The sequence below is a fragment of the Dermacentor andersoni genome, chromosome 6 (assembly GCF_023375885.2).
Source record: "Dermacentor andersoni chromosome 6, qqDerAnde1_hic_scaffold, whole genome shotgun sequence".
Taxonomy (NCBI): Eukaryota; Metazoa; Arthropoda; class Arachnida; order Ixodida; family Ixodidae; genus Dermacentor; species Dermacentor andersoni.
The window spans coordinates 181782560-181926738 of record NC_092819.1 but is presented as its reverse complement, the minus strand read 5'-3'; the positions used below and the strand labels follow the sequence as shown (position 1 = coordinate 181926738).

At 45.7% G+C, this 144179-nt stretch overlaps 2 protein-coding genes and 1 long non-coding RNA gene across 6 annotated transcripts; 2 read left to right on the top strand and 1 right to left on the bottom strand.

The window, feature by feature from the left end:
* Positions 1–11190: 11190 nt before the first annotated feature.
* Positions 11191–52206, top strand: LOC126523984 (mitochondrial transcription rescue factor 1). Of its 3 annotated transcripts, none has more exons than XM_055067004.2 (4): positions 11191–11566; positions 21010–21146; positions 25961–26033; positions 50750–51817. In XM_055067004.2, exons 1-4 carry the CDS (start codon positions 11339–11341, stop codon positions 50798–50800), a joined length of 489 nt encoding a protein of 162 aa, XP_054922979.1. In that variant the 5' UTR covers positions 11191–11338; the 3' UTR covers positions 50801–51817. The 3 variants fall into 3 exon arrangements, 2 of the variants coding, with proteins under 2 accessions (XP_054922979.1, XP_054922978.1); XM_055067003.2 differs by lacking the exon at positions 50750–51817 and adding an exon at positions 51825–52206 and having other exon boundaries at positions 11192–11566; XR_011895339.1 differs by lacking the exons at positions 11191–11566; positions 50750–51817 and adding exons at positions 11722–11969; positions 51825–52206.
* A 2541-nt stretch (positions 52207–54747) lies between these two features.
* On the bottom strand, positions 54748–135784 carry l(2)10685 (5-methylcytosine rRNA methyltransferase l(2)10685). Of its 2 annotated transcripts, none has more exons than XM_055067002.2 (6): positions 134856–135784; positions 129888–130201; positions 125611–125957; positions 92065–92196; positions 71774–71925; positions 54748–65415 (listed from the first exon to the last, which is right to left on the bottom strand). In XM_055067002.2, the coding sequence occupies exons 1-6, from the start codon at positions 134943–134945 to the stop codon at positions 65020–65022; spliced, it is 1431 nt and encodes a 476-aa protein (XP_054922977.1). In that variant the 5' UTR covers positions 134946–135784; the 3' UTR covers positions 54748–65019. The 2 variants fall into 2 exon arrangements, with proteins under 2 accessions (XP_054922977.1, XP_050028328.1); XM_050172371.3 differs by having other exon boundaries at positions 129933–130201; positions 134856–135576.
* LOC140219048 (uncharacterized) lies at positions 92099–129881 on the top strand. Its single transcript, XR_011895340.1, has 3 exons — positions 92099–92188; positions 105249–105331; positions 127804–129881. It is a non-coding gene; the product is annotated as an uncharacterized lncRNA (long non-coding RNA).
* Positions 135785–144179: the final 8395 nt, after the last annotated feature.

The window sequence follows — 144179 nt, the reverse complement described above, 5'->3', positions numbered from 1 at the left end:
ATGTGTTTTTATTCTTTCATACTTTGTGCTTGCTATTATACAACTTACTTATATTACAACTTGCTTGTTTAGAAAACTCATAAAAAACACTCCCCCCCCCCTTTTTTTTCTTCTTTTACTTTCCATTGACTCTGACTTTCAGTATGTTAATTAACTTCAGAAGAGCTTGCTCTCAGGCTAGTTTGTACACACTGCTAAGAATGAAAAAATGGAGAGAAAACGGGACAAGAAAGAAGGGCCTACAGAATGTTGATTTGCGCGCGGCAATTTATATCAAGGATGGGGTGCTGGACCAGGGAAGCTAAGAAGCCGCCACAACAAACTAGGGGAGCTAGGTGAATGGCTTCGATGTCCACACAGAAACATAAGTATAGGAATGTTAGAGAATGCTGTGTCATTCAACAACCCCGTGAATGTTGAAAAGTGCGACAGTGATTAGCTGAAAAGAGTTTCAGAGAGCTCCAGGGAGTGGGAGGTGGATAAAGTAAGGGGGCTAGGGTGGTGATGCGCATTAAGGGAGTCAAGAATGAAGTTAAGTGAAAAATTATGGAACATAGGGGGATTGTCTCATCACTGCTCGATCGCTCAACACCAGATGGCCGTGGCCAGTTGCCTTAGCCGAGATTTGCCTACCCTGTCATAGCATGTGCTGTGCTTGCTGCTCTGCAGTCTTTAGAATAGCCAGGTGTCAGGGCAGCATGCCCCTAATGCCTGCAATTAAGTGATAGGCGACTTGCAAAATAGTGCCCGCTCTCTTCCATACACAGCCATGGCTGAACCACTCACTAGCAAACCTGGTAAGAAAATAACGCTGACCTCCACTGTTACTTGGGCTGCAAACAAGAAGACACAAGACAGAGCGCTGTCATGTTTTTAGCACAGTTCGCTTTCCTAAGTAATGTACCAACTAGGTCATAATATACATTATATAAGTACATCAATTTGTAAACAACATGTTATTTCTAATATAATCATTTTTAAAAACAGCACAAGGATGATAGCATAATTTTAAGCATAGCGGCTGCATGCCTTAGCAATGAAAAACTTTTGTCAGAAGTTAAGCAAAGTTGTTTTGGCAACGTAAAAATGTGCATCCTCATTGCTAAAGCATTCCTGTCCGGGGAGTGCTAGGAGTTTGTCTTGGTGTGATGTAAAACCCTCCACACATTTATATAGTGCGAGAGAGAGAGGTGATGGGGGAGTGGTAATGGCCAGTGGAGAATCCTTCCCTGAAATAAATTTCTGGCTACGTCACTGAATGTCTGCAATGCCTTGTAATAGCAATAGGTCTTGGATGGAGACACTATAGATGATACCAGTGAACCTATTGAGCCTATTCCTGTTTAGTGAGGTGATGGATGTTTTCCCAAAGAATTATAGAAACTGTACAATGGAATGTTTTGTACCACCTGTAATAACCATGCTGCAAGAAAACAGAAAGGCTGAGCTTAAATGTTGTAGGAAATCTCTTAAGAGGCTCGAGGATAGGTAAAGATGACTAACTCCCGTATTCTCCACTCACCACTCCACCTGGATTCAAATGCACAGCAGCCCCGCTCCTTGACAGAGGTGGTTGCTTAGCTTTAATTAAACTTCATGTCAATTACTGTGAAACACAGCGTCGGCTTCAGTCGAGGGGTGGCACTGCGCTCAGCTCAGTGGAATGAAGCTTCCAGTCATAGATGGTTTCAGAATACAGGGCAAGTGACCTCACATTTTACTCTCTTCGTCGTGAAGTCTAGACACCAAAGCCTCGGTTTGAACAAGTAATGCTTTAAGCGCTCTCTCATGCATATGTTTGCTTTAAGGCAGAGTCAGCTTACTATTTCCTGCTTCTGCCACATGCAAATGACACAAAACTATCTCAATAAAATGATTGTGATTTAAGCGGTAGATACTCTCTGCAAGGTGATTAAATGTTTGTAATACAAGAAGCACTACTTATGTGCTGGTCAGCATCTGCAGCAATATGTTCACCAAGGTATATTTTTTGTCTCAATATATTCGATGTTGTTGCAAATTTAAGAGGTTTTGCAGCTAACATGTAGCTGTTTACTTGTGTCTCGAGAACATACAGCTTTAGGTGAGAGGAGCGCTATATTGCATGATACAAAGGAACATTTTTAGACTGCTTGTTTTATTTTTGTGTGAAAAACAATTGTGAAGGCTTTAATTGCAAAGTAATACAGTAGGTGTTGGCAACGCGAACAAGCCATGCAAAGTGTATGCATTAGAAATGAACTATTCAGATGAGGACCCCCCCCCCCCGCTGATATATGTCAATGCTATAATATCAAATGCTGTGACATTTAACACATATGGTGACAAAAAGAAAGATAACTAAAGCAAGAGCAGCATTAATAAAACAACAATATCAACTGCAAAATTTATATAATTTTTCTCAAAACTTTTATCTTCGCATAAACTGTGGCCTCACACACTGTGGGCACCTTTGCTAACAACCTTCACATTTCACTAGGGCTAATTCTAGCTTCCCTCTAGCTTCTAGCTCAACTGCAATGTTTTGAACGTTAGGGCATGTGCAAGTGAAAATTAGTTTGTGATGGCCATGTGGATCTGTTTCTTTGCCTTAATAATAGGGAGAGGAGGGCAATATAATTGCCTTGAGAACTATTAAGCAGAAGAAGCATGGTGGATGAGGAGGAGTGGCCAGGATAAAACATTTCAGGAGTTCAATGTGGTAAGGATACAGGAGTAATATGATTAACTTCACAAGAATATGAGGCCAATATAAAAATAAGAGCAGCAGACTGGCCCATCACAATGAATTTTCAAATATTGTAACTGATCTAGAACACCTTGCACGGCTGCTGTAATTAGGAAAAAAAATGTAGCATTACCTTAAAAAGACAGCTTTTTTGTTTGTTTACTCTGCTATGCCACTGTACACATTATTACTATTACTTTTTTTTCTTTTGGAACAGAAAGTCACCATATGCCTGGAGGTTTTAGATCACCTTCTTGGTGTGCTCCCGATATATGAACAGTTCGAAAACATTAACATTGTTGCTTGGTCTATTGCCCAAGTAGACCGGCACGTAACGACTGACTAAGGGAGCAGGCGTGTGAATATGCACACCCTGTATCCAATCAACCCCTATATCAATCAATTTTGTACAATTAGACCTCCATATATTGAACTTTAATGTAACAAACCGTTTTACTTTGCAGAACTTATTTGGTGTGCATATAGAAATCTTCAAGTTATTGAATTCTGTTTAACTGCAATTTCAATTTACTGAAATCATAAATTCTTCTAAAATTTAAATGAGGATATGTGTTGCGTTTGAACTGTAAATTCTATGGACGTACAAGCGCTTTCCGGGAGTAAAGCTTCACGATTTCCTTCCCAAGTTTATTCGACTTAAGGACAAAATTTTGCAGCAAAGTTATAAAACGACCACAGGTGACAAGCAGCTGAATGCGAGGTATCTGGTACAGACCGACGGGGGAAAACTTACAAATCACAATAGCATACATTCAGGCGAGTATGTAAACAGGCGAACTAAGCAGGGAACAAAAACACAGCACTGCTTTCATAGGTCCCGAATGATCAGTTTCGTCAGAGTTGGTGCAAGCACGCATCCGCAGATAAAACGGGCTCCCACCGTGCATTGCCCAATACTTCGAGAGCTGACGCCTACACGACCACCGGGGTAGGTTATAGCACTTGTTTCTGCTCTGATTGTATAGTGTTCGAATGATGTCGCGACAACGCAAGTACTTGCAATAGGGGCGACGACCTTCCACAACTCCAGAACACCACAAAAGAGCGTTTGCACATGTACTAACCAGCCAAACAAACTAACCACGGCAGTGAAGACCACTTAAATCGAAAATACAACGCAGAAACACCTCGTAAAGGTTTCACCATAGAGAAAGGTTACACCCTGTTTCACAGTCGCTCACAAGAAATCCAAGAAATGTCCAAAGCGCACTACCGCTGCCTTTTAAAAATCCAACGGGAGCCAAGCCAAATCAGTATTAGTTCGCTATTTGGGTGAACGCAACGCACCCGTTCGAACCACCGGGTACGCGCAACGCCGGCCCAGACGAAACGGTACTTGCCAAGCGCGTCTTCAAGGTTTCTTGTCTCTACGAGAACGATGCCAATCCGAACCCACAATATACCGGCATTCCCATGCATACCACAGCGCAGCAGCGCCAGATTTCCCTCTAGGTAATGTAGTGAGAAACTCTGTGGGAAAAGGTGAGGCGGTGAATTTGTGAAAGTGGGTGCACTACCGAAATCCACAACTATGAAACCACCATTATCATCATGACCAACCTATTTTTACGTGCTCTGCAGCACGGAGGCCTCTATGGAGGCCTCTCCCAGCGATCTCCAATTACCCCTGTCTGGAAGATACTATACTCTAAAGCTTTCAGGTACTAACTACCATCTGACGCCTTTGAATAGGCCATCGGAGGGCTTCACTGTTTTTAAATTTGTGCTTGACAATGGCTCTCTGGATCCCAGGGTTTTTCAAAAGTATCGCTAAGAATCATAGGGGTCAATTTTTGTACGATTTCCTAGAAGCTACAATACTTCAACATAGTACTAATATAAGCGCTTAATTCGTGGGCTCATAAACTGAGTGCAAAAACTGAAATTGAAAATCTACTGATTTCTACTGATTTTTCGCGAGGAAATCTACTACTATTTTTTAATGTGTCGTGGCAACACTGTGTAGCAAGCACACACGGAGGAAGGAAACTAATAGCGTCCTCGATCACCCGCACCGGTGCGCACCGGGGCGCCTTGGTGCGCACTTTCATCCTCGATCAACCGCACCGGTGCGCACTGACCATCCTCGATCACCGGAAGCGCACCCTGTTGGAGCGGTTTTCCGTTGCCCCGTCTCGCACCGAGAAAATCGGCGGTGCGCCGGAGTGCAATCCCAGCAAGCACTGCGGGACGCGCGACGTGCGCGCGTACTGCCGACTGCAGAACCGCGGACGCTCTGGCCCGATAGCTGCGGTACGTTGCAACGGAGTTGACGGAGTTAGCTAGTGGATTTGTCGACAATGAGAAAGGAAGCGCTGCTAGTTGCCGCAATCGATGAGCATTCTTCAAGTTCGTCTGACAGCGAAGACGACATGCTGCTCGACCTCGTCCAGAAACAGTGTGGTGAAGAGCGGCCGAAAGTGGACAGGTTCATTGAACGGGTCGTCAGGATTAATTATAAAATCCATTGGTATTTGCTTGCAACCAGGTATGTCGGAGCACGCAGTTTGACAAGGTTCGAGCGCTTGCCGCAGATGCTCAGCATCTGCAAACAATAAAATATGCGCGCGCGCGTGTTCGCGCACGCTTTGCGCGCCAGGGGCAAAGTAGCGCTGCATGCAAGCACCCTGCACAGGGTGCAGTTTTGTCCTCGATGTTGACCCTCCGCAGTGCGGCACCACGCGGGGCAAAGCGCACCATTCTGGTTTCGGGGCAACCCCGGGGCAAGGTGATCGAGGACGCTATAAGGAGAGGCCCTGACGTCACTCTTTGTGAAGCAAAAGTGAAGCCGGAATTTGGCGTTGCTCATGGCGATGCTCCGCCTTTTGGGCCACCCTCCTCTCTTGTTTACATCTTTCGCGAAACCACGCCGCGCTGCGCGTGGTGTCGCGCGCTCGCGCAACATCTGGCAGAGCACGGTGCAGGTAACCCAGCGCAACAAAACACGGTGACTAACGCAAACCCGCCCACTCAGCGCCTTTGCCGCGGCCCGAAACCTACCAGAGCAACACGTGTGAGCGCTCAAAACCATAACAACGCCGCCATTGTGGCCCAAAAGGCGTGGCCATACAACAAAAAAAATAAAAAAGCAGCAAAAAAATGAGAACCTACTACGTCATTTCTTTTTTTCTTTTTCTTTTCTCCTAGCGCGCGGAGGGGGTAGGGCCACTCCTTAGTTTCCTTCCTCCGTGCAAGCACATGTGGCCGCACTAGTGGAAGCTCTGACCTCACCGACTTTGTATGTGTATGGTGTTCAGTGATGCCAACCCTAGGGATTTATCCCTAGATCTAGAGATTTTTTCTTTGCTTTAGGGATCTAGCGTCTTTTTGCGAAATGTAGGGATTTTAAGAGGCCGTATAATTGTTACTTTAAGCGGCCTCAAGGCAGGCGTATCTGATTATATTGCCTTCTAAACAGAAAATACTATGAAAAATGCTAGTTACTGCTCATCTATTTTTGGTGTTCTGCCAAGCCGATAGATGGCGACAGCAGTTCTGCAACGCGAAATAATCGGCTGCTGCACAGTGAGGTGAAACGAAACCATATGACTTTCAAACTGTTTAATCGTGCGTGTGATCTCCTGCGCTACGAGTGACTGCTGCTCTACGAAATAAAAAGTTGAATTTTGACTTGTAGTGTCAGCATCAACGCGCTACGTTTACGCTCACCGCGTACCTTCACCGTTCAAACGTGCTGCATGTCAGATGGCAACTTCTGGACCAGGAGACTTTGATGATGGTGAGCCAAGCAAAAAGAAAGCGAAAGCGTACGACCAAAAATATTTGACCAAATGGGAAGCGGATCCGAAGTACAGAGGGTGGTTGTCAGCCAGTAAAAAAGGGCCCTTGTACTTTTCCTGCAAAGCATGCAGATCCGATTGTAAACGTGGAAAATCAGAAATCGACCGCCACCTTGCAAGCTCCAAGCACAAGAAAAGCGCTGCAAGCTTGCAATCGACCCGCACGCTGACATCCATGCCTTCAATAAGTGGGCAAACTCAAGTAGACAAATCGGTCAAAGAAGCTGAAATCAGACTTGCCGCGTTTGTCACGGAACACAATCTACCTTTTAATGCCATGGGGCATTTAGTTGATGTTGTCAAGGCGTCGTGTGACGACTCGCAGATTGCAAAGAACTTAAGTTGCCGCCGGACAAAGTGTGCTGCAATCATAAAGAATGTGCTTGGAGAGGAGAGTCGCGAAGAGCTCTGTGAGCTTTTGCGCACACAGAAGTTCTCCCTTCTGGTGGACGAATCCACTGACAAGGCTACGGTGAAGCATCTGTCACTTGTCGCCCGAGTAATGAACGCCGACGGCGGCATAAAATGGATGCTTTTTTGGACTTAGTACCAGTCAGTGATGCGACTGCCAGCTCTCTCTACACTAGTTTAAAGGTGGTGTTCAGTGCTGCGGAAATTCCGTACGACAAAAATTTGATTGGTTTTGCGGCCGACGGAGCGAACGTAATGATGGGTGCACATCATTCCGTCGCGTCGCTGCTACAAGCAGAAATTCCAGGCCTCTTCATTATGAAGTGCGTTTGCCATTCGTTCCATCTGTGCGCCTCGTATGCGTGTAAAACACTTCCAAGAGGAGTTGAAGATCTGGCACGCGATGTTTTCAATTACTTTTTGTCGCCGAAGCAGACATCTGCCTTCCAAGAATTCCAGAAGCTGGCAGAGGTGAAACCGCACAAGCTCTTGCACCCAAACCAAACAAGGTGGCTGTCTCTCCAAGTTGTTGTGACACGCTTGCTTGAGCAGATGCCTGCCCTGATATTGTTTTTCAAAAAAGCAGCCACTGACGACCGCCTGCTTGCTGCAGAAGCCATTCTGGAAAAACTGACTGACCCGTCAACGAAACTCTACCTCGAGTTTCTTGAGTACGTCCTGCCTTTTTTCACTAACTTAAATAAGGAAATGCAGTCGGAAGAAACCAGAATTCACTTGCTCCATGAAAAGGTTTCGGCCATGCTGAAATGCATACTGGAATGCTACATCAAGCGAGACTACCTGGAGGCCACGCCGTTGTCCGATGTGCGGTACAAAGACCCAGCCAAGTTCCTGCCATTGGAAGAAATTTACCTCGGAGCAAAGCCAACTGCCGCACTAGCCGGTAACACGCACGGCTTAAACGATAATCAGGTTCACAACTTTCGGCTGCGGTGTTTAGAGTTTTTTATTGAAGCAGCTCACCAGATCTACCTGCGGTTCCCCCTAAAAAGTGAACAGATGAAAAACCTTCGAGTCATAGACCCGAAAGTTGTCCTGGGAAAGACAGTACCATCAATCGCGTCGCTTGCGGTTTCCTTTCCCCTGATCGTGAAAGAAAATGAAGTGAACGAACTGGACAGGGAATGGCGACTTCTTCGCAACATGGAGCTGAGCGACCACGTTGACTTGACTGCGAGCCAGTTCTGGCACAAAGTGTCTCAAATGAAAAAAGGAGACGGATCACAAGAGTACCCCCTGCTGTCAAGTTTTATGAAGAACCTTTTGTGCCTACCACACTCCAGCGCTGCTGTCGAACGCGTATTTTCGCAAGTCAACCTGCTGAAAACAAAGCAAAGAAACAGATTGTCGACAGACGCGTTGTGCGGTTTGCTGCACGCAAAAAGAACATTGATGGACAGCTGCTGTTACAGCTTCAAGATCACTCCTTCTCATTTGAAGAGGATGAACAAAGATATGTACGATGATTAAGAGTTTAAGATTGTGTGCGCGTCTTAATTCCTTGTTTGTGTGCCATATAATAATTCTAAAGTGTTAAGAAACCTATCTTAACGCGTCAACATCGACACTGCACGCGCGTTTACGTTATCTTTGCATACAGTATCATTTGCGTCGTACGTGTTTTTATGTTATTGAAGGAAGTGCTACTGTGCAGCGATATTTTTTAAAGAAAAGCATTTTCCACGTATGCTAGACGACTTCGTTGCAACGTGCTGCGCAACCAGAACAACATATATATTCTCAGTTTTAAGGAACCATTTTCTGATTTTGTAATTACCAACTCTACATCTTAATCACTGCTCTATAACTAGCAAGATTACATATTTGGCGATGTCACTTTCTCGTGATGTCATTTCTTAATCGCTCCAACTACAGTTTGACAATCTTTGATTGAGACTTTGATAAATAAAAAACTGTGCGGTGAGGTACGCCATTTCACCGCTTCTGAGTGTTCTATTTGAGGCGAGAAGGGGACTTTAACAAAGTCCAACATGTTCGTTTTTCTGTGTGCATCATAAAAAGACTGTTAATGTTGTCTGAATAAAATACCTTGATGTGATGACGGGGCTTAGCAGACAATGTCCAGCTCTTTCAACTTGGGACCATTCTTTTTTTAAAGGGCTGCACGGGTTCTTTGCGCGTGAAGATGAGCCTGCTGAAGGCGGTGCGGTGAAACGGGAGTCGTCTGCTCGAAGTTCACTTCAGATACAGAGGGAGTCAGCAGAGTGTCGTTGCTAACTCCCCCTCTATCTGATGGTGCCATCTGTCGACCCTCTATGCATGATAACTCTACAAAAAAAATTAAGAAAAAAGCTACAGATGCGGCTAATACACATTTATTTATCTCTGATAAAATGTATAACAAATGGAACAAAGAGTGAACTGCGCTGAGACTTTGTTAAAGCTGAAATTGCCACATTAACAAGTAAACAAAGAAAAGCTAGGGATTTTTCTTTAATCTAGGGATTTCTGGGGGTTCATTTTAGGGATAAAACGTTGACCTGAGTTGGCATCACTGATGGTGTTCTAACAGGCCCCGCACACTCTCAAGTTCAACAAATGGCCACAGAGGGCGAAAAATCAATCGAGGCGCGTTTCAGCGTAAGCGCGCAAGTGGAGCTACTGTAATTTGGTCGACTACTTTAATTTGTGCTTTCTCTGCTAGGGGCGCTGAACATGCTGAATTTTTTAATTTACACAAACCATTGACATGAACAATCGAGGTGTCTAAGGATGCTTTTTTACCTCAGGCAAAGAGGCAGTTGATTTTTTAAATATTTGATTGTTGAAGCTGCTTTTTAGTCATAGCGTCAAGGTTTTTGTGCTCGATTAACCACCGACAGCCGACAGCCTATTGGTATCGATGTGTTTCCTGGCCGTTGGCGTTCGAATACTACGGCGGTAAAACATTTTCGAAAGCATGCTGGTTTCGTCTGCGAGTCATTACATAGACTTGCTGTAAGAAGGTCTACTCTTGGCAAAGAATAGTGCCTCATTTTGTTTAGGCGTTGATTATCATAATGAATGCGGCGGAGGTTGAGGGAGTACGCTTGAAGGTACGTTTTTATGCCGTTGATCTCCATAACACCGCAAGTACGCAAACCGATGTCACAGAACACCCGATGCATCATTGTGTGTTCTCCGTCATCGCTTGTTTGCTGTATGCCTACTAATTCTTCATTTCTTCAAGTGTTGTATCCTCCTTTTGTCCTTGCTCTCTTGTGCTTCACTTACAGTATGTCGTTCCGTCAGCTGTAATGCGCATTTGCAAAACCAATACGTTTGATAAGACGCAGTGGTTATCATAATTTCACTACACGTGTATTAAGCTGGCACATATGGTTCAGATACAGATACCTGTATGCGAACTTGCACGACGTTGATGCGGAGATTAGGATAATTATGACACCCGTAAGGAAGAGGCAGCTGACGGCCGTATAAGCGGTTGCGTTCTTTCCGCCAAACTACCCGGCCTGGTAGTGCTGTAAAGATGCTGTATAAAAGTGACACGCGGTGACAGGGAAATTATTATACTTAGCAGCCGACCGTACGTTTTGTAGCTTAGGTCTCCTTTCTTGTGCGTTTGTGCTACCATTATTAATGAGCCATTTCTTGACTATGTAACCGCGTTTGTGTGGATGCGTAGACGTGTGCTTTTTGTTGTACTTGTAAAATGCAAATAAAATATTTTCAGGCTTACTCAATCTTTGGTGTCGTGTGCGTTTATTCCAGTCGAGGCCATCGTGCCACCTGGAAACCGCATTCTGTCAGTAGCCCTACACGAAATGCAACAGCTGGAGCGCGGCGGCACAATTTAACTCAGGGCAACGGCGGCGTAATAAACGAAAAACCGCTCGGGATGCCCTTAAAAGTCAGTTTAGAGTGTGCCTTAACTCGATATGACTCAGCGCTACATGTATTCTGCTGCGCCTCGATCGTGCTCCCGCCAGTTTGGTTGCTGTGTGGCAAACGTAGCGCCTACATAAATATGTAGGCGCTACGTTTGCTACACAGCAACTGAACTGGCGGGAGCACGATCGAGGCGCAGCAGCCAGAAACCCAGTAAAGCCACAGAACACCTGGTAAAGCGTGTGCAAAACCCCGTTTCCGTTTCCTGTTGTACAGCGCCACCTGTGGTCGCATACTTTAGTTCACGACGCCACCGCTATGCTTATTTCCGTAGCACTGTGGAAGGTACAGTTTCCCTTCTCTAAGTTTGTATAGGTGTTCTGTGGTTCTAATATGTGCCTCCAATGAATCGCAGGCGAGTTCATTGCAGTACCAACCGCGGAGTATAAATCGCTCGTCACTCCTGCAGCCACAGCCAGCCCTGTACTACTGCGTCAGGCCGTGGACTATGCTTGCGTTTGGCGCCGTACGCGTGATGACCCGCTGGTCAGTACGCCGATGCATTCTCTTGGCGACAGCGGCGAGGCCAAGCACGGCGAAGTCTCTGGTCACGGATCGCTGTGCGTTGTTGCTCAGCGATCATACTACCTACCTGTGGACAGCTCGCAACGTTCCGTGCTTGCAGCCCCTGAGGAGCAAGTCCAAGAAAGCGAAGAGCAAGCCACCGGCCGCCCAGGTTTAGTAGCAGTGGCCAGTGCTTGTGATCTTGCTGGGCTTCTACGGTCTGCCTGCATTATTATAGGTTGCCACAATTTGCGGTAGTTGCTAATTGCGTGTAAGCACTCTCCACTTTGCTCAATGAAGTGACTCCATTCATCGTACGTACCTTTTACGCAGACGCGGAGAGTGGCCCTTGGTTGTTTTATTGCCTAGTAGTTTATGGTTATTGTTAATTGGCTGGCAGCATCGAAGCTGCGCGTGAGGTTCAAGGAAAAATGAAGTTGTATTTCAAGTGCTGGCACTGATAGTGCAATTGAAGACATTGTCGGGTAGTGGTACCTTTGAGGAGACAATGTTTGTAGACTCCAGAAGAGACTGGCAACCAATTAACCACGCGAACTTCTCTGGTCTAGTTGAAGGTATGCTATCAAACGGAACCAATTTCAAGAAGGGGGAAAAATCGGGAGAATTTTCCAGTTTGTAAACTTTATTGTAAATTGTGCAAACGCTGGCAACACCGCTGAGGTTGATGGCGACAGTGTGGGGCAATAACTAGGAAAATGGGGAATAAATTATGAATTAAATGAAGTTTGACATGATTGCAACTTCAACATCATCGAAGGTAATTGTAGTTAGCTGTATATAAGCACTTGATGTGAAAGATTGAGAGAGAGGGCTGATGTTGAACCAGATCACCTGTCCTTGTTATTGTCAGCTGCAAAAACAGGTGCTTTTCACTCTGTGTCTGTCAGCCTTGTTTTCTACACTTGCCAAATGTAGAGGTTTCGTGTGTAGTGAGGGTAGCTTCTGCACAGGTCATGTAAACTTCCTATCCTGTCTTTTGATGGCACATGTGTACGTGAATGGCCAAAGTAGACTCTGGTGGCCCTTCCAGGCTGCCAAATGCACCTGTAGCAATTCACCTGCTGGGAAGTAACTTTAATTGTCACTGGTTAATGCTGTAGTCAGTGAGAAGTCAAGAATGCTTCAGTGGCTACTTCTGAGAGGGCTTGATGTGCCTGCATGCCATCCTACTGCGCTTTGAGAAATAGTTTCCTCACATATCCTGCACATGCAAATTGAGCTGCTGTCACAAACCATATTTATTTATTTGTTTACTTATTTACAGTACCCTTAAAGGGCCCCTGAAACGGTTCGGACAAATTTCGTAGACGCGTAGGGTAGAATTTAAGTAGAAGATTCGCACCACAATTGAGGTGAAGCGTTACGTATTAATGGAGCTACAAGCGATTAGAAGTTACCCTCCTCCCTAGTCATGCTTTTCCTCCTCAACTCGTTCGCCGAGCCATCGGGGCTAAGCTCCGCCTTCACTGGTTTCGCGTCACGATGCGACGTCACATCGTCGCTTCCGGTTGTTTTGGAGCCCACCCCGCCCGCGTGAAACCTCTCCGCTAGCCGCTTGGCCGTCGACCCCAAGCGAGAGCTATCGAAGCAGCGTGCGTTGCGAGCATTCCGTCGTAGCGCCGAACGTGTCTGGTATTCCGGTAACCACAGGCAAGCTGGTCATTTCGGCAAATGAATGGAGGCATAAACTCAAGCTGATGAAGGAACTTTAGCGTAGACGTACGTGCGGCCTGCACGGTCCAGCCACTTGTTGGCGCAGCGCTTAACCAGCCAAACAAAGCGCTAATATTGCTCTAACCAAGTGTAAAACATTTTAAACATTTATAAAAACAAAGTGTTGATGATTACACTCCTGCGAAAAATGCACACCAGCAGCAAAGAAGAATACACTTCGTTACTGCTACTGTGTATGGTTGAGCTCTGTGCCACCAGGTGGCTGCACCGTGCAGACCATTCGCATTTGCGATTCTGCTCATCCCGTGGCTCATCCCGTTACGGCACAGTCAAGCGGCCAGACCCTGTCCTCTTGCGCTTGCATTTGCCCTAATACCGGACTCGCGAAACGCTATTGCGTTAGTAATTTTCCGGTGTAAAGTGACGACCACAAACGCGCAAACCCTGGCGCCGATCGGATAGCGGCAGTCCGATGCGCAGCAGCCAGTTCGCTCGTATGCTGCCTTGCAGAGGGACACGATGTCGCAGCTTGACATATTGCCAGTCGCTACGTTTGCAGTCCACAAAGCAACAAAGTCGAATCATAGTGCTCGTGAAAAGACCGAGACCGACTCTGACCGCGGAGCTCTCGTCAAAATGGAGTACGTTGTAACACAAGCAGACGACACTTGCTGTGTGCCGGAAGTGCTTAATTGTATTGAAAAATTGTTCTTGTGCATTCTCTTTATGTTACTTTCTGTTTATAAAAACAAATGAACTAACATTCCAACTATTACGAAGATCATTTGTTTACCATAATGCTGGAAAAATTATTGATCACGCGCCCTGGTCAGCCAATCGGATAGCTCGCCCCACTGACGTCATATGGGTGATTTTCGTCATATGGGTAGGGGCGGCTTAAAATTGCGCCGAGCAGCGTGCTCCGATCGGCAGCGATGTGCATTTTTAAAACCTTATAATAAATTACACGCTTTACGCGGAGCATTTAGATGTGTCAATTAATGATCACAAGGACCTACTCTAACGACTCAGTACGTTTGTGGAAAATCGTCAAAATCGTTTCAGGGTCCCTTTAAGGGTCCTCAGCTAAGGATATTACATAAGGGGGGTAGTATGAATATAAAAGTGATTACAATGTAGTAGTCGCAAAAAACAATAGGACAAAGTGCTGAACAAAAGCACGCTAACAGAGTTTGGCTTGTAAACAGTAATGAAAATTACAAAAAAATTATGCACAGAGCACAATCATATGGTGAAAATATGCGTGCTCACATAGACTATGGCATTAACACGTATTTAACAAGTATTTAATAGTAACTCGCAACAAACAGGAGGCTAATAAAAAGGCAAATAATAGTGCATAGCCTGTTAGGAAATTTTACAGGGCCAGGTTCAGTGGCAATATTTGAGGGCAAGCTGTTCCAATCAACAGGGGTACGGGGTATAAAAGAGCCTGCATATTGTAATGTGTGACGGTATGCGCTTGATTTTGAAATGGTGATCCCGGCGTGGAAAGATGACAAGTGGTGACTGAAAGAAATTGTCATTGCTAAATCGTCATGATAAAGTTTGTGAAGCAGGCAAAGACTTGTTCATTAGCGGCGAAGGGGTAGTGCTTGTAAATCGGCACATGCTTTTAATGGCATATTGGAAGGCTAGTGTAAGATCAGTAGACAGAAAAGATGAAGCAAGCAGCCCAGTTTTTAAGAGATTGTATGTCTTTGATGATGTGTGCCTGACTGAAATCCCATACTGCCGAGGGGTATTCGAGATTCGGGCGGATTAGTGTAGTGTAAGCAAGTTTACGTATGTTAACAAGAACATGTGTTAGATTGTGTTTGATGATGCCAAGAGAGTGATTAGCAGCTGCAAGGGTGGCATAAATGTGATGGTTCCAGGTTAAATTGTAATGTAAATGAACGCCTAGACACTTATAGGTTGAGATGAGTTCCGCACTACTATGTTCTAAATTATATGAAATGGAGACTTAAATGGCTTGGTTGTTAAAAGATATAATTTGGTTTTAGTAAGATCTAGGGGAATTAACCATGACTTGCGCCACATGTTGTGTCTAAATTATTTTGGGGCGTTATGTGAGCACTGTCGCAACACACTGTCATGGCTAAAGGCTAGCAAGAGAACAGAAGAAAACGAATTGAGGGACACGAGTAGTGACCGTGCTCCCTTTGAAAGAACTGGCACATCGGCTCTTGTGGTATCTGAATGCAGAGCTGGTTTTTGTTTCTCATATCCTGGCGCTGCGTCCTGTTCTTTTTTTTGTGCGTTTTTTTGACGTCGCAATGCCTGGTGGAGGTGCTGAACTTCAACACCTGATGCTGGGGACTCCTATGCAGAACGGCACTTCCAGTCTGAACCCACAACCAGTTCCGGCTGTGGATACTCCTGTCCACCGCTACAGAGAGGTCTTATCCCCGAGGTCATTTCCTTGGAACTCCCCCAGCCAAGGAGTCCTCCAGCTAAAGAAATGGCAATGGAAGGCGCTTCCCAGATGACTGTTGAGCACCCTCGGATTCATGAGACCTTTCATGTGATGTTATTGAGGACTTCGAGGATTGGCTTGAATAGTATGGGAGAGTCCCCAAGGTGAATCATTGGACCTCGAGACAGAAACTCTTGCAGGTGTATTTAGTCCTGGCGGGCAGCGTTTGTACATGGTACGGGAACTGGGAGGGCACACTGTCTTCTTGGAATGAATTTCGGTAGCAACTTTTGGACACCTTTGTTAACAACGATCGTCGCGATTCAGCTCATAGAATTGCATATACAAAAACCAAATGAGAGTGTAGCCATGTTTGCGGAGGACATGAGCCGCCTCATTCGCCAAGCTGACCCCGCGATGCCTGAAACAAAAAAAATCCAACATTTGATATGAGGCGTCAAGGAGCAACTATTCACCAGTCTTATTTGCAACCCACCAACAGCTGTTGCGGAGTTCATCAAGAAGGCTACTACGATTGAGCGAGCACTTCAACAACGATGCCACCAGTACGACTGACCGAACAATGCCTCAATCAGTGCCTCTGCACTGACTGCTGCCAATAAGTGTTCCCTGCGTGAGCTCATCGGCAAGGTCATTCGGGAGGAGCTTCGCAACTTTGTGGTGACTCCGCAAGAACCTGTGGTAGCTTTTGTCACAGAGGTTGTAAGGCAAGTAATCAGGCGTTTTCTTTGCCCGAATCGCTACCAGACTAGTAGTCTATAAACTATGCATCAGCTGTCTGTCATCCAACCCCAGTGCCGCACAGCTCCCTGCCTTGCCCTTACAACAGTTGTTAACCCCTCCGTACCACCCACTACCGTCGCCAACCCCGCAACTTAATCTGCCCGTGGAAATGCTGTCCTACTACTCTCCGCCGACTACTTAAACTTGGTTGCAAAGGCCGCCCATCAGTTAACCACTTGTTTGCAAGACAGTCTTGTGGCGCTCTATCGGCCGACGTCCACTTTGCTACCATTGTGGGGAAGCCGGCCATATTTACTGCTTTTGCCTGTATTGTGACCCTGGATACCAGACCTTTGCAACCACCTTCCCTTGTGCTTGTTGTGACAACCGACGCAACACCAGCATATCCATGCCAGCACAGCCATTCGCTCTGCTGTATCGTCGATCCCGCTGTCCATCACCTGCACTGAGCACTTCACCGCCCTGTTGTAGTTATGTCGATGTAGTCCAGTGCAGGACTTCTAGTCCTCGTCGGGGAAACTAAATGTGGCGACTTGTGGGGGGAAGGTTGCCGTCTGTCGAGATACTGCAACACCCCCAACGCCATCAGCATAACCGGACTATACGTCGCCAACCCCAATGGAAATAGTTACCGCCGACCTCGCCGTTTACATAGATGGACGCCCAGTGACAACACTAGTAGATACTAGTGCGGACTTTTCTATAGTACGCCAAAAACTCGGTGCGGACTTCTCTATAGTAAGCAGAAAACTCGCTGATTGCCTTAAGAAGGCCAAGACTTCATGGTTGGGTCCCTGCATAAGAACTGCAGGAAGGCAGTTGATGATGCCTATAGGGGCAAAGTTACCGCTAGAATTAATGTCGGTGCCTCGGCCTTCGTTGCTACCTTTGTCATTTTGCTGAAATGTTGTAAAGACCTGATCTTGGGAATAGATTTTCTTGGCCCATTCCCAACTTCTGCTGTGGGTCATTGATGGATTATCGTAGCCACAAACTACTTCACTCGCTACGCCGAAACCAAGGCTCTGGAGCGGAGCACGGCAAGTAAAGCAGCCCGATTTTTTATAGAGGATGTTGTACTGAGGCACGGAGCTGCAGCAGTAGTATTAACTGACAGGGGATCTGCGTTTACAGCTGAGCTATTGGGTACTGTATTAAGACTTAGTGGAACAGCTCACCAGCAAAAAATGGTATACGACCTGCAAATGAATGAACTGACAGAATGGCTGAACGCTCGCAGATGTGCTCTCCCTGTACGTGGATGTGGAGCACAAGAATTGTGATGAAATCTTGCCGTGTGTCACCTTTGCATACAACACGGCTCAGCAAGAGAGCACAACTATGCTGGATGTGATGCTGCCACATAAATGCAATGGCATTGAAACGGTTGCTGAAGACTTCACTCAGCGTGCTAAAGAAGCCCAACAACTTGCTCACATACGTGTTCATAGGCAGCAGGATTGCGACTTGATATGCTATAATCTTCGTCACCGACCAGTCTCTTACGAGCCCGGAGAGAGAGTTTGGGTTTGGAGTAGCATTCGCCGTTGCGGCCTTTTGGAGGTACTGTTAAGGCACTACTTCGGGTCATATAGTTCTTCGGTGGCTCACTGATGTCGACTATAAGGTTGCTCCTGATAGTCCATATTGCTCAACACATCGACGGCATCTACAGGAGCTTGTGCACGTGATGCGGATTTGTCTGAGTGAATTTACTGCTGCGTGTCCCGGTCCTGCTGCTGTGATGATAATGCATCAGGACAATGCTTTCTGGGAAGAGAGGCTAACGTCATGACTAAAGGCTAGCAAGAGAACAGAAGAAAACGAATGAAAGGACATGAGCAGCCACCACGCTCCCTTTGAAAAAGGACCAAGTTGCCACGTCAGCTCTTGTGGTCTCTGAATACAGAGCTAGTTTTTGTTTCTCGCATCCTTGTCCTGTGTCCTGTTCTTTTTTTTAACGTCACAACAATGTGTTGCATGACAAAGTACGAAATCATCAACAAAAACGTTAATGTGGGATGAAATGGAGTTAGGTAGATCATTAATATACACAAGGCACAGTAACGGCCCAAGCACATTCTCCTGAGGCACTCTGGATGTGACGTGACTAACAGTGGAATAAGAGTTGGTAGCTTAGGTGCACTTTAGTCTAGATACTAAGAAATCAGTTATCCACTCTAAAACATGGGGTTGAATGTAAGTCCTGAAAGTTTAGCCAGGCATCTGTAATGAGGCAAACGATCGAAAGCTTTGGAGAAGTCTAGGAATTGTTAACCTGGAATCCGGCTTCAATAGTTGGTTACAAATCGTGAAGAAACCCCATGAGCTATGTGTCACAAAAGTAGCCTTTTCTAAAGCTCTGCTGGTACTGAAATATTAAACTGTGATCGAGATAGTTGATGACTTGCGAATGGATAATGTGTTCTATAAATTTGCAAAATGTGCTGGCTAATAATATTGATCGGTAGTAAAGGGGTGAGAAACGTTCACTGGATTTATAAAATTGGTTGAATTTAGCTACTCGCCAGTCTTGAGGAGTGGAACCAGTGGGAAGTGATTACGTGAACATTGCAGACAGCACTCGAGAGTGTGAACAGCCAACATGCATGATCAGCCAAGGTTGGTAGCTGTGGGGACCGAAAAGGAACTAATTTACTGGCAGTTTCCAAGTGGGGCAAGAGACATGCTTGAATGTATGTACACTTGAGATAAAAAAAAAATGTGACCAGGCTGTGTGAAATAAAGGAAACCTCCTCGATGCTTTGGCATGTAACCTGAAACAGAAGTCTGCAGTACAGACTCAGTGGTAGTTGAGATTCAGTGGCTTTGCGAACATTGCAGAATGTTTGTCAGTGTTAGATTGTTGTGTGAGTTGCAAGAAAATTCATATTCCTATTATTTTTCCACAAAATCTGGTCTGCATACTTTTGATCGTGGGTGTATGTTTAGGTTAGGTTTCATTAAATGTGACCTCCAGTTCTGGTAGCAGGTTGTAGGATTGGGCTTGTCGGTAATCCATAACAAATGAGAATGCTGACACAAGCGCTTATGTCTCTTTGTCACTCATCTGTCTTTTGCACAGTATTATACTTTTGGTAGCAATTTCACGGGAGTGTGTCTTATCCAGTACTTTGCACAATGCCAACTTCACAGAGTGCATCAGTCTTTCCCACTGCTGTACTTGACATGGTTGACTTCCAGTCGATGGGATGGAAAACTATGAAAGAGGCAAAGCATGAGCTGTGCGTGGTTCTCCAGAAATGTCACACAATAAAGACTTTTAGCCTGTCTGCTATTCTGGCAAACGGGGGTGGTTTGGGCAGATTGCCGGATTTGTGGGGGCGTAAGCGTGAGCGGCCGGAGCGGTGCAGCCGCCTGGGGGCGTAGAGTTCAACCAGACAAACACAGAGCTAGAACTGCAGTAACCCACTATATCCTGCTTTGCTGCTGGTGTAAATTTTTGGCAGCGGCGTAATTGTGAACACGATTACGCTGCTGTCGAAAATTTACACCAGAAGCTAAGCAGAATATAGTAATTAGCGTTGTGTTTGTGCTTTGCACCACCAGCTGGCGCCACCAATCTGGCCGCTCGTGTTTATGCCCCCGCTAAACCGGCAAACCGCCCGCACTTGCCAGAATACCGGACACTCTAAAATTCTCTATTATTGATGCTCTCTTTAATGCAGGCACAATCTCTTAACAGGAGATTAACAAAACTGCTGTGCGTTCACAAGAGGCAATGTGAATAGAGGAAGCTTAACTGAAAAAGTGTCTGGTTGGCTATCCTGCACAAGGCAGGGTGTAACAGCTGGGAATAGAAAGAAAAAAGAAATTAATGTAACTCTCCAGACATAGAGGCTGATTGTTTATGCTTCACAGTTCTCTTGCACCTCTTATTTTTCAAGGTAAAATAATGCTACAAAGCTGACACTGGCACAGTTTTGTTTTTGTTTTTTATTGCTCATGGTTCTGGCATATTTCAAAACTATAATGTGATAAACAATACAAAGAGTAGTAAGTCCACACTTGTCTTAGCCATGTAAATTATGTCAACTCCTTGTTCATTTGTACCTTGAAATAGCACAGATGCCAAAGAATTAATGGGATAGAGAGTATTCCTAAATATATGTGCACAGACACTCTTACAGTTTCCGTTACTCTGTTCTTGTGTTTGCCACAATGTATGGGGATCCAGCTGCTTGCATTCGTAAATTTACTGGTGGCTTTGAAGTAATTGCAGTAAGTTGCAAATTGCAGTAAGTTGTGAAGTGAAAAAAAGTTTAGCTGTCGTTGCCATGTCACTTGACAAATCATTTTCTGGCAACTTGCTGTCCCTTGTGCAATGCTTGTCGAGCATTGGTAATACATGTTTTCTGTAAGCATCCAGCAGTCCACAGTTAGTGCACATGCAAGCCCCAGCTTTGGAAACTTATTGTTTTATGGGCTTGACTCAACATTTTGCTGCTCTGAGCGAGACGGTCCTTATGGATTGGCTGCTTCAGATATAGTGCACACACGTGCACCAGTGCTCTTGAGCTGGCATCCACAAAGGTGTGCTTAGTGCCTAACAGTACCATGCATGTTTTCAGGTACCACCATGAGGAGTGCTGAATTCACCTTCTTTTTTGATGTAAAGTGCTTCAATGACGAGAGCGTGCAGACGTTTTTGGCACTTGTGCTGGTTGCTGACAGACTTGCACCTCATTGTGAAGGATGAAGAAGAGGACGAGGAAGAGGGTGAGGAGGAGGAAGCAGAGAGCCAGGAGTATGGAGACAATGAGCGGGTGGCCTTTGTGAGCTCACTTCGAATAGACAGCATTATGAAAGCTGGCATCAACATGTCCAAGACGTACGTATACAGTCGGCACTTCTCCCGGCTGCCTGGTGTTGCCATTTGGGTACGGTAGTGTCTTATAGCTGCAATGCAACATGATGCCCAAAAACTAGACATGTGACTGAGGACTTGTATGATATGTGATATACAGCATGCAGCAATGTGAAAGGAAACACTTTTACCCAAGGAGCTATTTTTGTAAATGTGCAAGTCAGGCAATGCGGTGAGGCAGGCTAGTTGGTGGCAGCAACTTGCATTCATGTTTTCAGCGTATGCTTACTACAGATATGCAGAAAAAGACAAGTAGACTGGACAAGTACTGGGCATCGACCGATTTTATTACACGGTTACACATAAATACATAAGTGTGCAGACACAGGCATGCAGCACAAGCAAGGGTGCAGTCGCACCTATCAACCACTACATCTGGCATATATTCATGTCCTAGAAACACTGACTATGCTGAAAAAAGCAAGTGAAACTATCACCACTGCATGCAAGCGAGGTCAGGACCTCACTTGCAGCTGTTTGCTATATAATAGTTCTCATGTTGAAGTACAAGGTTTATGGAACTGTTTTATTTTAGCACAGGAACAGAGAAAATTACCAGTTTTAAAAGCCAAAGGTAGGCACTGCACTGGTTCCTAATGTCCTGGGCCCTGCTTCGTTTCTGGGAAGTGATAATGGCAGTGCTTTTTTTTTCTTTCTTTCAGTTTAGGTATCAGATATGTATAAATTTGCAAGTTCGTTGTGATGCATCCACTTATATTTCACACGTAATGTTTTGCACTGAGGCTGCTGTATACATTCACTGTCTTAAAAACTAGGCTTTCCATGTCATGCAATGTTTTGTTGTTTGCCCTTAAATGCACATATGGTGTTGCATAGGTGCACTGTCTGTCACCAGAAAATACAGCACACGCCTTTATGACAGATGTGATGACTTTGATTGAACAACACTTTGAAAAAGATTTACAGAGCCTACGTACCGTGGGAATCAACATTGTGCGAAGCATGTTGCAGGCTGCTGGCTATCCATCACGTTTGTGGTTCTCCTAAGAGTTACCAGATCGACCAGTGTGTTTGTGTAAAGCAAGCAGTTGTGTGTTTATGCAAAACTATGTGTCGAGAGAAGCAAAACAACAATGACGGCGATAGCGTGACTACAGTTCTTTCTTTACTCCCGGGAAAAAAAAACCATTACAACCTGGGCAGATCCTGAAGGTGGTACAGGGTTGCACGGCATCTTTCTTGTGTTATTAGCTACGAGGAAAGTACTGGGGAACGTGGGCCAATATTGAATGCGCTGCAGTCAACACAGCGTCTCAAAGTGTTAGCTGCCACAAAGAAAGATTGGACATTCCGTTTCGTGATGCAAAGACAAAGCTGAACTGTGATGCTTGCTGAAGAAAGATTGGTGAAGTGAATGGCAAAGAAAAGCAAGCCATATTTATTTAAAGGACCTCTCACCAGGCCTCATTGCAAATTTTGGTTGTACAGTTAACCTCAACATAATGAGGCAGGTAAAATCTGCAATTTGCCCCGTTATATCAAAATTTTGTTGTATTGAAATTACGAATGATAAGGTTTCACTGTCACGTCGACGATATCTTCACATCGGCGGTGCAAATTAAGTGAAGCCAGCCACGCTTTTGCGTGCACTCTGCCCCCATGGCTGATAGCGTCACCCACACTGGGACGACGCTATCATGAAAAGCTCCGGCAACGGGGAGCGAATGCTTCGTCTGTCCCTCGCTCCAACGGGTCACCAACACTCGAGATTACGCAACCTCCGATACTAAATGTGCTTGAAGACAGCTTACACGATGCCACGCCGTCTTGGCACGCCCACTCTTTGCACACGTGGTAGATTATATCTAAAGCAGGGTGTGTGGCTGCGTATGTGCTCAGCCGCACTTACAGCCATGCGCAGCCAAGGCCAAGATGCACGCCAACTTACCCACCCTGCTCCTCACGCGCGCTTGATCATGTTAGTGCGAGCTCGCTTTCCTCCCCCTCTTTCCATTTGCTCGCACAGGAAGGCGGCACTCATGCATGAAGCCACCATCCTTGTTTCTCACCTTCACACCGTTTCACTCGCACATAAAGCACAAAGTGCGCAGGGCACGATAGGATCTCATCACACTGACTTTATGGGGAACATGATACTGCTTCACTTCGGTGGGCACTCTTGTGGTGCCAGGTGCAGTTTGAGAGGCGAGTTTGCAAGCTGCCGCTTGTAATTAAATAATTTGGCCATCTGCATCCACAGAAGCTCCCATTTATCCTTTTGGCATTCCTTTGCGGTGGAAGCGGAATTCCGTTATATTGAAATCCCATACAAACACACTTCTTTATACTGAGGTTCTAATTACTTGGTGTTTTATGGACAAGAGGTTATGAAAAGTTAAATATATCATTATATCGAGACTTTCGTTATATTGAAGTTCGTTTATCGAAGTTTAACTGTACACTGGAAGTTATGAGACGCCGTCCAGGCTGCCTTTCACCAAAGTAATTTTTCAAATGGATTGATTATTAGAGCAGATAGAACTGAAGGAAAGGTTGTGTTTTCATGCCACCAGAGGGTGAGCATCACTGCAAGCAGGGCTACTCTCTCCTTTGCCTCAAATTGGCTCTGCAAGCTGCTTTCCTACTGTGCCTCCTGTCTTTTTTTTTCTTCTCTTCCTTTTTGCTGCTCGGAGCACTCCAGTTGTGGTGTTGTGCATTTGGCATTGGATGATTTACCAAACTTGTGTGCCATGCCCAGTGACGTTGCAAGCAGTACATTTTACATAGAAGCATTTGTGCATGTGAACTTGACTTTCTGACTGGAAGCAGGCATCCTCGAGATGAAGGGTTTGTGTGATGCACCGCTTTGATACTTCGCAGATAGGATCGTCACCAGCTGACCTATGCACATGCTTATCGGTATGCAATGGCCAAACCTGGTGAGGTGCCTACTAAGGCTTCCATTTGGGCACACATATACTAGCATACCTACAATGGTACAAAATAGGATAGTAAAGTAAAGAAGACGAAATAAATGGTTGAATATTGTGTGCTATTTCATTAACAGGTCTGCATACAATAGAGATATCACAAAAAAAAATTTCATCTCTGAACAAAGAGAGAAAGGGGGGGGGGGAAGCTGCATTACTGCAGCTTGACTAAGCCCGGCCCCCTATGGTACAATTTACCAGTGTGCAGCAGTAATATAGGTACATAACAACATAAGTCGAGGCACTTTACAGAAAATGAAGAAAAATTAACATGAATGTACAGGCAGTAAATTGTTTCTTTTGTGTAGCGCAATAAAATGAAGAAACGGTATCAGAAAGGTACATACGAAATAATTTCAGAAAATAAGCTGTGATAATGCAGCTAAAAAGAAAATGAGAACAAAAATGAATACATCAGACGCATCAAACTCGATATACACACACGACATACACATATATATATATATTTATATATATATAAACGAGAAGAACGGGGGTTAACCGAGGGGCCCAATTTTTATTAGTCATATCATAAGAAGCCAACAAACACTGACACCAAGGACAACATTGGGAAAATTACTTATACTTATTAAATGAAATAAACAAACAATAAATAATGGAAATTAAAGTGGATAAAAAAACTACTTGCCGCAGGTGGGAACCGAACCAACAACCTTCGGATTTCGCGTGCGATGCTCTGCCAATTGAGCTACAGCGGCGCTGTTTCCCCATCCACTTTCTTGGGTATTTATGTGCCCTAGTAGAACACTGGGAGTGTTAGCCAGTGCCACCACTCACAGACCTTGGCGGCGGACATGGAACGTCCTTTTTGCCGCAGGCGTCACGAGAACGTGATCTTTTTGGGTGAAGGCAACTGGTCAATAAACCCACACATGCTACCTGAAGGCATCAATGTTGCCGGATTCGAGACCCTCGTTATGTAATAAACGAGAAGAAAGGGGGTTAACCGAGGGGCCCGATTTTCATTAGTCATATCATAAGAAGCCAACAAACACTGACACCAAGAACAACATAGGGGAAATTACTTGTGCTTATTAAATGAAATAAACATGATAAATTGGTCTGTGAGTGGTGGTGCTGGCTAACACTACCAGGGTTCTACTAGGGCACATAAATACTCAAGAAAGTGGATGGGGAAACGGCGCCGCTGTAGCTCAATTGGTAGAGCATCGCACACGAAATGCGAAGGTTGTGGGTTCGGTTTCCACCTGCGGCAAGTTGTTCCACTTTAATTTCCATTAATTTATCGTATGTTTGCTCAAGGCGAACATAAATATGCCTGCTGCTGCCTTCCCTCGTACCCCCCTCGCGCCCCCCTTCCTTTGTCATGTCTGTATTTTCACAAATTTTAAAGGGACACTGGAGATAAATGCTAAGTCAGTTTAGACGGACAAACACTTCTTTCTGAACTGTTCTTTTTTCATTGCTTTGCGGTATGAAGTTGATTACTAGAAAACAAAATTAAGGTCAACGCTTCATGTTTTCAATTTCTTTCTGAAACACCAGCACCAGTATATCTTTTTTTGCATTTGAGCAGTTGTGGCTCATTTTATGCTTGCTAAACTTAGAATACAATGAAGACTAACGGTAGGCCCAAGCAGATGTCGTCAAAATGTGCATCGTGGCAACCAAAGCCCCTTGCCTCGGTAAGAGCACAACTTTACTGGTTAGCGTAGAAGGGTAGTTTACTGACATTGGTCAAGTCATGTTTCTCTTTATTGTCCCTCTATATTAGTTCGCAGGTTGGCAGGCATGCTCCTTGAGGAATGCACAAAGGGATGCAGACTGCTTTGTTCTCCTGTGCAGGAAAGTTCTCGAGAGCTTCTACGATGGCAGCATACGTCTAAATGGCCAGAAGGTCCCCAAAAAGAGCATCCAGGTAAGCCATATTTGTGGCTTTGCAATGTGTCCTATGCTCATAGATTTTTGACGCACTGAAAACGAGTGTAATCTGGTGCTACTGCGTGGATCCTGAGCATGGCTCCTAAAAGCCAACTGCAACCAAAATTTTGCTGTGGCTAAATTGGTTATAAAAGAGTAGCATGTAAAAAAGTATTAAAAGAGTAGTAGGTTGCACTGAAGCAATATTTGCAAAGCTGCAGGGTTGGTAATTGTCTAAATTTCTTATTAGAACATAAGTAATGTATATGTACATAAGTAGTACATAGGCAGATGCATGCACCTGGTGGTGATCATAATTGACACATAATCTCGGAGGTCATACTGAGGAACCGCACAATCTAGGTCATGTGTTGCTTCCAGCGAGGTGTAATGGCGGCATTTCTTGCTGTTTCGGCCTTGGAACCAGCTATTTTTGCAAGCTTTTCTTGCCGAATCTACTTGTATTTAAAGTTTATAATTTTGCACACTGGCTCCTTTATATCTACGTGATGTTGAACTAGGCTTTCAGCGGGCTCCATAATTCAGCTGTCGTTGGCCTTGGAAGGCCCCGATGGAAATGATTGCCAGCACTACATGGATTTGCCCATATGCCTTGCTCTTCTGGCTTCAAGCAACCCTGTGGATTATTGTACTAACCTTATCAAAGCTCATATTTTACAGTGGATACATTATGCAATAATAATTGGCTTCACATAGCGTGTAATTTTTGCTATTCCATGGCTTTCAGAACATCACAAATACAGATATCTAAAGTGCAAAAAATAGTTACATTTAGCAAGTGCATCCAGGCTTCTATGTGGATGCACAAAAGCAGCATGATTTATGTGTGTGCTGAATGTTACGTAACAAAATGAATTAGTTCGAACGCAAAATGCTTATTTGCTCTCAAGTATGGAGAAGCCAGCATGCAACGGAATTGAACCAGAAGAAAAAAAAAAAGAAGTTGTGCTCTGCTCTGCCAGTGAATCCATGTCAAGCCATAACTTGGAGTCTAGCGCAAAAGGGGCACACAGGACAATGAAGATGCAGCACCTGTCCAATTATAGGAGAGTAGACGTCGCTGTGCATAGTATGTGCTGAAACAAGGACTGAATGTGGTACACAAAGGGGCATGTGGGAGTGCATTAGTGAATGATGTTTAAAGGGTAGCACACGATCTGTTTATTTTTCTGGGAGAGTGAAAAGCATACATATTTCTCTTTGCGACAGCAAAACCGATGGCATACCCATGAATATTCCCTGTGCGTTAGCACCTAGCCACGTTGGTACGTAGCCATGCACAGTAAAAGCGCTTTAATTCGATCTCAAGGGAGCAGGAAAAATGTCCGAATTATCCGAAGGCCAAATTAACAAATGAACATAAAAAACAACATTAAAATCAAGTTGGAGAAGCATGCCTTTATTTACTGAAGTATTTTGCAATAGTTGTCTGCTTTTTCGCACTGAGTCCGGCTGACATGACAATTTTTCTTAAGGGGGGACGTGGCGTTCGATAACAACTTTCTTTTTTCTTCGTGGATTTTTATGAAAATTGGCAGATTTATCAGCAACGTTTCTGTGATACAACTGTATAAATTTCATAAAGACATATTTAGAACTTTCTTATGTATAATATTGTTCTCCTTCTGGCCTTGTTCCAAGCCTGAATCACTTAAAAAGTATGATAGAACACTTGTGCAAAGCACTGTGCATTCCAAGATGAATGGTTGAGGTCATGACATTTTTAGATTTTCTTTATTTGCAATGCAATTTTTTTAGTTCATATTTTTTAAGAGGTGACTGTACCACAGGCATTTAGGCTGTGAGCAAGTAGCCGAATCGTTAATTGTAGTAAGGTCAAACTGCAAAAGCAAGGGTGTCATGCCCTGGACAGTACATCCAGGAATACAGGAAAAAAACGGAACTGAACTAGACCTAGTGGTCACGAAGAAATCAGTGGTACAAGCAAAGCAGGAAGCAAGAAAAGTCATTTTGACGAAAAGGCTTTCAAAGTTGTACCTTACATTTTACATTATCAAAAGGCACCGGGGTTGTAGTCATTGTGTCCTTTTCAATGCGCGGCTTCTTGAGTGCCCTGCCTTTGGTTTGATGTGCCTTGCTTGACTTTCTTTTCTGCAAGACATCCCTTTCCGCCGCTCTGCGAAGAGCATTTGCAGTCCAAGTGTTGCACAATACTCAGCATAGGCATGGCAAGTCCCAGCATTGTATTTGCAGACTGCCTCATGGACAGCTGTCTCTGTCGCAACCGATGATGCGTTTTTATCTTTTGGATGCAGTGACCATGTGAAGGCTTTTGGCAGCGTTTTGGATTTTTTCCCCTAGACAGTGGCTGAGGAGCTGCATGTCAGAAAGGCGTTGGTACACGGGCAGCAATGCATCGGCAACATGCTTTCCAAGTCACTACTTGTGAGGAGGTGGAGGCTTATTCTCTGCTTCTGCAGCCTGATGTTGGCACCAACTTTGGGGCCCCTGCAGGCACAGGTCATGATGGGGGTCTTCATCGGTAGATGTTGTATGATAATATGTTGCTATCACAGCCTTTTGCATGTCTTGAACATTGTCATTGTCACGCAGAGCCACGCCATAGTAATTTGTCAGTTTATGAAATCTTGAGTGAGGCCACCTTTCCCTTCAAGAGGTTGCCCTTCCTTGCCTTTTGTGATCAGAGCATGCAGAGCCGTCCCCATCCTTTTCTTGACATGATTAATGCAGTCCTCTTTTGTAAATGGAATAAATCCATAAGTCTTGTCCTGGCAGAGTGCTACAAAGGTTTGTGGGATTCTCACCCGTGCTCTTGGGACAAAGGAACGACAACACAGTAGTGCAAACAATCACAAGGGCATTTATTGCACCTCTCATTGATCAATGCCTGCTAGCCGAGTTGCTATCCACAAAACATGCCTATGGGCGCGCGACAAATCTAGGAAGTCCGACTCACCGCGACTGGATAGCGAGCGAATATGTTCACGCCATGCTGGACACCAACGTCTGGTCGTTTGCGCGTACGCGGTCACGCGAGCGGTGGCGCATTCAAACGAGGCCTCGTGAGACGGTCTCGCAGAAGCATGGATCGGCGCACGCGCGAGACGTCCGCGCCGCTCGCTGATTCGCAGCCAAAGAGGAAGAGCCTGCCCCTTCCCGCGCCTGAGTAACCCTGCCATTAGGCGGCGTTAGCAGCGCAACACTAAATTACTGTGGAGACGAAAGAGACAGTCTGGGTTTCAGTTTTAGTGCAGCTAAGTTCGGTGGGATGTTTTTCAACCATGCAACTCATCAGGAGCTTACAATACAGGGCCATGAAATACCCCAAGTGGCCGAATACAAATATCTCGAGGTATGGATAAACAAAGGGCAAAGGTACATGGAAAAGCAAGAACAGTCTCTCATAGCAAAAGGGTGAAGGGATGCCAGGATAATGAAACATTGGGCATTGTGGGGGTACAACAGGTATTAGGTACTGAGAGGTATTTGGAAGGGAGTAATGGTGTCGGGGCTTACTTTCGGGAATGCGGTCCTGTGCTTAAGTGCAGAAGTTCAGTCGAGACTAGAAGTAAATCAGAGAGCTGTTGGAAGATTAGCACTTGGTGCCCACAGGAAAACCACAAACGAAGCAGTACAGGGGGATATGGGCTGGGCATCTTTCGAAGCACGGGAAGCTCAGAGTAAAATACTATACGAAAAACGCCTGAGGAAATTGGATAACAGGTGGGCAGCTAAGGTATATTTTTAAATATCTATACAGAAAGAGCGTTGACTCACAATGGCGGATAAGAGCTAGGAAGCTAACCCAGTCAGTATGCCAGACACGAGGATGGAGAGAAACAGAGCATTAAATGACAGGTTAAAAATGCAGAAGGTAAAAATTGGATAAATTCAATGGAAAAGAAGCATAGTGTTGAACTATATCGAAACTAGAGTGGTAACAGCGTTTTATGATAACTCAAGAGGCAGTGCCCTTTTCTTTGAAGCTAAGTCAGGATGTCTTAGAACGCGGAGCTATAAAAAGAAATTTAATGAAGAAGAAGACACATGTACTGTGTGTGGTAAAGCTGTAGAAACCATAGACCACCTCATACTAAAATGTGATGGTATCAATCCCGATGTTGATGCGGGCACAGTCACGTTTCCCGAGGCCCTAGGATTCAGAGATAACAATAGTCATGCAAATAAATATGCAGTGGAAATTAGCAAAAAGCGATCGGAGGATTGGTGGCTCAAAAGCAGAGAGGTGACATAACTTTAAACGTGTAGGAAGATGTACTTGAAGAAAATGGCAAATTTTAATAACTTCCAACACAGTTAAACAAAAATAAAAAGCTGAGCATGGTGGCAATTGCCATCACCCCGTTTCAAAGGGGACGCTTCTACCTTCTGTGGATGGATGGATGGATGGAAGGTAGGTAGGAATATGTCCAGAGTAGCATATCAGAACACCAAACCAGCTTCCGAAACTATGCTCCTCACGAACTGACGGCAAGCCGATATGTACACAGGTGCATATCACCTGTGTACATGTAAGCTTCTGAAACTATACACCACACACACAGACTAACATCGCGCGGCGGCGCGGTAGCAGAAGACGTGCTCCGCCAACGAGATCGATGGCGAAGCTCCAATTCTCCACGTGATGCATATGGCCAATCAGAGGCCTCAGAACGGCCTTGAATCATTTGCTTTTTGTGCGCTTGCTTCTGAATGGAGGAGGTGGCTGGCGCGGCAAATTTAAATACAGAGAAATGCGCTTTCCAACACGGGCAAATGCCAGCGCTCGGTTGCGCCATTGTGGAGATATCGTGGCTTGAAAAACGCCTTTTTTTTTCGCGATTTCCGCGGAATTTGTTTGTCACGTTGGCTGCTACTGAAATTTTTTTGAGCACTTCTACACGGTTTTCAGCGTTCATATTTTGGAATAGGATAGAAAAAAAGAGTTATAGAAATGTAATATGTGCTTTACAAAAAATCGATTGTTTGGTCATTTTTTGCGATAAGAAAGCCGCGTCCCCCCTTAAAGGGAAGCTGAAGAGTTTTCCAGAAAAAATGAGTGAAGAGCTGTACGTAATGGTTTTCAACCCTCCGAATTCGAATATCGCATCGAAATTGAGCGAAAGAAAGTGCAAACAAATTTTATTTCGATGAAGAGTGCAGCAGCAGACTGGGGCAGCTCGCACGCCTTGTTTCTGCCTGTGATTGGTCGGGCGCCTCGTGACGTCAACTTTGGTGTTCGTCTGGACCGGCCGCTGCCACCACGCATGAAGCACGGTGCAAGGTGATTTGGCGCTGTGGTTTGGTGAGACGGTAATGGTAAATTTCGAGAGCTTGCGTTTCTCTGAGGAGTTCGGCGTTGCTCCCTACAGGTACGAGCCGATTGCGAGGAGCCGCCCTCTCGAAGAAGCAAAAGATGCTGGTAGCAAGCAGTACTTTCGACGCGAACGAAAATGAAGTGTTAGCATCTTCTCGTGTTAGAAATGTTCTTTGGTGAGTATGTTTTTTGCAAAGCTGTATTCAGCGATCCAGTGAGTTCGTTTCCGGGAAAACAACTGTACTGTTATGTTCCTGCATGCCTCCTCGTGGAACGTAAGGAGGGATGCAATCGTCGGCATTTGTGCTCTGCCCCAAAGCTGTCGGCAATCTACACAGACGGTTTACATGCTGGAAAAGTTTTCCAGCTCTTGTAGCACGTGTAGTGGCCTACATAAGCGCGCCATCTGCACGCTACTCATCACCGGAGCCGTAAAGGCGGCGAATTCCGTCGGCTACCTGGGACAGCCGGTTTCTCTCTGTGCGCGAGGGGGAGCACAGCGTCCTTGTGTGCGCCGGCTTTCAAACACATGAAAACTTTACACTTGCACTGCATGTTGGCTGTTTCACAACACACGTGCGAATAGAAAATGAACGATGGTTTGCGACGAAACTTGCATCAAGAGCAGGAGATGAACATGTACCTTCCATTCAGTGTGCTAACACGAAGGAGCTAGCAATAAATCAAAATCCAGGTTTGGACGAGTTCCTGTATTCATAAGGTCTTCCAAGAATAGTTACCATCCGTCCACCCGCACCCGTCCCGCCTTTGTGCGTTTGTTCTCACTCTCACTAATTCACGCATTATTGATAAACTCTGGTAGTAATCTTTGTCACGGAAGTGGTTAGAGCACAGCACTGTTGTCATTGAGTGCTTGAAATTCTTTCGATTCACAGCAACCTCCCAATTAGCTGCAAGCTTCTTGTCTTGCGGGAAGCAATGGAAAATTGTCGCGGCTGCTGGTGTTCGTGCAACTGTAGGCTGCACAGAACGCCGGCATGATCGGCCCACCACTTCAATTGATGCTGCGCACGTCAACTACCACTCTACATACACACAAACAAAGGAACGCAGGCTCGAACGAGGCAGATTACGACGGCACTCACGCAGAAACAAGCGCGGTCAGGCACGGTCGCAGAGACTGCAAAGGAGCCGAACACCAGTACTGCGTCACTACGCCGCGGTTGCCGGTCTCCGCTCGCATCGATAGCGCCAGCAGCAGCGCGTGGCGCTCGATTGGGGGCGGAGCGACAGCGCAATTTTAACCAGCGATTACGTCGTTCCGAAGTGTAAATCCCACCCAACATTTTACGTGCATGGTTTATAAGGTTCCCGCATCCGTATTGAGCGCCTTATTGAATTCGACAGACTCTTCAGCTTCCCTTTAACTCTTCCAAGTGGCTCGCACACTGTCAGTAGTGCTCAGGCAAACGTCCTCCAATATCAAAAGCGCCTCCATGACTTCTCGTGAGGAGCGATGAGGTCGCGGCTGCACCTCCTCGCATGACTCTTCGTCTGAATCATGGTCTTCCCGGGCGCCCGTGACATCATTAACCCTTTGAGGGTCGATTTTTTTTGCCATATGCGAGCGCCCAGGGTCGATTTCTTTTATTGCAGATTCCAATTAATCTTAGCAACTTATTTCGAAAAAAACTTTACCGTAATTTTTTTAGGGTGACCGTAAAGTGAGAAAAAAAATATTTTGCGTTGGTATATATGCACTCTTCATTCATGAACAACAACAATAAAAATGGAAATAAATGTATCAGAATTAAAAATTTGATGCATTTTCATGCACATGGTTCAAGGCTTTGAAAATCCGCACACGAGATTATTTCGCAAGTCTCAAATGTTTCTGCTCTTACACTAATACGTATGTCCATAGCGTAATCGAACTGCATAAGTACGTGCACTCAAGAAAACTGTTTGGTTGTGTGCCCAACAAAAAAAGCAACACGTGTGACAAATTTCTGCTAATCTTTATCTTATCGCCAACCACCTAGGGCAATTAGTTTTCCCAAGTCTTAAAAAAAAAAGGAAACTGAAATGCATGCACGGCGGCATCCTTCCTATGCGCACCCCTGTGAGCACTAAACGAGCGAAAAACAAGCGGTCCCCCTTTGAGCGATTAGTAACGAGATAGCCATCAGTTTTGCAAGCGCAAAAAGCCGTAACCTCCCGCGAAACAAAATCCAAACAGCCTCCCGCCCGTGCGCATGCCAATGTGCGAGCGGTAGTATATAGACGCGGGAGGAAACTAGCGCTAAAACAAACCATGCAACAAGAACCGAGAGAGGGAAGCGCGTGAAAGAAATTCCTGGTATCCCCACATAGTGGCAGCACATGACTGAAAAGAAAAAGTTGGGAAATTGGCGTGCTTTTTAAACGTACAGACGGCGACGTAAATATACGGCATCGACCATTTTTGGACTTGTTCGCGGCACCGTATATTCACGTCATTGACTGTTAAAGGGTTAATAATTTCTTCATTAGTCAAGAGACCAGTCGTGGCGACACAATCATTAATCGCGATGTAATCCTGAAGGGTCACATCCGTGGGAAAGAGAGCATCGAAGGTAGGGCAGTCATCATCGGTGAACTCAGCCGACACCTCGTCAGCTACTGCCGCATGCTCGGGCCTCACAAAACCGCTGTGCCGAAAACAGTTGGTGCTGATGCACACTGCGCTGAGTAAGACCACATAGCTTTCCAACTTCTGAGCATAAGATTATTCACTGTAGCAGGTGCTTTCGGTTCTTCGACTTCACATAGTGAATGATACCCTGGTGAAGGGCACATGTAGTGTTGGGCGGTAAAACAACTACCTTGACCCTCTTCAGTTCGACTGTACAGTTATGTGCACTGCAGTTGTCAACAATCATAATTATCTTGCGGTCCTTAGACGTGAAGTGCCGGTCTAACTGCTGCAGCCACCCTCGAAAAATGTCCGAGGTCATCCAAGCCTTCCCGTTTGCTCTGTACTCGACAAGAAGGCTTTTGATGTTTTTAAAACAACGTGGCTTATGCACCTTCCCCATGACAACAAGTGGCAAGCGCTCCATGCCAGTCATATTGGCGGCAAGAAGCGCAGTGATCCTTTGCTTGCACTTCTTGCCACCAATGCACGGATCCCCTTTGAAAGTCACCGTCTTGTCGGACAGAGCTCTAAAAAAATAGAGCAGTTTTGTCTGCATTGAATACGTCACGTGGTTCATATGCGGTGATGTGCTCAAGCAGCTTCACATTTTTCCACTGGGTGGTCACGCTTCCGTCAACGCTGGCCTTTTCACTGCGCACACTTCTGAAGACGAGTTCATGTCTCTCCCGAAACCTCGCGAACCACCCTTCTGAAGCTCTGAACGATTCAGTGTTCATCATTGCAGCATACTTCTCACCTTGTGCCAGGATGAGAGGTCCACTAAAGGCAGATGCGCATTGTGACAGTCAGTAACCCACTGGTGCAAAGCTTCTTTGTGCTGGGGATGAGCTGCGGTTTGCAACCGCTTTCTTGATATATGAAACTTGTCACTTTTGAAGGCTTTAAGGATCTGTTCTTCATTTCTCATGTTTGTTCCCAACGCTTCACGTTGTACTTGGTCATCATGTGCTGTCGCGATTCGCCATTCTTTAAAGCCTGCAAAATTTCCACCTTAGTCGCCAAGTTCTTGGCTTCGTACTTCTGCCACTTTGCCAGCGTTGCCATCACTGTAGCGCACGATGGTGGTGGCATGCAAAACACGGTCACAACGAAAAAAGAAAACTCCGCAAGAAGAGATGATGTCGACTCGAAGGCGCAGTGGAGTTACAGTGTACTAGAAAAGGGGCAGTGTGTTCAGACGGCGGAGCTTGCCACGCACTGCTTTGAAGCCGGGAGCGTACACAGGTCCCGAATGTATGCGGCGGTGCTGCAGTCGCACGGGCTGTACGGACGCATTCACTGTGTGTTGCGCCCGGTTGCAGCGTGCCTGCTCTGAAGGACTCTAAAGGAATTCCTCGAGTTTCTGTCTCGTTGGGAGTCACATGCAAAAGGATTGCCATTTGTTGGGCGTGTTGGTAAACTGACTTGGAAAGTATATTTAGCGCCAGCGAATGAGGACAGAAGGGAGACGACACCACAATGCGCTAACCTCAGCAACTTGATTTTCAGGAAACACCCGCCTGTTTAACTGTGCATCGGTTAAATAGGTGGGTGTTTCCTGAAAATCAAGTTGTTGAAGTTAGCGCATTGTGGTGACGTCTCTCTTCTGTCCTTGTTCGCTGGCGCTAAATATGCTTTCCAATGTAAAAGGACTTTGCGGCTTCTTGAGCCAGTGGACGGCAGATGGGCTCCGTGTGACATTGTGCAGCACTTTGGCTCTGCTAGAATACTTGGAAAGAGAGGGTTTTAAATACCTATTGACATCTAGACTAAGCCAATATAACTTGTAGAACTTCTTGTGAGGTAGTCGTGAGGATCCAACGATCACCCAGCGCCGCCGTCTCAATATTTTATTGTTTTGAATTGCCTGTCTTTTTATAACTTGGCGAAGGCAATGCAAACAGAGAACACAGAGGTCAGTAAAGATTGGTATCACTACTTCACTCACCTGATAATTATGACAAGGAAGGGGGCGTTGCGTCACTTGATTTATTTATTTATTTTCATACTCTCAAGGCCCGGGGGCATTACAGAGAGGAGTGGTTATTATTACAAATAAATTCGTTAACAATATTCTTGAAGTTCGTGGCGTCAGAAATGGCAGTGATGGAGGCAGGGAGGCAGTTCCAGTCATTCGTCGTTCTTGGTAGAAAGGAATCAAAATAAACGTTGGTGCGACAAGTTCGAACTTCAACCTTAAAGCGATGATCCGTGCGTGACGATATGTATGATGGCGGGGAGATTAGTTCATCCTTAAGTGTTTCGTTAGAGTAATAAATTTTGTGAAAAAGGCATAGGCGAAAGTATTTACGACATAACTCTAGGTTAGGCAAGTCAAGGGTTAGTTTCATTGATGAGACACTTGCATGACGAGAATAATTCGAAAGAATAAAACGAGTAGCTCTGTTTTGAACGGATTCGATGGTGTTTTTTAGCTTTAGAGTAGAAGGGTCGAAAATGGAGCATGCATATTCAAGTTTAGGCCTCACTAAGGATTTGTACAGAAATAACTTGACAGCTGCAGTTGCTGATGAAAAATTACGCCGTAAAAACCCAAGCATGCGATTAGCGTTGCCGTAAATGTAATTTATATGAATGTTCCATGTAAGATTGTGTGTAATGTAGATATGAAGATATTTGTATGATGATACATTTTCTACAGGTATGTTGTTAATATTGTACCTAGGAAGGGTGGTATTTCTTACAACACGGGACACATGCATCGCCTTACATTTATTAGAATTGAGCTTAATTTGGGATCTAGCACACCATGATGTTACTATGCCAATGTCTGATTGAAGAGTATCGCAGTCGCCAGAGTTAGAAATGACAGAGAACACAGTCATCGGCGAATAACTTAATTGATGATTTAATTTGGTCTGGGAGGTCATTCATATAAATTAAAAATAATAATGATCCTAGAACCGAGCCTTGCGGTACACCGGAGGTTACTCGACCAGTGGAAGAGAAGTATTCGTTAGCATAAACAAATTGGAAACGGTTAGACAAAACACACTTGATCCAAGCAAGCACGTTAGGATCAATGTTGAGGTTACTTAATTTGGTTAAAAGTAATTCGTGTGAAACAGTATCGAATGCTTTGGCGAAGTCTAAAAAAATGCAGTCAATAATAAAGTTAGCATCCATCGCCTGGAATAAATCATTAGTGAATGACAAAAGCTGTGTTTCGCAGGAATAGTGTTTTCTAAATCCGTGTTGGTAGGGGGTGAAAAATGTGTGACTCGAGAAATGAAACCAGGTGAGAGTAAATTATGTACTCCATTAATTTGCAGGGAACACTGGTTAGGGATATAGGTCTGTAATTAAGTGGGGAGTACCGACTGCCAGAGTTATGTACGGGAATCACCATCCCTCCTTTCCAATCATTCGGAAGGATGGTGGTTTGAAGTGACTGAGCAAAGATTTCGCTCAGAATAAGTAATAGTTCCCTTAAGAAATTTCGTGTTGATACCATCTATTCCACTGCATGCAGAAACGTTTGAGGTCTCTATCAACTTTACAACGCCATCAAGGTCAATGGTAATAGGAAGCATTAAAAAATAATGCACATCAGTAAAAACAGCGCTTGCGCACAGCACAGAATCCAAAAATACAGAGATGAACGCGTCATTCAATACTTCACAACAGACACTGCTAGCGACAGGTTCATTGTTAAGATCACACAGTTCAATGGCACTAGATTTCTTACCGTTGACCACACTCCAAAATTTCTGTGGGTTGTCTTTCAAGAAAGAAGGCAACGTGTGCTCATAAAATGTTGTTTTGGATTCTGCTACAGCATTCTTGTAGTCGCTCAGTGCTATTGTGTAAGCATTCCAACGCTCATGATTGCCAGTTAATTTTGCTTGTCGGAAAAGCCTTTTCTTTTTGTTCAGTAAACGTTTAAGACGCGAGTTGAACAAGGGTGCGCAAGAATAAGAATAAATACGTTTTTGCGGGATGTACCGATTAATTAAGGAGTTGGCTTTTTCTTTGAATATTGACCAGTTTTCTTCAGCCGATCGAGTGTGGAAACTTGGAATGTAGTGAGTGATGAAAGTTTCTAGTTAGTTATTAATAGCGGCAAAATCAGCATTTCTGTAATCACGTATAACTTTCGACGAGGTAACAGGTGGGATGGTTAACTGCAAATTACACTGGATTATACAATGGTCGCTAATACCCAGTAGGTAAGTTAGGGGCAAAACAAATTCCGGGGATGTAGTAAGGATTAAATCTAGGATATTAGCCGAGTGTGCAGAACATCGAGTAGGCTTCAGAGCAAGCTGGTGCAGGTTAAAATCGAGGCAGAGGCTGATGAATTCGGAATATTCAGAACAGCACTCTTGGGTTGAAGGGCGATCAGTATCAATCAATCAATCATTTTATTTCCTTAAAAAAGGAGGAGTACAAGACTAAAAGCTTGGACAGCTTGACGAGGTCCCGACCCCTTGTAAATTGGCATAACAGCAAGATGACAGCCAGTCATACACAAGAAATGAAAAAAGCATCACAATGTAACGGGTAATACAGAGTGAAACAAGACGGCAAGACTCATAACTCAACTCTCATAAATAACAGTGGGGAACAAAATTAGGAGAATAAGAAGGCATGGTCTAGTCTTGCAAATAAATAAGTTGACAAAAACGTTTAATGCGAGAGTTTCGGTTTCTGGAGGGATCAAAATTTTGTCGGTCTAATAGGTTTAAAAGCGAAGGTAATGTATAAGATGAAGATTGCTCATCATAGGAGGTTCTGGGGGTGGGTATGAACCACATTTCTTTATGTCGGGTCTGTCCAATATTTGTATTTTCTCGAAGTTTTGCCAGATGAATTGTATCATCAATGCCAAATTTTACGAAACCTTTGTAGCACAACATCAACCTATAATTGTAAAAACAAAATACAGGAAGAATTTCATATTTGGAAAAAAGTGGTTCTGTGGAGTGCGTATAATGGACATCAGCTATGTAACGCACAACTCTTTTCTGTAGCAAATGTAGTTTGTGCAAGTTTGTTACACCAGTTGTGCCCCACACCATGACGCAGTACTGCATGACAGATACCACCAGAGCATTGTACAGCATTATTTTTACCTTGGTCGGGAGTAAGCGATGCAGACGAGCAATTTAGATTGGAGATGATCGACATGCTCATTCCAGGTAAGGTGCTTTGTAAAACGCACCCCAAGGATATTAACGGGATCCACTATCTCTAACTGCTCACTGCCCAGACACAAATTCATATTAGTCGTCGACAACTTTCCTCTAGGCGCGCACAAGATAACTTTTGTTTTCTTAGGGTTGATTTTTAAGCAGTTTATCACGGACCACCGTTCTAAGTCAGACAGCGTCTTATTAGCCTTTATTTTTATATCTGTTTCCACGTTGCCTGTAATAAAAACGGTTGTGTCATCGGCAAACGAATGTAGCGTTATCTGTACAGCGTACAATGTCGTTTATATACAGTCGAGCCCACTTATAACGGCCCCACTTAAGACGAACGCTCGCTTATCACGAACAAGTCCGGCGTGACCGTCAAAATATACGTTTAGGCTATGGCGCTCGGTCTCAGCTACAACGAACGCCCACGAGCCTAGCCGATCGGCTACAGCGAACGCCTTGGTGTCGCGGACCACTTTCCACGTGGCGAGATCCGCCGACCCTGTGCTGTGCACGCTCCGAGAATTGGCTTTCCCGCGGCGTCTCGCCGGAGGCACGGAGGAGCAGCGATGCGGCGGGGGGATCGGCGCGATAACGAGAGAGAGAGAAAAACAAAATACCGGCCCAGCACGCATCAGCAACGTGAACACACAAGTCGAAAGTGCCAGCTCATTCGCCACGGGACCCCACTTTCCATCGTCGACGTTAGGGCAGCGGCGAAGTTTTCCACCAATTGACAACGTAGCACGTGATCACATGCTTTCGTACCCCCTCTTCTCCCCCCCCCCCTTAACGCCGCGCCTCACACCTCACACGACTGCGGGACTGTCTTTTTCTTACTTGTGGTTGTGCTAGCGTTGTCGGCGTTGTTTCCTACTGGTGTGCTCCCGTGCCTATCCGAGATGGCAGATTCGCCGGCGTCTACTTCGACAGTGAAGCGAAAAGCTTTGGACTTGGCCACGAAACTGTTGATCTTGAAAGACCTTTCCCAAGGCGGAAAAACCACGAACTGGTGAAAAAGTATGCTTTGTCGAAATCGACAATATCCACGATACTAAAAGAGAAAGGCAAAATCTACAAGAGTGCCGCCACGGAAGCGCCTACGGAAAGCCACATATGCAGACGTTGAAGACGCGCTTCTAAAGTGGTTCCTCTTGGACTTCCCAGATTTTTCTCCTGGCAATGGCTGGCTCCATCGCTTCAAGCTCCGCCACGGAATTATTTTCAAGACCATCAACGGCGAATTGGCATCGGTAAGCGATGAAGACATCAACACGTGGATGTCTAAAAACTTGGCCCGTGTATCAAGTTATGCTGAAAGGGATGTGTATAACGCCGATAAAACGGCGCTATTCTATCAAATGCTGCCTGGCAAAACGCACGCTATGAAGGGTGACAAATGTGCTGGCGGCAAGCACAGCAAAGTTCGCATAACTGTGCTTTTCAGCACCAACATGGATGGAAGCGATCGATGCTTGCCATTTGTCATCGGTAAATCAAAGAGGCCACGTTGCTTCCGCACATATGTACCAGTGCGTTACAGGCATAACTCGAAGTCGTGGATGACACGCGAGTTGTTCGCGGAATGGCTTATTGACTTTGACAGCAGCATGGCGAAGAAAGGGCGCAAAGTTCTTCTGATTCTCGACAATTGTACCGCCCACCATGTCCAAGCTGTCTTAACGGCAGTTGAGTTGCTTTTCTGCCGCCAAATTTAACTTCCAAAGCACAACCGCTGGACATGGGTGTAATACGGTCGTTTAAAGCGGCCTACAGGCGCCGTGTTGTGCAGCGGATGCTGATTGCTGTTGATCGCCCCGCTGCCAATGTGCCTCTGCAGGTCTCGCTGTACTCGGCGATAGAAATGATCAAAGCGGCGTGGATGGAAGTGACACCCGAATGCATCCGGAATTGTTTTCGCAAGGCCGGCTTCGCTGACGCACCTGAAGCAGGCATTGAAGACACTGAACAAAGCCAGCCTGACGACGACTTGTGGCGACGCGTTGTTGACGCTAACCTGGCCGGCTGCGATCTTGATTGGCAAGATTTTGTTGATGTGGACGACGCTGCTGAAGTTGCGGAGTCGTTTTGCGGCGAGACCGCTGTCTGGGAAGTGCGGGCATGAAGCGACGCCGAAGCATCGGACGATGACAACGATCCGTCGGAGCCAGCACCCGTAAGCGCGACCACAGCAGTGAGCCATATTGAGGCACTTAGAAATCTTGTGTATTTTAAGGCCTTGGGTGACGAACACATCGCAGCTTTGAACAAGCTTGAAACCGCCGTCATTGGGTGTGCTCTGACGAGGCAGACAACGATCAGCGATTTTTTTTCTCAGTAAATTTTTGTTTTGATTGATGTCAATTTTTGTGTGTGGCCGACATACCACGAACTTCTGGATAGAACGAACGAATTCCGCGTGACGCTCGGGTTCGTTATAAGCGGGCTCAACTGTAAATCAAAAATAAAAGTGGGCCCAAAATGCTTCCTTGCGGCACACCAGTGATAACTGGCTTCCTTGAAGATATTGTGTTACTGGCATCTACGAACTGTGATCTGTGGGACAGATAAGATGTCATAAGCGAGTGGGCGGTACCACGTACACCATACATTTCCAATTTGTTAAGAAGGATGGAATGATTAATTAAATCAAAAGCCTTAGAGAAATCTATGTATATGCCTAGTGCCATATGCTTCCGGCTGAATGCATCTAAAATTATTTCTTTTTGGCTCAGGAGGGCTGTTTCCGTAGAGCGGTGCTTTCTAAAACCATGTTGAAAGTCTGCAATAAAATGGTGACGGTTGAAGAATGAGAGTAATCGCACATGCATTATTTTCTCAATGCCCTTAGAAAATACTGGAATTATTGATATAGGCCGATAATTATTTAATGCTGTTTTATTACCATGCTTGAAGACTGGAACAACGCGGGTAATTTGCATTCTCTTAGGAAAGGCACCTGTTGATAATATTAAGTTATAAACATGGGCTAGAATAGGGCTTATAATATCAAGCACATACTTTATAGGGCGAATCTGGATACCGTCGGCGTCTAGTGACTTGCTGTTGCTAGTAGCTCTGATACACGAAAAAACTTCAGGAGAAGTAGTTGGAGCAAGGAAAAGCGATGCTCCATTCCTGTTTACTGGTAGAAACTGAGCATAGTTAGTGAGGCTATGTTCTAGGTCCTGTTGCGGTGCTAGAGTAAAGACTTCATTAAATGCATTTGGTACAGTGCAGTCCACCTATAACGATATCGAGAAAGACGAAAAATATGATCGTTATAACCGATGATCGCTATATCTGGACTGCAGTTATCAAAAAAAAAATAAATAAACGCGTTTGCGCTCTTTACCTTTGCAGCTCTGAACTCGAATTCGCTACTTGCTCTAAAGAATAGATGTTGTAGACAGTAGGCCGTGAAAAACAAACTTTATTTCTAGCGCCAATGACCGTGTCAAGGATTAGGCGCGCCGAAATAGTCCGAAATCTGCACTTGCTTTTGCGGCAGCTTCAGCTTCACAACCGCGGTGTGCATGGATTCCAGCTGCTGCGCGAACACTGGCGGCAATCCTTTAGCATGCATAAAATCAATTAAGGAGTCGATCGACGATAGTGCACTTTGCGTGGACATCGGGGTCAAGGAGCCACTGTCGATCTCGTTGTCACTGTCGCTGATGCCGTCGCCACCGTCGCACAACTTCGCGTCTGTCGAGACAGCACATCTTCGGCGATCGCCTCGTCGGTGACCTCATCGCAGAACGAGGCAGCACTGTCTGCAGTCAAAAACTCCTCCTTCGACACACCACCTGTGTCACCAGTAGGAACGAGCTCCCAGAGCTCGGTTATGTCAGCGACTTCCACCGGGTCGGTCTCAGCAGGTTGGGGAAGTTCGTCCTTACGCACAAAGCCCGCCTTCTTGAAGCAATTGGTGATGAACCACTGGTAAAGCGCCTCTTCAACATCGGCGTTCAAAGGGTCTCTAACCCCTTTTCCGCTGATCGGAATGGCCGCCGATAGCTCCTGCCTTCACAATCGCGGTGCTCCCGGTTTTCAAGATGGTTGATATCGTTAACTGGACGAGCTCATACTTCTTCACGAGGGCGCTCACCTTGAAGCCGCATCGAGAGTCCTGCAAAATATCCATCTTCGTGTCAAGCGACACAGCTTTGCGCTTTGTCGGCGCCATCTTCGAACTGAGTTGAACCGTTGGTTGCACGCTGCTTCGGTGGCGTCAGCCTGCTATCGCGAGAGAGACGCGGGACGGGCGCCACCGCGCCGCTTTGCTTGTCGCTTCTTTTTTAGAGCGCAGCTCTTTGGCGTCCGTTCCTGGGTTTCGCGTCGTCGTCGGCCTCGTAACCAGCTCCGCCCCCCTTTCATCCCCCCAGCGCTAGCAGCGACCGACTGATACCGCTGGATGCCGCTGACGCCGCTAGAGAGTCAAGATAACGTGACTGCATAGAACACCGTCGCCGCCATGCAGAAAGAGGAGGAAAGGGTCCCCCCCCCCCCCCCCCTGTTCTTGTGTGGCGGATAGGGTGCTCTTCAGTTGCCGACGCGCCGGTTATTTCACGTAGGCCCCGGCACGTCGACGAATACGTGCCCACCTTCCCACGGCTAGACCTGGTTCTTAGCGCTGCGGAAGCGAGGGTATCATATTGTTTGTGTCGGCATCGGCGGCGTTGTCCCTGAAACCAACTCCGCAGCTGGGGTTGACTCACTATCGGCGTCAGCGGCATCAGTCAGTCGCTGCTATCTCTTCCCTCCTCCCTTTATCGTGTTGTCCGCTTGCTGCGCGCGCTTCTGCCCCCATCGTTTGCCGCTGGGTGTACACGCCGCCCCCCTCCCCCCTCTTCCTGCGAGTCTCCGGTTGTCAAAGCGCCGGCTCGAACTTAATTCCTTTCTTCGCTCCTCCTCCAATGCAACCCCTGTGCGGTGGCAATCAGAGAGCCAGATCGGTGGCGGCGGATCTGTATATGTGCACCGCCCGAGCCGAAATTGCCGCTGCCGTTCGCCACTGCGAAATTATCTTGCTGGTAGTAGCTGCCTACTTCGCCCCTACCGCACTCACGAAAGACGTCGTGCACTTCCTGCAACTTGCATTAACCGTCCATCGATCCACACCGATGTTAGTAGTGGGGGACTTTAATGTTGACATAAAGACAAACAGCAATTTCCTAACACTTATGCGGGAGAACATCCCGTTCCTCTCGCTCGTAACGCGTCCCACGGCTGTGACAACCTCGCGAGGCACTTGTATAGATCTCGTCTTTGAGAATCAAGCATTGGTGTACCAAGTCGAACATATATCAGTCTATTTCTCCGACCACAAAGCTTCCTTCATGACTGTCAAGAACTGTTAGTGGAGTCTTTGTTAAAGGAATACGTGTGAAAAATAAAAAAAAAATTCTGTGATAGCGCATACATGTGTTGCTCGATTTCTTTGCCTCAATCTATCGAAAAGGTGAAACAGCTTATTTGCTGCGCTCAAATTTCGCATTAGGAAGTAACGTAATCGTCGGTAATTTTTTTCTTTCTCTCTCTTTCGGAGCGACTGTGGCCGACGCGCATGAAGCAGCTGGCGCCATCTTGTGGCGCGCGGCGCCAACGTTGGCTGCGCCTACTCGTGCGCGGGCGGGGCGAGACGCGCTGCGCGGTAATGGCGGCAGATACGAACTTACGGAGGTAAACATCGCCTCGTCTCGACATCGTTCGTTTCAGGGAACTAAGCAACGCAAACGTTACGATTATTTGGCACGGAAAACGCCGTCCAGACTGCAAAATTTTGATCGTTATATCCGATATGCGGTGAATAACCTATCGTTATAAATGGTTTTTTTCCCCATAGACCTAATGCATAAAATGACACTGTCATGTCGACCCATCGTTATAACCGATATATCGTTATAAGTGGACTGCACTGTACTGCATCTCCAGAAATTTGTTGCCCATCATGTTCCAATATATCAGGAATGGCCGTAACAAGGCATTCAATTTGAGCCAAAGTACACCACTTCGTTGGTTAGCAGGGTCACTAAATATTCCTAAAAAATAAGCATCTTTGGCAGTTCTAAGTTTATTTGTTAAACTGTTTCTGTATTTCTTAAACACCTTAAGCAAGGCTTCATCCCTAGATTTCACAAATTTGGCATATAAAACATGTTTTTGTTTAATCATGTCAAGAAGCTCAGGGGTCAGCCAAGGTTTCCGCGCTTTAGGTGGCCTCGTAATATTTTTGCATGGAAAATGCGTATCATACAATGGTTTAAAAATATTAATAAAAGCGGAATATGCAGAGTCGCTGTCTTGTGCACAATAAACGCTATCCCAAGTTTGCTGAGCAATGGCATGGCGAAAAGCCTCCAGATTTGATGGCGTAATTGACTGAATATAAACTCGTTCCTTAGGTTTCCGAGTCACACGATTGATTTTACTCACTAGTAGAATAATGCCTAGATGGTCACTGATATCAGTGTACAGAACGTCGGCCTCTAATGAATGAATATTTATATTTGATATGAACACATCTAATAAGGAGGCGCTGTCAACAGTTATGCGTGTTGCTGTAGAAATTGTATTTGAAAAACCGCAAGTTGTAATTAGAGTCTGGAAATCATTTTGCAGCGGAGAAGATGACAGCATGTTTATATTGACGTCACCTCCTAAAACAACATTCATTTTTTCTTCTGTTGCATAACTGAAAAGCTTTTCAACGAAAGCAAGGAAGCGGGTCGCATCACCTGATGGTGGTCTGTACACAACAGATAACAAGTTTGTATTATTTTGTAGTGTTAGTACCTCATAATCAGAAGTTATACCAGTGAAATCGTCGACTGGTTCAGCAAAAATATTATCTTTGAGCAAAAGCGCTACACCGCCCCCTCGCTTATCCTGTCGACTACAGAAGAACGACTGATAACCAGATAGCTGGAACAATTGTTATGTGGGCGTTAACCGTTTCGGTTAACATTATGACTGTAATCGGTATTCCGAAGCTGTGTATTAACATGGTAAGTTCATCAGTCTTATTTGCGAGCGATCGAACATTTTGATGAAAAAATGTCATTGCTGGTTGCTTATTTGATATAAGATCCTTTACCTCGGATGGTACATAACCCATATTTTAGATAAGGAGCTACCAGAAAAAAAATGGACCCAATTGTTGTTCCTACGTCATTTTCTGCAAGTCGCCAAGATGGCAAATGGGGACAATTTCCGGGCGAAAATCTTGCCATTACGATACCAGGCATATTTCCAGCTGAGTTCTTTCTTTTTGCTGTTCACCGCTCCAAACAAGCGTTTCATGGGAGGAGATAAGTGTTCATTGATGTAAATCGGAGTGCTGGGCTCCAGCTGAATATCTTCTGTTGTCAGCTGTTTTTTCCTTGCTTTCTCTAGGAAACAATCGCGCTTGGCCCTGTGTGTGAACTGCACCACAATATCAGGGCAATTAGCGTTACCGCTTGTCCTAACTCGGTGGCAAACTTCAACATCAGAATCCTCGAAAGGTACATCAAGTGTACCTGCAAGTTTTCTGGTTGTGTCCAGGGTGTTTTCTTTTGTCTTCATTGGTACACCTTTGATTTCTATGTTGAAACACCTGGTATGCTGTTCATTTTGCATGAGCCTTACTTCATGATCCTTGAGTTTTCTGAGCAGGGCATCTCGGTCCTTTTCCAGGCCCTCCACTGTGTTCCTTAGATCAGAGTTTTTATTTTTTAGACCACTCACAGATGTTTTCATTTCCTCATATTTCTTGTTCGCAAATTCCAAGAATCCCTTCATTTCTCGAATTTCTTTCCTTAAGTCTCTTTCCAGGCATTCGCGCAGTTCTCTAAATTCATTCTTCAACTCACGTGTAAGTTCTTCGAAAAGTTTAGATAGCTCTTGCTTGCCTGTCATTGCTACCAGAGTGCGGGACAAAACGGAGATAAGCGAACAAGAACGCGAGATAAGTAACGGAAATAACAGTAACAGGAATGTGGCAGCAATGTGGTATGAACAGGAATGTGGCAGCAGCAGCTATGGCCGAATGTGCATCCCACTATTTAGGAGGGGCATAAAAATCACCAACCTGTACAGGCGGAAAGAAGTGGTTCAATATGCGTGCACGTAGCCGTAACCACTGCTGCCAACTCAGTTAATGCCAGTTAATGCCAGGAAAGTTAAAGTCCCCAAGGAGTATTAGTGGCGTGGAAGGGAACCGTAAAATTAGACTATTTAAGGCATCGTGGAGGTCTGAACAAAATGTGTTAGGTGAGGAAGGGGGCCTGTAAACGACGCAAATGATAAAATTTTTGCGTTCGAAGCCTACGCGCGTGCACACTAGCTCTAATGGTGACGCAAGCTCAATTGCAGCAGCGGTAATCGAATCACGAACACCGATAAGTACACCACCACCACACCGCACATCACGGTCATGTCGATAGAAACGGTAAGCACCCTCGCATTCCAAAATTTCACGGTCTTCAATTTTGCTAGAAAGCCATGTCTCTGTCAGGATAACAATATCGGCACTGCACGTGTCGACGACAGAAGATAAAGCATCCCGCTTGTTGCATACGCTGCGAATATTTGAATATAAAAGAGAAATATTTTTTGCCACCGGACCATGACTCCGCTATGTTTGTGGATTGCTAGGGCCATCAGAAGGTGCATTTGGGACAGAATTTGTTGAACGAAGCTCGTTTGTGCGGATTTCGCAGACTCGATCAGTTACCGGACAGTAAACATAAGTTTTTTTGTCGATTTGTAGACGGTTAAGCCGTGGCACATATTTCTGTCCGCTAGCCTTTCCGAATTCAATCAATTTTTTCTGTGACAAGCGTGTGGTGCGGCAGAAGTCTTGGCTAACAGAAATGCCACAACCTTTGAATTTTTTTCGCTCAGCGAGAACCTTTTGCTTAAGTTTTGAGGACGAGAATTTTACGATTATGGGCCGGTGTTTATTTACTGCATAGGAACCCAGCCTGTGGGCGCGGGAAATGGCTTCGTCTATTAAAGTTATCTGTAGTAAACTGGTAAGGCAGTTTTGAATTTTAGTTTCAGATTCGGACCAGTTCTCAGCTGGGACGTCAGGAATCCCGTAGAATATAAGGTTGTCACGGCGAGAGCGGTCTTCCAGCTCGTCCAACCGAGAAGTTACTGCTGCAGTTTGGTCTCGCACAGCTTCGACTACTCTCGGTAGATCAACACCATTTTGATTTGCTTCATATGATTCCACCAGGGATTCAACTGTTGGGAGCCTACTGGCTAAGCTGGAAACTTCTTCCTCAAGTTCTTGCTGATTAGCTCGGACCTCTGATAGCATCCCTATTACCTCGGTATAGCGTGCGTCACTTTTAGCCGACAAGGCGGCAATGGTGTCTAGAATCTCCTTTTGAGGACCAGGGTTCTGTTCCACATCCCCAGCTAACATAAGCAATTTAACAACATATATACACTAAAAAAAATCACAAAGAATCACCAGTGGGCCTGGGAAGAGCAGCAGACAGATATTACTGGATCGCTTAGCGTGCAACGACGGGTGTTTACCAACCTGTACAACAGACAAGAACGGGTTTTGAAGCGGTTGCATGGCTGCCGCTCCGTCCAGCCCACTCTGAGTTCATTAGTTGAAGCTGGAAATCTAACGCTGGTAGAGCAGAGCTGAACAGTACTCCGGCAGAGCACCGGGCTTATGTCGAGAAAAGGAGCGATGACCGCCTCATCCATAATACATGGCAGGGTATGTCGCGCAGACATTTTTACCCACAACAAATGTGAGGACTGCCGCTCTCTTCTTTTGCAGAACTCTAGTGTCAGTAGCAGAGTCTCAAAATTCACAAATTTGTTACAGGGGAAGATTGCTGTATCCCTCCAAGTTGCTTTTTGAAGTACTAAAGAAACTTGAGGGAATATATTTACAACCTTCTTCAGCAAAGAGGAGCTTTGCAGTGACAGCATAGTTGATGTCATATTATTCTAGTGCAAGCTTTAAATTTAATTGGCTATGCCATAGGCTGCAAAATACATGCTGATAATTTCACATCAGCAGTTGTGCGTTTTTATGTCCTAACAAGGCTGCACTTTTATGTTAGAGGGCTTAATCAGTGAAAGGAAGCATGTATGCTGACCCTTGGCTGTTAGTTTTATCTGAATGCACAACTTTTTCTGGTGCATTCAAAAAGCTAATTTTGTGAATATAATTAAGAAATGAATTAGGGAATTCATTTGCGCATATTATTACCGCTGCAGGTCTCCACTGCTTGGGATGGAATGTACTTGCACTGTTTTTCTGTGTTTTGGCATACTGTGTGTAGATTTACAGAGATCCCTTTTACTTGGCGTCATTCCTACCTGTTTGATTCGTTCCATAGAAATGTAGGATGTCGTGTGTCTCATACTCTCACATGAGCCTGACGTTTGGGAGCACTTCATCATGTAAATAAAAAAATTCACAAATATACTGTGCAAATGTGCTTGCGGGCAGTTCGCCAAACAGAAAGAAAGAACGAGAGACAAATGTTTATCGCGAAAAAGGTAAATGCCAAGCAGGTAAGCTCTTTGGCTTTGGGCTATGTACATACATATTGTTTTGCCTTCTCTTCTACAACAGCGGCTGAGGAACTAAGCGCTTAACGTTGGGTCGCGGATGCCGCGGCCGCTTTTTTATGAATGCGAACCGCAAAAGAAAATGTGTGCACCTGGAATCCAGGTTGGTTATAATCAATTCGATGTCCTTTACTACGGCGTTATTTCCAGCCAAGTTTTCCGTCCGAATAAATTCTGGTTACATGGCAGCGTGGCTCAAAACAAATTTAACGGCTTTTACGCCACTACTTCAGTGTCTGGAAAACATTTGCTGTCAGGTTAATAAATCCGTCTAATGGGCATTGAGATGCGCTAGGAGTGCACATATAATTTATCTATTATATGAAGTGAGTTTCGGAGATGCATCTTAACATCCACCGAGCATTTGCACGTCTTTATTTGACTGCGACACAACATGATTTTCAAAATATCAACATGCACTGGCGCTGCGCCGTCCGTTCCGTACAGCCCATGTTCCTACAGCGCCATCTCGTACTATCTACATGAAGCGCCTCAGCGGCGAGCGCTTCCTGAACACACTGCCCCTAATCTAGTACACTGTAGTGGAGTGAAGAAAGAAAACACCAATGTTTGGTGACGCTGCGATCGCCCCCACTAATTGATGACGATGCCTCTGAGGTTTCGGTTTCACTCCTGTGGTGCCAGCGCTGCTTTACCACACTTTACTGTAGTGGCGGCCATCAGCATTTGTCCGAATTAAGTGGTGTGGGGCCAAATTCTGTCTAATTAACGAAGGTTTGGTACCATAGACTAACATGCACTTTGGCCAGGACCAATAGAGCCATCCGAATTATCCGAATTTCAGAATTAACGAGCTTTTACTGTAATGACACATATAGCCACGTTAGTATGTGGCTATGAGATCATGTAACCATTTTATGAACATGTGAAATTTCATTAAACATCGCTCTCTAGTGTGCTTCTCTAAAATTTGTAGCGATTGCTGCGATTAGGTGGATGTATCATTTTCCCTTAATTAGTTACTTCTCTCCACCTTGCAGGTTTCCACAGAACTATTATGTCAAACGCTTGCCTTTGCTTCGAGTTGTTGACAAATTTGACTTCTCCCTGCCATCCGCTAGCTGCCTGGTTAGCTCAGATGGTAGACCGGCTGCCCCAGAAAGGCAGTGATCCCGGGTTGGAAACTCGGACCAGGACAAATGTTTCGTCAACTGCGAGGCTTTTCTTTCAAGGAACACGTATGGGTTTCCTTTTTAGCAACTGCTATGATTGGGTGGATGTCTCATTTTGCCTTAGTTACCTCTCTCCACCTTGCGGGTTTCCGCTGAACTATTACGTCCATATTTAAATACGAATAAAATGCAGAAATGGTTTTATGGGACAACCACTGGACCGACTTAAATGAAATTTGTTGCATTTGACAGGTGAAGCTAAATTCTAGTGACTGTAGGAAGCAGAATGTTGATTTTAGGGCATGGAATATTTTACAGTTCTTGAAAATCCGTAATATTAAAGTTCTTATTAAAATTATTATTATCAAAGTTTACAAATCCGTAACCACACCAAAATCACATATGACAGTTTTGTAAACTGTGTCCATTAGAGCATATAAATTGACAAACTTGATATACAAGTTTACAGCTTACATACAGCTTACATGAAATTGTTGCTGTGTTTATGAGAAATTTGCAGAAGTCCTACTCACATAATACTGACCCATATTTCATAGCGGTGTATACTAAACCAATTTTGTCTGCTCTAGATGCGTTATTAGCTGCAGTTTACAGAATTGTGATATCACTTTTTATTGCCAAGTTGTAAACTTGATATTTGAGTTTTCTGAAATGTTTCACTTCTCATTAATTTTTAGCAAGCAATTGATGGCCTGAATAAGAAATCTGCTTCTTAAAGTCATTAGGACCTTTTTTCTCGTAAATGCAACAAACCTAATCAAATTCAATGCAGTGATCATTGAGAAAAACAATATCTCTGTCCTCGTGTGGCATTTTGATGGGAGCCCCCAGGTAAAGCTTCCTTGTAAATGGACCGAGCCAAGTGTTGCCCTTTACTGTCCCTGTTCCAAAGCACTCTGTTGGCTGTTGTTATTCTGTGCAGGTTTGCATCGGTGACGAGGTTGACCACGTGCTGGGGTTCAGTGCACAAAATCCAAACCTTATGGAAGTTGACCGCGTCACTCTGCTGGCCACGCATCACGACCGTGTGACCGACAAAGGCCGATTCCAAGTGCGGCTACGCTGCCAACGACGACTTGTAATCGAAAAGTATGCAGACGAAGACTGAATAACGGACTGTGCCTTCCCTCTTAGTCGACTGATGTTCTAGCCTACCATTAACGTGTCAAGTTTGGAACTTGCAGCGAAGTGATGATGTGGTGGCAAGCACTATGTCTGTGGTTACGGGGCGTGATTGAAGAAGCCACCTAACATAAAACTAGGTTGTAGCTTGGTTATAAGTAAAACAGGTTGCTTAACTGCCAGTCGTTTTCCATTCCTGGCCTTTTAAATCACATCTTCTTTGACAATGTTAACACCACAAAGCCCAATGTATTAATTCCGTGCTGAGCTTGGTAGCTCAAACTTCGTGTTTCAGCATCGAAAAATTAACACAAAGTCCATAGATCCGTTTTTTTATATGCTGGGATGAGTTTTCAGTTGCATGTGGTTCAGTAAACCAATTATGAATTATTTAATTACTGTATGAATTTATTTACTCGTGTAACTTTAATAGTTACATTTAACCTGCTTTATGAGAGGTTTTGTTCTTTTGTGTTGTGAACAATTATAAAATTTCCTGAAGACGCTACACTTTGCATCCTATGCCAAGTCCGCAACAAGCAGTGGCCCTTTGTATAAGACTCCATAATAGTAACCTAGCTTGGTTGTCAGCTGCGTTGGTACTATTGCGAACAATATGAACGAGAACAATGGAGTATGTGTCGGATACCTTCAAACCCAGCTAGGGGTGATGCGCAGCGGTGAACGCCACAAACAATGTGGAAAGGGAGGTGCTGTTTCAAAGCGAAGCTTTCTTTGCCTCTTTCTTCGATTTTCCCACTGCTGCTGCTGTTGTCTGGCACACCGCGTCGGGGGGTGGTTCAGAACGTGTGTACTTTTGACAGGAGCATGGCAAAGAGGAAAGGCAGGGCGATAAACTCGTTTGGACCTTTGCACTGCGTCAAATGTGCACAGTGCCTTCGTGAGCTCCATGGGTGTTGCCGTTAGCCTCTTGGCAGCTGTGATTATCTGTGACCTCCAGCAAAAACATTGCAGAAACTTCTAATGTGGTCACATTTTCCTAGTTCTCAAGGGGCATCTTGTAATCAGCCATTGCCATTCTGCCAGTTTTGTTGGGAACACTGATAGCTGTTAGAAGCTTGATGTTTTACAATCTTCCCATGTCTTTCAATAGTAGGCAAATGTCTGAAAGCATTTACAAAAGACACAGGAGTCATGAACATTTTGACAGCTTGGACGGTAGCTAATAATGTGCAGCACCTTCAGCATGCATAACTATTCTCCTAAATTACGGGATTTTACATGCCAAAACCACTAGCTAATTATGAGGCACGCCATAGTGAGGGACTCTGGAAATTTGGACTACCTGGGGTTCTTTAAACATGCACATAAATCTAAATACACGGGTGTTTTCGCAATTCGCCCCCATCGAAATGTGGCCGCCCTGGACAGGATTTGATCTCGTGACCTCGTGCTCAGCAGCCCAGCACAATAGCCAGTAAGCAACCATGGTGGATCATAACTATGCTCCTATATAGATAGCTGCGCAGGTTCGATCCTGGTGTCCCAAGGGAACTAGTCGCATCAGGGGTGCAACCTGGCTCAAGGCTACATCACTGTGATTCGTATTCTTCGTTGAAACGCTTGCCTCACTGCACACCCTCATCCGGAGGAGTGTTTGTATTAGGCAGGGCGTCAAACTTTTGCTGTTCCGAGGCCATGCCTGCTAAGAAAAAAAAAAATGCATCAAATCGTATTTTATACAACGGGCAACGACGACGTTCGCACAGTCACACTTTGTTGTGGTGCGCCATGTTGTTTTTGGTCTCCTTTTGTGCCTCCTAATATCTATATTTAGTTTTGTTTTCCTTTTCTCACTGTTTTAACCACTTGCTGAATTATGTAGGTACTTCGAACAATTGGTCCCATTACTAGCCAGCCAGGCTATAGGACCAAACAAGTGTTGCGAAGCTCAGTCATGGTGCACTGCAGTTTTCCGGACAGCTGAAACGCAGAGGTGTAGGTTGAGGTATACGACAGGAGGATGTTATCTATGAGTGATGTGGAAAACGTGATAACAGGAAACGAAATAAACGGCTCGGGAAATCACTCAGATCTAAGTATTTAGAAACGCACAGTGCGAGTCGCACGCGGTGGTGCCCGACAATGTGCCAGTATTCATTGCATTTGGGGAATGGGGAGTAGGCAGTGAAGCAGCACCTCCATAATGGCACACCTGCTACTTATGGAAGCACTACATCACTTACGGATTAGCCTGCCTTGGTGCTGCTTGCTGGTGATCTACTGTGTGCAGCAGGCGAGTTTTGGTAAAGTCATCCACAACATGCACTCGCGGTGTCTTACATGCTGTTGACAAGCAATTAAGGGAGGCGCAAGTGGCATAACGCGCAGAGGTTGTAGGCTTCAAATTGGTACGTGTTAGCACTTTAGACGGTGGCAGCCTCCAACCGCTGCACACGCTAGACACAAATAAAATCTGATTGTACATTTTTGTTGAAAACAAGCTGCCAGAGCAAAGTTCTGAAGCAGTAAAGAAATTAGAACTAGATTTGCGTACAATGCAAGCTGATAGACAACCAGCAAAGGTACTGAAGCCAGCACCTTCAGCATGGGCCACTTTGGCCCGCTACACTTTTTCAATAAAGCAAACGAGGAAACATATTATTGCGCCCACATTTTGCCTAAAATAAGCGCACCATCATCTAAAATTTTTTCCTAAAGTGGAACCGGACTTCCGATTTTTTATTTTTTGAGAACGAGTCTTAAAAAAAAAACTTGTTTATTTAACCATCTTTTTCTTCTCTTGTGTTTTATGTAAGGTAATATTTTGCATTAATGTTGCAGAGAATGTTTCGTGCTTGACATTTTTAAGTTTGTGTGAAATAGAAGATGTGCAAAAACGCATCAATGTTGCAAACTTTTTCTGATTTGGGCAATGTATGGAATTTTTTACATATCTTTTTCGTTAGTGGGCAGCATAAAAAATGCATGGAACTAATTTACTGCGAAGCATATTAAAACGAGAAGTGTTTTGACACTTTTTTTTGCACTTTACGTTTAATTTGGCCGTGAAATGAGAAAATATCGTAAGTAATAGGAGGATGCTTGTGCCACCACCTTCAAATATTTTTTTTGGATTGCTGGGAATGCTTTTCAGGAACAAAAATTTGGTTCCATGCAGTTTGAATATTCCTACATGACATGGTGCTAACAATACCTGGGTCCGAACTGGCCGCCGTTGGAATCTGAACCTGGCAATGTTTAACGCTGGAGCATTATCTAGTGAGGCAAGTCTAGCAGTGCTATTGGAGGAACTAGAGGGCAGCAAATGGGATGTAATAGGGCTCAGTGAAGTTAGGAGGACAAAAGAAGCATATACTGTGCAAAAAGCAGGCACGTTTTGTGCTACCGGGGCTTAGCGGAGAGACGAGAACTGGGAGTCGGATTCCTGATTAATAAGGATATAGTCAGTAACATAAAGGAATTATATAGCACAAACCAGAGGGTGGCAGGTCTTGTGAAATTTACTAAGAGGTACAGATTGAAGGTTGTACAGGTTTACGCCCCTACATCCAGTCATGATGACCAGGCCAGAAGTCGAAAGCTTTTATGAAGACGTGGAGTCGGCGATGGGTAAAGTCAAAACAAGATACACTATACTGATGGGCGACTTCAATGCCAAGGTAGGCAAGAATCACGCTGGAGACAAGGCAGTGGGGGAATATGGCATAGGCACTAGGAATAGCAGGGGAGAGTTACTAGTAGAGTTTGCAGAACAGAATAACATGCGGATAATCAATACCTTCTGCAAGCGGGATAGCCGAAAGTAGACGTGGAGGAGCCCGATTGCCGAGACTAGAAATGAAATAGAATTTATACTCTGCGCTAACTCTGGCATCATGCAAGGTGTGGACGTGCTCGGCAAGGTGCGCTGCAATGACCATAGGATGGTAAGAACTCCAATTAACCTAGACTTGAGGTGGGAATGGAAGAAACTGGTACATAAGAAGCCGATCAATGAGTTAGCGGTAACAGGGAAAATAGAGGAATTCCGGATCAAGCTACAGAACAGGTATTCGGCTTTAACTCAGGAAGAGGACTTTAGTATTGAAGCAATGAACGACAATCTTATGCGCATCATTAAGGAGTCTGCAATAGAAGTCTGTGGCAACTCCGTTAGACAGGATACCAGTAAGCTATCACAGGAGACGAAAGATCTGATCAAGAAACTCCAATGTACGAAGGCCTCTAACCCTACAGCTAGAATAGAACTGGCAGAACTTTCCAAGTTAATCAACAAGCGTAAGATAGTTGACATAAGGAAGTATAATATGGATAGAATTGAACATGCCCTCAGGAACGGAGGTAGCCTAAAAGCAGTGGAGAAGAAACTTGGCTTAGGCAAGAATCAGACGTACGCGTTCAGAGACAAAGCCGGCAATATCATTACCAATATGAATTGGATAGTTCAAGTGGCTGAGGAGTTCTATAAAAATTTATACAGTACCAGTGGCACCCATGACGATAATGGAAGAGAGAATAGTCTAGAGGAATTTGAAATCTCACAAGTAATGCCAGAAGAAGTAGAGAAAGCCTTGGGAGCTATGCAAAGGGGGAAGGCAGCTGGGGAGGATCAGGTAACAGCATATTTGCTGAAGGATGGTGGGCAGATTGTTCTAGAAAAACTGGCCACCCTGTATACGCAATGCCTCATGACTTAGAGCGTACCGGAATCTTGGAAGAACGCTAACATAATCCTAATCCATAAGAAAGGGGACGCCAAAGACTTGAAAATATTATAGACCGATCAGCTTACTGTCCGTTGCCTACAAAGTATTTACTAAAGTAATCGCAAATAGAATCAGGAACACCTTAGACCAGGCAGGATTCCGTAAAGGCTACTCACGAATAGACCATATTTGCACTATCAATCAGGTGATAGAGAAATGTGCAGAATATAACCAACCCTTATATATAGCTTTCATTGATTACGAGAAAGCGTTCAATTCAGTCGAAACCTCAGCAGTCATGGAGGCATTATGGAATCAGGGTGTAGACGAGCCGTATGTAAAAACACTGAAAGATATCTATAGCGGCTCCACAGCCAACGTAGTCCTCCATAAAGAAAGCAACAAAATCCCAATAAAGAAAGGCGTCAGGCAGGGAGATACGATATCTCCAATGCTATTCACAGCGTGTTTACAGGAGCTATTCAGAGACCTGGATTGGGAAGAATTGGGGATAAAAGTTAATGGAGAATACCTTAGTAACTTGCGATTGGCTGATGATATTGCCTTGCTTAGTAACTCAGGGGACCAATTGCAATGCATGCTCACTAACCTGGATAGGCAAAGCAGAAGGGTGGGTCTAAAAATTAATCTGCAGAAAACTAAAGTAATGTTTAACAGTCTTGGAAAAGAACAGCAGTTTACGATACGTAGCAAGGCACTGGAAGTGGTAAGGGAATACATCTACTTAGGGCAGGTAGTGACGGCAGATCTGGATCATGAGACGGAAATAATCATAAGAATAAGAATGGGCTGGGGTGCGTTTGGCAGGCATTCTCAGATCATGAACAGCAGGTTGCCATTATCCTTTCAATAGATTAAGCGCCAAAAGTGACGGCACACAAGAAGAAATACAGACGGGACAAGGCGCTACTTGCAACTGTTTATTGAAATGACAGGTGGCTGATTATATAGCCATGAGGAGAGGGGAACGAAAAAAAGGAGGGACACTAAATATGTGACTGCGCACGTGCGAGAACACTGAAGATAGAGGGAATCATGCTTAATCTAAATCTAAAACTTATCTAAAAACATACTTTCATTCGAGTATATATTCAAAGACGGGGTACTGATACAGTTGTCCCCTCTTTTCTTAATCTCGTTGGCCTCCAACAATTCCCGCGCAACAGAATCTCTACTTTTATACATGATTGTCGTATCATGAAGCCTCGCTTCACATACCCGTTCATCCTCATTTCCGCAGGCCTTGCAATGAAGCGGCAGGTTTGAACCATATCCATTTTTCAATGATAGCTTATGCTCCCGCAGGCGTTCATTAATACATCGCCCAGTTTGGCCGATATACTCTTTTCCACACTTCATTGGTATGTGGTATACTACCCCTTCTTCACACTTAACGAAGGGGTTCGTATGTTTAATAGAACACCCTACTTTTTTTGAGTCATCCGGACCAATTAGGCGGCACAATGTAGCAAGCTTTCGCGGCGCGGAAAAAACCACAGGAATTTTGTATTTCACAGCGACATGTTTCAGATTATGCGCCACTTTATGAGAATATGGTATCACCACCGCTTTACCTTTCTTTTCGACTGTTAGACCTTCTTCACTTCTTTTTCTTTCTTTTTTGAGTTTTTTCAATAACGCCTCTGAAACTGCGCTTAAAGCCAAGCAAGGAAAGCCAGCCTTCCTCAACTTCAAAATCTGGTCGTCAAAGCTTGCTTGTGCCTTATGACAGCATGATTTTTTCAGTGCGGATTCTAGGCACATAGTGGCAATTGCTCGTTTAACAGTCTTGGAGTGTGTAGACTCATACGGCAACACCTCTTTGCGGGCACGGGGTCGGTACATCCAGCAGGAGCCTTCGTCAGTAAGGGTTATGTTAAGATCTAAAAACTGCAAGCTGTTATCCTTGGCTAGTTCGAAAGTAAAATCTAAGCCTTTTCCTTGCTGTTTAAAATCAGTTAAAATGCCCTGCACAGTATGAGAGTAAGTCAAGGGAGATCGTTCCGTCAGTAAAATTAAAAAATCGTCAACATACCTAAAAACCTTGAGCACATTGCCTCCGTCAAACACCTTCGATAGCGCTCTGTCGATGCCCGCAAGGAAAATGTTGCAAAGTACGGGAGCCACGCACGAGCCAATACAAATTCCTTTCCTTTGCACATAAAAGTGGCCTTGAAAACACACAGCCGTTGAGCACAAATAAAACTCCAAGAGTGCCATGAAGTTATCCACGGAAATTCCTGCTGTATTTTGAAAGGATACCTGCCCGTTCATCTCAATGCAGCTCAGGACGGCAGCTAACAATTCTTTTTGCGGAATAGAATAAAAAAGGTCAACAACATCTATTGAGAACAAGCATCCTATCGACTGGGACTCACGTAAAAAGGCTATGACGTCAAAACTATTCTTTACCATGAATGGGTCATCTATAACCAACGTGTTAAGCTGCTTTAGAAGGTAGCGGCTAACGTTGTTTTGCCAGGAAGCTCTTTCACTTACAATACATCTGAACGGTATATCATCTTTGTGCGTTTTTGCAGTAAAGAATACATTTAAACAGTTTTTTCTACATTTCTGGACGCTACTAGCCAGCTTCTGTAGTCCAAGGTCTTCACATAAAGATATGGCACGGCTCTTTTCCTTACTTGGCTTGAGTTTCGTCACCTTGAAATTCTTCTGGATGGCTTGTAGAGCCTTTTCGTTAAACATGCCCGACGGCATGGCCACGAACCCTCCTTCTTTGTCGGCCTGCAGGAGTCGAAGGTCAGGATCCCGGGACATGAGCTTCTTTCCCTGAATAGAAGGATTTCCAACAAAGCTGCACCAGAGGATAAGGAAAGGTGTCTGCTGGACGGAGTTGACAGCCTGACCAGAACGGTGTCTAAGAAAGGAACTCGTCCAAGAACCCCCACAAGACGTATCGTGAATTTTTTCAACGACAATGACCTTCGACTCCTGCAGGCCGACAAAGAAGGAGGGTTCGTGGCCATGCCGTCGGGCATGTTTAACGAAAAGGCTCTACAAGCCATCCAGAAGAATTTCAAGGTGACGAAACTCAAGCCAAGTAAGGAAAAGAGCCGTGCCATATCTTTATGTGAAGACCTTGGACTACAGAAGCTGGCTAGTAGCGTCCAGAAATGTAGAAAAAACTGTTTAAATGTATTCTTTACTGCAAAAACGCACAAAGATGATATACCGTTCAGATGTATTGTAAGTGAAAGAGCTTCCTGGCAAAACAACGTTAGCCGCTACCTTCTAAAGCAGCTTAACACGTTGGTTATAGATGACCCATTCATGGTAAAGAATAGTTTTGACGTCATAGCCTTTTTACGTGAGTCCCAGTCGATAGGATGCTTGTTCTCAATAGATGTTGTTGACCTTTTTTATTCTATTCCGCAAAAAGAATTGTTAGCTGCCGTCCTGAGCTGCATTGAGATGAACGGGCAGGTATCCTTTCAAAATACAGCAGGAATTTCCGTGGATAACTTCATGGCACTCTTGGAGTTTTATTTGTGCTCAACGGCTGTGTGTTTTCAAGGCCACTTTTATGTGCAAAGGAAAGGAATTTGTATTGGCTCGTGCGTGGCTCCCGTACTTTGCAACATTTTCCTTGCGGGCATCGACAGAGCGCTATCGAAGGTGTTTGACGGAGGCAATGTGCTCAAGGTTTTTAGGTATGTTGACGATTTTTTAATTTTACTGACGGAACGATCTCCCTTGACTTACTCTCATACTGTGCAGGGCATTTTAACTGATTTTAAACAGCAAGGAAAAGGCTTAGATTTTACTTTCGAACTAGCCAAGGATAACAGCTTGCAGTTTTTAGATCTTAACATAACCCTTACTGACGAAGGCTCCTGCTGGATGTACCGACCCCGTGCCCGCAAAGAGGTGTTGCCGTATGAGTCTACACACTCCAAGACTGTTAAACGAGCAATTGCCACTATGTGCCTAGAATCCGCACTGAAAAAATCATGCTGTCATAAGGCACAAGCAAGCTTTGACGACCAGATTTTGAAGTTGAGGAAGGCTGGCTTTCCTTGCTTGGCTTTAAGCGCAGTTTCAGAGGCGTTACTGAAAAAACTCAAAAAAGAAAGAAAAAGAAGTGAAGAAGGTCTAACAGTCGAAAAGAAAGGTAAAGCGGTGGTGATACCATATTCTCATAAAGTGGCGCATAATCTGAAACATGTCGCTGTGAAATACAAAATTCCTGTGGTTTTTTCCGCGCCGCGAAAGCTTGCTACATTGTGCCGCCTAATTGGTCCGGATGACTCAAAAAAAGTAGGGTGTTCTATTAAACATACGAACCCCTTCGTTAAGTGTGAAGAAGGGGTAGTATACCACATACCAATGAAGTGTGGAAAAGAGTATATCGGCCAAACTGGGCGATGTATTAATGAACGCCTGCGGGAGCATAAGCTATCATTGAAAAATGGATATGGTTCAAACCTGCCGCTTCATTGCAAGGCCTGCGGAAATGAGGATGAACGGGTATGTGAAGCGAGGCTTCATGATACGACAATCATGTATAAAAGTAGAGATTCTGTTGCGCGGGAATTGTTGGAGGCCAACGAGATTAAGAAAAGAGGGGACAACTGTATCAGTACCCCGTCTTTGAATATATACTCGAATGAAAGTATGTTTTTAGATAAGTTTTAGATTTAGATTAAGCATGATTCCCTCTATCTTCAGTGTTCTCGCACGTGCGCAGTCACATATTTAGTGTCCCTCCTTTTTTTCGTTCCCCTCTCCTCATGGCTATATAATCAGCCACCTGTCATTTCAATAAACAGTTGCAAGTAGCGCCTTGTCCCGTCTGTATTTCTTCTTGTGTGCCGTCACTTTTGGCGCTTAATCTATTGAAAGCTATGCACCAACTAGCCCCACAACGTGTTTTACTGCCATTATCCCTCAAGAGAAAAGTGTATAACAGCTGTGTCTTACCAGTACTCGCGTACGGGGCAGAAACTTGGAGGCTTACGAAAAGGGTTCTACTTAAATCGAGGACGACGCAACCAGCTATGGAAAGAAGAATGATGGGAGTAACGTTGCGGGGGGTATAAGAAGAGAACAGATTGGGTGAGGGAACAAACGTGAGTTAATGACATCTTAGTTGAAATCAAGAAAAAGTAATGGGCATGGGCAGGACATGTAATGAGGAGGGAAGATAACCGATGGTCATTAAGGGTTACGGACTGGATTCCAAGGGAAGGGAAGCATAGCAGGAGGCGGCAGAAAGCTAGGCGGGCGGATAAGATTAAGAAGTTTGCAGGGACAACATGGCCACAATTAGTACATGACCAGGGTAGTTGGAGAAGTATGGGAGAGGCCTTTGCCCTGCATTGGGCGTAACCAGGCTGATGATGATATGACATAAAAGAAAACCAAAACAAAAATATCAAGCAGACATGCATGTTTGATCTCTCGTGGAATCATTCTGTACTGACTTGTCCTGTTCCTGCAATCCCTCTGGCTGCTACATGCAAGTGCAGCCATAAGAAACATGCAGAGAACTGTAGTTCAGTATTTTAGATTGTTTAGTAGCAACGTCATCATATCTAGCCACATGATGTCAGCAAATCTGCCCTGTGACTTCAGGTTGTGACAACGCCGATGACGGCAGGTCCAGCATGCTGAGACTTTACCTCTTCTATAGACCCTTTCACTGTTTACAACCATAGGCCCAGGATGGTTTCCGTTTTGCTCATTGACGGAGACTGCGAAATTTTGCGAGCAAGAAAGGCATTGGCTACGATATTGACTAGCAAGAGTGCATTAAAATCTAAGCCCGTAGATTTTCTACAGTTTTCCTTTGTACATAAGAACAATTTTACAAGTGAATGTTGCCTTACATTACACAAAGTTTTTTATGTATTTGTCTTGAGGTGTAATGCGTAAGTCTTTTATCCGAAAACTTAAAGATATACTTTCCGACGGGAAAACAACTTAAAAACGTGCTTTGTGTTCTGGTGCTGTAGACTCATAAGGCTCGTGACTGGAAGTTTCTTGGGGGCGCACTCTCGCTGCAGTTATCGCGCGAGTAGAACCGTCTAGTATACGGCAGGCCAAGCAGTGGGTTCGTCCGTGTGTTTGTGGTAAAAAATGGCCAAGGATGAGCTCAAGGGAGGTATTCTGTAGGAGTCCACTTAGTTGACTGTCCATTTGAGTTGCTGCTGACTGGCTGGGACCGTTCATCTCCTCCTCGCTCGCACACCTGCATCAAATCATCAGCAACCGAAATGGACAATCCGCTAGGTGGACTCTTACAGAATACCTCGCCAGCTCGTCAGTGGTACGTTTCATTTTGCAGCAATGCCATGGACGAGCTCGTATTGTGCCAGTGCTTTGCTGTGCTACTGGTAGATGACAGCACAGTATTTATGTGGCAGAGCAAGCAGGAGCGAGTTTGTTTTGGTAGAGGAACATGTTGGCAACTGGGGTCCTGAAAAATATTTTACCCATTTTTGGGATACGAATAGTGTGGCACAAAAGGGGTGAAGTGCAGTTAAACCGCAATATAACGAAGTTGGTAAAATTGGCAATTTGCTTCGTTATATCGAAATTTAGTTCTATTGAAATTTGACCTTTTATGCAAATAAGCACAGTCGCCGATAAATTTTTCTTACTTGGAAAGGGGCCGCAGAATTTTTTGAATTATCGGGCAATCTAGGAAAAGCAAATTTGATTGACATAATTAATTTTGATAAATTTGGGAGTCGACGATGAATGATACGGCGTCATGCCATGCACGTCGACAATATCTTCACATCGGCAGCACGAATTAAGCAAAGCCAGTCACACTTTTGCATGTGCTCTGCCCCTGCGGCTGATGGTGTTGCCCGCTCTGGGACGATGCTATTGGGAAAAGCGGTGGCAGCGGGGAGTGGATGCTTCGTTTGACTCTCGCTCCAAGGGGTTGCTGAAACTCGAGATTACGCAACCTCCAATACTACATGCGCGATTGGATAGCTTACATTGTGCCACGCCGTCTCGGCATGCCCACTCTTTGCACACGCGGCAGATTACCTCTAAGGCAGGGTGCGCGGCTGCATATGCGCTTAGCCGCGCTTGTGTGCAGCCACGGCCGAGATGCGCGCCAACTTACCCCAGCTTACCTCAATTAACCACGCGAGGGGGGGGGGCGCCCCCCCCCTCGCGTGGTTAATTGCGTCTCTTCCCTCTCTTTCCCTTCGCTCGCGCAGGTCACTCGTGAAGCCACCACCTTTCTTGTCTCAGCCTCGCACACTTTCACTCGCACCTAAAGCACACAGTGCACAGGGCACGATAGGATCTTATCGTGCTCGTACTTCGTATGGAACATGATGCGGCTCCACTTCGGCGGTCGCTCTTGTCGTGCGGCGCACGATTTCAGAGGTGCGTTTGCAAGCGCTGCTTGTAATTAAATCATTTGACCATCTGCATCAGCGGAAGTTTCAATTTATTGTCTCCGCATTCTTTTGCGGCGGCAGTAAAATTTCGTTATATTGAAATCGCACACACACACTTTGTTATATTGAGGTACTAATACATGCTGTATATGGGAAAGATACCTGAGAAGAGTTAACTGCTAGGCTAGTTAACTGCTGGGCACCACTAGCGGCCATGGTGTCATCGTCTTTCTTGTGTGTGTTGCTTTTTTTTTTGGTGCAAAATCTTTTCAATATGGGAAAGAGGTCATGAAAACTTACATGCTTCGTTATATCGAGAATTTTGAAACTCTCATACTGGCCAAGTGTGATTCTTTTACATGCGAGAAGTGTAGATAGAACTGCTACAACTGCGAAAATAGGTATCAGTATTTCTTTAATGCTGGCGGCAACCAGCAGAAGACCCATGATTGTTGTACAACAAGCTCTGGTCTTGTTGATTCTAATAGTCTGAGCTCTTCAAGAATAGCCGTGCTTCAGACATGTTGGTACAGAATGCATCCAGACAGACACGCCTCTTGCATACGTAAAGCCCTGCAGTTCTCGAGTGTGCTGAACCAGGAATCTACTGTTTTCCAGACTAAGGCCTGTATATTTCCAAGGAGCTAGATGCATTCCTCTCTACTGAAACGGAAATGAAAAGCTCAAGTTTCGAGAGATAACTGCACATGTGTGTGCAGACCACAACGTGCTCTCCAACATCATGCTGAGGACAAGGACTTTGAATGACCAATAAAAAGACTAGTTGGCATCTACATAGAGAAACTGTTCAGCGCCATCTCCAGTCACCCCCACGGCCTCACTTGGCAGATGCCAGCCCAGAATGTCACTCTACACAGGGTTACCCGAGGTGTTATTAGCGTATACGCTCGATGCGCGCCACATATAATGGTCCCACATTGTTGGGCAGGTACGGCAGTGCCAGCTGCCCGTAGCGACAGCCCTCGAAGAAGCGAAAGGGTAGCGGGGCAAATGCCTCGGACAGGTCAACGACAGCATACTGGGCCGAACTGGTGCGCTGAAGCTGTTGCAGTGCCATGTGCACCACGCCATCGTTCTGAATGGGCGACAGGGAGCAGGTGGAGTACACCAGGCTGCCACCAAAGCGCAGCAGGGGCAGTGCCTGGCACAGCATGTCCATCTGCCGCTGGGGCAGCTCGAGCCGTTCCTGCTGCCGCTTTTGGCTGAACCAGTTGTTGTCGTCCTCGGCCACGGACAGACGGTCGTTGGTGCACGGAACGTCAAGCAGGATCTGCGCAACAGCGAATGACCAGCGCTGGGACTTTTCGTACAAACGACAGCACAGCCGGTCCGGCGAAGTGGCTCGCAACATGTGTCACTTTAATGTTTGGTGACATCGCATGTTACTTACCTCAAAATTGAAGTGCTTAGAAAACACAAACTTTGGAAAGTTGGTATTATGTTCATGGCAGCAACAGCATGACTTAAGAGGAAGCTTTAGCTCAGGGCCAAGTCATGTTTCCCAATTCAAATACTACGTGTAAAATGCAGAAATGCTTCTATGTGGCAACCCCTGGACCTATTTGAATAAAATTTGTTGCATTTCAGAGAAATTCTAGTAACTATAGAAAGCAGGGCTCTGATTTAGGGCTGCCAATTCTCTAGGAAAATTTATGAACATCAGTAAGGCACGAAATTAGAAGCACAATGTTTACGAATATGTAACTCTGCACCAAAGACAGATAAAGTGCACTCTCTTTAAACAGAACCTCAAGGGACCAGGGAAATTGGTTCCGTTTATCAGGAGTTGCATTTACTGAGACACACTGAAGAGAGCATTGTATGAATACAAGATCAACCAACCATGAGGATGGTGTTCTGTTTAAGCGATTTCCATTCATCAACATTCCACTACTATTGCAGTTTTGTAAACTGCATTTGTTAAAGCATCTCGATTGGGCAAACTTCCTATATTAATTTGCAGCTTGTGTAAAACTGCTACGATGCTTATGAGGCTTTTGCTAACTCCTACTCTTAAATTAGTGCAATATCTTAGAGCAGTGTATAATATATCAATTTTGTCTGCTTTAAATAAATCGTAAGGTGCAGCTTACAGAATTGTGATATCACATTTTATTGCTGAATTAAGAGTTGTAAACTTTAGGTTGTGTTTACTGCGATAAGAACTACACTGACACTCCAGGCACATTTCTGCCATCCTCATCTGCATCGCCGTGATGCTCCATATAAAGTCCAAGGACAATAATATCATCGCTGTGCGCCGTATGCTGCATGTGCATGCGAGTGTGAGCCGACAATGGTGGCTCAGTCTTGCGCGTGCAGGGAGGAAAGCAGGGAAAAAGTGCACCATCTTCCGCTGCGCGCAAGGTACCGAGAGGAGGGAGCGTTCTCCTCTGGTGGCAGCTGCGCATGGTGCGGCCGCACGGGCCCCGCCTTGAAAGCAATCCGCATTAGTGACAGAGTGCGCCCGGTACTGGTAGTTTCGTGCGTGCTTTGTGCTGAAGCAAGAGGCAGCACGAAGGGCAATTCACTCAGTGCTGCTCCAATGCTTTCCCACTGCAGCGTTTTGACGAGTGTGCGCGGTCATCGAGTGAGATGTGTTCATGTTTGCCTGTGTGTGCATAACACCATGCTTGTTAATTTAGTCAGTTAGCAAACGTTTACAAGTTACTACTTTTCTTACTTCTTATAGCTGTTTACTAATTTACTTTGCCGTTTGGACAAAACTGCTGACTTTTTTGAAATACTTTTACAATCTTCAATAACTAAAAAAAAATTATTGATAGCTTAAGTTAAAGCAAAAACAAAAAAAGAAATGCTTTGTGCAGTCATTAAACTTGAACCTTTACTTTTAGGTACAAGTAACTTCTTCAGTAACAGTGAAGTGGTTGCCAAAAAGAAAAAAAGAATTTCGCTGTTCCCATGCATTTAGATATAGTTGTGAACAACCTACTGTGGAAATGAAGTTGGCACAGGAAGCACAAGCTATGAATGCAAAACGTGCGCAAGTAAGGGCACTCCTGAAAAAACTCACATGCATTAGTTTAAGCTGGGGAAGAAAAAAATTCATCTTATTTATCGCAACAAAAGGAGAACATTGACAACTGAATGTTAAATTTGACTTATGTTCTGGCTTTAATCTTCTTTTATATTGGGCAGATGTGAAACTGTCACACGTGGAAGCTATAGTGATTCAGTACCTGTTCTGAGAAACCAAGAGCATTGTCAAACACTGCTGGAATACTTGCCACAGTAACATGCGTGCAGAAGTTACGCCCCCCCGTAGCTTTCCCTTCACTGCCATGGAAACTTGTCCATGATTATAGGAGCACCTGCACTAAAGCTTCCCCTTAGACAAGGTTCAAGAAAGAAAAAGAAACGGCAGTAAAAATAAGTAAACCAGCCACATCACTAGGCATTGGTCCCATCTACCTGGATGGACCTTGTAACGATAGAGATCGCGTGCTGTGGGAACACAGCGCTGTGTATGTCAAGGCACTGACGACGGCTGGGTCTATCACCAAATACTATAGTGAATGTTCAAAAACCAAATATAGCAGATATTTTATTCGTGAACAGAATTATTGGAATGTTCACTATTCCATTCATATTCTTATAACAGTAGGCCTCCATGGACATGAAGCTGCAAGAACCGGAAAAGAATTACTAGAAAAACGAAATCACAAAAACATTGGAATGACAGAAAGCTGAGCTAGTTGGTAAGGATTCATTATGCAGAATAGGTGAGGCGTGCAGACAGGACACAAGAGTAGAGAAGTGGACAACACGAATGCCGACTATCGACTGAAGGGAGCACTGAGGCGAAAAAAGAAAGAAGACACAAAACTAATCTGCGCAAGCTCAGCAATGGTCTCACCATGTGTCAGTCGGATACATGTGCCGGTCTACGTGAGAGATAAAAGGCACTTAATCTCTTCCTTATGTAAAGTAATCGAAGGCTGACTCACGCACGCACTTCCACCGTTATAGATATGCCATGCCTCTACCATAAGACGCGTCTCTTCATTCTTATGCCTGTACAATGTCGCGCATTCATCTAACTCTGGCATGCAGTTACAATCTTGGCAATGTAGGGAAAGATTGGAAGGCGATCCACCGGTGAACGACCTTTTATGTTCCATTAGCCTCTGATTGATACACCGTCCCGTTTGCCCTACGTAGAACTGGCCCCAGCTGAGGGAATTTTACAAACCACACCCATACAACAGTCAGTAAAACTGTTGTTCTTATTGTGCTTCACTCAACAAATATCTGTTCTTTTTTTTGCCTTTTACCTGCTCCTTTTCCCTCTGTATGGCACCGCATATCTTACCAAAGCTCATTGGGAGCAGTGAAAGCAACATTAACATCATATCTGCTTGCAACTTTTTTAAGCCTGTGCGACACTAAATGAATGTACGGAATGGCCGCTACTCTTCTTTTACTATTACTGCTTTCTGTAATCATGTCCGTCCCCCTCCAAACCGACTTCTTTAGGCATTCAGCCACAGTGGCCACTGCTACACTAGGATAACCTGCTTCTAATAGGCACCGGACCTGCGCATTAAAACGCATTAGAGCAAGCCTTAGGTGATAGCATTATCAAGATATTTCGTTACGATGATGATTACCTGATTTTCTGCAATAGGAAAGAATTAGATTCCGCTGCTACCTCAGTAAGTGAGCAATTTAAACTTTATGGAGGAGGATTAAAGTTTACCAAGGAATTTCCTCAGCAACGCGCAATTCAGTTTCTTGACATTTCCTTGGTCTTCGAACAAAATCATGTTCGTTGGCAATACTCCCCAAGATCTTCGAAGCCATTTGCTAAACTTTCAATCCAAGCCTTCCAAAGTAGTAAAAAACGGAATTGCCATGTCGTGCCTTAAGTCTTCTCTCACCAGATCCTGCATGCACAAGATGAGCGCCAGTTCTAATGCGCAAGTCCGGCGCCTATTAGAAGCAGGTTATCCTAGTGCAGCAGTGGCCACTGTGGCTGAATGCCTAAAGAAGTCAGTTTCGAGGGGGACGGACATGATTACAGAAAGCAGTAATAGCAAAAAGAGAGTAGTGGCTATTTCGTACATTCATTCAGTATTGCACAGGCTTAGAAAAGTTGCAAGTAGATGTGATGTTAATGTTGCTTTCACTGCTCCCAATAAGATATGCGCTGCCGTACAGAGGAAAAAGGAGCAGGTAAAAGGCCAGAAAAGAACAGATATTTGTCCAGTGAAGCACAATAAGAACAACAGTTTTACTGACTGTCGTATGGGTGTGGTTTGTAAAATTCCCCTCAGCTGTGGCCAGTTCTACGTAGGGCAAACGGGACGGTGTATCAATCATAGGCTACGGAACATAAAAGGTCATTAACCGGTGGATCGCCTTCAAATCTTTCCCAACATTGCCAAGATTGTAACTTCACGCCAGAGTTAGATGAATTCGCAATATTGTACAGGCATAAGAATGAAGATACATGTCATATGGTAGAGGCATGGCATATCTATAATGGTGGAAGTGCATGCGTGAGTCAGCCTTCGATTACTTTATATAAGGAAGAGTTTAAGTGCCTTAACAGTTATCTCTCACGTAGACCGGCACATGTACCCGACTGACACGTGGTGACACCCTTCCTGAGCTTGCGCAGATTAGTTTTATGTCTTCTTTCGTTTTTCGCCTCAGTGCTCCCTTCAAGCCGGAATTCGTGTTATCCACTTCTCTACTCTTGTGTCGTGTCTGCACACCTCACCTTTTTTTTTTTCGCATACTGAATCACAAAAACAGAAGCCCACTGGCCGTGCATACACCACATGCCACTAGTAATATTCAGTCTAACTTTGCATGCATTGGCAATCACACACGCTGGCACCTATGGGCAACGGAGATACTGGCACTGTGTCAAGACAATTGGTCCTAATGCAGTATTTGAAGCCAGTCATAAAAGCATAACCATCTCTAGGCATCCAAAATTCTGACACCTTCTGTATCGTAATGAATTTCAGACAATTTCGCTTTCAAAAGAGAAACTGAACTGCAGAAGAGTGCATTTGCCATGCCTTTAGCAGACACCAAAGAATGATGCGGCATTTATGCTTCACAGTCGTGCAAAACATGAAGTGAGCGTCCTTATCAAGCTGCAATCTCACTGCAACGCTATGGGACTCACACGCTGGAGCGGTATTGTCTGAAGACCACTTTCGAAGATAGTTACCCTTTCACGAGATTTCACATGTCTCGGCACCGCATGCGTCCATGTATATGGCCCACAGTGTTTTTGGCAGTATGCCAACACACCATTAGGCTAGTGGGCTCCGCCAATCTTGCCAGCTTCAAACAGTGCCAAGAGCACTGTCGACTGTATACTACGACGCATCCAGTGTCGAGCCTTGCAAAAGCGGAACTATGTCTGAAAGTGATCACTTGAAAATACTGCCCCTGGCTGCTTCTGGGTGCCAGCGTCATGCCTGGTCAAAAGTGCCAGCCACTTTTCTCAACGTTGCTACAATTAGTATGCTGTGACCCCATTGATGCCCAACAGCTTCCTATATTAAGAAAAAAAAAAAAAAAGGCCATCGGCTTCCAGCTCACCACTGCTGCATGAGGCCAAACAAAATGGCAGCCAGCAAGCAGGTAAGCAAGTGTGTGTGAGGGCTGATCGACAAAAAAAAAAAGGGGGACAGATAAGTGAGAAACAGGGAGGGAGGGAGCGTGGCCTGGTATCACTCGGGTAGATAGCTGCTGCCGGACGAAAAGGGAGTGCAAGCGACACTGTCCCGACGCCTGTTCCCTGTTATTTTTGAAGATGAGGTTTCAAGATATCCGGAGTACAGCACAAACATTTTTCAAGATTAGAGGTGAAGAACACATGGGCTGCAAAAAAAATTTTCGACTTCACTGGTATTTCAAGGTATCAGAGTTTGAGTAAACGAGTGTTCACTGTATTTGAGTATTTGCAAACCCCTATTATTGAGTCTAACTGTGAAAGAGATATGCAAAAGAGTGAGTGAAGCGCTGTCCTGTCTGCTTTTTTCCCCATTCTGCTTTTGTGTGTGTGCTGTTGCACTTTGAGATCTGTCTAAATTATGAACATCAACCAACTAGCTGGACTTGCCAGTTTGTTGAATTTTTCCTCAATCAGCTCCACCAGTTGGCTTTCTAACGTGGCCCAGACGAAAAGCTGCATACAGCAGCTTGAAAGTGTCATACTCCAAAAGACTGCAAGAAGAAAATGAAAAACTGCCACAATGCTTACAGGCATGCATTACACTTGTAGGCTGTAGATAACAACGAATAAGCAAATAAATTGAGAGCTTTATACTTGTACAAACATTAAATTCACAATATGCATCAAATTTATGCAGACAAATGGTAAAAATATGACGAAGAATTTAAGTACTAGAAGTATGCAATACAGCCTGCTGAAGGACAAGAAGAAAAGAAAAAGCACATTCAAACAAAACCTACTTGCTTTCTACCACCTTTCCATCTGTTAACGTAATGCACATATTCTTTTTTGTTCTACTACTTGCTGTGTGACCCTTTGCAACATACCACAAACAACTAGAGTTATTTCATAGCTAGGCTCACTGTCTGTCAGCCCATTGCTGCAATTAGCAGCGTATGTAGCGCACCTTGTCAAACTGCCAGCCCAGAGAGCCAGGCGAAAGCAGGTTGTGATGCAGCACAGAGACCTTGTGCAGCTGCTTCTCTGGCACGTAGCTCCGGAGGCACTCACGCAGACGTTTCACACGGGATGACGATGCATCACATGCCACTGCACGGCCTGTGAGAGAGAAAAGACAAGGGTCATGTTTCACGCGCACACTCTCAGTGACATAGATGCCAAACAACTTCTGGTGGTACCAGTGTAGCATGTTGCATACATTTTAAAGTGAAGCTTCTTTTGCAAACCCCCCTGGACTTCGCTGACCGCAGCTGCTGCTACTGTCGTGCTGAAAAGCTACTGTCTGGCTGAAACAGGACAGCGCAAGTATACGAGGGCTGTCCTGTGTCCTTTCACTCTGTCATTTTGTTTGCGCTGTTACCATTATGAATGAACACCAACTTGCCCAACTTTCCACTTTAATAATGAATTGATTTTCATTTAGCCCCATCTGTACTTCCCCTGCAGATGTGCTTTCGCTGGCTGTTTTCCAACTGAGTAATATGCCATGAAAAAAAGAAATGGTGCCAGAACATCCTCACTGCAACAAGTCGTATACACCTTCAAGCACATAATCCCCTTAACAAAGCTCAGCTCTCTATGCCTTCTTTCCTGTGGTTTGGGGCATCCGCTCGGTTGGCTTCTGGTTAATTAAGGAGGGTAGGTCCCATAGAGATACGGCAACAGGTAACGTGCTGATCCTGGAGATGGTGCGATAACAAGTGAGCTGTTCTTGGAGACGATGTTAATTTGTGGTTGCGTGGATGAGGTGAGTTGCATGGCGGGGGTTTACACATCTATCTGATTTGCTGGGCAGGCAAGCAACTGCTATGCTGCAAAATGTGTCGCAGAAGCTAAGCAGTTTGTTAGCATTTAATTAACCACTTCACAAAAGCTTCGCCTCACACAGACTCCAAGATGTGCACTGGATCTGCATAATCTAACAGACTGCTGAATTGCACACTGTGTGGCTACTTTTTCAGTTTCAGTGCAAGCTTGTGCTTTTCACTGTTTTCTAAAGCGCCTCCGAGGCAATGTGGCATAAATGTCACTCGATCGGCCTGAAATGCATATAAAATACAAATCTGATCGGCACTGAAAAATGCATGGCTATAGCAATGCGTGTAACAAATTTTGAAGCAGCGGAGACTATTCCGGCAATGTTGCAGCATTGTAAAAGAGGTCAGGGAGTGCCCCCACATCATCTGAAAGCACCCCTGCGAGTGTCGTCTGCATGCCACCATGTACTTTGGATGCACCACGGCGACACTCTGCCTGCACCTCGCCAAATTCAAAGGCCACAGTACAGAAGCACACTTTCCCGCAAACAGATCAGTGTTAAACGGCGTCAGCAGACAGGGACAACAAGCTCGTGAGCCAACACATGGCACTCGCAGATTGTGCATGGGGAAAAAAAAAAAATTGTGAAGCGTGTCAGAGCAGGATCTGTAGTTGAATAAACGCTTGGCATGTTTATTTCTCATTCACCTAGATGTGTAAATGATATATCTGTCACAATTCATCTTAAGCTGGTTGTTTAAAATCTGCAAAACAGACTCAGCTGGTGGCTAGAATGGCATCGGCACTGTGTAAGTTGCAGGCTGGCGTGAGAGACAGAAATTCCAGGTCGAATAAGTGTGACAAAGAAACAGTAAAATCTCAATAATTCAAAGGCCACCGAACCACGAAAATTCTTCAAATTAAGAAGATTTTTGAATTAATGGAAATGAAGAAGAAAAAGAACAGATAACCAAGAACTTGCTGCAAAAGGAAATCACCTTTATCTTCCATGTCTGAGAAGGATTCCTTGAAGTAATCACTGATGCAGGATTGCTTGACACGGTAGTTTGCTGCCCCAAGTGCCATTTTCCCCAGCTGGCTCACAACATGTAGCATATCAAAATTGCCACTGCTGCACTCAACAAAGCTGCGGGTTCAAGAAATTGATAACCGGTGCTAAAGTGTGCGTGCGGCTGGGTTTGTTATCGTCACTGTCACCGCTGACTGGCACACTGTTGGTGATTTTATCTTCCACGTCAGCATATGTTGTTTGAACATCTGCTTCTACATTTGAATATTCCGCGATGCCTAGTCCACCGCCGTCTTCTTTGCTGGAGTCAGTGATCTGGGCACACATCGAGTCTGCCTCATTTAGGCACCATCTAAGTGTAATTCTGGTCCTCCCCACAGTGTTTACAAAATCCGGCATGTTCAAAGCATCGCCTTATGGTATTTGCCTTGAGCTTTTCCCAGGCGTACACAATCAGGCAAATCGCACCGAGGAGACCTGTCGAGTACTGCTTGTTGCTGTCTTAGCAGAGCAGAATCCGCTTCCATGGCGGTAAATCTTTGTCTGCAGTGTCACTCCATCGGCTGAGATATGGCTATTGTGTTTGCAGGGAGGAAGACACTCTTGATGGCTTCCAGGTTTGTGATGTCACCGTAGGCTGGGCAAAATTGATAACAAAAAGAGCTTTCTGCCCTCTGGCAGCAAACTTCTGGTCGAGGAGCCAGATGTACTCCTCTAATATTGCTGCCATCATCCAGGCCTTCTTATTATGTTGGTAGATGACGGCATCCCTCGGAGGAATATGCACGTCCTTGAAGCATCGGGGATTCTCCACTCTGCTGATCACAAGCAATGGAAGCTTGCTGCTTCTAGACATGCTCACGTAGAACAGGAAGGTAATTCTGTCCTTGGGCTACTTCCTCCCCGGGACAGCCGTCTCCCTGGCAGCAAATGTTTTAGTAGGAAGCATCTTATAAAATAAGGCTGCTTCATCTAGATTGTACACGATCGTCACCTCCGTGCTCCTGAAGCAGCGGAGTCAATGTATCCTTCTGCCAGCCATCAACAACATTTGCGTCCTTGCTGCCGCTTTCTCCACACAAAGTCAGGTTGTGTCATCGTTTCAAATGGGCAAAACAACTGTTGCTACACTTGAATTCTTCGTGGCTTAAGCGCAGTGCCAGCTCATCGGCCCTTTCCCATAGGATAGTGCTGTTTCCTGGGCAGATGAGCAGCATTTGCATTTTTTAGCCACTACATCAAAGTGGCTTCGACGTCTGGGTAGGTTAGGAAGCGGATCCTTGATAGCTTTGACAAAAGCATTATCCCGTATGCCCAAATAACCTTTGCTTTGTTTTTCAAAATGGTTGAAAATGTCAACAAGGGTACTTTGTGTTTCTTGACGAGTTTCTTGGCGAGTTGCGCCATCGTGCATGTGAACTTTTATGCATCCTCAATGACGCACGCCTTCTCCTGCAGCGTCAGTGTTTTGTACTTCGGCAGATGAGCCGAGCATGAGCAGCGCACACGGCCGAGATTTCACATGCGGTAGACAGCTGTGCACACGCCACTGACTAGCACTGCGGATAATGACTGATGATGCAGGTGCAACAAAGCATGGAGGAATGCCAAGAATGCGATGCAGCCCTACACGTGGAAAATAGGAAACAGGAAGTGCAATGTTGAGGGCGGTGCTGTCCATTGGTTTGCCAGGGTTCGCGGAGGCTGGGCCCAGTGCGCCGGCTTTGCCGACAGCTTCCCATTGCCGGGAGGCTGTCGCATGTTGCTGCTGGCCAGAAGCTACGAATTATACGAATAGAGCCGCGCGGGCTATTTAAGTTATCCGGTAGAACTTACACTGAAAATGACTGGACTGCTCAAATTTTGTTGTTTTAACCAAAATTATGAATTATCTAGGTTTTTCTATAGGTTGACTGTCGCTTCATAGTTCTGCTCACACTAGCTTGCTGCCAAAAATGGCATTGGCAAAGTGCAACGAGAGTGCTGACAGGATGGAAACCACTGCTGCTCCCAGTCGGCAAGCCATATTCGAGTGTAGGGTGAAAAGTGTGAATGGAAGCAGGTGATTTTTTTTTTTTTTCATGACTACAATATCCAAAACGCAATGCATACAGATCATGTCCAAAAGAACTAAGTGGCAGAATGTGTGGTGCCTAGAAACCTGGGGTGCAGTCATGTACAAATATTCTTGTATGCTATACAATGGACTTAGAAGAGCCTTTGTGACCAATGCCTTGGCTGTTGTGTGCCAATGTTCATCACTGCTGAAGTGGCTACAGTGACCCTGAATAGCTCAATGCTTGCAAGCCTTACCCGAACTACCATGCACATACTAATGGATTTGCGCTGGTGCAACAGTGCGGAAGCTACGATGGCTCATCACTTGCAACGTTTAACATTCACTGCTATCCCCATGGCAGTGATGGTAATGTTTGCAATGAGAGCAAACAGTGCGGCAAACATTCAGGCTAGCCGCACGACACAGCCACTACACTCGCAGACAACTTTCTGCGGCAATAAAGTGAAAGCTGGGGAGGCAAGGACGGGTGTCTACCAAGCTGACATTAACAAATTCCCTGAGTTTTCCAGGTTTTCCCTGAGCACCTTCGCAAAATTCCATGAATGAGCCAGAACTTTATTTTATGTCAAGACAGGCTGACACCATGTTGCTCGATGCTGTCACTCTCTAGTAAGCATGTTGAAACAAAAAAATGACTTAATCCTGTTTGAACAGTAAGAAGTAATATCTATTTTATTTAAAAAGAAAACAGAGAGCACAGCGAGAAAAATGGTAAAACCCATTCCAAGTTGAGTAGAACATTTTCAGATACGAATGAAAAGGAGATGCATACATAAGTAAATATTTTTGAATAAGAGCTATTTCTATCAACTGATAGCAAGCTCGTTGGTATGAGGCCTGAACTTTGTCACAACTAAGATTCTCTCTCAGCAGCTGGAATGTCAACCTCAACTGTCCTGACATACTCTCAGCCTGTACACAACACCTCAGTGTTGGGTTTTGCTGCTTTAAAGAGTTTATTTTGGTTTGAATGAGGAACACCTGCATCTTGGCGTCAGCCAACACTTAGTTTTTTGAGCTCAAGCTCCTTCAAAGAGGCGGCGCCACGCTTCCTTTCCCGTTGATTCCTCAGTGCGTAGGTCCTTTCTGTTCTTGTCCTCCTTCCGCCACTCGTTCACCCCACAGACCATTTGAAGCATCTCTTTAATCAGTTGCACAGTCCACATCCAATTTTTCGAACTCCCTAGGGGCCGCGAAAACATCCGAAAAAGCGGCCAGTTGGAAAAAATAAATGCATGTCATTTACAGTCCTTAAGGGCTCAAACCGCCACAGGCACATTAGAAAACGCTCTGAAGGGCTGTTGGTACACATATTAGGAATATCGGTGCTCATACTGTGACAGGAAATACCGGGTGCACGCGTGTATAATTAAGGAATACATACTGTGTCCCGTGGCAATAGCCCCTTCTCACGCTTGTTATGCTTCACTGCAATGCTTTTGCATATGCTGTACCAAGTAAGATTATTGTACAGAGGCGAAGCTGACTTTCGGGAACCGGCATTATGCAATGCACCATGCTTTTCAAGCTTCTAAGCCAATCGTGAGGACAACAAAGGCGGAGTCCGAGCCATTGCTGAATTGCTGACAGCAGCGAATTCTTTCAATAAAAAACACCACCCAGCGGCAAGAAGTTTCATAGCAAACGTCAAAGCAGCTAGGCCTAGCGTTGCCGCAGTGGTGGCTACGGCTGCCAGTGGATCTGCGTGCGAGAGTGCCGGTTCAAGGCGGAAAGGTAATCAAAATGGCAGCGTGGTAGCTTTCATTAATGCCGTTTCAGACATGCAGTCACGGCAAAACGTCCGTAAAATCAGACAGCGAAGAGTTCTTGTGTCCGAAATTTCAGACGTTCTGATACATTCCGGACGGCCACGAACCCATCCAAATTATCAAGAATCTGGAAAATCGGTCGTTGACTGTACACTGGCAACTCCCCCAGCTGACAACAGGGCATCAAAGACGATTCATTACAATTCCTGTCTGTTACTCGAGCCAGCATTACCGCAACTTTCGACCTTTTCAATAAGATTACAGCTAACTTTCCCTGATAGAGGCACAAATTCCCTGAGTTTTCCCTGAGTTTTTCCAGACTACTCAAAATCCCTGAGAATTCATTTTCCCGGTTGGTAGACACCCTGTACTCTAGCAAAAAAAAAAAAAAAAGGTGTTTCAGCTTTGAAAATTCTGTGGGAAACGCTGCTCATTTGATCAAAATTTACAATTTCCTTACTGGGTTTTCTCATTAATGTTTGTACACAATGAATCGTTTTCGGGGTGCATGATGTTTATTTCATGCAGGACGTTTTTTGTCTTTTGTTTAATATATTAGGACCATTTTTTGGATGACCAATTTGAGCCTTTAATTATGCGTGATTTCAGCAAAAGTAAGCTGGACACTGTACCCAGCATGCTCTAAGGTTATCAGCCAGAGTGCACCAGTCAGTGCCAAAGTAATAAATTTTAATCTTCATTGTGAGGCTCTAGGCTCTAGCCACATCATGCCCAAATGCATGATGCGGCTTCAGTCACTGCTTCCGTTCGGCGGTATTCAAAAGAGATTTGTACTTTCTGATGAACACCTCGGGACAGCCACGCTTCACAGCTACTTGCGACGATTCACAAACCATACTCAGCGAAAACCAGTACAGAAATGCGACCGTGCACTATCCACTTCCTCAGGATAGTGCACTTCCACACTATCCCTGTTGTGACTCCAAAGCATACATTTTTTTAACATGCTTCTGCCCCTAAAATTTTGTTAGTACCACTTTTTCTTTTTCTCAGGGTTGAAATAAGGCTCTCAGATGTCTTTTCAGTGCGACAGCAAATAAACAGGAGCTAAGAAGTGACAAAAAGGCGGTCATCCCACTGGCATTAATGCATGGTATCTGCTATACAGTTGCGGACTGATTTTTCGGACTCCAAAAATTCGGACATGCTCGATTATTCGGTCTGTTCCGCGGCACCGCCATTCTCCCCATAGACCATAATGTATAACAACTGCCGAAAGTCCAGACACCTTGAAACCTCTCGTCTGATTTTTCAGATACTCCTTGAGCCAACTTGATCGAGAGCACCATGCACCGACTCTGACCGGTGCATGGTTCGACTTGCTGAATGCCATTTTTGTTTTGAACGAAGCCTCTTTGCTGCCCCACGAAGTGGTGCTGCTGCAAATCCCGCTCATCATCATTTGTTTCTGCCTGGTTCATAGCTACAGCAGTTCCGGTCTCAGCTTAGTAAGCCATGTCAAGACAATCCAGCAGTTGATTTGTTTCTTTCTTCGTGCACGACGCTGTGAGTAGGCCACGTTTTTCGTTTGTGCGACTGGTGTCGGCGTAACGGTGTGGTTATGTTCGCTTTGTGTGCTGTGTCAAGGTTGGGGTGATGCAACGCGGCATACGGAAACATTGCGTCGAGTGTCTAATGGCGCTGACAGTGCCTGCGCAGACTGCGCTGGGAAATGCCAGCAAGCGGGTGCTGGGAGGCCCAGGATTTGTCGCTTACCGATGTGCTCCCTACTCACGCCGAAAATGTTCTGCCGAGACCTGTGCAGACCTGTGCATTGCGATTCCAGACACCGTCTCATTTGACAGTTTCACAGGTGCTGATACTGCTGTACTGACATGCCGAGAACTCGACGACGGCGAGATCATTCGTCAGGTTTCTGCTGCGCCGCCGTACATGACCGAGTCGGAAGATGACGCACCATGTGCTACGCTGCTGTCGCATGCGGAGCGTGTACAAGCAGTGACTGTGCTTTCAGCCACCTATAGTGACGGTACGACCCTCTCCGAGATTCAGGCTTATCTGAATGCGCGTAAACGGAACAGCGTGCAACGGCGCATTCACGATTTCTTCAAGCCTACTGCTGAGCCCGAATAAGTGCGTGGAAATAAAGGATTTCTTTTTTTCTTCTTAATCTGCTTTTTCGGACATTTCCGCAGTCCCCGTGAGGTCCGAATAAACGGTTGGCGACTGTACTGCATCGGACAAGGGGGCGCCACAATAGAGGGGTAAGAGAGTGCAAGGAGAAATGAGTGCGAAGTGGGGGGAGGGTGGCAAAGATGGCGCTACCTTTAATCATTGAGGGGCTTTAGGTAGGGCGGGCTGCCTCAACTTTGTCCTTGGCCCTGAAGATGATTCAGTCCCTCTGGGGCTTCACGAGAGACCTTCCGCTGCACTATGTGAAACACCTGGATGCCTTGGAGAAAGATGTTGGCAAGCTTCGCATAAAGCAAGCAAGGCTGAAAGACTTGGGGTTTTCTCATGCAAGCCAGTGAGAAGTAGCCAGTGTGCAAGTCGACATTTCTTCTGGATTTTTCAAGCTAACAGGCTGCCGCGGCAACCTCCTTGCATTGTTTAAAATGCCCGTTCTGGGGCCACCCAAGCGATGAATCGGCAGAGCTCGCATGTTGCTTGCCACCCGTCACCCCTTGTGCAGATGTTATTGCGGTGCCATTGTTTAATGCCGACAACCCGAGCATGTTACACGTGACCAGAGCATGCAGGAATCAATGTTAAACAGTTAAATGAGTAAACACAATCAGCAGCCAGATGGAGGAAGGTGTTGGGGAAATGGGCTGGCCTCCCCACCATTGTAGTTTTCTCATTACAATTAGATTTTGACTTTTTCTCATGCAAGCCGGTTATAACAATTATCGGTTATAACAATGGAATTTTCGTGGCACTTGAATATTGTTAAAAGTGGGTGCAACAAACTTCAGTATAACGAAATTCTCGATATAATGAAGTATTCAACTTTTTTACAACTTCTCATCCATAGAATGCCATGTATTTAGAACCTTAATATAACAAAGTGTGTTTATATGTGATTTCAACATAACGGAATTTCTCTACTGCCGTGAAGGAATACCGAGATAATAAAAGGGATCTTCCACAGAAGCAGATGATTAAATGGTTGAATTACAAGTGGCTGCTTGCAAATGCACCTCTCAAATCTTGTGCCGTCTGACCAAGTGCGACTGCCGAAGCAAAGCAGCATCATGTTCCGTATTAAGTCGAAGTGCGATAAGATCCTATGTATCACACTCCGTCTGTTGCATGCTTTGGGTGCAAGTGAAAACGTGCAAAGGGGGAGCTGAGAAAGATGGTGGCTTGATGAGTGCCGTCTTGTCTTACTGTGCGAGTTCTTTCGCGTAGGAAAGGGGAAGGGGAGTGAGCTCGCGGTAATATAATTAAGCATGCATGAGGGAGAGGAAGTGGGGGGCAGGTTGGCATGTGCCTCTTTTTTAGTACAGCCGTGGCTGCGTACGGCTGTCAGTGTGGCTGAGAGCATATGCAGCTCGCGCGCTCTGTTTGACAGGTAAAAAAGTGGGCATGCTGAAATGATGTGGCACCATGTGTGCTGCCTTCTGTGTGTTAGGTACTGAAGGTGACATAATCTCGAGTTTTGGAGACACATTGAAGCGAAAGGCAGATAAAGCCTTCACTTCCTGCTGCTAGCGCTGTTCATGATAGGGTCGTCCCACTGCAGGCGACACTATCGGCTGCAGGGGCAGAGTGGATGCGAAAGCATGGCTGGCTTCGCTTTGTACTGCCGATGTGAAGATACCATTGGCATGAAATGAAACCGTATCCTTTGTTGCCAACTCTCAAATTCAACAAAATGAATTTTCTTTTCCCACTCAAGTTTGGTTTTTCTGATGGCCCAATCAATCGGAAAATTTTACAGCCCCTTCCGTATAGAAAAATTTATAGGTGACTGCAGTTATTTGCATAAAAGGTCGACTTTCAATATAAGAAAATTTTGGTATAACAAACTGAACTGCTTATTTTACCGAGTTCATTGAATCAAGGCTTCACTGCACTTTGCTATAACCATTACTTTGATATGTCCATTTTGGCATGTAGTACTGAACTTTGGATCTCAAGGGTAATTACCTACATTTACATCATGATATCCATTATTTTGTTATATCCTGTTTTGTTATAATGAGGTTCAACTGTATTTTTACTGTCTTACTCTTCTGCATTCGGGAAAATGTGAAACTGTCGCACATGGAAGCCGCTCTGAATCAGTAAAGCTGTAATCACACGCACACATATTTCGAGCGATGGAAACAGGCGACAGGTTTTGCTGTCACAGAGGGCAGTCCGTCACTGTCGCTTGTCATGCTGCTGGCTTCTGGCCACTCAGAAAATTTCGCTTGTCGCCCGAAGTCTGCGCAGCAACTTCCGCCAGAACAGCGAGACTCCGCAACAACATGGCAGCCACCAGTTCACCCACTTTGATTTTATTTCACTCTTGCAACTTGCTCCTGTGCTGTGACAGCAAAAAATAAATGGTTGTCTTTTGTCTCATCTCAAGATGAGGCAAAAGTATTGGCAATGTCTTGTCGTTATTACTGTGATGAATTGCTTGTTCTGACACTGTTAGGCCTTGGACGCTACCTATAGCCAAAAATATGTATTCGCTTTGCTGACCACATGATGCCATGGCATTTCACACTGGCAGCCTGGCATTTATTACAGCTTGGTTAGAACAATGGCCTTGAGGTACATTTGTAATTCTTTTATGTGCGCACAAATGTACTCACTTAGACTACAGTTAAAGCTTGTTAATTTGGAATATTAGATCATTTGCACTTGTCATCTGGTTCCAGCAGGCGTATGCATTATTTAATGAAATCAAACTCTTGTTCATTCGGACATATTTGGTCGAAAATAGGTTAATTCGGACAACTCTCGGAGCTCGACGAGTGCCGCAATGAACAAAAACAGCGGTAGCCTCAATACGAAGTGGCGGAGTCTGCGTCGCGATGGTCACCAATGGAAACCGCACGTGGATGACAGCGGTGTTAGAATGCTTCGTGCCTATTCACGCATTTAATGCCTTTATCTTGCGTTTACCACTGCGCAAAACACTGCGTTGTCTGCACGCCTTCATAACTGCGCAGTCACCATACATGTTGGTGTTGACAGCCCCCACAGTTTCGTCTACAGCAATTGTGGCAAAGAGTAGTTTAGTTGGTACGTGGTTGGTGCACACATCAACCACGTACCTTCAGAACTGCAAGGTCGCCGTCCATGACTGCGTCGATAGCAGCTGCAGTTTCCTTTGCAGCGGTTGTGGCAAACAGTAGTTATGCTTTGATTTGGTACGTGCATGAGCCAGCTGCTTTCAAAAACTGCACAGTCCACTGTCCATGGGGCTTCAAGTTTGTCAACAGCCATCCGTGCCACACTACTCATTTGCGCAGCGGAGCATCGCGTCTATCAGGTGGCCGGTATTGTGAGGTGCTCGCAATGCCCCCAATGTCTGCAAAATTTCTTCTCGCACTGCTGTTGTTTCGTGATGACTCGACGGTCGGGTAGCCAAGGTGAACTGCCACAACAGTGACAATCCTGGGGCCTGCAGCCACCTGTGAATCCTGGGTAAATGGCATGAAAAGGAATGCATAACCGCCGTCTGTAGAATAAAGTTGGAATGTGAAAGTTTGCCAATTTCCTTAATGCTTGCTATTACATTCATGGTAATGCTGGCACTTAGGCTTGTAGCTCATTCACGATAGTTTGCTTGTGATGACGAGAATATAGCTGTAGCTCAACTTCGCCGTGATTTGAGTGATGCACCGTGCTGATTTGCACGTGTGAAGCACACTGCGCTTTCTTATTTGTCTGACAGCGTGCACTTGTTTGGTAACATTTATGTAGTAGCAAGCTGCAAGCAATTGAGCACTTTAGCACTGGCATATGATAAGGTAGTCCATTTGGAAATGAATACAGACTGTACTGTGTGATTTCACCGCGAGTTGTGTTGTGGGAGGAATGCAAAGATGGTCTGAATCGCTCTGGTTTTAGGTTGTTCATTAAAGGGACCTTGAAACAACTTTGATGATACAGTTGAACCCACTTATAACGATACCGGTTTTAACAATATACCGGTTATAACAGGCACGTACCCAGGATTTTTTTCGGGGGGGGGGGCACCACCTCCATCATCATCAGCAGCAGCAGCAGCAGCAGCAGCAGCAGCAGCAGCAGCAGCAGCAGCAGCAGCAGCCTGTTTTATGTCCACTGCAGGACGAAGGCCTTTCCCTGCGATCTTCAATTACCCCTGTCCTGCTCCAATTGATTCCAACTAGCGCCCGCGAATTTCCTAATTTCATCGCTCCGCCTAGTGTTTTGTCGTCCTCGATTGCGTTTCCCTTCTCTTGGTACCCATTCTGTAACCCTAATGGTCCAACGGTTATCTAACCGGCGCATTACATGACCTGCCCAGCTACATTTCTTCCTCTTGATGTCAATTAGAATATCGTCTGTACCCGTTCGCTCTCTGATCCAAACCGCTCTCTTTCTCTCTTAACGTTATGCCTAGCAATCTTCGTTCAATCGCTCTTTGCGCGGCCCTTAACTTGCTCTCAAGTCTCTGCCCCATATGTCAGCACTGGCAAAATGCACTGATTGCACACCTTACTTTCCAATAATAATGGTAAGCTTCCTGTCAGGAGCTGGCAATGTCTGCCGTATGCGATCCAACCTATTTTTATTCTTCTGTGAATTTCCTTCTCATGATCAGGGTTCCCTGTGATTAATTGACCTAGGTAAAGGGACTCCTTCACAGACTCTAGAGGCCGACTGGCGATCCTGAACTCTTGTTCCTTTGCCCGGCTATTTATCATTATCTTCAACTTCTGCATATTAATATTCAACCCCACTCTTACACTCTTTCTGTTAAGGTCTCCAATCATTTGTTGTCACTCGTCTGCATTGTTGTTGAATAGAACAATGTCATCGGCAAACCGAAGGTTGCTGAGATATTTGCCGTCGATCTTTACTCCTAAGCCTTCCCAGTTTAATAGCTTGAATTCTTCTAAGCATGCAGTGAATAGCTTTGGAGAAATTGTGTCTCCCTGTCTGACCCCTTTCTCTATAGGTATCTCCCTGCTTTTCTTGTGTAGAATTAAGGTAGCTGAAGAACCTCTGTAGATATTCTTACGCGAAGAACGAGTCAGTAAGACGAGAAACTATTTACAGATTATATTTACAACAATGGTTGCAGCTCTTACCGGTTAGATTCACAGCGCGAGCCCAGTTCGTTCTTCCTCCTCTTTTCTGGAGTGATGGCGCCTACGCGCCTCGTTCAAACAAACAAATACCACACGCATGTAGCAATATTTTCCAAGCTTTTTACGTAAGCGTTCTGTACTCCTTGATTACGTAGTGCCTCTACGATTGCTGGTATCTCTACTGAATCAAATGCCTTTTTGTAATCTATATAAGCCACATAGAGAGGCTTATTGTACTCTGCAGATTTCGCGATAACCTGATTGATGACATGGATGTGATCCATTGTAGAGTATCCCTTCCTGAAGCCAGCCTGTTCCCTTGGTTGACTAAAGTCCCGTGTTTGGAGATTATTTTGGTAAATATTTTATATAATACTGGGAGTAAGCTAATGGTCCCATAATTTGTCAATTCTTTAACGTCTCCTTTTTTGTGGATTAGTATAATTTCTGCATTCTTCCAGTTTTCTGGGACCCTTGCAGTCGATAGACACTTCGTATAAAGAGCAGCCAGTTTTCCAAGCATTATGTCTCCTCCATCTTTGATTAAATCGACTGTTATTCCACCTTCTCCTCCCGCTCTTCATCGTTTCATGTCTTGCAGGGCCCTTCTGACCTCATCGCTAGTTATAGGAGAGTTTCTGTATCCTGTTCATTACTGTTTCTAAGTGAGGTATCGTGACTCCTCTGGGTACTGTATACAGGTCAGCTTAGAATTTTTCCGCTGCTTTTACTATATCTTCGAGATTGCTGATGATATTATCCTTCTTATCTTTTAGTGCATACATCATGGTTTGTCCTATGCCAGGTTTGTTTTTTACTGATTTCAGGCTGCGTTCATTTTTTACGGCTTCTTCAGTCTTTCTCATGTTATAGTTTCGAATATCAGTTATTTTCGCCTTGTTGATCAGTTTTGACAGTTCCGCGAATTGCATAATGCTGTGCGGCCGCCAGTCGCATACAACCGCGTAGAGCCCAGGACTCTGCGATTCTAGACGTACTGCGCTCACCGCGAAAGGTGAGTGCAGTACCCACATAAGCACAGCAGAGAAGTGGCTACGTGAGACGGTTCGACCGATAACTGTAGAAGCGTCATTCAAAACAAGTAATTGTTCTCCACTTCTGGCGGCGTTTTCTCTACTTCCTTTTTAAATAAAAAGATGTTGATCCATAACTATTCGCATAAACAACGGTTAACTTTTTTATTAATCGCTTTTGCTTGCAGTTTGGTTGTTGGCTTGGCTCTCTCCCTTAGTAGATCGCATAATTTCTCAATTCCTTGCGATTTTTGTTTCCAGTTGCCAATTTTGCACGAAAAGTGCTATACAATTAGGGAAAAACAGACGAGGTAACGGGCAACATTCATCTTGCTTATGGGCTTAAGGGTTATTGCAGGGTTTCATGATGGACGCTCTTTCACATTATTTTATTTCCCACCTTATCTAACCCATATCACGTATATATGGTTCCGGGCATCTGCCAGCGTCGCGGCGAGCCGTAACTCAAGGAAATAATGAAGCAAAGGGATAAGTTAAACGCAATTGGCGTTTTCTCCCGCCGCAACTCGTTCCATGAGAGTACAGACCAGCTGAGTAACAGCCGCATCCCTCTCCTGGTCCCAGGATCAGCCTAAACAAAGAAGGTTGAACTAACAAAAGCAACAGCTATGCGCGTGACGGTTGAATAGATGGTGACAACTGAACGCATCTCGAGTTAATCGCGCGGGTGCGGAATCTATGAGAAAACTGTCCTTCACATTACAAGAGATGCCGATAACTACCGCCATCTAAAAGGAGTGAAAAAGGCAGCATAATGCTGACCGATGAACAGCTGCCAAGTCTCAACATTGATCTGGCGGTGCTTTAGGAATGTGTGAGGAGTGGTGGCGTGGGTGGGGAGGGGGGGGGGGGGGGGTATGCCACTTGATTTCGGGGGGGGGGGGGGGGGGGCCTGGGCCCCTCGGGCCCCCCCTTGGGTACGTGCCTGGGTTATAATAATGAGAAGCTGCTGCACCGTCAACTTTTGTATGTTTTGCATGGTGAAGTAACCCGTTTACTACAAACCCCCGATGCCACATTATTGGTTACAACGATGTACTCTGGGTGCTCGGTGTCCGAGCTGAAAGGTAGTGAAATGCGAAATCCTTGAAAAGAAAAAAAGAAAAATTCGAGCCGCTGCACGATGGCCCACTGCTCGAATAGCCGCCGCGCACTCATTTTCCAGCCTTCTCCGCGTGCCCCTCTCCTGTCGCCCTTCCACCACCCCAGAACATGGATGGGCTGCGCCCATATCTCTACGCCGCACCACCCTTCGAAACACGAATGGACCGCGCCAACTGTGCTGCTCGCATCTTGCTTGCTGGCTCTTCATTCAGCGCAGTTCTGCAAAGAGCCCTGTGTTCGTCTTTTGGGTCAAAATCGTTCCTGGCCACGTGGTTTCTCAACCTCTTTTGACTCGTCGCTGAAACGGAAGATGACTGACCCGCCTGCTGATAATCAGCAATGCACAATGTTGCTAGTGAAAAGAAAGCACACGGCTATAGATTTGGAAACTAAGTACTAAGTGCTTCTAACTGATGAGGTGATCGTCGCGAATGTGCTTGCATCGGATATCAACGGCGATGGCGGCAGTGATGATGTGGTAGGGCAAGCTGCCTCAGCGTTTTCCTCACAGGAGGCCCGGCAAATGATTCAGTCCCTCCGGGGCTTCGTTTTCATGAGGAACCTTCTGCTGCAGGTGGAGCACCTGGATACCTTGGAGAAGGATGTCGGCAAGGCTGATGGACTTAGGGTTTTCTCGTGCAATGCAGTGTGACGTACGTGGCAAGACGCTCGTGGCGATCTCGCTTTGGTGTTTCTTCTGGATTTCTCAAGCTGACAGGATGCCGTGGCAACCTCCTCGCATTTTTTAAAAGGCCCCTGTTGGGCGCACCAAAGCGCTGCCTCGGCAGCGCTCGCATATCGCTTGCCACCCGTGACCCCTCTTAGCAGTTATAGCAGTGTCATTATTTAACGCCGACAGCCGACGCATGTTAGACGTGATCAGAGCACTCAGGAAGCAGTTAAACGAGGGAATGCAATCAGCAGCTGGATGGAGGAAGGTGGTTGGGAGGGGCACTGGCCTTCCCGCCATTATAGTTTGCTAAGATCAGCTCTGCGATCTCCCTATTATGATTTTTTTAATGCAACCTGGTTTTAACAATTATCGGTTGTAACAATGGAATTTTCGTGGCATTTGAATATTGTTATAAGTGGGTTTGACTGTATTGTACAAACGTATTGAATCGTTAGGGTTGGCCCTCCTGATCTTTAAGTGATGCATTTAAAAGCTTCACATAAGCTGTGTAATTTATTACAAGGTTTTAAACATGTGCATCGCTACTGAACGCAGAGGCACTGCTCCCCTGAGTTTTCAGCCGCCCCTGACCAAGTGAGGTGTGGTGACCATGTGACATCAGCAGGATGAGCTGTCCGAATGGCTGCCCAGGATGCATCATCGATAATTTTTCCCAGTTTATGGCGAACACATGTTTTTCCTAATAGTTCTAATCTTAGTTAATTTGTTTCTATAAAAAGGAAAGTGACAGAAAGAGAATGCACAAAAAAAATTTAATACTACATTCAAGCACTTCCGGCACACAGCAAGTGTTGTCTCCCTGCTGACGCAACTTGTGCGGTCTGTGTTGGTCTCGACCCGTCTTTTCGTGAGCACCATAGTTCGCCCTTCCGTTGTGGGCTGCACACGTAGCGATCGGCGACTTGTGAAGCTGCGATATTGTGTCCCTCTGCAAGGGAAACCTGCGAGTGGAGTGGCTGCAGCGCTGGTTGTTGCTATCAGATCGGCGCTAGGATTTGCATGTTTGCCGCCGTCACTTCACGCCGAAGGATTAATACCACATTACTGTTTCACGTCTCCGGTATTCGGGTAAGTGTAAGCACAAGCGGACTGGGCTTAGGCGTATTATGGACTGAGGAGAGGCACAAACGTGGATGGCCTGCATCCTGGTGGCACAGAGCTCAACCTAACACAGAACTAATTTAGCAGTAACCAAGTGTATTCTACTTCGCTGCTGGTGTAAATTTTTGGCAGGAGCGTAATCGTAAGCATATTGTTTCTCTAAATCTTTAAACTGTTTTACACTTAGTTACAGCAATATTAGCTCTTTCTTTGGCTGGTTAAGCTCTGCGCCTCCAGGTGGCTACACCGCCGAGTACATCTATGCTAAAGCTCCTTCATCACAGCAATAGTAGTATGGAGGGGCTTTAGTTTACGACTCCACCCACCCTTCAAAACACTCAGCTTGCCTGTGGTTACCGGAATACTGGGCACGCTCAGCACTGCGACAGAATGCTTGCAGCGCAAGCTGATTCATTGGCTCTCGCTTGGGATCGACTGCCAGGTGGCTGGCGGAGAGGTTGGAGAGGCTTCGTGTGCTGGCTCCAAGACAACCGGAAGTAGACGGCATGACGTCCCATCATGGCACAGAGCCAGTGAAGGCGGAGCTTAGCCTCAATCACTTCGTGAACGAGTTCAGGAGCATGGCTATGGAGGAGGGTAACCTGTAATCGTCCATAGCTCTCATAATATGAAACGCTTTACACAAATTGTGGTGTGAATGTGTTACTGTAGCTGTACCCTACACGTCTACGAAATTTGTCCGAACCATTTCAGGAACCCTTTAATATAATGGTGCAAGACGGGCATTTTTGATTGTGATCAAGCCCAGCCCAGATGCAATTTTTCTATTGCAGTCAAGAATGGTTGCTTCTGCACGGTCTAACCTTCAGGATCAAGTTGGTAGAGCTCACTCAGCGTGACGGTGCAAATGACAGTCTACTTTCTCAATGTACTGGATTCGGGTTGTGCAATTTGATCTGGATCAGGCTCAATCGTGATCCAAAATGCTTGTGTGACAGCGGTATAAATTTGACACGAATTTCAGGACAACAGAAATGTCACAGTCGTTGTGTCACATTGATGCAACGGTAAAAGCGTCTTTCTTGGCACAATGAGACCTTGTTAATACGAATACCATATTAAAAAACTTTTCAGATTAATGACCTTTTCAGAAATTTCTGACTGCTTGCAGTTTCAATGTAAAAATATTTCAGTAATACAAACTTCAGAATACCAAACCTGTCAGAATAATGATCATTATTAAATTTCTGTGTCATGCTAACAACACCTCAGTACTACAACTTAATATTCCTAAATCTGGGCCTTCTTCAATTTCCGTGTATCCTTCACAACAGCTGGACCAGTAGGCTAGCAGACGAGGCACATAAAGCAGATGCCACTGCGCAGAAGTTCTGAAAACCTGAGACAGCGCTGAAGAGAAAAAACACGGGAGGGTGCAAGGAAACTTTTTTTTCGATTGCAAAAGTGACGAAGCATCAGGTTTTGCGAGCACATGCTCTGCCCAAACAAGTGTCCCCTAGCAATGGAGGTACATCTCGTCCTTTCTGCGCACCCCTCTCCTTTTATTCAGGCTTCTTCCTGCAGCTGTACCAACTATGCACATGAGGAAATATCACATCTGTGCCCCTGGTGTTGATGCCACACTGTCGCACTTTTCGGACAGTGTCATTTTGGAATAGTTCAGGCACCTGTCTCAAGTGAGACAGCTGCAGTGTCCACGACAAGGAATGTGAAAAAATAAATAAATAAAAAGTAAGAAAAAAAAAGACACTGCGCTTTGGCGGCAACATGGAGCTTCCGCTTGGTCAGTGCTTTTCTTTGTGTCAGCATCTGTTTTGCACGCACCACTCTTGCTATATGATGCTTTGATGGTGTGTGGCAGTGGAATCTATGGAAAACAGCAACAGTGCGGGCCCAGAGCTCACAGCAATGTTTTCAGGGATAGCTCACATGGTGACAACTGATGGGTTGATGGGTAGAATGGTTAATTTTTGGGCCTTCACTATAACAACCTTTCAGAATAATGAACAATTTGCCACAGTACTGTGAACTTCTTTATATTGAGATTTCAGCGTACTTTGAGGCAGTTTTCCAAGGGAAGTTTCAACCTTGTTTAGTCTTTACCTTTACCTCTTTCTTCATTTTTGTTTTTACATGCAGTGATATCACATCACATCACATGCATCACATCACATTACATCACATCACATGCACCTGCATGGTTGGGAATTCTATTATCGCCTCAATAGCGACTGCACTTTCGTCCACCGTTGTTGCAGCAATAGTAGTTTCGTTTTGACTCGCTGTGTGCTTCGATCGCGTGCTTTCAGTACCGCAAGGTCGCCGTCCACGATTCCGTCGACAGTGGCTGCAGTTTCGTCCACAGTGGTTGCGGCAAACAGTACTTTTGTTCTGACTCGGTGCAAAGCTGTTAAGGATACCCTTCTGTATTTCGGAGAAAACTGAAAAGGAAAACTTTCTACGCAATAAATAAAACATTGCCGCAATACACAGGCCCACTATTAAACTGAGAACAACATTGGTATTCAGTACAACAGAACGTCACTAATTCATTAGTCTCAGAGGGAAAAAAAGGCACTTGACTATATTCAACAGAAATGTTACTGATAAGAAATTATTTTGAAGACCTTCATATACGTACTAGAACTGACCTATAATCAGTACTGGCATACTAATTTGGTGTTTCTTTTAATAAGAGTTCACTGTACTGTAAATCTTGATTTTTATGTACCTATATTATTGATAGCTTGATACACTCTTGTTATGCAATGTTAGGAGACTGGCACGGGTGCACAGCACTATCTTTTTGCGCAAAATTTATAAGCAGTAAATTTTGTGAAAATTTTGATATTTGATTCCATACTCGAATCGAAATGTACTATTTGGCATTTGATCACACCATTTGAAACAAATTAGCCGGGTTCTTTCAGAGCCCTTCGGAGGACTCATTTAGCCGTCCGAGGCGCATTTGCCCTCACTCTGGAAGCACGACCAAGATCTGGCCACATGCTGGTTATACGGCTGCTTCAACTTCTTTTGGCAATGTCTGCTGCAGATGCAGTGGCAGGTGCACACCTGTTTATCCACTGGAACATTCCTCCTCGGACCTGAACAGGTCCGGAAAGCGGCCGACCATTCACCTCAGCCGTGCACTCTTTAGCTGTTATCGAGAGCAAACTCCACATCAATTGATCCTAGCTGGGGCACTGTAGGAACCAGCCAATTGTAGCATTAAATAGCCGAAATTTTCAACGTCATATGTCATGCACTTTGTATGGAGTATTTTACGAGTTTGCATCCACTTTAATCCTATCGCTGAGCTTCTACAATGTGCGGCTTGTGTTTGTTTGTGTCGTGCCTTGAGCTGCAGTTCAAGCTGTCCGACCACGGGCATTGTCATACCGAGGAGTCCCGTGCACAGGGCCGCCAACAGCTTGCCCCCAGGAGCAGCGCACAGATCGGCCAGCTCATCACCCTGCTGCAGATCCAAGGCCAGCACCGGCAGCACGGATGCACCGTCCATCAGGTAATAGTCTGCACGGTTCAAGCTGCACAGTTATAAGGAAATAAGGACCCCACTCACAGTCCGCTTAACGGCAATGCAAATTGAAAAAGGTCCAAGTTGTTTGTAGACATCCTCGAACACAACAATGTACCTTGGGCACTTTCCATGACCCAAGATATGGGGCGACTTCCAGGTTCACAAGGAATCTCAAGAACAAGTTAAGGATCATGCAAAGAGCAATGGAACAAAAAAATATTAGGTGCAATGTTAAGAGACGGAAAGCGAGCACTGTGCATCAGAGAACAAACGGGGATAGCTGATACGTATTCTAGTTGACATTAAGAGGGAAAAATGGACATGGGCAGGCCATGTCATGCGTAGGGTAGACAACTGGTGGACCATTCAAGTTACAGAATGGGTGTCAAGGGAAGTGAAGCGCAGTCGTAGATGGCGGAAAACTATGTGGGGTGATGAAATTGGGAAATGTGCAGGTGGAAGTCGGAATCAGCGCAAGACAGGGGTAACTGGAGATTGCAGGAAGAGGCCTTCGTCCTCCAGTGGATATTAAAAAATAATACGCCGCTGGTGCTGATGATGATGTACGCTACGGGAACAACCTTGGCAAAGTTGCTGGGTGGTAATTGTCTAGTTTCCAATTTCCTGATTAACTGCAGCTGGTGATTATGAAGTTCCCTTGTTAAGAGCCTTTAAGTAGCACCTTAATAGATAATCTGTGCACCTGGTGGTTAGCAGATCTGAGGAAAGTCCTCAAACCAAGGCCTCCCGAGATTTTCAGCACACTGCAGGTGATGCAGGCACTATCAAACTGAGGAGCAGTGCTGCTTCTGAAGATTCTGGGTCCCAGATCATTTCCGGTGAGCAGTAATGGCGGTGTTTCTTCTTTCAGCATTGGTATCAGAAATGTCTATTTTTGTGAGCTTTTCGGAATGCAGCCATGTAAAATGTAAGATTTTGCTAGAGGCTGCTCTATATCTAAACTAGGCTATCTATGCAGTCCTAAATTTTGTTGCAGTTGGCCTCTCAAAGTATTGCAACAGCAGAAGCTCCATCAGCATTGTGCTGATGCTGCCACAGTGTGCCCACCATGCATGCTACTCTAATGCCCTGCTACGAGTAAGCACCAGGAAATGTTGCAGATGTTTAGATAAAACCTGAGTCAGAGCTCCTGCATCATTTTCAGGTTCCTCGGGCACCTAGCTACCTTACGTGGCCTTTGTAGTTGCTTTGGGCACCTAGACAGAGGTTGCCTCAATGTTTCTTTCTCTTTCCCTATCATGGGGAAAATAGGTGGTTTTTGTAGGTTATGCCAGATTTTCTTTTTCTGAGGGAAATACTGCACTCAATATTTTATGTAATACTTAAACAAAAGGCAGAATGAATGCACTTTTCACACATAAAATTTTTATTAACGAGATACATATCATAAAAATGATATAAATTGCCAAAATCAAGATTGTGGGATAAAATTGAACAAAGTTTGCAAAGACACGCTTATATCTACTAAGAAAAAAATGTAACAAAGATGATGAGATAGACTACTGCCATCTAATTGGCACTATGGGTATCTCCGAAAAAATCACAATTTTTCATTTAACAGGTGTCCCACTACAAAAATTTAAGTGCGAGCACTACAGTTTGGCGTGCCAGGCTGTGGCCGTCGATGTTCTGGGTTGGCTTACGTCGTTGTCAGTCTCAGAGTCAAAGTCCGACGAAAAGGTAGCATCCTCAGACTCGCTGCTGCTTGATCTATAGATACAGCGAGCCACAAACGCAGCAGAATTGCGAGATCTGCAATCTTTCGAAGTGCGTGCGCCGCTCCCGGAGGCAGCCATTTTTGCTTTCTACTTCGATGAGCCCAAAAACTTTGGAGCACGTTCAAAAATCACCGCCTGGGGGAAAAGAAGAACTGCTTAGGAAACAAAAGAGTAGTTCTCCTCTTTCATGCCTGATAACGCAGTGTGTCCGTGAGCGGCGCAGAAAATCTCGAAACCAGCCTTTCAAACCATAGTTAAGGGGCTAATGATGCCCAATGGGTGCGGAAAGAGTTCACACCTTGGCAATCGGAGTCCAACGACCATGGGTGGAAAGCTTCAATTTTTCCAGGAGGTCGGGGGGGGCTGGGGCCCGACCAGCTTTCCGAACCCCATATTATATATGTGTGTGTGTTTACATATATATAAAACCTTTACTAACAGTTGCACTTGAAGAAACTTCGTGGGACCTCGAAGAATTGTTCACTGAAGTGACGGCCTTATACGAGTATATACAAGACCTCATAGTAGGAGACAGTTCAATTTCATAGCCCAAGTCCTCTTGCACCACCAAGAACCTGGCGTCTCTCGGTGGAGTAATCTTTCTTCGTAAAATTGTTTTACACTTCACTATCACGAATATCGGTTCACCCTTCTGGAGAAACTGCAGCATCTCTCTCTCTTTTTCTGCGAGTCTGAGTATAAGCGCTACTGTGCATGACTGCTGTTGATTATGATTTTAAGTGAATCTGGCTTGATTTCATTTCGGTTACTGAATGAATTATACGGATGTCCTAACTATCATGCACCAAGATTTAAAGAAAGAGCAATTGCGTTACTCGAACAAAACCTAGTGCACATTGTTTTCAGAACAGTGGAGTAGCCGCCAGTAACCTTTTTGTTACGAAGATCTAATTAGCTAATTTTAATTAATTATATAACTAAAAAAAGTACTGCTGTAATTATCAGTGTCCATGAGGCATTTGTAGACACCCCCAAATGACATTTAACTGCGGTGTCTTGAGTGCCATGCTAACTGCATACAATTTTTTCAGACCGGTAAGGAAACCCCACGAAAAATTTAACATACCATGTGACTGCGCTCCTACCCGCATCATAAAGCAGCACCCTAAAATAAGCTTATTGAAAGCCACTGCTTTTCCTGTGGTATGGAAGGAGCACCAATAGCAGGTTCCGCGGCGTCGCAGCTGTTCTCCTTCCTCTAACTTCTATGCCACATTTATTATCCGTCTCTCAAGGCCGACTGATAACATAGATAACAAAAGTCCCTTAATAGCATGGCCGAAGCGCTGCTCTGACCACGCACTAAATGCAAAAACCAATGGAAAAGGCATAGAATGTTTCAAAACCCCGGCTCTGCTTGCACTGCATCAAAAGAGTGCACGCACAGCTATATTTCCCGCCAGAAACTTGCTTCAAACCAAAGCCAAATTATTGTGACGGTTTTATTTTTCATTAGGGTGTGTACATGCTGCAAAAACAGGCTTGTGGCAAAAAACACAAGTGAAATGAACGGACCAGGAAAAGGCAAAACCGATGCGTTCAAGAAAGTAAATGTACCACTTCTAAATGAGCCGAATCGGCAATCGGGATGTCAGCACAGAAAAAAAAAAAAGTCCACGCAGAATCTTCTCTGGGATTTATTCGAATGATGCGTAAGCGTTTTGTAGTACTGACGTGGTGTTTTGTGGTAGTAGGCTGGTGTGTTTTGTATAATTGTGAAAACAACCGCGAAATAACCGTGAAACGGAGAAGTGCGGTTGCAACACCGAACTGTAAAGTGAGACCTGCACGAGACGACACAGAACAGGCGAGTGGAAGCAATGTTCAGGAAGATGTAGCAAATGAAAGAAATATATGCAACATTCAATCGGTACACTTAACCATTATGAACCATGATCAACCGTGCTTCTTAGGTGGCTATGTCTGGCGCAGCATTGTGGCCCGTATCTTGAAAGCAATCTGCGAAAGCGGCACAGTGCAGCATGTGCATAATGAGAGCTCTGTGAGCACTGTGTTCGTTCCGCTTTGTTGCTGTTGAAACGAGAGGCAGCATGCAGGTGAATTCACTCGCTGCTGCGGGCACTATGTTGAAAGCGATCGTCTTACGGGACAGACGGAGAGACAGCTTCCCGTTGGGTAAGTATACAAATGCTTATGCATATAAAACCATCAGATTTTAGTGTTCCCTTATTATCTATGAATTCGTATGCGCCCTTGAGCACCAGCTGCTGGCTGGAGGACGTGTTCGAATAGGTTTCCTTCTGCAGCTACGCAGTACTGAGTGTGCTTTCACACATTTTCTGTGGCTTTCTTGATGACCAACGCTAGAATTCTATGACATATCCATTATGCTTGCCTTGAGCTTATCTGACATCCGTCTCGATCATGTAAACGCAATCTTTCACATAACCCCAAAGAATGCAATTGAGTGCAGAGAGGTTAGGTGACCTAGCCAGCCAATTTACAGCCCCGTACCTTCCGATCCATTGTGCATGAAAAGTCGCATCCAGCCAGTTTCGCACTCGGCTGCTGCGGTGTGCTGGCGCTCCCATCTTGCTGATAACACAGAAGTCGAAGACGTGATAGCGGGACTTTGCTGAGAAATTAATCTAACACTCCTTCAAGAATTTCGTCCATATAACGCTGTTCAGTCAGTGTGTGATCGAAGAAGATGGGGCTGATTATAGCACCGGCTTGAATTCCGCACCACACATTGAACGACCATTGGTACTGGTGCTGAGTGTGCTTTACCCAATGTGGATCCGAGTCACTCCAACAGTGTGCATTATGCACATGCCGTTGCTCAAAAGGTCGGGTGACTCATTGGCTTTTGTGAGGATCCAATCTGAGAAATCTAGACAATTCTGCAGATCAATATTTTCCAACTATTGGTGCAGGTTAAGGTGGTACGGGTGAAAGGCCGAGTCATTTAGAATCCTCCAAATGAATGACTTGTAAATTGGCACCTGGGCAGCCACGTCCTGCAAGCTAGCTTGAGGGTTTGAGGCCATAAATGCTACAACATCCGTGTGTAGGCTAGGACTCAAATATAAAGTCAATTTTTTTTCTTAAAGCTGCCGGTTTGTCTCAGGCTTCCTTAATTTCTGATGATAGTCAATGTGTTTGGTCTACTGCCACACTTCTATGACTGATACATATTTTCAGCCTTCCTCTTATTGCCATTTGTAGCTCCGAAGGCAAGGATCACGTTTAGATTCTGCTCAATAGAGAAACACATGGCGACTGGGACAAAACAACATGCACCTTTAATCCTTCGCACTGACGTTAATTTGCTTTTGTGCCGATAGGTATTGTGGCAAGAAATAAAGACAGAAAAAAAAAAAAACATCCATGCACTTTATTTACGCTAATGCAACAGCTATCAGAGCTTGTTGCCAACTAACACCAAATGTGACATGTTATATCGCCCAGGATGCGGCAGATAAGGAACTAGTTCGATCACAATGTGTTTCTGTATTTCCTTTACTTCTTTTTGCCTAACACAGAGGGAGCCTGTTCGAGAGCGTTGCTTCATGATGCGGATGGGAGCGCAGTCACGTGGTATTCGCCATATTTCGCAGGGTTTATTTATCAGTCGGAAAAAATTAGTACGCAGTTTGTACACCACTGAAAATACAGCAGTTAGATGACCCTTGGCTGTGCTTACAAATCCCTCATTGGTACTTCAATAATTATGATAGTATGTCTCAAGTTAAATAATTAATTACAATTACCTAATTAAATTTCAGTAACGAAAAAATTACTGGCAGCTACTCCACTGTACACACACTGTGCACAGTATGCACTACCTTTTGTTCGAGTAACGCATTGCTGTCTTTTTTTAATCTTGGTGCATGATAGTCAATTGGGACCCCCTGTATATATTTATGACCTCTGCATGCAAGTGACGATGTTTCCATGCCAAATAAATGCTGTAAATTATCAGAAGTGTTTTTCTAATGAGTCGTTAGCTTTGCTTACTGGAAAGAAAAGCAATACTGAGACACATATCATTCAGGTGCATTTCATATGCCGTTGATAAAAGACTCTGCCTAAGGGGTCCCTAAAGTCTACAGGCTTTTTTTCCAGGGTCAAAAAAGTACGCGAAGCACTTTCAAGCGAGGTGAATGTACAGCAATTTATTCATTCTATAGGCCTAAGCTATCAATAACTTTAGAAGTAATTGTTAATTGGCGACCTCCTCCTCTTCAAAAATATAATTAACTTTGTCCTGTGTATATATTTAAATATATTGTGTATGTGCCTGGTGTTTAGAGTGGAAATTTAAAAACTGTATGCCGCTTGCAGTTATTCCAAAATCATTGTATAACGCGCACCCTTTCCTGTACTGTTTAGTACAGGAACAGTCTGTACTGTTTTAGGACTTTCGTTTCTTTCATTTTCGGATCTTTTTTTTGCTGGCAATCTGTACTTTTCGTTGTTGTTTTTATTTGTTGTTCCCACTCCTGTAAGAGCCTGTAAAAGCTTACAGTATTAATAAAATAAAATAAAATAAACAATGTTGAAGTGACAAAATACGGATGAGGCAGCCGTCGCTGGTACTTCTAATGTGCTTGTTCTCCCATTGTCAGTATTTGCAGAAATAAAGCAAACGATGAATTAAAATCCATGCACGTCCAGGCCAACAATGATGCAGTGATGCAACAATGATGCCACAATAAAATTTCAAGTGAGAAGGTTGGGACAAGTCAAAAGAACCTCAAATGATGTGGGTGGCAAAGCTCTGGTAATGACATTTTAGGTGTGTGTGTTTGGGGGCAGGAGGTGGATGGGTGTGGAGGGTAGGCTTCGGCATCGCCTGCACATGGCATACATGCGCACCGAGTCAGAACAAAACTACTGTTTGCCACAGTTACCGCTGACAAAGCCGCGGTTGATATCGACGCAACCATGACTACACAGTTATGAACACAGACGGATGACATGCGTACCAAGTCGAAAAGAAACTACAACTTGCGAGGCAAGCGGCGTACGTGCACATCGAGTTAAAACGGAACTACTGTTTGCTGTAATTACTGTTGACAAACCCACGGTCGATGGATGGGGACAACGCAGTTACAAACACAAGTGGCCGATGCATGTACCAAGTCAAAACGAAACTATGCTTTCAAGGCACGTGGCATACGTGCGCACTGAGTCAGAACAAAACTACTGTTTGCCACAGTTACTGCTGGCAAAGCCACAGTTGTTATTGACACGACCATGAATGGGGATTACACAGTTATGAACGCACGCAGCCAACGCATGTACCAAGTCAAAACGAAACTACTGCCTACGAGGCAAAGGGCCCACGCGCACACTGAATCAAAACGAAACTACTGTTTGCTGCAATTACTGTAAGAACCTGCGCATAATACGAACCCGCATAGAGTATGAGATGAAATTTTTGGGACGCGTAATGGAAAGAAAGGGTTTTATCCATGTATAATACGAGTTAGAAAAACTCGAGGAAAACATTTATTTAATTTGCACTCAGCACTTCAACCGCTGTCTCCCTCAGCTGCGCTCTCTTCGGATGGTTCCTTGTCGGACATATCTTCCCAGAGGTACTCATCCTCTGTGCCATGGAGCGCGTTCGCAGTGCCGCACTTATTGAATGCGCGACGCACAAGGTCCTCTGGTATGCTGGCCTGTGCATCCACAATTCACTTGCATAGCGTGGCTGGCGAAGCCCACTTAAGCCGCCAGGTCAGCGTCACTGCAGGCTCACCTGAGCGCATCCAATCAGCATAACACCGCTTGATCGCGTCCTTGAACGGCTTGTTCACGCAAACATCTAAAGGCTGCAGCTCAGATGTCATCCCACCCGGGATAATGACAAGTTCAGTGCCAGATTTGCGCAACAGCCTCTTCACTAAGTCAGCCAAATGGCAACAAAATGCATCCAGCACGAGGGTGGATGGAAACGACAACAGTGCACCGGGCCGCCTACATGAGACGGACTTTATCCAGTTGAGCACAAGATTCTCGTTCATCCAGCCTTTCTCACGGCATCTCACGACCACATTTTTTGGCAGCTCCTAACCTTTATGCACCGTCTTGCGCTTGAAGACGACATAAGGCGGGACCTTGTGTCCGTCTGCCGTGCACGACAACATGACGGTAACTCGTGTTTTCTTGTTGCCAGTGGACCGGACATAAGCTTGTTTAGAGCGCTTTTCGTGCACGGTGAGGGGCGATGGCATGTCCAGATAAACCGGTGTTTGGTAAGCATTGCCGATTTGCCCTAGCTGGAAGTTCATGCACTTGCGCAGCGAAATAAAGTGGTGCTGGAATGCTGCAAGCAGCTCTTGGAACGATTTGGGCAGCTTTTGCGAAATCGAAGTTCGGTGATGTAAGAAAAGTCAAGCACGGCACATGTAGCGATAAATCCAGAGCTTGCTCGCTTCGGAGGCGGAGCGCGGTAGCCCTCTTTCTCCTGCAAGCTCCTCAGCTTTTGCCTGCATTAGCTCCACCCTCACAGCTAGATGTGCCGCTTGGTTTTGGCATACGAACTCAGTCAGGGCGAGTTCGATTTCCGGGAATGTCCCACTCTTTAGGTCGCGAAAGCTTCTTTGTGTTCCGCTGCATGCGAAAAGAGCTTCCTTCTGTCGACGCCACCCGTGATTGCGGCCCTCATTGACGTCACACTGCCTCCCGGCCTCACTGTTGCCAATGTCCTGTGCGGCTAAAATAAGCTTTCTCTTGAAAGCAGCCGAGTACTTTTTTCGCGGTGCGGACATCTTGGTCTTTCAATGCGGAATAAGGAAGGTGCACTTCGCGAAGCGTGGTTTGCACGTGTGCTGCCAAGGTGCGCACTCAACAATAAAGAAATGATACTGTAGTCATGTAGCAATAACGAAACCATGGAGCAATAAGGAAGCCAAACCGCAGCCACACAGCAATAACAAAACCAAAGCTTCTAGCCCAAATTTCTGAGTGAAATGTTTTTTTGTATCTGCATATGGTACGAGGTGAAAACTTGGGGCGCTAATAATAGGAAAATAACCTTCTATTATACGCTGGTTTTTACAGTACTGCTGACAAAGCCACTGTCAATAGATGGGGACTACACAGTTACGAACACAAGTGGCGGATGCACGTAGTAAGTCAAAGACGAAGCTAAGCTCCCAAGGCACGCAGCATACGTGCGCACCGAGTCAGGACAAAACTACTGTTTGCCACAGTTACTGCTGACAAAGCCACGGTTGTTATCGACGCAACCAGGAATTATTGATTATCGACCATGGAGTTATCGACGCAGCCATGAAAGTAATGAAGGCACGCGGCCAACATGCGTACCAAGTCAAAACGAAACTTCTGTCCCAGTAAACCACAAATCTCTATTGGATGCACTACAAGAGATAAGATATCCAAGATCTTTAACGAAGTCTAATGCACATCTATAAAATATTCCACTAGTACATGGTAGCCAAGAATCATCCACAGGACATCGAATGTCTTGTGATTTGGACATCTCTTGCACATCCAAAGCTACTGCGCATTGATCGTACATTGTTCGTTGTGACTGGTTGAATGCACCATGCCGCACAAATACAAGCAAATTGTCTCTAATGCCTAGCAATGAGACGGTGGGAGAGGAAAAGTTGTGCTGTGGCCCGTTCCAGCACTGTGGTGGGGCATTTACATTGCTTTCCACCACCATGTGCATGTTCGAGATCCTAGGAGAGAGAAAAAGTTCCTGAATTGCGAAATATCCATCTGTTCATATTGAAAAGATTCAATTTGAAGTACTCAAGCCCAGAATTTCAGTTGACCACGTTTATTTTTTGCAACGTGGTTATGAGTAGCAATTTTGCACGACATCTGCACACACAGCTGGACACCGCGCGTCAAAAGCTAAAACTTTCCGTTTTGGTCATGTCATAATTTTTTCATAGACAAACACTTTCTTTTTCAATTATATCTATTAGTATAGTTAAAAACATGTAATCTTTACCTTGCCAATATATTATGACAGATAACAGAGAAAAAAAAAAACCTTGAACACGCAATATCTGACTTAACATTGCCACTGATATCTATGCAGTGTATGCCTCGACAAAACTGCAGAGTAATTTTCCGCGAAAGAGCAGCATGAAGTGTGCTTCATCGGTGTGTCTTTTCGACTTTTGTTCGGCTGACCATGGCCTAAGTACGTATATACTAGGCAGAAGTGTACAGTTGCGTAACAAAATTTAGAACTGTCCGTTTGACTTTTTGTGGTACATTTGTTTGTCTTGTGAAGCGCTTATAGAGATGTCCTAAAAAAATTACAAAAATTATGTTTTTTTTTTTGGTGTACCAAAACCGCGATCTAATTATGACACACGCTGTAGTGGGGGACTCCAGAATAATTTGCACCACTTGGGGTTCTTTAATGTGCACCTAAATCTAAGCACATAGGTGTTGTCGCATTTCGCCCCCATGGAAATGCAGCCATGGTGGCCGGGATTCGATCCCGCAACCTCATGCTTAGCAGCCCAACACCACAGCCACTAAGCAACCATGGCGGGTTAGAAATGTCCTGATGGCAAGATTTTGGCGATTCCTTTTCAGACATACGTAATTTGTATCGCTTTGTTTCTGGAGCTCCTCTTCAAGTGCCCAGGATATTTCTCATTTGCAATGCTTAGTGCTAAGTATCTGGCAGAGTTGTGTGTTTGGCACTTGCGTGGTGTGACAAGCCGCCTGAGCAAGTTGCCTAGATGAACATGCCATTTTGGGATTCTGCTTGCATGGATTTTCTTTTAGTATATATCTTCAAATACAGTGAACCCTTGTTAAACCTTAGTTGGCCGGAGCTCGGGAAAAGCATGTACTAAATGGTAGTACTGCTTAACCGAAATAGCACGAGATCAACCACTTACCCGTCAAAAACGGAACTCAGAGAGAGTGCGATGAAAGGGGAAGAAGACATGCAGTATTTATTCACTTCGCACGACAAAGAGCGTTATTTTCGTTTGATGCCACGGCAGTCTAACAGCGACGGTGTGGCCTCAAACTTACTGAAGCTGCGAGCCAGCTTTTCAGCCCGCCCCCTCTTCTCGGCAAGCACTCGCACAGCAGATTCCTCGTTGGCGTTGCATATTCTCTGTAGTGCTGCAGATGTCGCGGGGCGCCTTTTTCATTGCGGGGTGCTGTTCTCGTCACAATGTTTGCATTCATGAGGTTGACGTAATGCGTACCTTCTGCCACTGTCGGGCCTGAATCGCCCGTGCTGTCGCTTTCTGTGCCATCCTCATCACTGTTGCTAGGCGACACTTCAGCAACAACAAAGGCAACGATGGTGAAAAGTCGAACCTTGTAGCCGACATCTCTTCACGGTCGCAGCAGCGCTGCAGAGGAACTGCTCCGCATTCCAAATGCCACGCACCATAGTTAACAGTAGATCCCTGTCACGTGCCAGCGCCAACTTCTTGGCACGTTCGATAGCACAAACAATGTCTAATTTTTCTTCTATGCTGAGCACCCGGTGTCTTTTTTATTCGAGCTTCGGCAAGACGCAAGCAACGCGAGTACTTGTTCGCACGACGCCACAACACTCTCTGGCACGGTGCCGAAACGATGTTGATGTGGCTTCACGCACAAAGGCACAGGGCGCTTGGAGGCCGTTGTTCCGATCCATGGTTCCAATCTCTGAGGCTTGTTGTTCTGCCGTGTGATTCAATGGAGAAGACGCACCGCTGTGTTTGTGCAATGAAAAGTGGAAACACTATGTGTTAACCAATATGTACGCAATGAGCTCGTACGGTTTATGCGGATACAACACACATTATGTTCAATGGCCGCTGAGTCGGTGAGTCGGTGATGTGACTTTACTACTTTTAAAATGAAACTACTGTTTAAGCGGGTATGGTTTAATGAGGTTTTACTGTATAGCTAGAAGGTTCAATCTTGAATCTCATGGTGGCACCAGAAATAGGTGCTGGCATGCAGGCCGTGCACTTTTGGCCATTCATTAGTAAGTGATATTATTACCTCCTACTAATCAGGTTCAATGTTTTAAAATATCCCTTTTCTCATTACTTTTGTTTTAGTGAAATTGAATTTTGAAGCATTTGTCTTTTCCAAGTTTTTTAGCTTTTTTTTTTTTTTACATCCATGTTTAACCTATTTCTATACAGTTATAACTTGCAATGAATATTTTCATACATGTGTCTGCTTGGGTGCCAATCAATTTTGTAATAAAGCTTTATCAATTGTATAAATAAAAAGTGACGTTGATCTGACATTGTGAGTCTCACTTGCATGCTTTACCTAGTGCTTACTGAATGCAACTTTTTCCTGTAGCCGTTGCAGGATTTGTAATAATTCATAACGATTAAAAAGACAAGGTTACGATTTTGTGAGCCCTGCTTTCACGTTTTGTTGAGCGCTTGAACCATATATATTAACAAAGATACCAATTTATGCTTTGACATTTACATGTGGGCGCGTTAACAATACATTTCAAACAAGCTCACCAGCTACTTGAATGAATGTGTGTTAAAAGTGGCACAAGGGCCAGGTATGGCCAAAGAGCGCCATGACAGTATTACTGATTTCACGGTGGAATGATGAATTCTGTGAAGTTGATGCGACGTGGCTGTAAAGGGGCCTAAAAAAATAGGCGCTGTAAAGTGCGTAAAATCTACGTGCAATAAGATTATGGCGATGGCAAATGATGAGCACTATGAGCATTACACTGCATTGTGGAAAAATGATATGATATACAGAATATGTGAGGAGGAGGAATAAACTTTTATTAGTTGAAATGAGCCGACGGTAAAATCGTCCGAGGTGGGCGGCGTCCTTAGTCCAGGATGCCGTGGGCCTGAGCTGATAGCTTGGCCCTGCTCACCAGGCGATGCCGGTCTTCAGGGGTCGAACTTGTCAGCTGTGCCTCCCACTGCTCGACGGTTGGTCCGGTGATGGGCGTTGTCGATGGGCTTTTTTGACATTCCCATACCATGTGGTAGAGGGTATTGGGCGTGGAGCAGAAGGCGCATTTGTGAGATGCAAAAATTAGCTACAGCACAACTGCCTCACCAAAAAGTCCTTGAAGCCCTTGAAACACAAGCGCCTGGAGGCATGTGCTATCAATACAGCTAACAATACAGCTATCACAGCGGCATCCTCTGAAGAGAGGAAGCACTACGAATGTATGGGAACATGTAAGACCACATCTCTGAGGAAACCTAGGACTGTGTTTGTATTAAAAAGCGGTTCTGGACCGAGAAACATTACAGGACGAAGAGGAATGTGCTGCCGGTATGCTAAGGAAAAATGTCTCTTTCTCTCAGATTTGGCTTCCTGACACTCCAGGAGGACGTGGAGGACGGTCAGCCTCTTCCCACATCTACCACAGGTTGGAGGGTCATTTCCGGTGAGTAGAAAATTATCGGTGCCAAATGTGTGTCCTATTCTGGGACGACAGAACAGGGCATCTGTTTGGCGTGATTTTGTAGCAGAGGGCCAGAATCCTAACTGTGGCTTTATCAGGTTGAGCTTATTATTTGTTTCCGCGTCCCACATGCGTTGCCAGTGGTTTCGCAGTTTCTTTTGTAAGAAAGGCCTCAGATCTGTGACAGGCACATCAGCGGTAGGGTTAACAGCTTGCGATGCGATTGATGTGGCCATCTCGTCCACCAGGACGTTACTCTCAATGCCCCTATGGCCAGGCACCCAGCATACAATGATATGCTGGTCAGATACGTACGCTTTACACAAGACGGAATAGAGTTCATTAAATACTGGAATTTTATGTGTATAGAGTGACATCAAGGCCTTCACGATGCTTAGGGAGTCTGTATACCGTATTTACATGATTGTAAGTCGACCCATTTTTCTAATGTTGAAAATCTGAAGGTGAAGGTTGACTTACAATCGAAACCAAAACATGGCACTGCCGAAAAAGTGAGACCAACGGGAGCTGCAACGTAGTTACAATTTTATGCTTGCTCTATGGCCCTACCGGTAGCTTTTCGCTACCCCGCGTGTTTTTTTGCTTTTTGGAAGGGTTTTTCAACATTTGTGAGAGTTTTACAGTGCACACAACATTCATGAGGGGGGTGTCGATAGTTGATGGAAGCGCCGCTGTTCCATTCGCTGTTGCACCCTCAGAACGGCGGTGCTTGCGGGGAGTATCGGTAGTTCATGGAAGAGCAGACACCGCTCACAGGTTTTTTCTATAGTTTGACTAAAGGCATTGGTTTGACGTGTTCGACTTGACTGCCGGCTACGAACTACAGTCAAACCTCGATATAGCGAACAGCGCGGTGATTGCGAAATAGTTCGATATAGCCAGAATTCGATATATAAAATCGTGTAAAAAAACTTGTGCATATCAATCACAGAACCACGGGCGCGATTCGGGGATCAGCCGGGAGCGTGCATTCGATTGCGTTGCACACAATTATCGTAGGCCGCGCCTATCTCGTCAGCCGCACGAAGTCGGCGCGGTCTAGGCCAATCACGTGCGGCGCAACCAAACGCGCGCTCCAAACAACGATCCCTCGTCGCGCCCCGATCGTGGCGCAGTAAATACTCACTTGAAGCTTCACACAAAGTATTTATTTGGCTGAGAGTACTATAGCAGCTTCTTATTGGCAGCCGCATGCTTAAACACAGAGAGCCTCAACATAGTCTAAACGATCCGCAAGCGATAGGCCGGTAGCGGCGTAGACGGGCCAAAGCAACTGCAGCCTCAGTTGAAGTTGGCAGTGGGGCAACATCAGCGCTTGCGGAATCAACTTCGGCAGCGTCTTCATTTGGCCGCTACTTCTGCTGCGGACTCCACGTCCGTCAATCTAAGCATTTTGAAACATTGTCAATAACATACCTTTTGGCGTGTATGTCTGCCACACAACCATAATCGTCATCTGTTTTGCTTGCGTTTCCTTTCTTGAAAACGCTGTGCTGGATACTTTCCTGTCGATAATGATCTGTCATGCTGATAACGCGCATGCCGTTCGTGACTTGGAGGTACCGGGCTCGCAGCATTATAGAAAGGAAATGCGGGCAAGACAGGTGACAATTATCGTTGTGTGGCAAATATACATTCCAAAGGACGTGAATGTTTGTTTAGCGTGAAGTATGAAGTGGCGTCTGCCCAGGCGTCTAGAGTGAGCCTATTGAGCGCGTGCTGTCGCACGCTTTTGCGGTTGCAAACTGCTATTCCTCGCGAAGCGCTGCAGTCGGTGCGACAAATGCAATGCGTCGTTGACAGATGTCGTTGACATTAACGTAGCGATGGTTGACGTTGTCTCGTGTGTATGACGCTACGTTCAAATAGCACCTTCGGCACGATCCATGTGTGCAGCTATAGTGCGCAGCAGTCGGGACCGCCCATCGCGCCCCTGCTATCTTTGAAGGTGTTGCGGGAAAGCTCAGCGCCTGTGAACAGAGCGCATGTGGTCTAGGGTGGCGGAGTTCGATATATTCATTTTATGTCCGACCCTGTTCGCAATAAAAAATAAAAAATACATGCGATTTTCCAGGTGATATAGAAAGTGTTCGATATACACAATAATTGTATGTATCCATGTTCGATATATCGAGGTTTGACTACTTCATTGCTTCTTCAGTCATCATGAGTGCTCCAGGCCCACTAATCATTCGGCACTTGTTCATAGCAACGTTAAAGAGAACTGCCATCCTTTATGCCGAAAAAACAAATCACTGCGCAGCGGGCCTCAAGTTCGATGTTTTTGGACGGGTGGTGTGAGAGTGGTGACTGCAGTGAAGTAAAATTTTCATTTGTGACGGCAAGTGAGGAATTTCCCGCGTGCCGAAGTCTGGATGCTTACCGGAGCTGTAGGCCAAGCTTGCGGCGTATGTCGCTGAAATGTGTGATCGGTCCTTGCTAGTGAAATGCAACATGGTCATGAAACAAGCCCGGATCTTCCGCCTTTTTAAGGACCTGCTGTGCCGTGAGTACGAGTGGCTGGTGGCAGAAGACCGCGAACTTACGCCAACCGGACATGTCAAAAGAGCCTCCCTGACGGCTGCATGTGGTTGGGTGCATTCAGCGTGGGCTGCTGTTCCACAAGGTATCGTGGTGCGGTCGTTTGCCAAATGTGGAATTTCGCTGGACAACGATGCGCTGTGGGACCATTGCAGTGCTGACGATGGCAGCACTAGTTAAGACGAGTAGTCCAGTGACCAAGTCAGCTACTAATAAATTTGCGTTATCGAATGCGCCCTCGGGTGAGCTCTTCTTTTTTTTTTTCCTGTCACACGATATCGGGGGGTCGACTTACATTTGTGTAAATATGGTATACAGGTGCTTTCTGAAGTTTTGATTTTCCTATAGGCTTCACAACAGACAATAGTGCGTAGGCCTTGGCCGTAAAGATACTTGTTTCCGGATGTAGTACAGTCGAACCTGGTTATATCAAACTCGCAAAAAAACACCTATCAGTTTGATATAAAGCATAATTCAATATAAGCCTGCTAAATAAATCGATGTCATAAAAGCACATACCATTTACAAAATCACTTTGTTGATGAAACTAGCTTAGTTTCGCAAGAAATACTCCTGCATTTTCTTCTGGTTGGGCAATTTCACTGCCTGCGATGCACGCACTTTTCCACACTGTCCAAGGAGTTGGAGCAGCTGGGGCCGCAACCTTCCGCATTCGCGCAGAAGCACCGGACTAGTGCGGGCGCACCAATCATTCCGGAGGATGTGGGCAAAGGACCGTCGTTGCTTTCCTCATTGTGCCCACTTTCACTTGTTCTCGGTACGATGTCGGCAATGTAGTCTTCTTTTTCTGGCTCTTCCGTGGTCGCGACACCATCATTTGCATTCACAAACTCGTCCACCGTTGATTCGTCAACAGCTTCCGGAAATTCTGACAGCTCGCTCCAAACTTCGGCAACACCGGTAAAGGCTTCGTCGCATTCATCAGAATTTACAGTCATCACAGAGCACGCGGAAGCCGGCACGGCTGAAGCAATTTTGGATGAACCACTCGTACACGGCCGTACGTAGTATGCGTCAGGTGCCACGGGCACCGGGTGGCGAGTTTGGCCGCTGTAGCCCTAATCTCCCTCTTATTCATCAAGATCATGCTGAGAGTGCTCGTCGGAATCTTGCACACAGCGGGGTCATCCGACTTCTCGCCGCGTTCAATCGGATTTATGATTTAGAGCTTCACGACGAAAGGCGAATTCTGCCGCTTCATCACGGCAACACTGCGGTAGAAAGCCCACAAGGCACACACGCAATGAACCAGAAAAGCAGCGAGACAACTCGCACTTTCGCCATCTTGCGCGACGAGGGCACAAGAGCCTCTGATTGGCTATCTGAGCAAGCGCTGCGGGCAGGCCAGGATAATTTTTTGCAGGGGGGTGTCGACTGCTCATTCGAGGCAGCGCGGTCGCAATAGGGAGAGCGGTTGGATGGAGTCGCGCTGCCGGGTTTCCCCACTGTTACGAGGGAAAGCCAACTTTGGGGGCACTTTTCCGCTGCTTGACGTTCGATATATGGGGAGTCGCTACTATTTTTGTTCGATGTAAGCGTAATTTTTGCTACATACTCATTGTAACTATACCGTGTCCAGAAATTGTTCGATATATAGAATAATTCGATGTAAACGGGTTCAATATAGACGGGTTCAACTGTACATCGGATTCTGAGAAGGGTGGGCCGACGGCTACATAGGACACCCTGGCATTTGACTTCGAAGCGTCTGTGTAGAACTCTGTGCAGGAGTGCTTGTGCTGGAGTTCTAGGAAATGCATTCTGATTTCAATCTCTGGTGTGTGCTTCGTAACCTCTAGAAAGGATATGTCACATTCTACCACCTGCCACTCCAAAGGTGGTAACAGCTTGGTTGGATGCATTAGGCGAAGCTTGAGGAGTGGGACATGCATTTCATCGCTAAGCTCCATCACATGCAGTGAGAAAGGCTGCCTTACAGAGGGAGGATTATGGAAAAGTCTAGCACACGTCATATCGTTAATGGTATTAAAATATGGATGTTCGTGGTTAGAGTGTATTTTTAGAAAATATGTGAGGCTGATGTAAGTTCTCTGCAGATGCAGTGACCACTCGTTTGATTCTGCATATAAGCTTTCAATAGGGCTTGTCCTGAAAGCGCCAGTGGCTACGTGGATACCTAGATGGTGGACAGGATCTAGAATCTTTAGTGCACTCGGAGCGGCAGGGTTATATACGATGGTACCATAGTCCAATCTTGATCGAATTAGGCTCTTATGAACATTCATCAGACACTTCCTGTCGCTACCCCATGTTGCGTGGGATAGAATTTTAAGTAAGTTCATTGTCCTTACATTTTTCTTTAAGATATTTAATGTGTGGAATGAAAGTAAACCTGGAGTCAAGTATAATACCTAGAAATATATGTTTCGTGTTGATAGGTATTTGATGTCCACACAGTTGAACACAAGGATCTGGACCAGGCCTCCCTTTCTTGCAAAACGAACACAAGAACTTTTGTGGGGGTTGATTTTAAATCCGCTTTTGTCTGTCCACTTGGACACCTTGTTCAAGCCCTGCTGTACCTCTCTTACATACTGCGAGGTTACAGGATTTGAAGCCAATTTGAATATCGTCCATGTAGACGGAATAAGAAATGGCAGCTGGTAATGAAGCACAAAGCGTGTTCATCTTCAAGATAAAGAGCGTGCAACTAAGCACGCCTCCCTGGGGTACACCAGTTTCTTGCGTAAAAGGTCGCGACAATATGTTGCCGGTTTTGACGCAGAAGATACGTTCAACAAATAGCTTTCAATTATTTTCAGCATATTTCCACAAATGCTCATTCCTGACAAGTCTCTCAGTACCCCGTAACGCCAGGTTGTGTCATATGCCTTCTCCATATTGAATACCGATAAGAAAAACTGTTTATGTACAAATGCATCGTGAATATATCCTTCAATGCGCACAAGATGATCTGTTGTCGACCGCCCTTCTCTGAAGCCACACTGATAGGGACCAAGTATATTGTTGAGTTCACGGAAATGTATGAGTCTGCGATTAATCATTTTTTCAAAAAGCTTACACAGGCAGCTTGTAAGGGCTATCAGGTGATAACTTGCCGACATGGAAAGGTCTTTCTCCTGCTTTCAAAACAGGGACCACAATCGCTTATTTCCATGTGTGTGGAAGGTATCCAGCAGCCCAAATAGTGTTAAAAAGTGTGAGTACTATAACTTGTGTGTCAGTACGTAAGTTTTTGATCATGTCATACATGAGATCAAAGCAGCTCTCAACTTGGCAATACTGAATGGCCGCTTATACGCTTTGTCGTGTCTGCATTTACGTATGAATGGCTTAAGTTCTTCTATTTCTTTGTATTTAAGGAAAGATTGAGAATAGTGGACTGAGCTCGACCCACGCTCAAAGTGTTCCCCAAGAGAGTCCGCCCGGTCTTGCAAGGTATTCTCTTGGTCGTTCACCAGAGGCAACGGATGGATTTGTTGCCCTTTTAGTTTTCTTAAGCCATTCCACACTTTTGCCTCCTGCGTGTATGAATTAATTCCGGAGAGGAACCTCACCCAGCTTTCTCTTTGCCTGACGTCGTGTCCGCCTTCCCTGTGATTTAATTTTTTTTAAATGAACTAGATTTTCAGCATTAGGCGGTCTGCGCAATACGCTCTATGCCTTGTTCTGTCTCTTTCGCGCCTCTCTACAGTCTTCGTTCCACCAGGGAACACGTCATGTACAGTGCATGCCGTTGGCCAGTCATTGTGTACATGTGTGGGCATGTGGTTCTCGCGCAGAGTGCAGCGCTGCTCGCCTGGCGACGATAAATGTCACCCGTATTTTGTCCAAAAGTTGTTATCTCATCCCGCCACGACAGTGCTATTTCCACCTGGCAGTACACTGTTATGGGGGCTAGTACCATCACTGCATCTACAGCATGATATAGCTGGCAAGCCCAGTTTCCCAGTTTCCTAATGTGTGTTGCTTTTGTTTTGTTTACAACATCAAAGCTGCCAGTGTCAAATCGTAATTTGAATAGCACCAAAAATTTATTACAGTGGAGGAGCAACAACAGTGCTAGCCACCTTAACAGTGATCGCAGGAACGAATGGCACTGCAGTGGCGAAGTAAGAGTACAAGCTTCAAACAAAACACAGGTGACATAATGGCAATAGGACAAGCAGCCCTGCACTTTGCTTCGAAACCACATGCGCATGCATAAGTACAATGATGGCTGGCCGACGCCGCACATTGTGCCTTAAGTTATGCTTCAACCACACGCTCTGCTGCTCGCATTTCATTTGTATTTGATAGTACATCTGCTGTGGCACTTGCAGGTATGCAGCTCCTTACAGCATGAACAGGAAAGATCCATTAGATGTTCTATGGACCTTCTGCATCTCTAAAATGAACGTCTATTAGAGGTCACTTATGCCTAGCTGCAATATCGTTTCAATGTTAGAGCCACGTGATTTGGATGGGACTTAGATTATCTATGGTACATATTAGTAATGTTTTTTGGAGAAATATAGAAGTCTATAGGATGTGTGCAATTTCTAAAACATGATGTTCTATGGACATTTATGGTTATCTTGGGTTTACTGCAGTTATTGCTGAAAAAGCCGCGGTCGTTATCGACGTGATTATGCATGGGGAATATGCAGTTGTGAATGCACGCGGCCAATGCGCGTACGAAGTCAAAACGAAATTACAGTTTGCCGTGCTTACTGCTGACAAAGCCATGGTCGTTATCGACGCAATCATGGATGGGAACTGCACAAATGTAAGCAGCCAACGTGCATACCAAGTCAAAACCAAACTACTGCTTGCAATGCACACGGCCTCTACACGCACCGAGCCAAAACTACTGTTTGCTGGAATTACTGCTAAAAAAGGTGCAGTCGTTATCGACGTTATCATGGATGGCAACTATGCAGTTCTGAAAGCTCACGGCCAACGTGTGTACCAAGTCAAAACGAAACTACTGCTTTCCACAACCGCTGTGGACAAAACCCTGTTGCCTACCGATGCCATGATAGGCGGTCATCGACTACGTACCATATTTACTTGCATAATGATTGCACTCGCGTAATGATCACACCCCTGAATTTTGTCGTGAAAATTGGATTTTTTTTTTCTTTCCCGTGTGATGATCACACCCTGAGCTTGCCACAGCGATATGTTGTGTGCTAAGTCTAGCTAATGATGATCGCGCTTACCATCTGTTGAATGCTGTCGAATGCTAAAAAACCTACAAGCAAACTTGCCTTGGCTTTATTATTTGTAGGCTTTACAACGGTTGTGGTCAACAACAACAAAAAAGACACTTTTCGATTATTCTCGTCTGCACTTGTGGGCATGCAACAAATTGCGAGTGGCAACAATAGTAGCCACGTTTACACTGATACGTTAGAAGTGTACCCTATTCATATGCCGACGCTTGTAACACAGCTAAGATATTCGCCCACCCATAGCGGAAGCATGCCGTATTAAGATAGCAGTGAAGACAAAGCCGCAGTTTCCGCAGTGTGCCCGCGATGGGTTTCTGTTAAGTTTCTGTCACTGGCAGCTAAGCGCGCCCATCTCTGTTTCTGTACCCTCAAAGTGGTCATGGCTACGTTATTGCCGCAAACTTGCCGATAGTAACGATATTGTTTATTACTGATACGGATGAAACTGTTTCAATGCGTGTAATGTACTCACAAGAAGAAAAAGAAAAATCGCGTTCGGTGCATTTGGCTTGCTCTGCCGGCTGCCATTTTTGTTTTGGTGTCTCGCACTGGGCTTCTTCGATTTTCCACTTCTGGCTACCCGTGGGCTGCCAGAGCCAGCCAGAGCGTCTTCGTTTTTCTCGGGTTGCTCCGCCCACTATATCACGCACTTCCTCTGGGCGTTCGTTTTGCTCGAGCTGGACGGTTCTGGATACCCGCGGGCTGCCAGAACCTGCCAGGACTATTTTGGTCTGGCTGAAGTTCTATGGCTAGCAGATGACTAAAAGAGGCGATAGGCACTCGCCACCATCTTTGCGGGGACTTCACGGATTGCAACGCAGGCACTTGGACTTAAATTTACCTTGCCCAGCCAACTGCCTACGGTCATCTTCGGATTTCCTTAATTCTAGCATTATCTTTTTAGGTGATAACGCACAGTTCCGCATTGCAAAACGGTGTGATACGAGCAGTGGTGAACCGTTTGAAGCTTTTGTGTGTGTATGTGTGTGTGTCTCCAAGGCTTCTTCGCGGCGGTGATGAGCGCGCAGTGCTCTCATGTGTGTATGTTATCTGCATCATGTTTCACGCAAGTTGTGGAGGCTCATTCACACATTTTGTGGTACATTTATGGTTCATCTTTCTCTGGTGGTGTTCCTTTTCACATATCTTGCATATGTATGCGGAGATATCTCCTCTTTCTGCAGTTACCAAAGGCATTGCAGCTAGCCCGTGTTCGCTCCGTCTCTCCGTTGTATGCTTGAGTGGCAGCTGCAGGTCGTTGATGTACTGGTTGAGAATGCACTGCTTGAGTAATAAGCACACGTACATTGGCTTATTGCTATCATGATCGCGGCCAAGGTTGTTTTTCGTGTGAAACTTTTCGCTGGTCACAGGCGGCGTGCATTTTCATGCGCCAGCCGCGTCTCCAGCTCCTTAGGGTCAAAATGAGAAGCACCATCAGCCATGACAAACTTTCTGAAATAGAAGCCCAAGCAGGTCGGCAGGAAATTTTATGCATATAAGACGTACCCGATATCCTGCTTTTTCATGTCTTGTGAGGTGACGACACAACACCAACTCATGAATGTCGCCGGTGGGCGACGTGATCGCTGCGAGCAGGGATCCTCGAGCTATCACTTTTGAGGATACAATCACTTATGCACGATTTCGCGTCTTGTCACCGGACGCGTCGGAGGCCATGTGTTGCGCGGCACAAGGTGAGGTTGGCCCAGTGCGCGTACTGTGCCGAGTCGCGCAAAAGTGACCATATCCCTGAATACAACTATATATTTTCAAGCTGGCAACCCACAAATGGGCCAACTACGCCGAGCGCACGCCAGCTTCGCCGGGCACTGCCATGCTGGTAGCATCTTTGCATTCAGCCAACTGTCCCGGCGTTTGATTTTGCAAACTTCGGGCAGGTTTGGGTTGTCTTGGGATCTCAGCCCACGTGACTTCCCATCGGGACTGGAACTACCTGGCTGCCATCTGGCTGCCAGAACTCCGAAAAATCGAAGAAGCCCACTGTTACAGTGGCAGCCGCCTATTTGTTGACCTGTTGTCAGCCCGCAGTAAATGTGGGATTAAAAAAAATTTCTTTTCGCGGTAAATTTAACCCACGTAATGATCACACCCCTGAATTTGCGTCAATGTTTTTTACAAAGATTTGTGATCATTATGCGAGTAAACATTGTAGTTATGAAGGCATACGACCAACACATTGTTATGTACAGTGGTAAACACAAGAATAAAGGCTTTAAAGGCACAAAGTGTTCCGGCATTGCTGGCATGCACATAGGATTTCTGGTGGTGACTATGGCAATGTGGACTCTGCTGCTTCGTTTCGGTTGTATGCTGGCGCTATTCTTGCCTTGCAGTGCTCTCTGAGCTCTGAGAGTCATCTGAATTAGCCAATGTGCAGCCAAATACGTTCAAATTAATGACAGTTTGATTGCATTAAATAATGCATATGCCTAGCGGGACCACAGCACGAGTCCAAATTATCTGATTTTTTCGAATTAAAGAGGGAACTCAACATACACTTTTAGCTTTGGTAAACTTATCTTGTAAACAATTAAAGCATTGGCATTACTAACTGTAAAAGGTTGAGCTTACATAATCTATTTATAATGTTATGAGAACATTTTATTTGAAGTTTAGATATTTTTGAAAGTTTTTGAATTGTTTGATATTGTCACGTAGGTGACTGTGAGCTACCTGGCACGCAGGCAGACGGAAAGGGACACTGCGTCGGCGGTAGACTTAAAGAGAGTTTAATGGGCGAACTTGTGCCCGAAATCAAGCGAATAACACGGTGACGGCAAAAGCAGCAAGCGCGTCTGGGGCGTTCGTCGGACTGAGCCAGCCCAGGCGGTGGTCCCATATTTATACGCTTCGCGTGCATGATCGAAACGCGTCAAGCGACGCCGCTTGCGTTGCAGCGACGCGAGCTGCGTAGCTCGCGTCGCTAGAAGCTGAAATAAACGCATGTGGCATTACCCCCCCATGAAAAAGCATCGCCCCGATGCTAAAGAAAACAAACTTATACGCATGCAGTCAACGACGGATAACGAAAAAAAAATGAATGTCTGTTAGTCTGCTAACGTTCAAAAAACTTCTTGAGGCGCGCGACATGCACCATCTCAGGTCGTGCGTGACGTCGCTGTGACTGCGTCACTCCATCGGGCACAACCTCGTACACCAGCGGTCCAAGTCGTCGAGTTACCTTGTAGGGCCCGAAGTAACGGCGCAGGAGCTTCTCACTAAGTCCGCGGCGACGAACCGGTGTCCACACCATAACGCGGTCACCAAGTGCGTACTCTTGGTCTCGTCGTCGTAGGTTGTAGAGTCGGGCGTCGACGTTTTGCTGCTCTTTAATACGCATTCGGGCTAGCTGGCGAGCTTCCTCGGCACATTGAAGGAAGCTGGCAACGTCTGCATGGATGTTGTCGTCTTCAACGTGAGGCAACATCGCATCAAGCATCGTGGCGACTTGGCGACCGAAGACAAGCTCGAATGGCGTCATCTGCGTTGTCTCCTGTGGCGCGGTGTTGTAGGCGAACGTCACGTATGGAAGGACTTCGTCCCAAGTCTTGTGCCCGACGTCGACATACATGGCGAGCATGTCGGCGAGGGTTTTATTTAAACGCTCCGTAAGGCCGTTTGTCTGCGGGTGGTACGCTGTAGTGCGCCGATGGCTCGTGTGGCTCAAGTGCAGAATCTGTTGCGTAAGTTCAGCTGTGAATGCCGTACCTCTGTCCGTAATAAGGACCTCGGGTGCACCATGACGGAGAACGATGTTCTTTATGAAGAATCTGGCGACCTCGATTGCATTTCCCGATGCTAACGCTGCTGTCTCGGCATACCGTGTCAGATAGTCCGTTGCTACCACTATCCACCTGTTCCCGCAAGTGGATGTAGGGAAGGGGCCAAGCAGATCCATGCCTATCTGCTGGAATGGTTTCCATGGTGGCTCGATTGGTTGCAGGAGACCGGCTGGCCTTGTAGGCGGTGTTTTCCGACGTTGGCAATCTCGGCAGGTTTTCACGTAGCGTGCGACGTCTGCGTTCAGGCCCGGCCAGTAGTATTTTTCTTGAATTCTTCTGAGAGTTCGAGTGAATCCCAGATGCCCTGCTGTCGGCTCATCGTGAGACGCTTCTAAAATCTCTTGCCTTAGCTTGACCGGCACGACGAGTAAATATGCCGCTTTGTACGGCGTGAAGTTCTTTTTCACAAGCACATTGTCGCGCAGGCATAGCGATGAAAGCGCGCGTCTGAATGCTTTTGGCACTGAATCGGTCTTCCCTTCGAGATATTGAACCACACAGCGTATATCAGGATCGGCACGTTGATCTTGTGCGAAGGTGTTAGAGCTTATGGGCCCAAGGAAGGCATTGTCGTCATCGTCACAGGTCGGGGCGGATTCAACAGGGGCTCTCGAAAGGCAGTCGGCGTCAGTGTGCTTTCGGCCTGACTTATACACGATGGTGACGTCGAACTCCTGTAGTCGCAGGCTCCAACGAGCGAGGCGACCTGACGGGTCTTTCAGGTTAGCGAGCCAGCACAGAGCGTGGTGGTCACTGACGACCTTGAAGTGCTTCCCGTAAAGATACGGCCGAAATTTTGTGACCGCCCAAACGACAGCGAGGCATTCCTTTTCGGTCGTCGAATAGTTCAATTCGGCTTTCGACAGTGATCTGCTCGCGTAGGCGATGGCTCGCTCCAGGCCGTTCTTCTTTTGAATCAACACAGCACCGAGTACTATGCCTTGCATCCGTGTGGATCTCGGTGGCAGCGCTCTCGTCGAAATGGCCGAGTATTGGCGGTGACTGCAAGCGTCGTTGAAGTTCGCGAAAAGCGTCTTCTTGGGGCTTCTTCCATGTGAACTGCGCGTCGGCTTTCGTAAGGCGAGTGAGAGGCTCTCCGATTCGAGAGAAATCTCGGACAAAACGCCTGTAATACGCACAGAGCCCCAAAAATCTACGGACAGCTTTCTTTTCACTGGGTATCGGGAAACTTTCGATGGCTGCCGTCTTTTTGGGGTCCGGACGCACGCCTTCGCGATTAACTACGTGACCGAGGAACAGGAGCTCTTCGTAGGCGAAACGACATTTCTCTGGTTTCAGAGTGAGTCCCGACACCCTAATTGCCTCTAGCACGGTCTCCAGCCTATTAACGCGCTCGTCGAAGGTGGATGCGAAAACGACTACGTCGTCGAGATATACGAGGCATATCTGCCATTTCAGCCCAGACAACACGGTGTCCATGACACGCTGAAATGTCGCCGGCGCTGAGCATAGTCCGAATGGCATGACTTTAAATTCGTAAAGACCGTTCGGCGTGATGAAGGCAGTCTTCTCACGGTCCCTCTCGTCGATCTCAATCTGCCAGTAGCCGCTCCGGAGGTCCATGGACGAAAAATACTTGGCACCGCACAGTCAATCTAACGTGTCGTCGATTCTCGGAAGCGGGTAGACGTCTTTTTTCGTGACGCTGTTGAGACGCCTATAATCGACGCAAAATCGTAGGGTACCGTCTTTCTTCTTTACGAGCACCCCGGGTGAAGACCACGGGCTCTTGGACGGCTGAATGACGTCGTCGCGAAGCATTTCTTCAACTTGTGTCTTGATTGTTTCACGTTCTCGCGCTGAAACGCGGTAGGGTCTTCGGTGGACGGGACGAGTCGATTCATCGGTTATAATGCGATGCTTCGCTATGTGCGTTTGCCGGATCCTCGACGACTTAGAAAAACATTCGGAATATCGCAGAAGAAGGCGACGTAGCTTTTCTTGCTTTTGTTGAGGCAGGGCGGGGTTAATGTCGAAGTTCACCTCATCAGCCACAGTCGACGACGCTTCATGGGACGACTCGGAGAGCGCCAATGCGTCGCTTATTTCGGCGAACTCTTCCAAGAAAGCGACCGTCGTACCCCTGTTGAGGTGCTTGTGTTCCGTGCTGAAATTGGTTATTAGCACAGCCGCTCTGCCTTCACGCAGGTGGACGACACCGCGTGCAACGCAAATTTGGCGATCCAGAAGCAGCTGCAAGTTCGCTTCGACAATCGCATCGCCGCTTGAGGACGCGTCTGTTTCAACGAGTGCCATGACGCCAGCATTTGGCGGGAGGCTCACTTGATCGTCGAGGATGGTGAACGCGGCGCGATGATAGTGATTGCTTTGCATTTTTTCTGACCGTTTTGTCGTCAGTGTTATGGTTTTCGTCTGCAGGTCGATCACCACACCGTTTTCGTTCAGGAAGTCCATCCCGAGGATTACGTCGCGAGAGCAGTGCTGTAGGATGATGAAGTTTACAGGGTAGGTGTGACCGTGAACAGCCACTCGCGCAGTGCATCGTCCCGTCGGGGTTATGAGGTGGCCTCCTGCTGTGCGTATTTGAGGACCTTCCCATGCGGTTTTGACTTTCTTTAGTTGTGACAAAAATCGTCCACTAACGACGGAGTAGTCGGCCCCGGTGTCGACGAGTGCAACCACTGGATGTCCATCTAGGGTAACTTGTAAGTCGGCACTTGGTGTTCGCGTTCGATGTCGATCGGTCACCGACTGTGCGGTCTGTCGCTTCGCACGGTCGCGGCTGCGTCGGGTGGAAGCCTCGTGGCAAGGGGCTGTTGTGGCCTTCAGCCGCGTTGTCGAATTTGTGGTGTCGGGTCACGGCTTCGTGTTTTGTGGCGTCGCTGCGTCGGGTCGCGTCGTGTTGTCGGAATGCAACGAGGTGTCAGAATGCGTCGAGGCGACGGGATGCGTCGTGGTTGTAGGAGGGTTTTTCGGTCTTCGCTCGAGAGCGGCGTCACCTCCTGACGCCGCTGGCTTTAGTTTCCCCTACGAGGGCTCGGTGACCTCTCCCTCGCGTACCCTTGGTACGGCGAAGACGAACGGCGTGGGTAGGGTGAAGGGGACCTGAAGCGACGTGGGGCGGCATCTTCGGTCGCTCGAAGATAGGCTTCGATTTCTCGAGGCCGTTGGCCAGGAAGGGGTCGCGGGGCGTCGATGTTGTACCCCCGGAGGCCCATCTGACGGTAGGGGCACTCTCGTAGGAGGTGGCCGGCTTCACCACAGTGAAAACAAAGCGGTTGTCGATCTGGGGTTCTCCAGATGTCAGTCTTCCTCGTGGTGATTTGCCGGAACGTGTTTGAGCGGGCGGCCTGCTGCGGGTGCGGCGGTGGCGGGTAGGCTTGGCTGCGTTGAGGTGGCGTGTACGTTTCCTGTCGCCAGCTGGTTGGCCTCGCTTGGCTTTGCAGAGCGGCGGCGTAAGTTGAAACGCGTGGCTCCTGGGAAGGCGGCGATAGGGCTGGTGCCGTCTCGGTAGGATCGAGTGTGCCCAGCGCTTGCTGGACCTCGTCCCTTACAACGTCGGCGAGTGAGGATATTTGAGGTTGCGCACCCGGTAGCAACTTGCACAACTCGTCGCGCACAATGGCACGGATGGTATCTCGAAGGGCCACTGCGGAGGCACTTCGGGAGTCGTCACAGTCTGACGGAGGAGCGCATAAGTTGCGGTCGTATTGCTTTGCGCGAAGCTCGAGCGTCTTCTCGATAGTGGCCGCTTCGCTAATCCATTCGGCGACGGTCCTCGGCAGGTTGCGAATGAGAGCGACGAAAAGTTGCTCCTTGACGGCTCTCATAAGGTACTTGTAGTATAGTGTCGCCCCCTGTCAGATCTCTGTCATCGCACATGTATGTTTTGTAATTGCTTAGCTAGATGGCGCACCCCCCTTCTGTCATGTGACAAGCTTGGACCAATCGGGAGGTGCCATCTAGCAGGTGAAGCCTTTATAAGTAACAAACAGCCGCAGGTCGGCGGAGTCTTCGTTCCGGTTTTCATCGGGAGCAGTTAGCTCCGTGTCTCCTTCACTGCGCCGGCGCTAGCCGCGCGTTCGCCCGTCGGGGACCCCCGCTTGCCTGCCGCTGCCGACACATCTTTTGGCGACGAGGATGGGATTCCCGCAGCGGTTCCGACCGAAGCCCCGGGAAACCAACCAGCTTCGTAAGTGAAGCGACCCTTCCCGTGTCCGCACGGCAGGCAAACGCCGCCGACGCACTTGGCGTCGCGAGGCTTCCGAGCCTAGGCCTTCTCGCCCCCTTTGTTCTTGATCCTTGCCCCACTCCTGCTGCGAGCTCCGGCTTGTTTACTGCACTGTCTCCTGCACGCTACCGGGCATGGCGTCTTTCACGGCGAACCTTCCCGTTTTTCTGGAATTGCCCGGGCCACCGTTAATTCCATGGCAACGATGGAAAAAAATTTTTCAGGCCCACCTCGAAGCGGCCAGCGGTGGCGACTGGACGGACGCGCGACGAGCGTCCGCGCTCGTCAGCGCTCTCGGGCGTGAGGGACAACGGAAGTACTTTGCAGACGAGGAGCAGGAAGCAGCAAGGCAGTTAACCAGCGCAGCGTCAGCTTCAAGCGAAGCAGCAAGGCAGTCAACCGGCGCAGCGTCAACGTCAAGTGATGCGGTCCCGCCAGCGTCAGAGTTTCCGAGACTCTTGGAGCGGCTTGACCGGCTGTTCGCCGCGTCAACAAATGTCCTGGCGGAACGGCACGAATTCACCAGTCGAAAGCAGTTCGAGGGAGAAGGATTCCTGGAATTCGTGACCGCATTGAAGGAGAAGGCGGTACAGTGCAACTTCGGCACAGCCTACAACGAGCGCGTCCGAGACCAGATAATACATGGCGTAGCGAACGTCAGCGTTCGCGAAAAGTTGCTGGCTCATGGCGAAACCCTGTCCCTGGACAAGGCAGAAGAAATTGGACGCTCGTTAGAAGCCTTGCATCGAGCGAACCGCGCGTTCGGCTCCGAAAATGTTCGAAGAATTGAGGCATCCCAACTTGGCGTTCCGTCGGCGGGCCAAGATGGCCGACTTCTTCCGGGGAGCCGCCAAGATGGCCGACGTAGTCCGGGAGGCCATGAAGATGGCCGACTTCTTCCGAGAAGCCGCCGAGACAACCGACTTCTTCCGAGAAGCCGCCGAGACGACCGACTTCTTCCGAGAAGCTGCCGAGACGACGGACTTCTTCCGAGAGGCCGCCAAGAGGGCCGACATTTCGCACATGGCTCCTCCGGGAACCGTGGTGCATGCGATCGGTGTGGCAGCACGAAGCATATTGCAACGTACAGGAATTGTCCAGCAAGGAATCGGCGGTGCAACGCCTGCCACACGTTGGGCCATTTTGCATCAGTATGCCGAAAAACCCGTACTGTCCAGCACGTCTCTTCCGCAGAGACGCGGTCTTTGTCAACTTCCGCAGGACAGCCGTCCGCGTCTGTCTTGACGGTGAGCACCTTGGAAACTAAAAGATTTGGAAGTTCCAGTCGTAGTGAACGGCGTCTCCATGCGACTGCCGGTGGATACGGGAGCGTCTGTCTCAATGATGACTGTCGAAGATTTTGGAAAGCACTTTGGTCGACAGCACAGACTGTCACAAACAGTGGACTTGAAAAATTTCTCCAAGCAACGCATTGACATTCAAGGCCTGTTTCAAGCCACTGTCCAGTTTTTCCAAAGGTCATGCTCCGTCACGTTCCACGTAACGACTACAGGAACATCACTGCTGGGTTTAGACGCCATCCAACGCTTGGGCATACAGATCGACGGTACGTCGCTGCCATGTCGTCTACCATCGCTTCCTTCAGTACAGAGCCCCACAGGTGTGCCTCCGGGTTTTGATCACCTTTCCAGTGACGAGTTGGGCCTCGTCAACAACTTTGTGCACCGAATTCATCGGCAGCAAGATGCGAAACCAGTATCTTCAAAGTTGCGCCAACTACCCCGTGACCAGGTCACACATGAATTGCGACGTCTCGAGGACTGCGACGTCATCGAGCACGTCGAGGCTACTGAGTGGGTGTCTCCACTCGTGGTGGTGCGCAAGAGGGATGGAACCATGCGGCTCTGTGTAGATCTGCGGGAACAGGACAGTCTTGTGTCTCAAGTTCAAGAAAAGGTCTTGCAGAAACAGTGGCAGACTAAACAGTACGTAGACAAACGTAGAGGTGCTCAGGCAACTCGTATCAAGGTGGGAGACACCGTCAGAATCAGATTTAACAGGAAAGGAATTTTTAAGTACAGTAAACCTCGTAAAGTCAAGGCCCAGATAGGACCATCTATTTTTGTACTTAGTGATGGGAAGACGTGGCATGTGTCTAAGTTAACCGTAGTGATGAAGGATCCAGCAGGTAGTACATTGTGTACAAGTGATAGAAATTTTTGTACTCATATTCAAACTCGGATAGTCATTCCGATGACTTGTCTGTAGTGACAGCGTCTTCTCATAGCCATAAGCTTCAGTTAAGTTGTTCGTCTGGCTGTATCACTTCCGAGTCTGCACAGTCAGCAGTCGTCTCTGATTCCGTGGGGGAATCGGTAGCCTCCCAGGACTTGTTGGGACTTCGAGAGGAGCTTCCTGGGCAACCCTCTCCAGCTTTGAGCGCTAACCACATTCAATTGTCCAACCAGGGGGAGGGAAATAGTAGTGGGACGACTGGGTCTTTAAAGTCGACCGATACGCGTCGCAACCCCCAAAGTTCTTCTGAGGTACGCACGCGTCCTCATCGTGACAGAAAACGGCCTCCGTGGCTCGATGATTTTGTTTATGTAGTGTAGAGCGTATTTCCGTCTTCGAAATGCCACGGCTAGGGGCCTTGTTCTGACATTTAGGAGACAGTCCACATGTTTCGTTAACACAGGTATAAAATGTGCTCCTTGTTGCAGTGCAGTGAGTGTTGTGCCGTGTTCCTTGTCAGACTGAGTGACTGCCTGTGTTTTGGTGCCCAAGACTGGTGCACGTGTATGTGAACTTGGGCAGGGACGGACTGAAATTGTTGTGGACTTAAGTGCGTGCTTTGTGTGCGACTGGTGCGCGTGTGCGAACGTGGGGGGGAATGAACTGAAATTGCCTTTGGACTTAAGTGCGCGTCTTGTGTGCGCGTTTCACTGTATGCTCGCTTTGTTTCCAGGGGGGGATGATGTAGTATAGTGTCGCCCCCTGTCAGATCTCTGTCATCGCACATGTATGTTTTGTAATTGCTTAGCTAGATGGCGCACCCCCCTTCTGTCATGTGACAAGCTTGGACCAATCGGGAGGTGCCATCTAGCAGGTGAAGCCTTTATAAGTAACAAACAGCCGCAGGTCGGCGGAGTCTTCGTTCCGGTTTTCATCGGGAGCAGTTAGCTCCGTGTCTCCTTCACTGCGCCGGCGCTAGCCGCGCGTTCGCCCGTCGGGGCCCCCCGCTTGCCTGCCGCTGCCGACACAACAGTACTGAAGCTTCTTGTCTTCAGTCATGTTGGCGTCCGCATGGCGGAAGAGCTTTTGCATTTCTTCCGCAAAGACAGTTACGGACTCGTTTGGATGCTGCTGGCGAGTTTGAAGCAAGGCCTCAGCTCGTTCTTTGCGTAGAATACTTGCGAAAGTTACAGATAAGTGCCTTTTGAAAGCCTCCCACGTTGTCAGGAACAGCTCCTGGTTCTCGTACCAGGTTCTAGCAGAGTCTTCGAGAGAGAAGACGTTCCGAAGTTTGTCTTCGTCAGACCACTTGTTGAAGGTTGCAACTCTTTCGTAACGTTCCAGCCAATCTTGCACATCTTCGCAAGTGGAGCCGCTAAAAAGCGGAGGTACTCGCGGCTGTTGGACGACGAGCGGCGCAGGTGTGGTGGTGGCTTGCATTGGTGACGTCGAGCGGTGGTTCACACGGCGACCAGGGGCAGGTAGTGGTCCCAATTCAGCCGGCAGTCCTTGTAGTCGGCGGCTGCTCCGGGTTTCCTCCTTTTTGTCTTCTCTGGAGCTGTCTTCCGCGTCGCCGGCTCCAGATGCACTTGGGCTGGTGTCACGGCTTTGAGGGGGTGTCCGAAGCATAAGCACCTCCACCAAAATGTCACGTAGGTGACTGCGAGCTACCTGGCACGCAGGCAGACAGAAAGGGACACTGCGTCGGCGGTAGACTTAAAGAGAGTTTAATGGGCGAACTTGTGCCCGAAATCAAGCGAATAACGCGGTGACGGCGAAAGCAGCAAGCGCGTCTGGGGCGTTCGTCCGACTGAGCCAGCCCAGGCGGTGGTCCCATATTTATACGCTTCGCGTGCATGATCGAAATGCGTCAAGCGACGCCGCTTGCGTCGCTAGAAGCTGAAATAAACGCACGTGGCAATATGTTTCATGTTAATTCTGTATGTATGTTGCATGTACGAATTCCCATAATTGTTGCTTTGCGTGCATTTACACATTGTACACGTTTTTCATTTACTGCACTCCATGTATGCTCTTACTGTATGTACTGTATAGATATGCTGCATTCACAAATACAAGACATTTTTTTTTTTTGCTATGTCTTTGAAAGCCAATTTTGTCTGACATAGGTCTCGTTGCGTCTTGCATGGGGTACCTAAATTTCTGTAAAGTGGAATAACTTTCACTTTCCCTTCGACCTCCCTTTATTCTCTATGGAAATGAAATTGGAAGTGAATTTGAAAAAAATCAAACACCAAGACTCACCGAGAAGCCGCTCCTTGCCACTCCGGCGAGGTGGGGGAAATGTCGAAATGTCACCCGTGGGAAACATGGCAACATCCAGTTTCCCACGGAAAATGGGTTCCCTGCCCAGTGGCCAGCACTTGACGGGCAGGCGCACATCTGCATCAGGCTTGTAGAAGCCGTGGTAGGAGTCCTCGCTGATCTGATCTTCTTGGTAGACAAGCCGTGAGCTCGGCACGAAGCTCATGAGAGAGGGCGATGTGTCATTTGCTGGCATGTAGCGCGAGCGCTCGTCAAAGCTCTGCTCTGTGCTTGCGGCACTGTCGGCAGTAGCCGCATCTTCAATGGGGGGTTCGGCAAGCTCCAAGCTGTCAGAAGAAATGGCTGGCAGTTAGTGCAGTGAAGCAGGCAGCACAGGCAACTACAGCCACCTTCTTTTCAAATCAAAATTGAAAGAGCCTATACTTGGGCATGTTGGTAATCCACAATAACAACTTTTTTAGCACACAAAAAGAACATATGACTCAAAGGAACAATGCAAACACAGCGTGTCATTCCTTTCAGTCCTACATTCTTTTTTGTGCACTAAAAATATGTTACAAAAATTATCAGTTTTAAAGACCCCAATTTGCACAGTGGGCTATATAGAAGAGTGGCAGTTTAGTGGTCAGTTCTAGATCAATAAACTAATAATAATAATAAGTTGTGGAGTTTAACATCCCAAAACTTCACAGTTGAGACACAGTGGTGGTGGGCAGAGCATTAATTTTGACCACTTTAGGTTCTTTAACACGCACAAAGTGCACGATACACAAAAATTTTTACATTCAGCTCCCACTAGAATGTGGCCACTGTGGTCGGGAATTGAGCCCATAACCTCAGCAACACAATGACACGGCCACTCAATTTTCTTTATCTTACCCCAATGGAAGTACATGAGAAACGGTCAAGTTACTGATATATTTATTTATTCTGATACTGCAGGTACTAACAGGCATTACACAAAAGGGAGGAGGAGGAGGGGGGGTGACAAAGAAACACAGAATTCCTATTGTAGATGCTGCAGTGTTTTGGGTGTGTGAGGTATTTAAGAACACAATGGCTATTTCGAGAGAGGTGACTACTTCTGATGCAATTACATGTGTTTACACAAAATTGTGCAGGTTGTTTCTTTTCTGCTCTCAAAACCTGTTTGGTAGAACCACCTTCTGCGTGGAAAACTGACTGAATGTGACTTTTAATATGGCTGCACACTTATACTGATGTGAAGTATGATGCCCACTGCAGCCACCAGTCACCAGGATGAGGACAACGAAGTGGGCATCTTACTTAGCGCCAGAAAAATGTCACCGAGTCAATGAACAAGCTTGCAGAATAGCCGACACTCAGAGAGTGCACGCACAAATGCCCACTTCATCATCCTCACTCTAACAACCAGCAGCTGCAGAGGGCATCTTACTTTGCATCATCGAGTAGTGCATGTAGATGCCGACTACTTGTCCTGCAATAGAAGCCTTCCATAAGTTTTTATTACAACAACCATTAGTATGCAAACACTTCAGCCGCAGTTGTGGTGTTAGCACCATGTGTGCATGTGACCGGCAATCATGAATGCTTGTTCTTCATGACTGGCAGGTATCCTCTAGGATGTGAATGAGTGCACTGATCTAGGTCGATTACTCACAGGGGACCTTGAACATGAGAAGTTACAGAAGAATAAAAATGAGGTGGATCACATACAACGGGCATTGCCAGATCATGACCGACAGCTCTACCGCTGGCCTTGAAAAGAAAAGTGTGCACTCACTGCATTCTACCGGCACTGACACACGAGGCAGAAACTTGGACGTTAACAATGACCATGCAATGAGCGATCAAACAAAAGTGTTAGAGAGAGCAAACGGGGGTAGCCAATATTATAGTTGACATTAAGAGAAAAATACGAAGGTGGGCAGGCCATATAATGCGTACGGCAGATAATGGGTGGTCTATTAGAGCTACAGAATGCTGTCAAGGGGCTGAGAAGTGTAGTCGAGGACAGCAGAGAATTAGGTGGTGTGATGAAATGTGTAAATATTGTTACAACGCAACCAAGAGGGGTGACAGTCAGAAGAAGATGATTTAATGTGTAGAGGTGGAATCGGTCTCAACAGCTATCTTGTTTATGCATCGTTGTCTCTCTTGTAAATATTGTAAATGCATCTTTACACACAGGCATGCGAGTTCTGCAACATAACAAATTGGTGGAGGTGCGGGGTACCCACGAGAAACAACAACAACGGAGCTCTGCAGCGGTCATCACCTCGAACTGGACAACATGACGGATGAAACAGGACCGACATGGCGCGGCCCACATCAACGCTACAACCCCAACGGTTGTGCTGGCTCAGCCTCGGAATCCAGGATCGTTCTGCGGCACCGACCACCTCCACCTGGAAGACTGGATCGCCACGTATGAGCATGTAAGTGCCCACAACTAATGGGATCCGACAATTATCTTGGATAACTTGGTATTCTACCTACAAGGCACAGCAAAGGTGTGGTATGACAAACACGAGGAAGAGCTTACTGACTGGGACACATGCAAACAGAAGCTGAGGGACTGGATCCGCCATTCAGCTGGGTGGAAGAGCACCGTTAAGAAGGAACTAGCGACCCGCACCCAGATGTCGACACAATCATGTCTCTTACATCCAGGACGTGATGGCTCTGTGCCGTAAGGCCGACAACATTATGGCCGAGTCAGACAAGGTTGGTTATGTACTGAAGGGGATCGCTGACGATGCTTTCAACCTGCTCAGGTGCAAAAATTGTGAAACAGTAGAGGAGATAATATAAGAGTCAATGCTTCAAGCAGGCCAAGAGCCACTGCATTGCAATGCAGTTTGCATGCCTGCCAAACACAGCCATGACATCCTCTTGTGATGACAGGCTAGGAGTGCAGTGACCATCATCGTCAGATGATCTGACGTGGACAGTGCACCGAGAACTTGATGCCATTATTCCTGCAGCCCTTTTTTCCTGGCCCAGTGAGTCGAACAACTTGCCTACAGCACCATTTGTGCAGGTAATAGTCTGCAAAGAACTCGCTAATCTTGGAGTTTATTCTGTATGTGCCGTTTCCGCTTCACGGCTGTCTCGTTCTGCAGATGCATCGACTGGTCTCTGGTACCCTGCACGCTACCGAAATCGAGCCGAGTGGCAAACCGCAGACAATCAGCCAAACTGTTTTGCCTGCCAACGTATCGGTCATGTTGCTTGCCATTGTACAACCGTACTGCCTCTTCCCTTCTGTGACCGCCAATCCCCAGTTATTGCTCCGAAAAGAGTAAGCATCGTTACCAGCCTCCATTGACACCACAATAGCCAAACAATGACACTCGTGCTCCTTGGAACAGTCCCTCATTGTCATTCCGACGACACCAGTCCCGTTCGCCACCAGCTTGTCGACCATTGTCCCTATTGCCACAGGCTCGTCGCCCACCGTCACCAATGCAGCCCCGACGCCACTCTCCTGAAAACTTGGTTATGCAGCTCTGGGAAGTGACACTGCATTTACGACTCGACCGCAAAGCCCTCTGATCACTTTGCTGACCAAACAGAACTTGATGGATATTTTAGTCGATGCCGTAAATATTGTAAATTCATCTTTATATTTGACTTCTGCAACTTAACAATATGCAGGCACAACTTTGAATCAGCTAACACGACAGGGTTAATTGGAGATCGCTGGGAGAGGCCTTCGTCCCGCAGTGAACACACAGACAGTCTGATGATTATGATGATGTGCATGTGTGTGCAGGTGCACGCTGTTCAAGCCACTGGTAGTACGTTAAAGCAGCAGAAGAGACTACAGAACCAGAGCTTTGTGTACACCAGAGAGAGTGCTCTACCATCAAAGCACACAACATGCTATGCTGGAGCTCGTCACAGCATCCGCAAAAAGGCTGTCAAGTGCACTCCAGTATGTCTGAACATCACAGCACCCACACACCTTGTAGCATTTACCAATGGAGCTAACTGAAATCAATAATTGGAGAACATCTTGTCTTGTCAGGAAATGTATTGATATTAGAAACACACACAGAATGACAACCAAAGTGGTGTTTCTTCATGTTTTTTAATCGCTGGGTGCAAAATATTTAGAAATGATTTGGCTATTTGCACATAACCAACAATCGCGGTTACTGTGGCTTGTGCAGGTAGACTGTCGGCAGACTGTCATTTTGAATCACAAAAACACCAAGTTTAGCGGGAAATTTAGCAGAGCATTTAGCGAGTGGTTGCGTGCATCCTACCAAAGGCTGTAGGTGCGCGTACAGGGGATGCTCATGACGCCCCACCTGGTGGCAGGTTCGCTGTCCTGGGGCTTGGCGGCAGTGGCCACACGGCGCTCACACAGGTTGCGCAGGCTGAGAGCACCGAGGGACCGCAGCCGCTTCTGCATGTCCTCGGTGTCGAGCGAGAACGTGTTGGAAAGGGCACAGGGCTTGTTGGGGCACAGCAGTGCCAGGCGCACCGAGGGCCACACATCACCAAACATGGCCGCATAGAATTCATCAAAGTGGCGCAGTGCACGATACGTGCCCAAGGTCTCAGGGTGGGGCCTTGCCTGCGAGTGTGACACCGAGGCGGCTTCATTAAATGGTGCTGTGTTCTTGCTTTCAAGTATTGGTATACCTTTAAAGTCAAGAGGACATTAAAGCAAACTATAGTTAGAATAATGTCATTTCCAACATGAATATACTTTTGTTATATTCACAAACATATGAAGCCAAGGAAAGCCTAAGTGTATCGAACAAATTATGGGTTCAGTCCCCATTGTTGACAAGCTTTTTTTTGTCCACTTTCATTTCTCGTTATTTTATTACTTCCACAATTAAATTACAAATAGTTCCCTCTATGCTTTCCCTTGGCTTCGTATGGTTGTGGCTAACAAAAATTACTTCTTGTTTCATTATATTTGACATTCACTACAAGCAGACGTTCCCCACACAATGATATCAGTGAGAAACATTTTAGATTTACTTCGCTATGCCTGATACTTTGTTATTAGCTGTTATGTAGAGGTATTACTTTACAGAGGGTTATAGGCAGCAGAAGCTTGACGTGGACACAGGAGCAAACCATTCTGAGCACTTCTTAGTTCCTGTGTTCTTGTTAAGTTCACACTGCCTGTAACAATGAATTAATACCACCTAGTCTGAACACAGTTTGTTTAATTACCAAGACAGTGGGTACGTGCTTGCCATAAAAGTAAGGTAAAAACTGAAAAGTGATGCGGTATTGAAAAACTTTATATCTTATTTGGCAGTGATGGAAGTGGTAAAGCAATTCCTTTGCCTTCAGTAAAGATGAACCTCACAGCAGATTGTGCGACAGAAAGGAAAGGTGGCACTTTGATGGGATAATCCACTTCAGATGACGGACACAATGATTGTAAAATGAATTGACACGGAAGGATTTCACTGTGGAAGAAAATATCCTGGAATAACAGAAAAACTATTATGTTTATATTGCCAAGTCTAGGACACCAAGAGAAAACTTATAGTGTAATATGACACTTGAAGTTTGAGCATAGTTTCAAGAAAAACAGTGGTGATTAGCCTTCTTTGTATCCTGAGATGTTAATGTGTTTTTGGGAGGATGCCATGGGGCTGCAATACATTCTAACTTGGCAAGAATTAGTGTTTTGCATAAGAGTTAAAAGGCTTGGTGAAAGTTTCAGTGCAGGTATCCTAGTGTACAATTAGCATTGTTGGCAATTTATGTTGTACCTGTATGCCCTGATACATCAATGGTTACTTGAACTCCCGAGAGAGGCATATTTTTTTGCAGAATGCGCTACTTTATTAATAAATTAACATGAATAAGTAGGAGAATGTGATAGGTGCAGAGAGTCACGATTTTACATTTCCTTGGAGTAGGTGTCACTAGCGATGTGTTAACTGGTAAGCTAGGGCACAATTGGAGATTGTTGTTCAGAATGCGCGTTCAGTTTCACCTCACACGATTTGCCTAGGCCGTATTGGCGGCATCAGCTGCAAGGAGCAGCCACGTTTTTGGTGACGCCAAAATGATGACACACCTCTGTCAATCATTTTCAAACTCAACACTTCCTCTGCTAGCAGCAGAACGCAATGAGAGGTGATCTGTTCGAGCTGTCACACACTCACTATGAGACTGGCTTCGTGTAGCAACGTCTGGTATATTGGATTGGATACAAATGGCGGCTGTGGCTACAGAATGGCACATTCAGAACCAATCCATAGTCTAATTCAAGAAAATAGCAGTTGCAATGGGAGCTTTGATTTTTGCATTGTTGTTGCTCGAGGAGAAAGCAGAGCGGTTGGAGGTGCGAAATCCGTTTGAAGAGATGACACGAAGCGAATTGTGGCGTTGTTTTGGTTTCTCGAAACGAACAGTGCATTGAACAGCTCACTTTGATGTGCCGAGACCTGGGGGCTCAGTCCAACACTGCAGTGCGACGACATGTTGTTGTTGCCTCTTGAAAGGTGAGCCACTGTTCCAGTCTTTTAGTTTTTTGCTGTGCGTGACACTACCTAGCAGCCCCGCAAAAAAGCTAATAGTAATAAATTGTAGCAGCCATACGTATTACTACTTGAGAACCTGTCTAAGCTTGAGAACAAAAAATACATTTTTTTCATATGAAGGTTTTATTCCTTAGAAGGTGAGAAACATTTTATTCTGCTGTATATTGTCCCCAAGCATATGACAAATGAGGCACGTAAACTTTTGGAAAGTCCACCGCTAGCCTATTGACTAGTCCCTCCCTTACATTCTCACAAATTTTGTGGACCGCCTACTTCGCAACGTTGCAGCGACCGAACACATTCTGTTCTGAACAAAGATTCCCCCCCCCCCCAATACTATTAAGATCATATTGAAGAAGATAATAATGTTTACTGTTTCATTTCAGAAAGGATGACACAAAGTGAACAACACTAGGAAGGAGGGGTTGTATGTGAGGTCATTAATAGATATATATATATAGACGCATACTATTATTAAATATATTATTAGATAACATAATAACAATATAAATAAAGAAAACAGCAGATGACAATGACAAGATGTTGGGGATCAGCATATTTAACTGTGTAGGCAAGTGAATAACAATCATTCACCATTAAATGTTTAGCAAAACTAGTCACAAAGCAATCAGTCCATTTTAATATGTTAGTGTGCACATTTAGTGAGATCATTCTGAAGAACAGCAACTAATTAGGCTTGCTTTTGCAAAATCAAGAAATATGCATTCAACTATAACCCATTCTCTATGGCTGAAATGAAACTGTGCGTGGAAGCAGAGTTGCACACAACTGCAAATACCATGCCAAAAGCAGCTACAACCTGAGGTAAGAACTGGAGATACTATGCAAACATGTTAAAGTAATTTGCAGAGAATACTTGCTTAGAGGTTCGTCTCTACTTTAGGTATGTTGCCATAGTTACAGGCAGGATAATCACAGCATTTCAATTACGTTGATTAGGTTTAACATGTATTTAACCCTTTCACTACCGAGTTTTTCTGCTTTTCTCCTCACTCCCTACCGGGTTTTTCTCCTCACTCACTAACAGTATAAACAAGCTTTCAAAAACCTCGAGCTGACTGGCTGCCACTGTGATGCCATTGCAGATTCCTCAAGATGAGTTGAAAGCATGCTCCCAAGGCTTGGAATTCTTTCTTCTTCCAGCAGAAATTTGTTCCTCTTCTTGCTCAGACTCTTAGGCTGCAGGGGCTCTTCCTCACTGTGTTCGCTCAACAAGTCATTTAGCTGAGCTGCTTCCTCACTGTCACTTTCATCTGAGTCTGAATTCATCAACAGTTTCTGAATTTCGTTGTCCATCAAAGTGCAGATGCACATGGCATGCAGACTCACCATGGCTGCGCTGCTGAGATGAAGACAAAGCGATGCGGATGGACGTGGATGTAGAAACATGCACTCCATCTGTTGTCTAAAATTTAACTTACAAGTTCTATGTGTTTATGTGACCAGATGTTGTGACATGGCCCCGAGATTTTTTTTGCACGAGTTGTCTTGGGAGTAGCAGGGAGCAAGTTAAAGAAAGGGAACACGAGATAACTCGGGAGTGGCAGTGAAAGGGTTACGAAAAACAGAGGCAAAAGAGAAACTGCAGGAAACTTCTCCACTTTGGGTTGTAGCAATAGCCTACCTAGCATTCCTATTTTGAATTGATCCTAATAAGCTGGTTAGGTTGTGATGATATCACCAAATTGGAGAGGCAACTCGAGCTGCCAGCATACAAATGCCTGGAAAAGTAACTTGCGAATGTTAGAGGGTGGTTTCGCCATAAGTCTATATATTTGTTTATTTATTTGTTTACTTATTTGAATAGCTTCAAGGCCCAAGGGCGTTAGTATGTAGGTTACGGTGTAAGTTGTACCATATGCTGTAGCAGTTTACAACAAATAGGGAATAGTGAGATTAGCCGGTAGTTCTCTGGTAAATATCCGTGGCCTTTTTTGAATATAGGCACTACTATCGCAAACTTCCAATCTGCGGGGGATTATACAGCGATACTATTGTACTGCTTGGGTAATTGTATAGCACATTTTCCTGAATGATAAAATAATGAACACCTAGTTTCGAGTTGATGGTATTGAAATTTTGTAGTGGTATGAGAGCGCTGTATCGATTTCTACATGCGAAAACAACGGAGTTTCGTGGCAACTACGTTATTGAGCGCAGTGCGATTTAGTGGTAGAAATTTGTACTGGTAATATTTCATCAGATAGGACCATAAATTTCATTGCTGCTTCAAAGTTTCTTTATGTAGTTTCTCGTATCCTCGGCGCCTAACGCAATGTTTCGAAACGCCCGTCTCGATGACCATTGAAAGAGTAACTTATATTAAAACGTGCAGCTTGAAATTATAATAACCAGCAATGCCACTGGCTTTAATGACCGTGTGACAAAGGTTTCAACGTTTATTTTATTTTTAGGAGCTCGAGCCTGTATTTTAATAGTGCAGAAATACAACCCCCACTTGCAACAATCAAACCACAGCTGTCACAGCTGGTGTCTGACTCCTAGTAGCAGAGCGGTTTGACTTACTCAATCAAAGGCATTTTAATCTCACACTGCCCACATGCGAATGCTCCGGTGACCAACTTTAGAGAGCCGAGCTGTGAGGGTTGGAGTGCCGGCGCAAAGAACAACAAACACCTGTGCGACAATAACCACGAGAGCTTGATACAATTGCGAAGAAGCGTGTCTCACCTTACTGGCGTAATGACGCCAGTTACTGTTCGGAAAACGACGGAAATGCACGAGAATGCGAGCAGCCGCTCGACATGTCATAGGATCCATGTTTCTTTACCGGTGTCAATGTCGCTAGAAGGGTCTTCGTTTTGTTGACTTCGAATATCTAATAGTTTTAACTATTGAGGCATTGTTTTAACCAGAGAGTTTCTCACTATAACTATGGTTTTAACCAAACCGACGTACAATTTTTATTTGACATATCGTAAGAAGCCAACAAACATGAATACATGAAATAAAAGGTCTCCTCGATTTGGCTGCACTTTCTCCACTAGTTCAGGGGGTGCAGCACTTTAGCACTCGATTTTCCAGTGCAGCTAGCGCCACCTGCACTTCGGCACTCGATTTGACGTCGTGCTGCACGAGTTCATGTACACTTTGGCACTAGACCCTCAGCAGACGACACATGCGGTTCCGTGGCCATGCGGGTGTTGGTAGACGGCATCGACGGCGCCTGTTATTAGTAACGCAGCACGGGCGCCAGTTTTCTTCAGGATGTGTACGCAGCATCTTGTTGAGGGCGCTTTCCGGTTTCAGCTACTGCTAAGTTCACTGAAGGCCTTGATTTTCCCACAGGTCACAGTCGTTCGTATTAATTTCACGAGCTTACCGCTACCTACGCGAAACCACATCGGTCCATCGTTTGAAACGTTGTGCCATATATGATTCAGAAAGGTGTGGAAACCGTGCTTGGCTATGTTTTCTGAATAATGATGCCGAAGTTGAACTAATTTCCAGGTACTAATATATGAGTTCTTTCCACAGGACCAAAAATGCCATTTTACGCTCGCGGCACACACCAACAAAAGAAAAGCCACATCCGCCCAGTCGCAGCAGACGAAGGCCTGCACGCTTACAATGAAGGCGCCAAATAAAACAACGGCCGAAGGAAGGAGACACGAGACAACCACGTAGGCGCACTAACAATTTATTTCTTGACACAGGAATAAATACCTGCTGCCTGCTGCCAAGGTTTCTGCACTTTTGTCCTCGATTTGACCGCTGCACCGAAAGCGCTAGTGTCGCGCTACGCTCACACTTCAAGAACTGGTGCTGCACTGGCACGACACTTTTCTGAACTAGTGCAAAAAGTGCAGCAATTTGGCTGGTGTCGTCATAGAGTTTCCCATACAGTTAGTAGAACAACTCTAGAGGAAAAGCTGGGCCGGAAAAGTGGAAACCTCTAGGGCATAGAGCTTCCCACAAAAGTTCTTGTAGAAAACTCTATGCTCTAGGGTATAGTGTACTCGAATAATGTCCTAGTGGCGCGAGTAGGGTCACCCTAGCGCGAGCAAGAGGGAGGCAATGGGCCGGTTGAAGCAAACGCCAGTAGCCGCCGCCGGTGGCGCTGCTGCGCTTGCAAGAAGACGCATGTTCTTGCTGCGGTAAAGCTAGGGAAACGACGGAGCATATTTTGTTAGAATGTGAAGACGTCTACCCAGCGGTCGATTTAGGCACCACTAGCCTCCTTGAAGCCCTTGGGTTCAGCGGGAGCAGCGCAGGCTGCAACGTTGGAGTATTAGGCGAGGGGGAATAAAAAAGTTGTTGCAAAAGGAAAGGCGTAACATTAAGAAATAAACCAGCAAAAAAAAGCAGTACCAATACATTGCACCAACTAGCCCAACGCGTTTTACTCGCACAACATTCAACAATACTTAACAAACAATAACAGAAAAAATTACTGCCCATGCACCCTGTACAGACGGTAAACGAGCGAAGCTTAAATGTGCGGCCCCGGTGTTTATCACTGGGTTAACTCCAACGGTTTATTCAAGTCTTTCTATATTATTGGTTATGTCTGTGTTTCTTAATGAGGTTATGCACACGTTTGGCTTGGGTCTCTCACATTGTTTATTTGGAATGCCACACATCGCACTTTGCAAGATCACCATCATGGAAAGTGCAATGGTGGTTCATTGTGTTAATCAAGCGGGTCCATCAAAGTCTTTCTGAATTATGTTACGCACTTGTGTTTTCTAATGCGTTGATAATAATGTTTATGACTCAGTTATGCACTGTTGTTACCAAGTCACACCGGGGCTGCACATTTAATTTAATTAAATACAGGGACACATTCTTAAACCTATTGGGAAGTCGGAGAAAGACTGCTGCATGCGCGCTCTGCTGCTAGAGAGAAACGACGTCACTATCGGTCTAGCGAATGGCCCACCCCACTTTGCTGCGAGATAATAATGACATCATGATCTTATCTTAACCCCATCCCCCTCTGTGTTCCTTCCCTGCAATATTATGTAGATAAATGTCTGTTTGAAATGCATAAGCATTTCTATGTCTACCCAACAAGAAATTTCTCCGTACATCATGCAAGATGAATGCAATGGCTCACATCCCCTTAAACAATGGCTCATACCCCTACACTAGGGTTTTTGGGATCGGGCCATGAGTGTTTTGCCTAGGCATATACAGCATCACTGTAAAAAGAATGAACACCTTTCTGCTAGAGACCAAGGCGTACTAACAAATGAAAGTTTATTGAACATGCCGAGTAAATGCTGGTTCACAAGCAATAAATCGAAGTTGCACAAAAAGCAGGAGCAAAGACCAATGTGTGTTCATACAGATCTCAACAGAAAACGCATCCATCTCTGAAAGTGTAACAGAGGCCACGCTGACAAGATTCTCCCAGTGTATTTGCATCTACAGCATCCATAATTTCTCATGGCAGCCGATCTCCACAGAATGCTAGCTTCTTCGTCTACAATGCACTCTCCACATCTGAGCGTGCATTGTAGAGGAAGAAGCTAGCATTCTGTGCAGATCGGCTGCCTAGAGAAATTACGGAAGCTGTAGATCCAAAAATGCTGGGAGAATCTTGTCAGCACGGCCTCCATTAGAAATGGATGCATTTCCTGTCAGGAAATGCACATGAATTTTTGCTTCTCCTTTTTGTGTATGTTCAGTCTATTGATTGTCAGCGAGCATTTACTCGGTGTGCACATTAAACTGTTGGTTGTTAGATCATCTGGGTTTTCTTGTTCGTCCTATGTCTTCTCCGGTGCCATTTGCAGCCAGGCTATTCATAATTTTTTTTTTAGACTGCGACAATTCACTTTAACGGCCCTTTGATGCTTCTGTGTACTTTATAAAATATTTTATTTGGCCAATGTAGCAAGAATGTATAGTGTGACGCAGTAAGAACAGGGTACGCTAACTTCTAATTAAAAGGTTTATTGTGAAAAATGCAGTGATCTATAAAGGTTACCAGAAAGTAGTACAGCAATAAAACCTGATAAAGACTAGTGCTTGATGAAACCAAACATAAAAGCGGGAAAGGGAGAAAATACGTATAGATATACAAGTCCAGGGAAAAAAACAACTTTCTGATCACCAAGTGTGCATGTGGCTACCTTCAAGGAAACTCATTTTTTTTTTTCAATGGCATGGAAGTGGAAGAGTGTGCTTGCATAAGCAAGCTGTTACTCTGTCTATTGGAATAACAACAGTGTTTCTTGAAAGGTGCTGGCATGCAGGATTGGCAATTGTAATGATTTTCTTTCCTGCACTTGGAATTTTTCTGTATTTTCTTTCTGTAGTATTTTTATTTATGTTTGGCTGCATCAAGCACCAATTTTTATCTAGCCTTCAAAGATGTCTCTTTTTTCTGGGGAATACACGGGGAAGGCGGGAGATGGAAATTCAAGACGATGAGCAACACGAGAACAAGGTGAAAGTAGGAACAAACGTTTCCACAAGTGGACCTTGAAGAAGACAAGTCCACTTGTCGAAACGTTCGCTCCTGCTTTCACCTTGTTCTCGTTTTGCTCATCGTCTTTTTTTTCTAGTAATTTGTATAACTCGCTACATTTTTACAAATAAACCTCAGTTGAAAGTTAGTCCTCATTCTGTTGATACTGCTTCATGCTATGCACTCTTGCAACATTTGTGTGCGTGTGTGTGTCAGCGCACGCGCGTGCGTGCGTGCTGTGCGGGCTGTGCATGCTGTGTGTGCATGCGTGGATTTGGATGTGAAATCGGGCCCTGGGGCAGAGGTATCATTCTTCTCCTGTGCAGCCTTATGAATTCATTAACTATATGTGCAACACAAATACGATGGACAAGAACGAAGTGAACACACAGAGCGCTTCGTTCTTGTCTGTTGTCTACCTGTTGCACTTAAGTTAATAATGAATACACAAAAACTCATCCAGTTCTCCGATATTAGGTCGACCTTATAAGCCCGCTTGTGTCCTGGAATATCTGCATGGCTCTGTATCCTGTAATTTAATTTCTGGCCATGTGTTTACAAGCTGCGTGTCAAGCTCCTGATTTTCCTGGCAATCTCGTGTGATGTGCAGGCCCAGATATTTTCTGATGAATCCATGCAGGTGTGCACGGTGTTGTGCATGGTGTAATTTACACTACAAGTGCTGCTTTAATTGCATTCATTTCAGCTTTTCTAGGTGTAGGATGACCTGGAATGGTACTCACTTATATGGGGTTTAATTTTATGTAGTGTCGTTCTACTGTTACACTGCTATTGCCACATCAGTGTACTATATGTGCCTAATGTTTCCTTGCATCTTCATGATTAGCAACCTCCTCTGTGTGCCTGGCAATTGCATATAGTCTCCTGGCCTAATTGCTTGCCCTCATATTTCACGGTATGGGCCTGCTGTGTTTAAAGTTCAGGTGCTCCCGAGGTTGTTTCTGAAGGGAGGGGTAGTCGTCCTTGCATCTCATATGCTAGCTGGCATAGCATCTTGGTACCAGGTTCTGAGCTCTTGAGCCAAGGACTTTATGCTGCAGGCTGCAACTCTGCTCCGTCTAGGTGCTTGTTCCTTTGCCCTTTCTCGTAGAATTTCAAGCATGGTAAAGTCGGAAATACCTGTTATTACCCGATGCCTGTATTCGATGAGTTATCTTTTTTGTGTGCTCCTGGTAATTCATACCGCATTATACTTTGGACACAAGCACAGAATCTGCAATTTTTCATAGTATCCCCTCGTCCACCCCCCATGATTTCAAGATTGTTCCTTTCACCAGGTGTAGAATTTACATCCAGGCATGGCATAATTGTTTCACCCACATGCTGGCTCTGCTGTCATGGTCTTACACTAGCTGAGGATTGGTGGATGTTGACTTGCGGGTATGTTTCTCCAGCTTTTGGAAGCACAATGCGCAATCTGGAGTAGTTCTTGATTCTAGCCCTTTTTCCGACGTCGATGTAAGCCGACTTCTTGGAAAGCGAGAGGCCAGACTGGCCAAGAAAGTCTGCAGTGTTGTCGAGGGCTTGTTGCATCATTCTTGATTTCTGTATAAGATAGCTTTCCTATAGACTGTAATACACCACAGGCTTTAGTGTTTCTTGTAGTATGTCTGTGTTGGTGTTGGTGGGCCAAATGTACCTCCAACTCTCACATGGAATTTTCTGTTTTCAGAAAGTTACTGCATAACTTTAGTGATCTACCACAAATTTTTTTGCTCATCGTTCCTCTTATTAGAGTACCATGAGGTACTGCTGTTAAAGGCCTCTTCACTCTCTTCATTCTTTCATAAGCGTTATTACACAATGTCCTGCAATAAAGTTTATGCTGCTTATGGCCCACTCATATCTGCCAGAAGTGACAACTCTTGAAAAAGGTTTTCTTTGTGCTATGTGTGCAACATAGTATGAGCATTCATGTCTTGACATTTATATATCTGTAGAACCAGCTTCCTGACAGAGTACTTGCTATACCTGATTATGCTTATTTGTGCAGTGCTGTTGAACAATACATATTGATGCAATGAATATTTATACACTCGAATTGTCATGAAAGATGGTTGTTTTACAATTCTGCCATTTGCTTTCTATTGGTGTTAGATTTTGCATAAGCATGCCCCCACATGCAATAGTATTTTGATGTTTAAGGGTTCAATAAAAGGTGATGAACTAAATCTAAGTGCAAGAGCTTTTTTTTTACCTGTGACTCCCATCGAAATGCGACTTCTATGGCTGGCAAATCAACTCCTCGCCTTGTGTTAGCAGCAGAATGCTATAGCCACAGTGGCAGCTGGTGAACAAATTGAAGAGCAATATTGACACGTGTACTTATCTTTATCGGGCGACCACGTTTCGCCACCTAACAAATGTAATCGCACAGCGCGGGACGCGCATGCATGTATCCGAAGTTTGTGGAAAGTTATCGATACTTCTACCCGGCTATCTGTTGTCGCCGAACGTTGTGTTATCTGATTTCATCGCGTGACGCGAATGGTGTAGAACATTGTGGAAGGCGCGCGGGTCCGAACGATTAGTCTGGAACATTCGACGACTGCTGTATAAAAGCCGACGCGCTTGCCTCGCTGATCAGATTTTCGACGATCGCCGACTGTGTTCGCCGCTTTCGTTGTGCTATAAGTGTAGCCTGTTTTGTGGGCACAGGTTCGCCCAATAAAATCTAGTTTTGCCTTTCGCAGTATTGCCACTGTGTTCTTAACCTCACCACCACGTGACAATATTTCTGTCTATAATTCTTGTTTCTTGCCTGTATGTAATTAAAGTTTGGAATAAGTTTGTCATTGCAAAAAAGCCCAGTTTGTGGTCCTTTATTGAATAAACCACATATTGTGTATAGCTGAAATGTAGAAATTTGTTCTAAAATCCTCTGGTGATATATGTTCTTGCAAGTAGCATGGTATTTCATTACTTATAGAGAGTAATCACAGCAGATACTGTTATATAGGTTTACACACTTATATGTGTGATCACGAACCTATTAGAAACATGTAAGGCATGAATGTTTTTGCACACTTGATCAGCTGTGAACGTGCAAGAACTGCTTGTACTGGCTGACTTCACTGCACAGTGTTGATTTACCTTTCTTCAGCGTGTCATTTTATGCTGTTTTATCGCCACAAGAACAGGCCGTTTGCCTGCTTTGCGCATTGTTGCACGAGTTTTACATGACGGTGCGGGAGGGTACGCTGTCACTGTGCCACTATAGCAAGCAACTTACTTAATCTACTGGCTGTATAGTTATTTACCTTTCAAAGCAAGTGTTAATACAGATGCAGTAAGGATACAATGTCCGTAACATAGTCAATGTTTATCGGTTTCTGTGCAAGAAAAAAAAATTCTCCAGAGCTGAGGAGCAGCTTAACGTGCATGTAACATTTTATTCAAGCCACGGATTTAATGCTATCGTAGCAAATTCATTATGATAGCCTACACTTTTGCTCTGCCACATTTAATAAGAGGTAAGATAAGCTTTCAAGATGCATCGGGAAATTCACGCTTGAAAACCCACAAGAATATGCAACTGAACGGTACCGTGTACAGCGCAACGTTGAAACTTCGGTTACTTTGCTCTTTGCTGTCTTGTCATTTGCCCTTACCGAGGCTGAAATAATTCAAGCTGTTCCGTAAGCGCGATTTTTGCATGCTACTGAACAAAAGAAAGTTGTGACGACCTCGTCGTCTGGTGGGGATCGAACACCTCCTAGTACGGACAACTCGCAGAGGCGTACAAAGCAAACGTTAAAGTGCACTTCATTTGCTGTGTAGCGTGTCAACAAACGCATAGAAACGGAAGGATGGAATCTGCAGTAGAAGTTTTTTATTCTCCCTTCCCGTACGTACCGAATTCAGCAATCCACGTCTCCGCGCATTGCTAGGGTGGCTAGAAGGCACCCTAGCAATGCACCCTACCCTAGCATTGCATTTGTTGTGCGAGACGCCATATTGCAAAACAAACCGGCGAAATAGCTCCGCGATAGCTCTCTGCGGAATTTCGACGGAAAATCGGAGCGATCGCGGCGACGGTGCGACTGTGCGACTGTGCGACCAACCGGTTGGTCGCAGCCGAAAATCGGCGGGTCGGCACTGCGACTGCGATTTTCATCGCAAACGACGGAAATCGCACTTCCGGTGCGACGAAAATCGCATCATGTGAAACAGGCTACAGTCGCACCGTCGCACCGATCGCTGCGATTTTCCGTCGAAATTGCGTGGAGAGCTGTCAACGGAGCTATTCCGCCGGTTTGGAAAATGGCGTCTCGCACGACAATTGCAATGCGCGGAGACGTGGATCGTCGAATTCGGTACGTACGTGAAGGGAGAATAAATAACTCGTACCGCATATTAGATTCTCCCATTTACGTACGTTTGTTGACACGCTACGCAGCAAATAAAGTGCATTTTCATGTTTGCTTCGTACGCCTTTGCGAAATGTCAGTCCTAGGAGGCGTTCGATGCCCAGCAAACGACGAGGTCGTCACAATTTTCTTTTGTTGAGTAGCATGCGAAAATCGCGCTTACGGAGCAGCTTGAATTATTTCAACCTTGGCAAAGGCAAATGACAAGACAGCAAAGAACCCGAAGTTTCAACGTTGCGCTGAACGCGGTACCGTTCAGCTGCATTTTCTTGTCGGTTTTCAAGCGTGAATTTCCCGATGCATCTTGAAAGCTTATCTTACCTCTTATTAAATTTGACAGAGCAAAAGTGTAGGCTATCGTAATGAATTTGCTACAATAGCATTATATCCGTGGCTTGAATAAAACATTACATGCACGTTAAGCTGCTCCTCAGCTCTGGAGAATTTTTTTTTTCTTGCACAGAAACCAATGAACATTGACTATGTTACGGACTTTGTATCCGTACTGCATCTGTATTAACACTTGCTTTGAACGGTAATTAACTATAGAGCTAGTAGATTAAGTAAATTGCTTGCTATAGTGGCACAGTGACAACGTACCCTCCTGCACAATCATGTAGAACTCGTGCAACAATGCGAAAAGCAGGCAAACGGCCTGTTCTTGTGGGGATAAAACAGCATAAAATGACACGCTGAAGAAAGGTAAATCAACACTGTGCAGTGAAGTCAGCCAGTACAAGCAGTTCTTGCACGTTCACAGCTGATCAAGTGTGCAAAAACATTCATGCCTTACATGTTTCTAATAGGTTCGTGATCCCATATATTAGTGTGTAAACCTATATAACAGTATCTGCTGTGATTACTCTCTATAAGTAATGAAATACCATGCTACTTGCAAGAACATATATCACCAGAGGATTTTAGAACAAATTTCTGCATTTCAACTATACACAATATGTGGTTTATTCAATAAAGGACCACAAACTGGGCTTTTTTGCAATGACAAACTTATTCCAAACTTTAATTACATACAGACAAGAAACAAAAATTATAGACAGAAATATTGTTCTTCCATTTGTTCACCTGCCACTGTGGCTATAGCATTCTGCTGCTAACACAAGGCGAGGGGTTGATTTGCCAGCCATGGAAGTTGCATTTCGATGGGAGTCACAGGTAAAAAGAAGC

Bases quoted from the DNA above. Each gene is read 5' to 3' on its own strand.
- LOC126523984 (XM_055067003.2), top strand. From the start codon at position 11,339: ATGCTTGCGTTTGGCGCCGTACGCGTGATGACCCGCTGGTCAGTACGC. The intron at 11,567-21,009 runs GTTTAGTAGCAG...CTCATTGTGAAG, and splicing joins GCAAGCCACCGGCCGCCCAG to GATGAAGAAGAGGACGAGGA. The intron at 21,147-25,960 runs GTACGTATACAG...TCTCCTGTGCAG, and splicing joins GGCATCAACATGTCCAAGAC to GAAAGTTCTCGAGAGCTTCT.